General features: G+C 35.5%; 3 protein-coding genes across 3 annotated transcripts; all 3 read left to right on the top strand.

Annotated features, from left to right (window-relative positions):
- The first annotated feature begins 24,613 nt into the window (after positions 1-24,613).
- On the top strand, positions 24,614-29,677 carry LOC128558871 (uncharacterized). The gene has a single exon (XM_053549104.1). It carries the CDS (start codon positions 24,614-24,616, stop codon positions 29,675-29,677), a length of 5,064 nt encoding a protein of 1,687 aa, XP_053405079.1.
- A 2,598-nt stretch (positions 29,678-32,275) lies between these two features.
- Positions 32,276-68,119, top strand: LOC123566613 (advillin-like). Its single transcript, XM_053549103.1, has 28 exons — positions 32,276-32,855; positions 42,720-42,915; positions 45,647-45,797; positions 46,403-46,477; positions 46,915-46,971; positions 47,628-47,705; positions 48,264-48,316; positions 48,739-48,838; positions 49,397-49,507; positions 49,972-50,038; positions 50,767-50,899; positions 51,187-51,367; positions 51,987-52,143; positions 52,385-52,482; positions 52,969-53,100; positions 53,502-53,588; positions 54,355-54,420; positions 54,634-54,726; positions 55,306-55,389; positions 56,688-56,749; positions 57,370-57,469; positions 58,278-58,361; positions 62,755-62,799; positions 65,343-65,408; positions 65,572-65,697; positions 66,396-66,467; positions 66,745-66,840; positions 67,174-68,119. Exons 1-28 carry the CDS (start codon positions 32,684-32,686, stop codon positions 67,330-67,332), a joined length of 2,901 nt encoding a protein of 966 aa, XP_053405078.1. The 5' UTR covers positions 32,276-32,683; the 3' UTR covers positions 67,333-68,119.
- Positions 68,120-76,595: 8,476 nt separating this feature from the next.
- LOC123566617 (kelch domain-containing protein 1-like) lies at positions 76,596-129,808 on the top strand. The gene is made up of 9 exons (XM_045360887.2): positions 76,596-76,666; positions 80,749-80,959; positions 81,268-81,420; positions 82,956-83,101; positions 103,407-103,503; positions 117,820-117,972; positions 121,507-121,662; positions 123,910-124,083; positions 127,158-129,808. The coding sequence occupies exons 2-9, from the start codon at positions 80,749-80,751 to the stop codon at positions 127,211-127,213; spliced, it is 1,146 nt and encodes a 381-aa protein (XP_045216822.2). The 5' UTR covers positions 76,596-76,666; the 3' UTR covers positions 127,214-129,808.
- The last annotated feature ends 983 nt before the right edge of the window (positions 129,809-130,791 follow it).

Raw genomic sequence — 130,791 nt, 5'->3', positions numbered from 1 at the left:
ATCCGCGCCACAGCGGAATAACGTACCATCAGAGCTTACGCGGAATCCGAAATGTGTGAGAAAAAGTCATGTAGTGCAAAGACTTACGCAATTATTTCAGTACTATTCATGTTACGGAGTAATGTAGGCGGTGATGGCTGAACAATACACAGACAGACAAGGATTATTGTTCTGTGGCCGTATTTGTCATGAACTGACATTTTCCATAAATCCATCAACTGAAGAGAAAGGGAGAGTTATACAAATACCGATATATTTTTCAACAGTTCTGGACATGACCCTAAAATTGTCTATAATGCATACCACTTATTGAAAAGAAAGGGAGAGCCATACAAGAAATATCTTTAAAAATGATGGTCGGCGAATTGTAATAAGGAAAGAAGTTTATGAATTTTTCATCTAACATTCATCTTTCATCTAACATTTTTCAAATTGCAAAACTAAACACCGCACTTTAACAATTTAAATGGTTCTCTTTTAATTTTTCGCAAAGGTTTCGTAGGGTTGCAATTTTGTTTCGTTTATCCTTAGACGAATAATTACAGCAGAAGTTTGATGAAGATTCATGAAGCGGTTCATGAGAAGAGGTCATTAAACGTGTTCATATTTTTAGCTAAATTGGTCCCCATCCCCATTTGTAACAAAATAGCAGGAGACCTTACGATATTGTTACACACTGAGTTTGATAAAAATCCGTTACATTTTAGTGGTTAATGCGAAGAAAGGCATATCTACTTTTAGCTATAGTGGTCCCTAATAGGGCCCAAGTTCCTATATAAATAAATTTGGAAAAGGACCTTATAATGATGCTCCAGACCAAGTATGACAAAGATCCACCAAGCTGTTCATGAGACGCTGTATAAAGGCATTTCTAGTTTTAGCTCTAGCAGCCCCTAAAAGTACCTTCATTTCAGTGTAATGAGATTCAGTCAAATTATAGCATATATATAATGAAACAGATTCCAACTGAGTTCAATATTTGCATACAATACTAAAGAAAAATATTCATATATAATAAATCAGTTAAATAATTTATAACAAATATATCAAAGCAAACAAGTACTCATTTTAATATGCAATCTGAATAACTCACAAAAGCAAGAAACCATTTCATATACAGACGACAATTGTAACAAGGAAAATCTTTTAAAAAGCACTTCTCTACATAAAAGACTCTTATCACACCCTTATTCATGTGATACGCAGACCGTATTCAGCTCTTTCTTTAATTTGATATATGTTGGTATTTGAACAGGTTTTTATCATATTTATTAAACTTACTTATCATTTTGAGATATATCAATATTCTTGCTAAATATACTGAGCTAAAGTTAGCTTTAAAACTGTGAACAGCGTCGTTTAGGATAAACGCTTTGTCTACATTTCACTCAGCGTAGCACAATCAACAGAGTGAAAGAAATTGACACTCTCGTCCAATCAGGCAGAGTATTGCATAAATCTTCAATTTTGATAAATTATCTATAATGCATTATCAAGTAGTTTGATTTGCAAACTGAAGTCACGTGGCATAGGTAACGAAAACGAATTTAGACGGCGTCGCCGAAAAAAAGGAGTCCAGATGTTTCAGTATTTCTAACCTAAACGCTGTCTAAATCATATCTGTTAAAAGTTACAGACACGAAAAACTTCTTGTGAACTATTATTTTCTGTCATTAACGGAATGACATACCGTCTACTTAAGTTAAATGGAGAGCCCCAGACATGCGTTCATTTAAACAGCGAGGTATTTAGTTAGTTTCTCTCAAATGAATGAATAAAATGAGAAAGTCTCATTGTATCTTGGCTTAATATCATATTCATGCCCAAAACTGGAGAATGTTTCTTTAGCAATTTACAAAGTTGTCAGTCATATTGTAACGATGCCGATAATGTTGTCATTTAACTGTATGTGTCAATATTATAAGGTAAATATAACATGTTTTCCGGCATTTTTTGTTTTGACATATACATGAAATGAACTTCCTAGATTCCGTGCTTACAGAACAATATTAATAGTTATTTGTTTAATAGGAATTGTACAGTATAATAAGTCCCACGTAAGATATGTTTATGTATACATTCTCATTCTTTTTTACGATTCAAAAATGTCACAGATAAGATTTTTTATGACTGAACCTGGAATCGTAAAATCCATTTGGCTATTAAACAAGCGATTTCAGTCCCAATTACATGCAGGCCACACCAAAAAAGTCACGTACACTCTTTGTTTAAATGGATACAGAAAACGACCATAATACCATTGACTGTGACTAAAAGGCTAAACACCACTAAATCCGACTGTTCTTTATTTCATATAAAATCCACTTATTTTACAACGTTTTTTTTTTGGACATTTTCTAGCATATCAGATTTTAAGAAAATTATATTCCCATAAAGAACTATACAGCTAATTTAGAAAAACAAAAAGAGGGGGTATATTGTCGTACCGCTCGAACGATTTTTAGACTTTTGACCCAAACAGAACGTCAAAAGAGTCTGCAGCAACTGACGGACCGTTTTCCATTATCAAAAATTAATGAGTTTGCTACTTGCAGAACGCCATTTTACATCTCGAATCTTCAGCTGACAAACGACAAGACGATGTGAAATGATTACGTGAATCTACTCAACAGAACCTTGTTACACACTTCACATCCTTCATGTAACTGATTTGGAGTCCTTCAGGCGAAGAGATGAAATTAAATGAACAAATGAAGTAATATAAACGAGACAGAATAAGAAATACAGGCTATACAAGTGTTAAACTGAAAAACGATATACGTTAGAAATAATTGCATTTCAGAGATTGAAGTTAGAGATCTATTGGATTGTATAAGTATAAAAAAAGCTCAAAAGTTCAAAAGAGGAAAGTAAATTGGTTTAGTATATATGCATTATGTAATAAGAAATCGCTATGTTTTCTAAATTGCAAATTGCACGTTGGATCGACAGGTTCAGTTTTGGAGTACATGCAGAGATGCCCTATTTGGAAATATGTCAAATATATCTTACTGTGCTGGCTTTGTGGTAAAATGAAATTAAACTATATCTGGATGATTAATATTTAACCTGCCTTCCCTGGTTTGCGTTATAGTGTTTCGGTGTTGTTTCTATTTTCTGGTCCTTTGGGATCATGGAGTCAATTCAACATATGTGTGAGTGGTGTTGCACATTTCATTACCTCTCATGATCAAACCGAGTCTGCTATTATTCTGCTTGGTTATGTTCTATGCTTCTAAAGAATCTTTTTACAGATTTTATTTCAAAGAATTCCAACAACAATATTATTGTCCACCTTTAATTTATATCTTTGATTGTCTGCAATAGTTTTCGTCACAGCAACAGCTCACATTGTCAAGAACTATTTTATAACAACTTTTTCGTGTATTTAGTAAATATTTGTGTTTTTATGCAACTTTTCTTCTTATTGCTAACATTCTAATTTAAACTTGTTTTAAGTGTTTTCTTTTTCAGTTCTGTAACTCAAATTCCTTGGAATTAAACTTGTAAAAAATGTCATTTTAATGCTTACACTTACAAAACATCTTTGTTTCCAATATAACATTTAGAGGCGACTAATACAGCAAGAATATTTGCTTTAGCTGTGTCTGTGATCCCAGCAGTGTTGATTCCATACATCATATTTTTATGTCGATGTAAATGAGATGTGAAATCAAATTTTCAGTCCCGTTTGCCGCCTGTGTTGGTGCGCAGTAAAAACCTAAATGCAAAAAATAAACAATTTTCTGTTCTAGTCAGTTTCACGCCTTATTTGGCAAGAACATCCCCGTGCCTATGAAGCACAGTGCAAGTTAGGCATTTCAACATACGAAGCTTTCATGACGTAAGATGTGTGTGTGTGCGTGTGTGTGTGTCACTATAGTTGCCTCATAACTTACCAGTTTAAAAGGGCTGATTTGATAACATCGACTGAGAACAAAGAACACAGAAATATACTTGGAGATGAATTTCATTACTTGTTGTACTGCAGTCGTTTTAATACTATATTGATGAATGTTATTATACAGATCCAAACGATGACAAATTTTCAAACCTTTTGAATTATGACAATAAGAAAATCCTTTTTAAAACTTGCAGTGTTTTGCAAGAAAATTATGCCATGTTTTAGATAATTTCTTGGTCTCATCCTCAGTTAAAAAAAGATGTTGTACAGGTTCATATAAGCAACTGGCATGTAATCTTGGTAGTATTTACTGCATTTGTGTACCAAAATGATAATAGGTTACTATTTTAACCATGGATTATATATGACATGAAATTAATTACGTGTGTCATGTACTTTGTGCAAACTGAATTGTTGTCATTCTGTTTTGTATCCATGTTTTGTTGTATACATTGCATTTGTAGTCAGATGTCCATACGAGCCTTGACTTATGAATAAAATCTTGAAATTTTGTCATTGCTAATCATTGCTAATATTGATCATAGCTTCGACGATTTTGGAAAAAATCTTTTATTTTGAGATACTGATATAGAAATGGTTAAGTTGCACTATATGTTGTTATCATTCGTCTCTGAAGATTTTGACTATTCCAACAAAAGCTAAATGAATTATGGAGTTCTACATAAAGCGGTGCTATGAGACTGAAACCGCTTTCTCTTGAAATAGCCTTAACCAAACCGAATAAGCTGTAGTTTTGTTTTGCTTGGTTCCGTTCTCTGCTTCCAATGAATCTTCTTACAAATTCTGACTAAAGACGTCTGCAACTGGACCGAAAAACAATATGTTTTCAAATTACAATCTACTAACACTCAGTTGTCTCTGACTTAAATTTTACATCGTAAAACAAAAAATCATTGTTACCATGAGAGTCAGGTCAGAGTGGTTAGTCTGTAATGAAACTGAACGATACATTTCTCAGTTTTCTGTGGTAGTCTTGTACTAACACATGTAAGTGGGTCTAAACTGACATTTACCACTAAATTTAACAGTTACTCTGACATCATTTTTTCTACATTCCTTTCACTTTTTTTTATTTTTTACATCGTAGATTTCAAGACTTCGCAATTCGTAATTTCACATTGTCTTCTTTTTTTTTTTGAAGACGGGACTTAAAACTCTGCTGTACCATCATGAAAATAATCTCTTTCATACTGGATGTAGTCTCATAAAATGTGTTTTAAACATACGGTCCTGTTGAGATATTATCTATACGAAATGTTAAGACAACAACATATATGATTATATAGATGCCTGTATAGGCATGACAAACTATATTTATAGTCTGCATCTAACATGATTCTGGTTTGTACAGAGCAACGAGATTGTGCAATAATTAATAACTATTTCCCGAGCCTAGTCCAAAGCCAAACAAACATATCTTTTCTGTCAACCAAATTAGGTTAGTGCTAATGCAAGTTTGGCACTTGTCTGCAAACATTTCACTTGTTAGCTGCAGTCTGATTTTTAAGTTTAACGAAGCATACGAATTTTCGATCGTGCTTCCTCGTCAAACGTATAAAAATCCGTGTTTTTTTTCTGATCAAACGTATACAAAAACTAAATGATAAAACCCTAATTGCAGGAAAAACGAAATCACCATTTGTATTCAAATTGTGATGGAGAATGTAGTATACTTGAACAAATTATTCAGTTTATTATGAAGAAATGGCGATTACTTTATTATCAGGATGACAAATGCATCCGGTCTTGCACCGTGGTGAAATACAGCTCAATTTCCCGATAATTGGTAGCAGACGCGGGGCAAATGTATCGCTAAATCAAGTCTAATTTGGCCGGTTCAATAAACAGACGTCAATCTTACAAGGTCTTAGGAGACGTGAACATATTAAGATTCTTTATTTCACAGAGCCTAACTAACTTCTCCTGATAATGAAGCTCAAAGAAGTACTTATAATTTGACGAATTCTTTTCCAGCTGACAAATAGTTCATTTCATATATAGCAACGTCCTAATTTGGATAGAGAAATGTGCGAAATATTATATCTATATAAGTGTATACACAAAATATATATAAAATATTTTTCTTCTCATATAAAGACATACTCCAAATGTTGTACTGATATGTATAGCGGACGAGTTAAAATACCAAGCAAGTTTGTCAGCTTTCAAGTGCTACGTCTATGGGTAACCATTTATTGTTACTTAAAATACTAAAGATAACAGAAAACCAGCAATTATTAACAATAACAAAGTTTATTATGAACAGTAACAATTCAAATACCTTAGAAATGTTAACTAGCCGTCAAATCTAATCTAATATGCAAGAATAGTCCGAATCCTGTCCTCGTCAAATTTAAGTCCAATCAGTATGAATTCCAGATTTCAAAACAATATGAACCCTTTCTTCAAAAATATTTTTTAAATCTACCATGTTAATCAATCCTTCAAATGTTAAATGTCCAAACTGGTAACATTTAGTTATTAAGAAATACAGGAAAGTGTTTCGGTAAGATATTACTTTATATTCTGCCCTGTCCTCAGACAGTTTCCTATTGAAAGCATCACGGAAGGTTCCAACACTTTTATGTGTCATCAAGAATAAAAAGAAGATTCCGGGAAAATTCAGAATAACCCGACTTTGAAATAGTGTAACACCCTGTTTATGGAACCCTCTAGAAAACCATAGTCTATAAATAACTTATTGACATACATGATGTCTCAAAACTAGGTCAAGCATGAAGGGTAATGTCATGTACCTGAAGAAAAAGAAAGCTTAATGTAATTAAACATTTTTTTTCGATTTTAGTATATAATATAAATGAAACACATGTAATAATACAATATTATCTTTAAAGATATCCAATAGTCATCTTTCGGTGAAATATGTTATCTTTAGGTATTTACTAAATATAGAAAATTACCATTCAATGTATTTTACTTTGCTAAATATATTAAGCTAATTAAGAATGCAGAGCTACGCTCATAATTAAATGTCATACAGTAACAGATGATTCTTAAGAACACCAAGCCTTTAGTGGTAGTACATAGTATAATGTGTTTAACTAAACGTCGTTTATCTTAAGGTAAAATTCCAATGCACAGTACTGTGAAAAAAACGTACACATTAACGTTACGTAAACTACATTAAGAAATTGTTACATTTCGAAATATGAAACTTAGAACTAGTGTAATTTTAAAGTTTTTGAATAATTATTTCTTTTGTTTCCCGCAGTAATAGCACCGTTGCCTTGTTTGAACAGAGCATTTTATGTATAGTGGACCAGTTTTATTTAAAAAAAAATGTTAAAACGTATTATCATACTGTTACATTAAAGCTGTTTTTCTCAAATTTTATGTAATGTATGGCAAATTATTCCTCATATCATTTTACTACATTTTAAAGACTTTTTGTGTGTTTAATGGTATCGTAAATACTGCATATAAAAGTCGAAACTCAAACAGAAAAATCCATATTCAAATTTTGCAGTCGCATCATTAAAATACATTTTTTTACAAATCTAGCACACGAGAGTATATTTCATATTTCAAACAAATATTTTGTACATAATTCATTTTTGGCGAATATGTTTTGCACGAAAGTTTTTAAAAAGAAGCATTTAAAACATATCTCAGTGATAACGCAGATGTATAAAAGTACGAACATGCCTCCTTTTTATTTGATCCACCTTGCCTACTTAATGTCTCTTGTATGTTTAAACTTTTCTTTTCATAGAGTTCCTTTACCAGGTTGTTTTATGCAATGCTTCACTGAAAGAGTTCTGCTATCTGTTTATGATAATATTCAATGTAACACATGTAACGTAGGTTACAGTCAAAGGTTTAGGATGTATAACTCGTGTTAGAAGCTATCAATTGCATCACAACCTATATTAGGAAAATATTAGGAAAACTATCGTGAGTTGTCTTATACTTTTATATTAATATGAACTCTAAGTGATACTGTTTCTGTTCGCGTATGGTAAATTTTAGAAGTTTTCGTTTTCAGCCCTCCTATATTAGTTAGCCGCGTCTTGCATTAATATCATTATGCAATTTCCTTAAACAGAATACTTAATACCCTTGGCAATTTGCTCATAACGCTTAGTCTTAATGAATGCAATTCATCTTCTATTAACTCGTTACAGAACTTACATATGATTTTCATCTTCATACAGAAAATTCGATTACTGTTTCTTGGTTTCATTATTTGCTTCAATAGTTTACTTTGTCAAAATGTTATTTAATCAAGATTCTAAGCGGATGTTTTGTGGAACGTTTGCACACGTCTCTCGTGCCTCAGGGACAGAAATACAATTAATAACTGTTTCTGTAAACAAAAATTTCTGGTATTTTCGAGATATTGCTGTAATCGCTAACCCTGTATATAATCTGGGTTGTTTGTTCATTTGTAAGACTATTCGGATTGTAAATAACAGGGCGCAGATTAATCAAAGTTCTTCGTATGAAATTTAGATTTTGACTCTAAATACAATTCTCCGCCTACTGAAATGCCATGTTACTATTATATTTCTTGGTTTTTAGTTTCGCTTAGGTCGGTAATAGAAGGTTCGTGGAGTGTTACATATTGCATTGCCTCTCTTGAACAGACTCAATTTGAGTCTGTCATTTGAATGGCGTGTCATGCGTCAATAGAATCCTCTTGGATTTCTTTCAAGTTGTGGTTACTGCTTTTCGACATCTATACCGCTAAAATGTTTTGGTCCTTTTTGTAAATGAGAACTGTTCTCAGGCGAAGTTTCTTGAAACAATGTACTCATTTGATGAAAAGTGAAAATTTAAAGGGTATTAGAAGCGTAATAGAGTACCTCCTTTTTGAAGAGTATTCAATTCCTACTATAAACCTACTTTTACTGCAATTCTCAGGGGGCGTAGGTTCAAGCCCTACTGGGACCAAATTTTTTTTCCTTATTTTCCTTTTTTCTAGTAAGTTTTTACCCTTTCAAGACTTATAATTGATTTATTGTACAAAAATGGAAAAGAAAATAATTTGATAAGCGATTTCTTGCTGTTCAAAGTGAATTTACCACTTAAACAGAAGGGGTAGAGTTACACATCTTTAAAAATGTTGAGTTACATGCGGTAAAAGTTCTCTATTTTGCTTTCACTCTTTAGATTACATATCGTGGAAGAAATGATGACTCTTTTCAAGTAACTATTTAGTATTGATGGCCAGTCTCAACTGGAATTTAATCTTGAAGTTGTAGTAAAATTTGGTAACAAACCGAAAAGTGTTTTGTGAACATGATGCCTGATTACCGTTGCTGTGGTGTAGTTGCAATAAAACTGTTTAGGGTCTTGAACCGTGCCATGGACTTTAAAATAACTGACCCTACCTTGCATTATCAACACTTAAAAACGGATTGCCTAACAAATATATGTTTTCCAAAAATACATATTGTAAAATTTTATTGTCATCGGAGAAACAGGAAATACGATTAATATTTCACCTCGTCATAAAAAGGTCTAAAAGGAAATATCTAAACAGATATATTCCTTTTTGGCATTTTTACTCGCCCAGACGTATTTCTCCAAATGTAATCATCTTTACGGTGAAATGAAATATTAGAACAGGTTGAAAGATTTATCAAAATATTATTATCAAACAGTACCTTTATACACAAGAAAATACTTTTAAAACAGTGCTGAATTAGGAGTTAATATCCGTAAAGTGTACATTTTCTAAACTTAAAATAAATCAGCAAAACACACTTGTTGAGCCGTATATGTCACCAATCGAATATATAACACGTGTGTGATATATTCGACAGTAAAATTAACATTTGTCTAATGTGACATTCGTCTAATCATTTTTGGTAGTTTACACCGAAACGTATATGCCACCTACGTTGTGATAGAGAAGTACATGAAACTACAAATACATGGCGAAGAATGAAATGCTAACGGATGTCTCCCAAAAAATATACTGATAAAATTTATGATCAATGTTATTCCGAGAAAATGTATACACGGGGATAACCGATGTTTGAGTTTCGTGTATACGAGTGCATAATACTGTCTCATAGGAAAGAATCAGGCAGTCAATAAATATATAAACAAGAAATATCTTTAAAAATGATAGTCGGCGAATTGTAATAAGGAAAGAAGTTTATGAATTTTTTTATCTAACATTCATCTTTCATCTAACATTTTTCAAATTGCAAAACTAAACACCGCACTTTAACAATTTAAATGGTTCTCTTAATTTTTCGCAAAGGTTTCGTAGGGTTGCGATTTTGTTTCGTTTATCCTTAGACGAATAATTACAGCAGTAGTTTGATGAAGATTCATGAAGCGGTTCATGAGAAGAGGTCATTAAATGTGTTTATATTTTTAGCTAAACTGGTCCCTATCCCCATTTGTAACAAAATAGCAGGAGACCTTACGATATTGTTACACATCGAGTTTGATAAAAATCCATTACATTTTAGTGGTTAATGCGAAGAAAGGCATATCTACTTTTAGCTATAGTGGTCCCTAATAGGGCCCAAGTTCCTATATAAATAAATTTGGAAGAGGACCTTATAATGATGCTCCAGACCAAGTATGACAAAGATCCACCAAGCTGTTCATGAGACGCTGTATAAAGGCATTTCTAGTTTTAGCTCTAGCAGCCCCTAAAAGGGGTCAAATGTCCCAGCTGAACAAAGTTGGCTGCGAGCCTAATAAAGATGCTACAAATCAAGTTTGATTAGAATACATGAGAAAAAATCAATTAAAGGATTTTTTTATTTATTATTTTTATTTATTTCTAAAATAGGCCAACTGATCCCGCTTTAACAAATGCATATTCGCTATTCGTGAATCTTTGGACAATGACGTCACACCCATAAAAAAGTGAAGGTCAAGCAAAACATACAATTGTAATTATTTCAATAGTTCTGTTTCATAAGCAAAGTTTGACCGTAGTCATATCACATAGATAACTGTATGCAAGGTACCTTCATTTCTGGGTAATGAGATTCAGTCATTATATAGCATACATATCATGAAACAGATTTCAGCTGAGTTCAATATTTGCATACCATACTAAAGAAAAATATTCATATATAATAAATCAGTTAAATAATTTATAACAAATATTTCAAAGCAAACAAGTACTCATTTTAATATGCAATCTGAATAAGTCATAAAAGCAAGAAACCTTTTCATCTACAGACGACTCTTATCACACCCTTATTCATGTGATACGCAGACCGTATTCAGCTCTTTCTTTAATTTGATATATGTTGGTATTTGAACAGGTTTTTATCATATTTATTAAACTTACTTATCATTTTGAGATATATCAATATTCTCGCTAAATGTACTGAGCCAAAGTTAGCTTTAAAACTGTCGTTTAGAATAAACGCTTTGTCTACATTTCACTCAGCGTAGCACAATCAACATAGTGAAAGAAATTGACACTCTCGTCCAATCAGGCAGAGTGTTGCATAAATCTTCCATTTTGATAAAATATCTATAATGCGTTATCAAGAAGTTTGATTTGCAAACTGAAGTCACGTGGCATAGGTAACGAAAACGAATTTAGACAGCGTCGCCGAAAAAGCCTAAAATTTAGTAGCGTATTTTATTATTATGACGTCACTGTAAGGTACTCGCATGAAAAAGCCATTTCAAATCTGTGGGACATTCATTTGAACAAGACGGGATATCTGTGGAAAACTTAATGGTTTAATAATATGGAAATGATAAATGAACCATATTTTAAAGTTTTATTACATTCAACTACGAGGGTCATTCAAACAGTTGGTGCGTTATGAGTCCCGATTGTTCAATTTGCATAAGTTTGCTGACCAAACTCGTTCAACACGAATGTTACGATTCTTCTCGACTCCTACACCACGGCAATCGCATGGCGTTCGAACTAATCTGGACAGCGGGTGGTGATTTCGTAAAGCAATTGAGTATCGTTTTTCGATCTTTTTTTCGATAAAGGCAATTTCCAAACGAACAAGAGTCGATTGCTACATGATCTTTTCACGATTTCTTCCTCACGAACCCATGCCAACCGACCGCTACTTGATTTTTTACATCCAAAAAACGGATAAAAAGTCCGAGCATTACCGTTCAAAGTAGACCTATAACGATCATCCCGACCTCTTGCCGATCAATGTAAGCTCGACCGCCACCCGACGGCCGCACAAACGCAGTCGATAATTTTCCGAACACCTCGGTCGGTAATTGATCAAACATTTATACAAATTAAAGACATAAGACTGATTATCGCGACCACTCTGTCGAGCGGGTAGTCCAGTTCCTGAACAATGGTTTGTTAACGATAGGGTCGATTTGGTCGGCCGTGTGAATTTAGCATTAGCAGAATCTATGTGGCATAACTGAGATTAGAAAAAAAGAATTGATTACCAAACTGATGAAAATGTGATGTATTCGTTGAAAATTTCGTTTATCTTTGCCCATTTCTGCGTGTGAGATTTTCGTTTTGGTGTGCCTATAAAAACCGAAGTCCAACGTATACATTATACACTCAGTTCCAAAAGAAAGTGTACACTTAGTTTTCTGTTATTTTTTCTCGGTTATTTTCATGAAAACTTATAATGTTTGGTACCAAAATTTAAATCAGTTCGTAAACAAATTGGTGTGCATTTTAGATTTTGAGTTATACCTGAGAGTTAGTGTATGAAAAAATGAAACAAAAACGTCGGGGAATTTTTTGGAAATATTTAAACTTAAAAAGTGCACACTTTCTTTTGGAACTGAGTATATATTATGTTTCAAATACATTTCATGCGCGTGCTATTTTCGATCGAATATATATAACACGTGTGATATATTCGGTCGTGTTACATATTCGCTCGGTGACATATATGGCTCAACACACACTTACGTAAATACGGCTGAAAATTATAGTTAAATTTATATACATGAAAACCTGTCTATAGTCCAACATTAAATTTTGACAGGCAATTGGCCAGTCTTTAAATCAACACAGATTTGTCGGTATAAAGTATAAAATGAAAAAAAAAATCTAAATTTATTTCTGATACCATGTAATAGAACACCTACGGAATATATGACTCCGTATGTACATTATTCAACGTTCCATAGTGTGCACTATTGACCGGTCTTTAGTTCAACATAAGTAATAAAACTTGAGTTAAAAAATTTGAAATGTTTTTGACGTAATGTAATAAAACACACATTGAATCGCTTGTCGGTCAATAATTAAAAGTTAGCCTTTAAGCAAACCTTTTAGTAAATGTTTGATATATATACCTCCTCCAGAAATGATAAACGCGGGACTTTAAACCTTCTAAAAAAACACACTTGTCATAAATTATGTCTTTAATAAGTATCAAAGAAAACAAGTATGTTAAATAAGATACCTGATATAATGTGTATCCACCAAAACGTCAACAAAGTAACATCGAACATTTTTACGTTGTCTTTTGTATCACTTTATTTCTTTCGCCGAGTACAGTTAATATTCAACAGATATCGAACGCAAATTTTAATAATGCATTCTCTTTTTTACATCATAATTTTATCTAGAAAAAACGTACGATCACCTTTTTTATATTAATGGCGAATACAGTTTAAAATATTTAGTTAAAAGAGAAAAAACAATGCGAAATAAGAATCCACGCTTAACTATAACAAGTCTTTGAGACAACATGTCGCTAACTAATCCCGCCGCTAGATGTCATTCCCATATTGATCTTTATTCAATAATGTAGGTTCCAAACTAGAATAGGCGTCTGCGCCACTCTGAACAAATACATTCTAGCTGTGTTTCATTGTATCCGATTTTTTCCTCAATTACCTACATCAAGACTCGTCAGATTCCAGTAATCCGACCAACTCCTGTCTCACAAAAAGTTTTTATCAGCCCAAACAATAAAAAAAGTTCTGATTAACAAATATAAAGCTCTGTGCCGACGTCATTCCTTGGATTCTAGGTTACTAACCAAGAAATGTCTTACAATATTTGTACCAGCGCAAAATATTTCATTGAAGAATTAAACGCTATTTTTGTGCGTTTTTTCGGGTATTAACCACGTTGAGACTTCTTGCAAAGCCATGAATCGCGCTAGCGATTCTTGAATAATTTGCAAGAAGTAACAATATGGTTTATACCCGTATGAATGCACAATCCTGATATTTACATTTTACAGTAGATTGCTACAAAAGTAAGTGGTATCAGGAAATCAAAACAAAAAAGCCAGGATATTGATAATTGATAATAATAATATAGCCAACAAGACCGCCCACGTTCAATTGTTATTTGCCATCCGGTAAAAATACAGTTCCTGACTTTTCCATTCAACTTTGATTGTTCACATATAGATTTAGTAATGACTTCTTGTTCTTTTTTTTAAATTTTGGTATGCTGATTGATGTCAGACTGGAATCGTTCTTGATATTACTACACCTATGTTGTTCATATGACAATATACGATTTTTTCTGTCCATAAATAGTAAATAGTGAAAGTAATAATATACAGAGTTGTGAGTGATAAATACAAAGGTCTGCGGCGTCCTCGCTCCTTGAGTCCGTGTAGGCTAACCAAGATATGAACCGACAGTATTTGATTAACGTATGCAATACATGTATCTTGTTAATACAAAATGAGATTACATATATGATACAATACATGTGATATCCAAAAGCTCTTTTAAGTATCAAAAGAGAATAAACAAATACTTTGATCCTATCCGCTGGGATGTTAAAATAATATAACAATGATATCACGATATAAACGTTGTCTGTCATATTATATACTGAATTTCATATACAAAGAAAACCTTCATTTACAAATTCATGAAATAAAAGTTATATAAATAGTTATATATAGTACGTATGCCTTGTAATATTTGTATCATATCAGAAATCCTCAGATTCCAGTTAACTACTGAAGTTCTAATAAAAGTATATCCAAGCAAACATTCCCATAAATAGTTTCTGATCATTTAATACAAAGTTCTGTAGTGACGTCTTTTCTAAAGACAAAGTTAGTTAGTTAACCAAGTTCTGTTGAAAACAAAACTGCATCAGCGCAACGATATCGTTTGGAAGTTTGATTAATTAATAAATGAAAATATTCTGCGATGACGTCATTCATTTATCATTGTATACGCAACGCAAAATCTGTCTTACAAATAATCACATCAGTGCAGACTATAGCACAAAGAACTCTGACTAATGAATGCAAAGCTCTACGGCGACGTCTTTTGGTGAAATAGCCAAAGGTCATTTTATATTAATTTGCATAGGAGCTAAAGATAATATGTAAGAGCAAAGGTCAGCGACGACGTCACTCCTAGGTTTTCAGTAAATAACCAAGGTCTGTCTTATAAAAAAAATGTCGTAACACCTTATGTCATAGGATATTATAATAAACACATGCCATTTCTATGACAGCGTAGCTAATAGTTGCTGAAACCCTTGTGATAGATAGGTAGAACTTTGTTCCTGCCGTTTTTTTATCAAACCATATAATAATAACGCTTGATAAAAATTGACTCGACGGAAATGGGAAATAGTATACTGCTGGTAAATTGTTACTGATCTAGCATTACTGGAATTATAGCACGACTCAGTGGTCAGAAATAATAGAAGGCAATAAATCATCATTCAGCAGTAAAACAAAAAATGAATTGTTCCATGTTTGACAAACGACTTACTGATGTCGAAGTTATACAAAATGTGGCAAGCTATTGTAGTAGAACTCCATAGATTTTACAATAAGCATGACTTGAACAGTGTTTAAGATTATATCTGTTTTGAACAATGTTTAAAATTATGTCTGTAGAAGAGACAGTTCAATGAAAAATGATGAAATTATGTTGAGAAATGCTTAGTTGTGTGGAAAAGTCGCCACTCCGGTTCCAGTAGATTACTCAAATTTTGCCGTACATATCAAAGTAAATGATATTACAAGAAATTCTGAAATGCAAAATTCTGCAGAAATGTCGTCTCTTGGATTCCAGTAAGCTACTCAAGGTTTGTCTTACACAATGTCTATCAAAGCATAATTCAGACTGATAAATGAAATATTCAGGAGAATCGTCCTCCCTCGGAGTCCAGTAAACTGTGCAAATTTTGTCTTACATAATTATTCAAAGTAAACGATATTAAAAGAAATTCTGATTAATTAAAGGATGCAATCGACAACATCGTAATAGTTTTATTAGGTGTCACTGAAAACAAAAACACTTTGTCATAGACAGTTCAGTCTATTTTATCCAAGAATAATAACGCTTGGTAAAAACTGAATTACTCGTCTAGAATTACCAGGGTAATAGAAGAGAATCGGTGGTCAGAAATAATAGTTAGAGATAAAACATCATTCATAATTTCTATCAGAGCAATTATTTTATCAGCAGGACATGAATATAAGAAGCGACATACTCGCCTACACTCTGAGAGACATGTTGTTTTAACCATGACGAGAATTGGCCTAGATTTAAACGATATATTAGTAAGAGCAGCCTGTCGCTTCTGACTATTGACAATAAATAACAAATACTGATTGAAGGGGATAAGGCCGTGACTTTTATTATTATAATATTATTACAGAAATTAATGAAATATCATGGCATATTGTATGAGATGGAAGTATCATAAAAATTGAAAAAGCATGAAATGATAGATTTCTAGCCAAAATGCATAGAAACAAAATAGGCAACGCTATGATGCTGAAGCTCTATTTATGATAAGCACACATATACTAGACAATGGAGGGGAAAGAATGCGAATTGTGCTAGCAAATGCAGCTACCGAAAATCCGAGGCCAAGATGTTCAACGAATTCTCAACATCATGATAATGTATTAAAACAATAAAAATATGAATCCATCGCAAGTGCAAAAGAATACATTATTATAACACTATTATACATTGTACGCAACAGACACGGGTGCAAATGTGAGGAGCGGGCAACTTGTGCCGCGCAAAAGTTAACCCTCCAAGCAATCAACTGCACTAAGCGGAACATAAAGAACATAAACGTGGGGGGGGGGGGCAGGGGGGGGGGTGGGTATGTCTGTTTCAACATACCCAAGCGTTAGAGGTTTGTAGCAAAGTGATCCACAAATATATAAATATACAATATGTACTGACTTACAAGTACACATTTATAAACAACTTTCGACGGATCTAAGATCAATTGGCCGAAGAGTTGTAATCCCTGTTTAATATAAGTTACAGTCAATTCGAGGAATTTGGTTGAACGGCCGACCATGTAGGTCAAGGCCCCCTCTAACGGTTAAGAAGCGCACGCCCTTAACACCAATAATAAGAGAAGGCCAGTCGAACGCCAAACTTAAGATGCTGATCTAGTGGCCAACCTAGGAAGTGAGCTTGGATTTTTGCGATACAGCCGTTGTACCAAAAGCCATTCAAAAGCAAGCCAATTTTGTGGATCATAATTTTTAGCTCGACTATTCAAAGAATAGTAGAGCTATTGGACTCGCCCATGCGTCGGCGTCGGCGTCCGCGTCCGCGTCCCGTTTTGGTTAAGGTTTAGTATGTAAGTTGATATCTCAGTAACCTCTTGTGGGAATGGATTGAAACTTCACACACTTATTCACTGTGATAAACTGACCTGCATTGCAAAGGTTCCATAACTCTATTTTGCTTTTTTACAAAATTATGCCCCTTTTTCGACTTAGAAATTCTTGGTTAAGGTTTTGTATGTAAGCTGGTATCTCAGTAACCACTTGTGAGAATGGATTGAAACTTCACACACTTATTCACTGTGATAAACTGACCTATATTGCACAGGTTTCATAACTCTATTTTGCTTTTTTACAAAATTATGCCCCTTTTCGACTTGGAAATTGTTGGTTAAGGTTTTGTATGTAAGCTGGTATCTCAGTAACCACTTGTGGGAATGAATTGAAACTTCACACACTTATTCACTGTGATAAACTGACCTACATTGCACAGGTTCCATAACTCTAGTTTGCTTTTTTACAAAATTATGCCCCTTTTTCGACTTAGAAATTCTTGGTTAAGGTTTTGTATGTAAGCTGGTATCTCAGTACCCACTAATGGGAATGAATTGAAACTTCACACACTTGTTCACTGTCATGATCTGACATGCACTGTGTAGGTCCCATAACTCTACTTTGCATTTTTTTTTTCAAAATTATGCCCCTTTTTCGACTTAGCAGTTTTTGGTTAAGTTTTTGTATGTAAGCTGGTATTTCAGTATCCACTTATGGGAAAGGATTGAAACTTCACGCACTTGTTCACTTTATGAGCTGATAAGCACTGTGAAGGTTCCATAACCCTTTTTCCCATTTCTACAAAATTATGCCCCTTTTTCGACTTTTATATTAATTCTATTGACAAGGCTGTTGAATAGTCGAGCGTTGCTGTCCTCCGCCAGCTCTTGTTATTTATAAGCTCACATGTAACGGGCGGACATCAGTTACCATATAAATTTGAATAAAATTGCCAAAAAGATATTACTACTCCTGCACCTGTTTGTCGGACCATATTTTTGCTATGTTTATGCAGCAATGTATCGGCCATGAAAAGTCACGACTAACAATTAAAACTTAAGTCTTTAAAAATGATTTTTTATGGCTCTTAAGATGATACTTTGCAGCAAAATAAACAAGACCGCTGCTGCCGGCGTGTTTACTTGATGCTACAAAATTATCAAACTTTACAAAATATAATATTTTCTTAACTGAATAAAATTGAACAGTTTCTTTTGTTACACAACCTTAAAAAAATCACAGAGTCTGTTTCATTTAAATGACGGGGCTTTTTAAACGGGAAGTCGGGAAACTGCGAGCCGGCTGCCTAACCCCTAACACCTATTTATATATCTTTTTATATATTTTTTTTCACCCTCATCTTTTAGTTTTTTTGTTTGTTTTTTTTTTTTTTTGGAGGGGGAGGGGGGAGGAAGTGATATCCAATGCTGCAAACAGAAAGGTGTCTCCACCCCCCGACTTCCTTGACCAATTACATTCGTTCTTCTGGTATTAAATGAGAAAAATGAACATTATACAGGTCGTAACATTTAGACAAATCAAATATTCAAATAAATACTAAATTAAAATGAAAATAAAATATACAATGAGCTGCGTTCAATAAACGCTTGATGTCCCCGGTGACATCCCTGCCGACACAAAGCAACCCAAGCCCAAAACGAGGTCAAGCTCAAGGACAAGGTCAAATCGAGGCCAGGCGACGTCCGAAGACGAGGAACGGCCACAGGCCACATCTGCATTAGTATCAAGTCATTCTAGTTAGAGGTATTGATGCCAGACGAAACGGTCCCACCTGGTTAACCTCATACGGACGGACGGACGGACGAACGAACGGACGGACGAACAGGACAATCACTATATGTCTCCCGCATCAGTAGATGTTGGGGACATACAAACGATGAATTACGTAAATGAAACACTTTCATATCCATAAGCAAATTCTAAAACAATCCTTAATGAAGCCTTCATATACTTGGTGGCGAACTATTTACTTCTTGGAAGAATGATTGTCTCTATCCATAAAAGGCACTATACACTGGCGTGGCAGTATGTGGCATGACCTGGTGTATTGGCGCTGAAAATACATAAAACAGCAGCAGAATTTTTCTTCAAAATTGTTAGGGTGAGGAGGGTGGGTATTTTTGTACACGAACTATCGACTTGTCTGCGTAATTATTTGTGAAGGAATAAACCGGTCTGAAATATAAATTGATAAAATTGACCACACCCGTGACCTGCTCGTGCGTGAAATTGATATCGAGGCATGTTATATTGTATGGACAGGATTAGAGTAATAGAAGCAGAAATTATAGCTCTTGTGTATCTACTGAAAAAATAACATAGATTTATTTCTCAAGAGAACATAAATTCCTTTATTTTATCAGCAGGACATGAATATAAGAAGCGACATACTCGCCTACACTCTGAGAGACATGTTGTTTTAACCATGACGAGAACTGGCCTAGATTTAAACGATATATTAGTAAGAGCAGCCTGTCGCTTCTGACTATTGACAATAAATAACAAATACTGATTGAATGGGATAAGGCCGTGACTTTTATTATTATAATATTATTACAGAAATTAATGAAATATCATGGCATATTGTATGAGATGGAAGTATCATAAAAATTGAAAAAGCATGAAATGATAGATTTCTAGCCAAAATGCATAGAAACAAAATAGGCAACGCTATGATGCTGAAGCTCTATTTATGATAAGCACACATATACTAGACAATGGAGGGGAAAGAATGCGAATTGTGCTAGCAAATGCAGCTACCGAAAATCCGAGGCCAAGATGTTCAACTAATTCTCAACATCATGACAATGGATTTTGCTCTGATTACCTAAAGTATGCTGACAGACGTGTATACAATACGCCATACCGAAATGCACAAAGTGTGTTGAGGGCCACCAAATATTTTATGAAATAAAATTTGCCCATTAAGAGGTACATTGAATAATGTATTTAATTACTGAACAGCCACGTGCAAACATTCATTTCTTTAATAATATCAGATCTTCTGGATTATTTACTTTCAAAGATGGCATTATAAGCTATAATCAACTCTATTTGATAATATTTCTCTTGATTTTACCTAATCAACACTATATAGCAGTTACTTTTTCCTCGCAAATTTGTTGGATCTATATCAGGCGGTAATCTTTATCAGACACGTACTTTTTAATTCAGCCATTATTCAAGTATGTAATTACGTATATTTGAATAGATCAATACTTTTACTTAATAATTGTTTTTGCTTACCCTACTAGCAAAGTTTCCATTTGTTTTCACCAGTCCAAGGTGAAAGAACTCTACCGAGGTCATGCCACCCTGCCACTCCCAGCGTATATTTAGATTTAGCAAAGTCTCTAATTCAATCCGCCAAATGGTTCGACAGTGCTCTCATGCTTCCCTTCTATTCTTAGTGTACTGTTTGAATCGACAGTTCTTCTTTCTTGGCTCCGATATGATAACATATATCGACAGCACAACGCCAATGACAAGAGGATGTAGAAGCTGCATGCACAAGGAACTAAATAAAAGTAAATATAATATCAAAATTATTTTTTTCTATTTTAATGGGTTTAATATCGCCAATTCAAATCTTTAAATAACAGAAATACCATACAGTTTTTTCTTTTTTTTTTTTTTTTTTTTTTTTTTTTTTTTAAATTATTGATGAATGATTCAATATAATAATAATGACACAAAGCGTACAACCCTAGATTTGGCACTGTGAACGAAAATAATTAGTTAGATGGCGGCAGTAAGATATCATACTGACGCAATATTCAAGAATCATTGTCATTGCAATTTCTTACGATTAAGTCATTGGCAGTATAATACGAAATATTTTCACACGTAATACATACATGCACAAAAAGCATCTAGCACCGAATAAGCAAAGTCGCATTTCAAAAGCAAAATGTGTATGACATATGCCGTTCAAATCACTTCGGTCAATTTAACCTACATAGACAACCTGTTTTACAAAAGCCGCAGGAAAACAGTTTAATAACAAGCATTAACATAGATATTACGGACACAAACCTATGTGTAGTCTGTATCACATACGGTAGAACAAAACGGACTAATAGCAACGTTTCCATAACATCGAAATTTATCCTCTGCTTCTACAACAACCACATCAAAACAGTTTTTGATAACAAGCATTTAAATAGATAATTTGGTCACTAACCGATTTAGATGGCAGAGCAAAACAGACCAAAGACGACGGTTTAATAACATTATAGCTTTTACCTGACTACTTACCTTCAGGTATTGCTACCAAGAACACATTTTAACAATTTTACCAAATAACAGCATAAATTTCTTTTGTCCACCTGTATGTTTTCTTTACCCATCACCCAAAAGAAATTTCCTTTCAATACCTGCTTAGAAATAAAACAAAGCAAAAGATTGTACTGATGTATATACTTAATGCATGATTAATTTTTTAAACTATTTCCAGTTTCGGAAGGTCAATATAGTACTGCTGTAATTATCGCCTAATGTACAGTAAAATGCATAGACTAATAACCATCATCATAAACACCACCACCATCATCATCATCATCACCATCATCATATTTTACTTTATGTTTAAAGGTATGATTAATAGCACAACGTCGCCATCAACATACTCATCATGAGGATACCATCAAAATTATATAAATAGAACAAAAAACAAATAACCACGATATTATATTTCTTAAACTAGAGATGCTTTTGAGAAAAGCGCATGTCTCCCACAGCTGTCTCATCAGATAGTTTAGTGCTTTGATAATAACTGACTGCCTTATCAGACTTTCAGTGCTTTGATTATAAAAAAAACAAGTTTCAAGGGCCAAAATTCCAAAGTGCATGGGCCGATTTGGCAGGTTATCGAACTTTGCCGAGGTCTTATGGTCGAACACATTTTGTTTAAGTTTGGTGAAGATTGTTACGCTTTCAAAGTATTCAACTGCTATTGGCAACAACCAAAGAAAGATGCGTTCATTCATTCCCAAATTTGCAATCATATATATATTCGGCGAACGCCGTCTAAATTCGTTTTCGTTACCTATGCCACGTGACTTCAGTTTGCAAATCAAACTACTTGATAACGCATTATAGATAATTTATCAAAATGGAAGATTTATGCAACACTCTGCCCGACTGGACGAGAGTATCAATTTCTTCCACTCTGTTGATTGCGCTACGCTGAGTGAAATGTAGATAAAGCGTTTATCCTAAACGACGCTGTTCACAGTTTTAAAGCTAACTTTGGCTCAGTATATTTAGCAAGAATATTGATATATCTCAAAATGATAAGTAAGTTTAATAAATATGATAAAAACCTGTTCAAATACCAACATATATCAAATTAAAGAAAGAGCTGAATACGGTCTGCGTATCACATGAATAAGGGTGTGATAAGAGTGTTTTATGATGAGAAGTGCTTTTTAAAAGATTTTCCTTGTTACAATTGTCGTCTGTATATAAAAAGGTTTGTGACTTATTCAGATTGCATATTAAAATGAGTACTTGTTTGCTTTGATATATTTGTTATAAATTATTTAACTGATTTATTATATATGAATATTTTTCTTTAGTATGGTATGCAAATATTGAACTCAGTTGAAATCTGTTTTATTATATATATGCTATATAATGACTGAATCTCATTACACTGAAATGAAGGTACGCTGCATACAGTTTATCTGTGTGATATAACTACGGTCAAACTTTGCTTATAAAACAGAAATATTGAAATAATTACAATTGTATGTTTTGCTTGACCTTCACTTTTTTATTGGTGTGACGTCATTGTCCAAAGATTCATGAATATGCATTTGTTAAAGCGGGATCAGTTGGCCTATTTTAGAAATAAATAAAAATAATAAATGAAAAAATCCTTTAATTGATTTTTTCTCATGTATTCTAATCAAACTTGATTTGTAGCATCTTTATTAGGCCCGCAGCAACTTTGTTCAGCTGGGACATTTGACCCCTTTTAGGGGCTGCTAGAGCTAAACTAGAAATGCCTTTATACAGCGTCTCATGAACAGCTTGGTGGATCTTTGTCATACTTGCTCTGGAGCATCATTATAAGGTCCTCTTCCAAATTTATTTATATAGGAACTTTGGCCCTATTAGGGACCACTATAGCTAAAAGTAGATATGTCTTTCTTCGCATTAACCACTAAAATGTAATGGATTGTTATCACACTCGATGTGTAACAATATCGTAAGGTCTCCTACTATTTTGTTACAAATGGGGATAGGGACCAATTTAGCTAAAAATATAAACACGTTTAATGACCTCTTCTCATGAACCGCTTCATGAATCTTCATCAAACTACTGCTGTAATTATTCGTCTAAGGATAAACGAAACAAAATTGCAACCCTACGAAACCTTTGCGAAAAATTAAATGAGAACCATTTAAATTGTTAAAGTGCGGTGTTTAGTTTTGCAATTTGAAAAATGTTAGATGAAAGATGAATGTTAGATGAAAAATTCATAAACTTCTTTCCTTATTACAATTCGCCGACCATCATTTTTAAAGATATTTCTTGTTTATATATATATCGTAAATAACCCATGTTTGTTGGACATTAATAAATAACACATGGAAATATTTAGAATTACATTGTATTCAAGAGCTTTAGTGGCCAATTATTGTAACTTTTCATTCATCTTTAATTTAATGAAATACGTTATAAATAAAAAATACAATTTGTTCAAAAACTTATCTGCATTTTTCTTGCATCCTCCTCTTTGTGGCAACTTTACTGGAAAACGCCAGTTCTTCAAACATGTGATGAAGGTATTTTTGTACACGAACTATCGACTTGTCTGCGTAATTATTTGTGAAGGAATAAACCGGTTTGAAATATAAATTGATAAAATTGACCACACCCGTGACCTGCTCGTGCGTGAAATTGATATCGAGGCATGTTATATTGTGTGGACTGGATTAGAGTAATAGAAGCAGAAATTATAGCTCTTGTGTACCTACTGAAAAATAACATAGATTTATTTCTCAAGAGAACATAAATTCCTAAAATATTATTAGTGATTTTCATTAACAAATGCAAAGCTTTGCGGAAACGTTGTCTCTCGGATATACCGCTATGTCTCTTCGGGTTGTCGTGTGTCGTATCGTAATGACGTGATGTCACTTCGCATTGTCATGCTCTGTCTTTTTCATGACTGCTGAAGTGACGGAAATCGAAGAGGAAATCGTGAGCGCTCAGGAATTTTGTTTGGACACTGAAGTAAAATTACAGAATTTAAAGGAATTCAGCAATAATTTGAAATGCAGAATAGACGGTGAAGAGACGCAACAGGACGAAAACACGAATAATGCAGCGAACGCGCTAGGAGAGGACAGTCGATCACGCATGACAGCTGTTTCTACGGAATCTACGGAAGCGCAGAGTGGACAAAGACAATCAGGTACTTCTTTTGCAAATTCTTTACAATACCAGAGACTTCCAAAACTAACACTTCCGGTATTTAGTGGTAATGTTATTGAGTGGCAGAGTTTTTGGGACGCTTATGAATCTACAGTTCATCTAAATCCTAACCTCAGTGAAGTGCAAAAATTTAATTACCTCAAGAATCAGCTAGAGGGCAGTGCAGCTCAAACTATACATGGATTTGCTCTGACAAACGCGAATTACATCCAAGCAATCAATCTACTGAAAGAAAGGTACGGACAAAAACACAAGATTGTTCATACATACATGCAGACGTTATTGAATATCCCAGCTCCAAGTTATACATTGCACGGCTTGAGAAATTATATAGACAAATTAGAATCTTACATTCGCGGTTTGGAGTCGTTAGGCGAGTGTCAAAGTAACTATGGGACTTTGTTAGTGCCAGTGATAATTGACAAGTTACCATCAGAAATTAGAAAGAATTTAGCGAGAGAACATGGAAGTGACAATTGGCAGCTAGACGAATTACGAAAGGCGTTATATCGCGAACTGAATATCATGGAAGCCGGAAAACCTTCTGAGATCGCAGACGACTATCCAGCAACAGCCTCATTTTTCACGAGCGCGCGACAAAGGTCGAAAAATGGAAGAAGACAGAAATCAACAATTTTTCCGCGCAACCAAAAGCAGTGCATTTATTGTAGTGAAAATCACCATGCCAACGACTGTGTAAAAGTCACAGATGTAAACAGTCGCAGAGACATTATTAAGAAAAAACGTGTATGTTTTAACTGTTTGAAATTCCACCAGGTTTCTGAATGCCGTTCGAACTTTAGATGTTTGAAATGTAAAGGCAAACACCACACTAGTATTTGTAAAAATGGACCAGAAGCAAGAATAGACACCGGAAACGGATGTCAGCCAATGCCAAGTTTCGCAGCAAGTAGTACCGGAAGTCAGCAAACAGTCGCTTTATTCAACTCCACATTTAGCCCAAGACCGGAAGTTTTGTTAAAAACCGCAGTCGCCGAAGTTTACGCAGAAAATCAGTACGCTCAAGCAAATATTTTATTTGATGAAGGGGCTCAGTGTTCATTTATATCGGAGAAACTCGCAGATCAGCTAAACATCAAACCTTGTGACAACACTGTCGTCAATCTGGCAGCGTTTGGAGATTCATCTCAGAAAGTACGACATCTGAAGACGGCAACAATATATTTACTTACCGACGACGGCGACAAGATACCTCTAAATGTTTTGATCGTTCCGGTAATTGCCGTTCCGCTACGTAACATTCCGCAGTCCGTAACGTCGTTACCGTATCTCAGACACCTGAAGTTAGCGCATCCCGTTATAGACGATGACAAGTTCGAGATTTCATTACTAATAGGAGCTGACCATTTTTGGAAAATAGTGGGAAATAAGATAATTCGAGGAAATGGTCCTACAGCCGTGAGTTCGAGGGTTGGATATTTACTCTCGGGTCCAGTTCCAGTTAGTAATGTTATGACTCAGTCCTGCTTCGCACTGAACGTGATGACTACAGACATAGAAAAATTTTGGAAACTAGAATCTATTGGAATCAGCCCCGAAGACGACAGAGATGTATGTAAACTAGAAACATATCAACAAAACAGTATTAAGTTCATTGATGGAAAATATGAAGCAAAACTGCCCTGGAAAGAAGACCACGCCCCACTCCCTACAAACTTAGAAATGACAAAGAAAAGGACAGAATCCCTTGTAAGACGGCTCCGCCGAGAACCGAACATCTTTCAGAAATATTCAGAGATCATACAAGATCAAGAGAGGCGAGATTTTATTGAGAAAGTGGACGAGAATGAACAACAACCCGATCGAATGCACTATATTCCACACCATGCAGTGAAGAAGGATTCAGCCACAACGCCTATACGTATAGTATATGACTGTAGTTGCCAAGAAACATCACAGAAACCCAGTTTAAACGACTGTTTAGACTCTACCCCACCCACACTGAATGACCTTTCACATATCATGATTCGATTCCGACTTGACAAGTATGCAGTGTCCACGGATATAGAAAAGGCTTTTCTCAATGTAAGACTGGATAAAGAAGATAGAGATATGACCAGATTCCTGTGGCTGAGTGACCCAGGTAACCCAGACAGTCCATTCACGACATACAGGTTCAAATCCGTACTCTTCGGTGCCACGTGTTCACCATTCATCTTAAATGCCACATTACTCAAGCATCTAGAAAACAACGCTTCTAGTTGGGTCAGCAGATTTCTTAAACGGGACTTGTATGTGGACAATATAATATCAAGTTTTTCAACAGAAGAAGAAGTTTTGAAGTTTTTCCGAGAAACAAGAGATTTGATGCTTAACGGAGGATTTAACCTGATGTCCTGGGCATCAAATAGTCAACAGCTAAGATCAGCTGCTTCAGCAGAAGGTGTTCTTGACACCGGCGAGATTACAAAGGTTCTAGGCATGCTTTGGCTCACCGTCACAGACGAGATATCTTACCCGAATAAGGAACTTCCTGTAATACCGGATATGACAAAACGTGCTATTCTACAATACACATCGAGAATATACGATCCACTTGGTTTACTAAATCCAGTCTTAGTACGTGCAAAGATTCTTCTTCAAGATCTGTGGAAAGAGAAATATCCATGGGATACAATTCTACCACAGCCAATTCAGAAGAAATGGTTTCAACTTGCACGCGATATAAACAATGTAACGGAAGTTAAATTTTCACGCCTTATCTTCAAATCATCTGAAGCAGACGACAACACTCTACATGTATTTGTTGACTCGAGTATTCAAGCCTATGGTACAGCAGCTTACCTGTGCAGAGGAAATGAATCCAGACTTATCATGGCGAAGTCACGTGTCGCGCCCTTAAAGAAACTTACCTTACCGAAGTTAGAGCTGATGGCTGCTGTAATAGGAGCCCGTTTAGCCAAACACCTACTAGAAGCCATAGATGTACAAAACGTCACATTTTGGTCGGACAGTCAAATTGTATTGCACTGGCTAAACACTTCAAGACCTACATCAAGATTTGTTCAGAACCGAGTAAATGAGATTAGAGAGCTAGCACACAACCGGAAATGGAATTATTGTCCTACACGAGAGAACCCGGCAGATCTGTTAACACGAGGCGTAACGGCAACACAATTCAAAGAAAACAGATTATGGTTTAGCGGTCCAAACTGGTTACCCAACACAAGTCAATGGCCTCAATGGAAGCTTTCCGAAACTATCACCATGGCAACCATTAACGATGAAACAGCTCAGCAGACGACAGATTTATCAACCATTTCAGAAGAAGGTTTACACGAGATCATAGATATCGCCAGATATAGCAGCTACAGGAAGTTGGTTCGAGTCACGACGTACATACTGAGATTTATCCACAACTGCCGTGTTAGTAAGGACAGCAGACGACACGATCCATTATCCGTCATAGAGCTACAAACTGCAGCATCCAGATGGCTACAGAACGTTCAGCAATCTACATTTCCAAGCGAAATAGCCAACATAAAGTCCAGTGAGAAGTCTCTAAAAAGACTACCCATTGTGAGACAATTGAAGTTATTTATTGACAAAGAAGGATATATACGATGTGGTGGAAGAATACAGAACGCACCGTTAAACGAAGCCACTAAATACCCATACCTGCTACCTACCAAACACCCATTAACACGGTTAATTATCCTAGACGTCCACCAACACCAACTGCATTCTGGGGTAAATACTACTATAACATACTTGCGCCAGAAGTATTGGATACCTTCGATTCGCAGATGTGTCAAGACAGAACTACGCAGATGCATTACCTGCAACAAAGTGAATGGAAAATCGTACAAAGCCCCAGATCCCCCACCCCTACCGAAATATCGTCTTGAAGACAGTCCTCCATTTACAGTAACTGGAGTAGATTTTACAGGTGCATTACACGTTAAAGATCGTCATGGAAACCAGGAGAAAGCTCATATATGTCTTTTCACTTGCGCCTCTACACGAGCTTTACACCTAGAAGTTGTTCAGAATTTAACAGAAAAATCATTTCTACAGGCGTTTAGAAGATTTTGCAGTAGAAAGTCATTACCACGTATAATGGTTTCTGATAACGCAGCAACGTTCCAGTCTACATCAAGATATATACGTCAGCTGTTTGAATCCCAGAGCGTACGAGAAACTCTAAGTCAGGAAGGTACACAGTGGTATTTCATCCCGACGAGAGCTCCCTGGTACGGCGGATGGTGGGAGCGCTTAATAGGAATTACCAAAAATACTCTAAAGAAAGTTCTAGGTCGCAGATTTATTACGTTAGAGGAACTCCAGACGACAACCACCGAGGTAGAAGCGATACTCAATGATCGGCCAATTACCTATGTATCATCCGATGTCTCGGACCCAGTACCTTTGACTCCATCGCACCTGTTATATGGTCGGCAAGTGACGTACCTCCCATCACAAAATGTTCCAGTTGAAACGTTATCAGATTCAACGGCTGGCAGCCGTTCCAGTCTTACCAAAAGAGCCAGGGTACAGAAACAACTAATTGATCATTTCCGGGAACGTTGGCGACATGAATACCTGACGGCCTTACGTGAATACCACCGAGTGACGGGAAACAACCAACAGAAGATCTCACCTGGTGACGTTGTTCAAATCCATGAAGATACACCACGTGCGCGGTGGAGATTAGGTGTTATTCAGGAACTCGTTTACGGGAAAGATGGACTTGTACGTGCCGCGAAAGTTAAATCAAACAATGGAACTTTAGTGAGACCGATTGTTAAACTTTATCCTTTAGAAACAAAGTGACTGTTAATAAATGTTTCATGAAGATCGCGCTATGTGATAATGTTCCGTGAAAAAGACTGACCGACAAACTTTGCTGTCAGAAACTGAAGATTGTAATTCAGCTGTGAAAATTGCATATTTGTTTTTATATGCATAGTTAACGATTTATTGCCAATTTTAAATAGTTCTGCATCGGCTAATAAGTTATTCAGTGCATTCAAGTGTATTCCTAAACTGACTCTTAGTTAACTTCAAATTTCATATGTTAATACTGAACACTTGAGTAATTAATCATTTCGCGGCCCCCAGTATGTTGGGATTAACGCTTTTATATGTATGACGTTATTTACCGCCATTGTATGTAAGACGGCGTTGACGTCACTTACTATGTATATGTTTTTGGTTTGACGTTTTCAGAGAATAGAATGGTAAAGTACACAACGCGTCTATTGTTATACGATCCTATTTTCCACAACTGCGACACACAATATTGCGATACGACTCTCGACAACGCGAAGCGACACTCGACAACGCGAAGCGACGCTCGATAAAGCGAAGTGACATAGGCGTAATGTCGAATCGCATGGTCATCCGTCTACCAGTGAAAGGGAAGATTTAACAACTATTATTCTCTTAATGTCGTTTCGCATTGTCGTGTGTCGTGTCTACGTCTATATCACAGTATACCACAAAGCAATATGACACTCGACAACGCGAAGCGACGCTCGATAATGCGAAGTAATATTGGCGTAATACCGAATCGCATGGTCATCCGTCTACAGGTGAAAGGGAAAGTTTAAGAACTTCACCGTCTACCGGTGACGAGAAACACTCCGTAAAACATTACCTGCAGACGAAGCCATGCTTTTAGGGATTCGCGTTGTCGAGTGTCGTTTCGCATTGTCGTGCGTCGTTCTCTAGACGTAGACAAGACACGCGGCAATGCGAGATGGCATTAAAATAGTGTCACTTCGCGTTATCGAGAGCGCTTCACGTTGTCCTGCGTCGTATAGCATTGAAGTGAGTCGTGTCGTATTGTCGTGTGTCGTGGTCATGAAAAAGACATAGCACGACACACAACAATGCGAAGTGATATCACGACAATGCGAAGTGACATCGTGACAGTGCGATACAACGCACGGCAACGCGAAGTGACATTGCGATATATCGTGCTATTGACATGTGACAATACAATATGACATCGCGACATTATCCACTCACATTGTCGTCCGTCGTTTGGCATTGTCGAGTTTCGTTTGCCATTGTCGCGATGTCACTTTGCATTGTGGTTATGCCACTTTGCATTGTCATGTGTCGCCCTGTAAGCGAGACGGGCGACATTACAACTAGGATGAACAGGATTCCGTAGATTGCAGTATGCACAAAGTTTTGTCTTACACGATTCGTGTCAATGCAAACAGTATTATAGGATATTCTGATTAACTAATGCAATATTCTGCGGATACATCGTCTCTCGGATTTCATTAAGCCACTCAAATTTTATCTTACATAATTTCATCAAAGTAAACGATATTAAAAGAAATTCTGATTAAAGAATGACGACAACATCACAATAATTGTATTAGGTTTCAGTGAAAAAAACAACACTTTTTCATAGACAGTTCAGTCTGTTTTAACAAAGCACAATAACACAGTTACTCGTCTAGAATTACCAGGATAATAGAAACGAATCAGTAGTGAGTGATAAATCATTATTCAGCAGTTAAAACACAATGAATTGTTCCATATTTGACAAACGACTACAATATCAAAAGGTTATAAAATATTGTTTATTAGCAATACATATATTATATTTGTAATAAATACCAGTGTCAGGCACGACCCGATATCAATGTAGGTAGGCATTCATAAAAAGAAGCAATAATCTATAAAAAAAAATAATAAGATCAAATTCATACAGATGTTTATATTATATTACTTTACATAAGCATTACAACTACAGATATAAAAGTCAGATGTCACAGTAGGAGACTTCAATCATAAACGTACAACGGTTGTGAGTTTAGCAAAATAACTACTTCTGGCTAACATATTTCTATTAACTATACCAATTTTACATAAGACTTGTATTTTATTCTGGTATACTTCTGCGTACACTTACGTGCAATTTTGTGACCATGCAAAATGTGCGCATACCCATAAGTAAATCTTACATCACGTGATCAGAAAATCAGTTTCTAGACTGATCTTAAAAAACGATTGTATTCGGTTTATAAATATTTGTTTCAATTATTTTTATTAAGCTTTTTATAATGTGCTACATATTTTTATGGCTTTTGGGACATTTTGACCTCGCGAGGTTAGCTTATTGTTTTTAAATATGATACACTGCATCTCACCTTAGCTTACTTAAAACAAAATTAATCTTGAATTAAATGAAAAATTTGATTAAAACTGTAGTAAATAACGTACACTTGCGTACATATATTCAAACAGTATATATATTGACACATAATGGGCCTATTAATTGAAAGCGCTACCCATATCGCTGTTCATTAAGAAAGGCATATCGTTTTTCAAGCTCGTATGTCAAACCAGTTGTAGAAACCAGCTGATACATTTTCGGTTTATTATGCCTTTTCCTTTACAGGCGATTAAGATAAGAATAAAGAAATTGATTAATTTTGTTTGTTAGTGATTAAGTGCATTGAATTTGACTTTCAAAAGCGTCAAAGTATGTTTAAAAAGATAACACGTATTTGCAAGTATGGTGAACTTACTTAACCACTATTTGAATAAGTATAAATGTGGAGTTAACATAAAAAATTTAAGTGTTTCACATGCAGAACTTTAATATCTTTTGAAGGAAATCGTGCATGTCTTCTTTTTCTGGCTTTGTTGTTTTCTTTAAACGCCGATTGATGAAAAAATAGAATTATTGTGTGCGTATAAGCAATCAGTTGATGGAAAATTAACATTAGTTCTCCGCTTGGATGGCAATATTTTCACATAACTTTTTTCTCAGCTACAAATTTTCTTAGTACTTGTAAGGAACAGTCAAGGAAAATGAATTTCTTGCACATATTAGCAAATATAGATGCTTACCATGCCAGTCTACTAGAAACTGAGAATAATAAAGAAAAAGCAAAAACTGCAAGCGGAGTTAGATTTGCTGATAATGAGCACCCCAAAGGTCAACAGACGGAAGGTCAACAAAGAGAAGGTCAACAGAGAGAAGGTAAGTATACTGACTGCAAATTGTCAGAAATCTTTTCATGTACATATAACTTATCTCATTTTTTATTCCTGTTTGCGTATGACTGACATTTTTATATTGATTCATCCAGTTCATTTAATGTGCCTTGCTGTGTCGCATGAAAAGTTGTGCGGTGGACTCACCAGGAGCGTAAATCTCAAATATCTGTAAAGGAAATCTTATTATAGGAGATATCTTGCAGCAAATTTTCATAAATACCTGCAGTTGAAAACAGGGCGAGTTGAAAATAAAGCATTTAAGTCCATATCTAATTTTCAGACCTAAAACGCTGATGAATAATAGATAGCGATATTCTTCAAAGGTCTTTTTTAAGTGTGAAATTTACGATCATTTTCCTTTAACAGTGTACTCTGTTGTCAAGAATAAAGTAACAGCTACAGAGAGTTTATTCAAATTATTCCAGTATCCCTAGATACGCCTGGTTAAAGCTAATTAACTCTTCAGTTATTGAAGAAATTTACGGTCGTTTTCCTTTAAAGGTATGAACACACTAAGTAGTTGACCTTCTTTATTCCATATAAAACCGACATATTTCAAATGGCTACAGCACACATCAGGGCCAATTTTAAGTGTCTGTAACTTACACTTTCTTGAAGAATATTGTCAGTGCTGAATAAAAATCAATAGAACAGAGGAGGTCATGTTTGATGCAAGAAAAATATTTATGGTCAAACACACAAACTGCGAAATCAGCTAAAACATGATACCCCAAATTGGGATTCCATGACAACTACCATCATGCTATCATTTCATTGTAAAAATTCTTCCAAAATGTCAAGCATAATCTGTCATGTGATTTCAGCAAACAATTGCAAAGAAAATAAGGAAAATAGTTCCACGGGTAAAAAAAAAAAATCTCATTGAGAACTATTTGAATTCGCCATAATGCGATACTTCTTTTTTTTTTCGCGCCGTCTTCTTGTTTAGTGTCCGTATACCTTTCACGGATAAAGTTGTACTTCACAATCATATTAACTCTTCGGTTGTTGAAGTTATCTCGCTTTGAAAAGAAACTCTGTTTATACAAATATTTTTGTTTGCATTGTGCATAAGTGAAGCCGATATATAAGGCAAGCCTTGGAAGTTTTTAATACAAAATTAAAAGGAATCAAAATAGATCATGTGCTTGGAAGGAATGAAATCTGACTGAACACGAATGAAAATTTGGGTGTATAAGATTTTTATGAAGCACGTATTTCGCGTGATTCACTCAGAAGCTGAAACAGCAATTGACAACTTGAGTAGTTTATGTCAAAATAATAATCTCAAAAATGCATTCTTGTATATACATATTTTTAACAACGGCGATACTAATGCGAATTTAGAAAATCGCACGTGCACACTGCGCATGTATATATAAAGATGTAAATATATCTATAGCTTTCATTTAGCAACCGGTCGATTGGTCGTAGAAATAATTCATATGATTTAAATATGATTATAAAAATGTTCGAAAACAAAAAATATTCTGCTGTTTCTTTAATGAATCGATCCATTTTCTTAAGTCAAATTTCTCGATTTTTCTGCACGTGCATTTCATGTGAATTACATTCTAAAGACACTACTAAAATAAAATAAAGGTTGGGCGGTATTTTTTAAATGTTTGTAATATGCATTTTTCTGTTACACCCGTTGCTTTATAGATATCAGTTTCTAATTATAGCAAACAAAAAGCGGATATAAACTTCAAAAGCCGACATTTAATTTTAAAGTGTACCCTTCACAAGTGTTTGCACATGATTAAAAACTTTTATATTTGTAAAGTGGATTTTTAGAATACAGCTATACATTCAAGTTTATTAGTCTATGCCTACAGTTTGTTTAAATATGCAAGTAAATTTGTTCAAGGCCTAGGTTACGTGCCAAACGAATTAATTGTTTAGATAGAGACGATTACGAACACGAATTTTTTGTCAGCATGTTTGACTTCAGATTTAATTTACGGCAGTTAAATAAACAAATATTTCCATCTAAGATTGATATGAAAATAATCGGTTATACATTAGAACGCAAAAAAAAATCAGACTTGATTTTGACGGTATTATTGCTAGTGTTGTCGTGGCCCAAGAAATTAGAATCTCTTTTTTCAAAATTTCCAACTTGCTCGAATCAAATAACGAAAAGAATCAAGTTACAACATTTTCAGCCGAGGTTAAAGGTGATATGTCCTACTGATATAGAGATAGACTTATTGGTCTTCTCTTTTTATCTCTTACGTTTAAGTGAATCTTTCAGTCCAAACCTCGTTCAATATTTCAGTTGGTTTAAACCAAACACAGTTATTGATTTCAGCCGTGGTTATACCAGTTTTAAGTACGCACGGATAACACTCTATCAATTGTGCTTATTTTAAGATATTTTTATACCGAAATTACACTTTAAGTACAAATACCGTCTCTTAAAAGCATTTTCTGTCCCGTGAAAATATAATTTCGTATAATGTTTTCCTTTTCTTCATTCAATGCCACATTACACTATAACGAGGACTTATCTCTGTTTTTATTGTAAAAATAATCTAGCTTAACTTGTATTGATGTACTGAAAAATATATGGACGTATAGTGTAAAAATGTGACATGCACGCGAGGGGATTCTTAAAGATTTCGATACAATTTTGACTTGTCTGAAAATGAAGGAATTTAGATCCCGGCGGCCACAGTCGGCAATGCGGCAAAGAGATCGCGTTGATAGACCACTTAGCGATTACAGTAAGTACTTAATGTATTTATTTTAGGTAGAACATAAACTGATAAAGATAATCAGGTATTTATGGTCTTAAAACATCCTTAATGGCCAGAAAGCGGATTTATATGATGTTATCATTATCAATGAACACTTTATAAAAAACATAAACATATACTCAATATAACCACTGCCCTTTTTAAACCCGTTTTTTAAAGGCCCGATGCTTGCTAAAAATAGCATAAATGGGTATAAGAAAGCGCTGAATTCGTGTTGATTTTGTTACCAGGATATACTTGTTTACATGTACTTGAGTGATACTGTGTGTAGGAAGGAAAATGAATATTTGTTTGTTTTGGGTTTGACGCCGTTTTTCGCCCAATATAAATCTGTTCTCCGCAAGTAACTGCCAACTTCCCCACATGAATTATCAGAGATGGAGGACGAATGATTTCAGACACAAGGTCTTTTATCAAATTGTCACGGAGAACATACGCCCCACCCGGGGATCGAACTCGCGACCCCGCGATCCGTAGACCAACTACTGAGCTAAGCGGGCGGGTAAAAAAAGAATAGTTTGTTCTTGTAGTGTACATATAGAAAATGAATAGTTTGTTCTTGTAATGTACATGTAGAAAATGAATAGTTTGTTTTTGTAATGTACATGTATGTAAATGCGTTTCTGAATAGTAGGTGCGGTAACTAGTAACCTACTTTACTACTTTTCACCTAAACTAATAGGTCTCATCTACAGCGACATGATTTATTTTTAGTACGCTTACACCGAGAGAGAATTTTTCTCCCAAAACATATAAAACTTAGTAAAGCCAAGGTTTTTTTTTTTAACTTATATTAAAGATCAAAAGAAAACACTCACTTTATCGCTAGCAACGTTTCTTTTCCCAACAAGGAATGTCGCTTTCGATTTCTTCTGCATCTTTAATGAGTAAAACGGACAAAGGCTAAATAAAATACAAATATCAAGCTAAACAGATGAAAATTATGTACAAAAGAAATATTTCAGTCAATCTTGTCATTTCATGCCAGGAATTTTATGATGAACTATTTGTTTTTGCTAACTTGTGCCTTTAGAATCCGTCGATTCAAGTATTCTCTAAAACACTTTCAGTATACTTTATATGTTATTTGTAGACAGCATTTTTATTTACATACACTGCCGACAAACACAGAGCTGAATGAGCACAAAGCACAACTTGTATCAATATATTTGATCGCGGAACACAATATATCAATTTGTTTGAACACGGAGCTCAATGTATCACTTTGCTTGAACACAGAGCTCAGTGTAGCACTTTGCTTGAACACAGACTCAGTGTAGCACTTTGCTTGAACACAGAGCTCAGTGTAGCACTTTGTTTGAACACAGAGCTCAGTGTAGCACTTTGCTTGAACACAGACTCAGTGTAGCATTTTGCTTGAACATAGAGCTCATTGTAGCACTTTGCTTGAACACAGAGCTCAATGTAGCACTTTGCTTAAACACAGAGCTCAGTGTAGCATTTTGTTTGAACATAGAGCTCATTGTAGCACTTTACTCGAACACAGAGCTCAGTGTAGAACTTTGCTTAACACAGAGCTCAGTGTAGCATTTTGTTTGAACATAGAGCTCATTGTAGCACTTGCTAGAACACAGAGCTCAGTGTAGCACTTTGCTTAAACACAGAGCTTAGTGTAGCACTTTACTCGAACACAGAGCTCAGTGTAGAACTTTGCTTAACACAGAGCTCAGTGTAGCACTTTGCTTGAACACAGAGCTCAGTGTAGCACTTTGCTTAAACACAGAGCTTAGTGTAGCACTTTACTCGAACACAGAGCTCAGTGTAGAACTTTGCTTAACACAGAGCTCAGTGTAGCACTTTGCTTGAACACAGAGCTCAGTGTAGCACTTTGCTTGAACACAGAGCTCAGTGTAGCTCTTTGCTTGAACACAGAGCTCAGTGTAGCACTTTGCTTGAACACAGAGCTCAGTGTAGCACTTATTTAACAACAAATGAAAGAACTTTCTAACTTTCGAAGGCTTGGACATAAGTCTATAAGCGCGTTCGTTAAACAGATTGCAATTAGTTAATACTATTTTCTCAAACTATTCGTGTTAATTAAGCCAATATACAGCCTTTATCTGTTAATACATATAAGTAAACACCAACAAAACATCTACGTTATCATCTTATAAGACTGTTTATATTGCGAATTAAGGATAAAAGTTGTGTTTATTTTGAAAAATTACTTCAACCATGAAGAAATAAATCTTCATATTTTACCCGACCTTCACAGATTGCTTGCTGCCTTTATATCGATAAGCATTTTGATTTTGAAGGCATTCTGTTCTTCCCAAGAAGCGGACGTTATACGATTATTCTTTCATTTTTAGAAGATGTTCTTGCATACCAGACGGGGATTTCCGCTATTTTTACCAGTGCTGGAAAAATGACTCTCGTGCTTTAAATGACGTATTATGAAATACATATATGTAGAAGATTTATTAGTTATTTACATTTTATTTCGAAAAACGGAATAAAAATCCAATACCTTGACAGTTCCTCTTTGTTCCTGATGGTATATTTCTCGATTCAAAACACGTTATTTTATATAAAAAAAAATCATAACGTTACGCTGGAACTGATAAAACAAAACAGGAACTAAACATTGTTATTTGTCTTTGAAACGTCATGACGTCTTTCCTGTTTACGGACGTTGATTTCCCGAGCTTTTTTTTAAATACTCTGCTATAAGAAATAGTTCTAAAAAGAAAGCCGTTCAACTGATTTTATTTTTGTTATTATATCTTGATATCGGTATGCAAGAAAAAGATTCTGTCACTTGTAATAGGTGCAGGTGGGAATATCCGGCTCTCGGGTAACTGTTTAGGCGGTAACTCGGCTAGAGCCTCGTTACTGCCTAAACAGTTACCCTCGAGGCCGGAAATTCCCATCTGCACCTATAACCAGTGAATGAATCTTATATACTTACTAATCTGCTCGATATTTCGAAGAGACAAAACGGCCTTTCCCTTGTTTGGATAGAGAAAAAGAAATGAAACCAAAAATACCAATACACAAAAATGAACATAATTAAGACTTGTTTACAACGAAGAGAATGCAAATAAGCTTTAAATGATAATATATAAAAAGTGTTAAACTTGTAGGAAAACAATGTGATGGGAAAAAAGACGAAGGAAGTTTTTTAAATTAAAGGAAACTCATCAGTTTTGTAAGAAAACAGTAGTATATGCCAATGAATTTGGTCTATATATACAAAGATTATCGTAATTTTATAGAGTTCCTATAAATTATATGTTTCTGGGCATGATGTTTAAGAAAGATTCGAAGGGAAATAACGAAAAGCCTAAAAAGGATAATGCTATTTCAATAAAATTTTCGGGCTTTTCACACTTTTCAAGAAACTTTGGCAATTTATTCAAAAACAAATTGCTAACATTTCGTGAAAAAAAAAGTCAAGAGTCCTAGAAGATTTCAGTACCACATGCATGTATTACCTGCTGCTTGTTATCTATCTGTTTCCATGTGCGTTACCGTTCATCATGTCTTCTCATGATAGCCTGCTTGTTCTTGTTCTCCATCTGTCCCGTGTTCTTTGCCATTTATCATTTTGCCCCTTTAATTTTGAGCGGCTTTTTGTAAATGTTAATAATGATTCTAACTGACCTCTAGATCTATGGATGGATCCGTCCAGCTCAGCATCCTTTCGAAGAAGATCCACTACCATGGTTGTGAAAAAATCCTACCGTCATACACAGGAATTAAGGAATAAGAAGTCAGTTAGAAATAGACTTTTTTGCAAAAAAAGTAGTGAACAGTCATTGTCTAATATTAAACTAAAGTTATTTAACAGACGCGAAATTGTGGGATGACGGTCTGCGGCCAATAGGTAAATCATTTTCATCTATATATTTGATCATGTTAATCAGAGGTCAATTTTAAACTCATTGTTTTCTTGGAAGATTGCTGGATAACGTTTTCTTAACTTCTATGTGATAAAGGCTGTAGTTGGTCAAATATTTTAAAACAAGAAAAAAAACGTCTCAATGTTTTTTTTTATTATGTATACTTTTATGTATTGATGGTTATGTTCTTTGAATATGTTTTTCCTGTTGAACATTTATCCATGTTCCTTCCTGTTTGAATATTTTGATTGATTCTAAGCCATCGTACAAATAAGCTGCGCCATGAGAAAACCGTCAACATAATGCATTTGCGACGAGCATGGATCCAGACCAGCCTGCGCATCCGCGCAGTCTGGTCATGGTCCATGCTGTTCGCTTTCAAGGCCTATTGCAATTAGAGAAACCGTTAGCGAACAGCATGAATCCTGACTAGACTGCGCGGATGCGCACGTTGGTCTGGATCCATGCTGGTCGCAAATGCACTATGTTGGTTTTCTCATGATGCGGCTCACCATGTTTCTTCTTAATGGTGTAATTGTTTACAAAAAGATAAAAACAGCATGAATTCAAAAATGAAAAAGAAAGGTTATTCATAATTGAAACATGGCGACAGTCTTACATGAAAGTATAATTTAAAGGACAATTTTTACAATCGAGTACAGTCATTAATCTTGTTACGTTTATTTGTTTTAAGAGTTAAAACAAAGTCTTTTGTTTAACTTGATCTTATGTGTACAGTTTGTAAACATTTGTTCACCAAGCATTTAGACTCTATAGATAATTAAATCAAACGCCAAGTAACTTTCCCCATCCATGAATAATTTGAAAAGGGCACAATTTGTCTTCAGTGATCGGGATAAATTACGATACATAGAGGTACTGTCTATATAAATTTGCTTTTCTTGTTCCCTATTTAAAAACAAATTATTGATTAGGCACAAACAAATGGTTCGTCTAATGATGCATTTAATTAACTGATCTAAAGATATCATTTTTATAACGTATCGCTTTATCAATATCAGTCTGCAATTGTAAAGAAAAAAAATGGGTATTTTAATTGGTAATATCCGATATACAATATTGTGTCAATCATGGTAAATAGTATACTATATTATCAAAGGTATTTAATGTTTAATTTAGAAACTCTATTCTTTATTTGTTAGAGTATCATGACATGCTAACTTAATAAACAGAAATAGAACATTTTCATAAATAATTCAGACATTGAATGGGCGCATTCAGAGCGTTACAAATAATTACAAAATTCAAATTACGTTTTGAAATTTTGTGCAAAGACCATTTCAAGAAATCGTAAAGCCCTTAAAATCTTTATTCACGGTTGAAATTGACTGGATATATAGGCATATAATGTCATTAAGGTATAGAATTGAAGTTTAGTAGAATCAGTGTGGATCAAGTTAGTGAATATGCTCACAAAAGGTTTGTATACTTTATTTATAGTTGATATTTGTGATACATATAATAAATATATAAGTACAAATAAATATATTCTTCAGTTGTACGCAAAATTTTAATGTACATTTTTCTCACACATTAAGTTTTTCATGTAAGAAAAATTCTCATGGCAGTTTTATGCGTTTTCAGTTTTGTCGAAAAGAATATCAATTGAAATACATAAAACATGGTGGTACAAAATGAATCTAACTTAAGATTTTCTTGCAAATGTATCTTAAAACTGCGTGACATGTTTCTTTACAATTAAGTTACTGATGAAAATGGAACTTGATGACTTTCAAAATGTGTATGTTCCTTAAGCGCATGGAAACCAACGGGTCAGAGGGAAAGGGGTCTATATTTTCGTATTGATAAAGGAGAACTTAGAACAGTTTTACTCACACTCCTCGAAATGTAGCTTTAATATTACTTGATTAACATGTTATAGCTAAAACATTTAGAAAGGATTATGGACTCTCATTCGTATTATGTTATTTTTATGAATGCTGGTAAAATTTTAATAAATGCAAAGATAATATGGCTTTGAAGAATATCGTTTTGTAGACCTAAATTTGGCACGTAATTGTATTATACATGGTTGATGAAATAAATCGTGGTATGAAACTCAAACGTAGTTGTTACTGCCTCCGATGAGTTGGAGCCTGTATGAGTTCTTATATCTGGATAAAAAAAACTACGAGTTTCCCGTGCATTTGATCACAAAAAACCGGAAGCTACCGAAATCGCACACGAAGAAAACGCAACTTGTCGATCTGCATTATGGGTCAACTATTTTAATATTGACCATCTACCTTTTCAGCCTGGCAGGTCGCCAGGGTATATATACGACTCTCAAATTTCTTATCAGAGTACGCACATGAACAAATCCCTTTACTTCAGGCGGTTTTCCACCTGTCATTGTCGGCGTAATGTGTTGGTGGATTTATTCTTTCTATGTAATATCTGTTTTAACTGAATTCGTTCTTAGGTGTTTAATTCCATGTAAACATAAATAGGATTTACTAATTAAACATTATTAATCTCTACGCATGATACAATATATAAACATGTCAATAAAACCATGACAAAATATTATGTTTGAAGAGGCTTTGGTGTTTAAATTATGATATACAACGATCACTTATTATACATTATCTTACGTAGGAAGTATTCGAGCTTGATGTTTGTTACAAACGTATCGCTGATAGAGCGGACTGAAATCACTAACCCTCTATTAAAAGCATCCCTGCTCTGGCATCCCAACCATGAGGGGACGAGTGATACGAAGCCAGCGGTCCTAAGAACTTAGACATAGATGCCTTTGGGGGCCTCCTTGGCCGAGTGGTCAAGGTCACTGACTTCAAATCACTTGCTCCTCACCAATGTTGGTTCGAGCCTCACTCGAGGCGTTGCTTTCTTTATGTGAGGAAGCCATCCAGCTGGCTGGCGGAAATTTGTAGCTCTACCCGAGTGCCTGCCTGTGATGATATAATGCACGGATGGGTACCTGGGATCTTCCTCAACCTTCAAAGCTGAAAACTCGCCATATGACCTATAATCGCGTCGGTGCGACGTTAAACTAAACAAAAACATAGATGTCCATCACTGGTAACAGAAATACCTTTTGCGTACAGATGAAACGTGTATAAGAATCTTCAGTTCGGTGATTTACTGTTTCCACGGTAAATTTTATATATGTAGAATAGCAACAGTTTCATAACTATTTTAGTGCAGTGACTATTTTTATATTTTCTGTATTTACAGGTTTCCGACCGACGAGTGTACAGAGCGTGCACGAGTCTGTGAGTAAAGTAACCGATATACGGCCCAAATCCGGCAAGAGCCTCACCTTCCAACTGGGCACGGGCAGAATTACACCCGCTTTGTCTGTTTCCACCGCCGAATTTAAAATCAAAAAGCGAGATGTTAGAACACCGGTGTCAGCCAGACGGGTGACAATGTAAGTTACATCTGAAGTGAATAGTGTCTGACTTATTCAAACACAGAAACTAGTATATTCACTAATTCCGTTGATAAAAATCTATGTATCATGTAAAATGAAAATGTTCTTGTAACAGATAAGAAGCGCAGTTTGTAAGAAATAATTACTGAACTCGTAAAATCTCCCGTTTAAGGCATAATGTGTAGAAGTAAAGTGATATATAACTAATACTTAACTAAAATTTGAAATAACAAAGAAAAAAAATCGCATAACTACGTACCATTGCAAAAGTAAAATCCTCAAATAACACAAAATTTGTTAAGGCCCTTTGCCTCTAATACGTAGATCTGGTAAGCAGACATTTACCATCAAAACTGCTTGCGATGTATCCCTCAATGCACCAAAACCCCTATACTTTACACTTTACAGCTTAGGTGTATAAGATGGAATGAACACATGGAAATTTCTGAGTGCAGTAAAATTACCGCTTTATGTTCTTTATTATAGGAAATTGTCTATATTTCTTACATAAAATGTTTTGTCGGAGATTTCATCTTCACTAACCTAATGCATCGCATAATTGGGGCACCGCCTTATAACAATCATCCGAAAAATCACCAGTTGGAGGGTTTAACTCGGTTGATGGTACACCTCGAACCTCACTCTAGGCCCCGAAAATGTTCTAAAGTAACCGGACATTGTGAATATCAGCATGTACTCAATGACCTTGCAGAAGAGAAAAACTATAAAGGGCAAAGACATTACATAAAACACTTTCAAACAATCACAGCATTTTTGGCACAGCGTTAAAAAGTGTTGCGGGTTTAAGCGTTCACAGTTGACAACTAGATACAAAAATGTACGGAGTCTTAAGAGCGTTTAATTATGTTGTTTATATTGTTTCCTCTTTTAATTCATCTTTAAGCAGTCTAGATGATAACAAACCTGGTAAAACTATTATATAACAACTTTCAAGTACGCTGTCTATATCACTTACCGGAGTAGTGGGATCTGGATTTTCTAAATACTTATGTGTAAAACTCACTCTGCATACAATGCAACGGGTCCTTAATATGCACACCCATTCATGTCCAGAAAGAAAGCTTAAACGCTATTGAATGCAAGTGTTTTATCTTATCGCATGCTAATTCTTGTACATTTACTCTTTTTGAATAAAAAATGTAATTAAAGTCAGACGCTTAAATTTCTAGTGTAGAATAACACTTTGATCATACTCATCATAGATCTTGATATAGGTTACACATCGCACAACTGATGATTTAGCTGACTTAGTAAGGGATTATGTAATGGATGATTAAATGGGTGATTAAGCTGGTTTAGCAAGGAATTACACAATTGGGAATTTAGCTGATTTAGAACTTGAAAACGCAAACCGATGCTGATTAAGCAAGGAATTTAAATGGTGACTAAGATGGTTGAGCTGGGAATTACACCATTGATGATTTAGCTAATTTAGAACGGGTAAACGCAACTGATGGTTTGGCTGTTTTGGCAAGGAATTACTTAATTTGTGACTAAGGTGATTTAGCAGGGAATTACGTAATCTATTTAGCAGAATTAGTACGGGAATTTCGCAATGGGTCATTAGCTGATTCTACAAGGAATCGTTATCTTAAAAAAGTACCTTCTAAACAACATATGTTTCTTTTCTGTTTGTCATTTAAATCACATTATTGCTTGAAGTAGGCTTATTGAGAGGTTTTACAAGTTTAAAAAATCAGCTTGGGATCTGTAATAACTGGAGTTAGTGTCATTAAAATAATTATGAAAAAAAAAGAAAGTACCAATAAACAGTTTGTGGCAAACACCCGGTCATCCCTTATTTCAGCGAGACATTATACTTATTTTCATACATTTTCAGATATAAACATTGCGCCCATTATCATCTGAAAAGAAAATCGAAGTTTATAAATTCTTATCAAAGTGTGCGAGCCTATTAGATATTGTCTGACCGAGCCATCGATTGATTTTATTTCTTTATTAACTGATGCCCGACAGAATCTTGTGTTTCAACTTGTCATTGTCGTGGAGGTGCTATGTTACGCAGGCAATAATTGGAAGCCTTACATGCAAACACTGTGATATAACATGTCAGTCATTCTTCTAGACATTAGTGATAAAGAAAGAAGAGAATCTATTTTCGGAAGTTTAGGGACACAAGGAATACGTAACAAATATCTGGGAAATTTCTTCTGAATTACTGTTTCTTTATTCTATGGCTTTCTGTGAGGTTTGTAGATGCATTTGATACGTCATCATGGTGTAATGTTTCAAAGCTTATGTTTCATGTTCTGTTATAAATCATGCTTGTTGAGTTTTTCTTGTCTATTGAGTATGGAAGCTCTTGCGGGACACTTGGAGGCCAAAATGTTTCACCTACTATTGAAGTAACCTGATATTCTTTTTGTCAAAACAAGATTAATGGTGTTTGAAATTAAATGACAGAATATAAATTGAAATGGACAGTTCAATAGTTGTTTTTATCTTCGTACTTCCAAAAATCCAAGAAAGCTGACACGACTGTGTGATCTATTAATCTCAATCTTTTCATATTTAATGATGGCATTGGTGTTACTAGACCAGTTGAAAATCCAGGAAACACCTGTCAGAGAATTTATTTTGTATATTAATAACAGAAAACAAAATAAAGAACCTTAAAGAACACAATAATCGAATGAAGGTTGTTATGTAATTTTCAAAAATGTATATTATTCTGATAATTATTTAGTTCCAGAGACGGGGCAACAAGTAGGGCTACGGCTGTTACTTCAACGAGAGAGGGAGCCAGAAGTCCGACCCCCAATGCTATTGGCGATATGGAAGCTGCATTTCATTATTTAGATGCGGATAAATTTGGTCTCTATATATGGAGAATACAGGTACACATAATATTTGAAGAGATGAATAATGAGCCATATTCTTCACACTAAAACACCGCATGGCGAACATACAGATTTTGTTGCGACCATGTGAAGTGTTGTTTAAGAGACAGTCATAATAATTTCCACATAAATAAAGGAACCATCATCCAACAAATTTAACTTTTTCAAAATTGTTGTTGAAGTATGGAAAGTAAAGCTGACGCATGTAATTTTAAGCCATTAAAGCTACTCGCCCACAGTTATGGTGAGTCTTAAAGCTTATTTCTATGAAATCAAGCATAGTATATGTCCGACAGTGGAAAAATGATAAACTGTTTGATATTTGTAAAAAGGCACTTTAAGAAATTATCTTTAAAAAAACGTTGCAACAGTTTACTCATTTTAGTTATTCATAAGGATTATTTGCAAATATCATATGCCAAGAAGATTGTTCAACTGGCCATTTTTAACACCCACATTTTATCCAGTTTTGAGAGAACGGAAATAAATACGACTAAAAAGATGTAAACGAGTAGCTTTAACGTGGAATAGACTTTAATGGAATAAAAACGAATCAAATGACTTTAAACAGCGGTATGCAGTTTACAGAATCTTTTTTTCAGGGGTCCACCTTGCACGCGGTTGAGGAAGCGGAATTCGGCTTTTTCCATGAGGGAAATACATACATTGTTCTAAACGTAAGTAACGTATTCGTGAACAACTTGTTACGTTTCTCAAATCTTCGTTTTAAACATTTCTTGTTGGATAAGGGAACGTTTAATTGTCTCTTTGTTCTGTCTTTGCTAAATTTGCACAGAGGGTAATGAACCTTTGCATGAATATTCATTCTGTAAGCTAAAGACAGCTCTGCAAAAGTTCTTTTGCATTTATAGGTTATACACAAAGTTATGACAACTTGAATATCTGACATTCTTAAGTCTAAATATGAGCTTCAGACTTAAAACATTGATGAATACTGGTCATGAGCTATATTTTAAGGGCTTTTCTTCTTTTAATGATATAAAACAGTGTCTCATATGCTCATAATTCACTTAACATATATATTAAAGTTAAAACAGAGACACGTTACATAAGAATTGGAATTACGCACATGGTATGTATACATCTATTTCAGATAAGCAGAGATGGTGAAAAATCGCTGCTTTGTTGGAATGGCGGAAGTTGCATTGAGGTAAATGTGAAAAGAATGCGCAGTTGACAATTTCTTATTCTGTTTAACATAGTGGACATGCAGCGACACTCGGCAATTTCGGGGCGATTTTTCATTCGCGTTAACCAATTCGGCGTAACTTGTATTCAGTAGCTCAAGACACACATGGTTTTTCTGTAAAAACCGGATACTGTCAAAATTTCATATGAAGAATATATAAATATAAGTTGCCGATTGCCATTTCAGTTCCTCTACCTTAACTAAATGTTGAATAAGTGCCCGCTCGTGATGAAATAATGCACGGAGGGGCACCTGGGGTCTTCCTCCACCATTAAAGCTGGAAAGTCGCCATATGACCTATCATGTGTCGGTGCGACGTTAAATCCAACAAAAAAAAAAAAATGTTGAATAAACGTTCTTTACAAAGCTTCATAGCCAGACGGACAGATACTAGTAACTTTTAATTATAATGACAAGTTCATTTAGCTCTGTATTTAGAGCCAACCTAATGCATCTCCGATTGAATGTATGATAGGATCAGCCTATATCACAGTTTTACAGTCAGTTGAAGTCTTTATCATGGTTTTACAGTCTGAACAATGATGATGAAATGTATTGTTCCGTGCTCATGAAAGTTTTATTAATTCAAATAATTTATATTTCTTTTTGTTCTTTAGAAACATGCTAGACTAACAGAGGACAAAGCACATGAACTTGACAAAATAATAGGGACTGCGCATGTATTTTCAATAGAGGTATTCGAATCTTATTGTCAGTTTTAATCATTAACTATCTGTTTTTCTAAAAACGTATGCTTGGATATAGATAGCACGATTTTCTGTAAATAAGTAGAACTTGGCTTTGAAGTAGAGTCAACTCGGCTAATGAGTTAAAAGTGACAGTTTAGCAGGTAAATGTACACATGAAAGTCTTAAGTATGATAAATATAATGTGATAATTTTAAATATTCTAAAAAGTTAAGTTCTAACAGATTTTTTTTTGTACATATCAGTATCTAATTCGATTATTAATTTTGTGTTTATGTCATTGTGACATGGGTTATGTATATATATTCCAAATCTATATATCACGGTTATATCATTGTACACATATTCCAAATTATCATCCTGCATCTATATATCATTACATAATGTAGACATTTCTCAAGTTATCATCCAGGGTCTATATCTACGCTTTAAGATAAGTCACTAACTTAAAAGATTAACTAAAAAATGTAATGAAATGATTTTCTTCTAGAGCAAATCGTCTGGCCCTTTTTACCTACTATGTTTAACATACACCAAATTTTCCAGGGACAGAGTCACGAATCAACAGTTTTTCTCCGATTGTTTCCAGATGGTATTGTGTAAGTAGAAAATTTTTCCAACAACATATAATTGAATGAATACGAAGAAAAAGACTTATAAAGAAGTTCTTATCTTAACAGCATTGATTTTTTTTTCAATACTGGATGAATAAAGATTCTTTAAAGGTCTTTCGACCTTTTCAGTTCCTTGTAGAATGGTGTGTTATTATCAAGCACTTAAAAACCTTGTTATGACAAAGTTCAATCGAATATAATAGGTTTGTCCTTAAAAGTAATAACAGTTGTTATTGTTTTGCTTCTGTTATGAAAGGAAATCATTGACATTCGGAAAAAATGACGTATTTGTGGCAACCGGTACAACATTTCTAATGTAATTTAAGTATTTCAATAGAATTAAAGCATTTTTAATTGAATTAAGGCATTTTAGTGAAATTAAAGCACGCTCACTTTTCCACTTTTAGATATATTGAAGGTAAACACAAGACTAGCGTATCAAAGGCGTCGTCATATGACAAAAAGATGTATATCGTCTCTGGGAGGAAATATGCAAGGGCAGAATGTGTGAGTAATCACAATTACAAAATGTTGTTGTAATTACAATAAGTAATTATTGTTTAAGTATGTAATTGTAATTTATAATTTATAAACAACAACATAGAAGGCATATCAGTGTAAAGTTTCGAGGCATTCATTTTAAAAGAATGTGCTGGTAGTAACAATTACACTACGTATCTGTAATGTAATTACAATATGTAATTGTAGTGTATATGTATAAAAGTTAGCACAGAAAATTTAGCTCTTTAAGTTTCGAAAAATTCATTTGAACAAAAATAAGCATTTAATCGCTTTGCCATTGCCGCCGGTATGCTCGATGCATGGGGTCGATTTTTTCATGTGGACAAATCAGTCGTCTAGTCTACTAAATGTCTATCCGGGCCTGAATCAGTATTCGGGGAAATCACTTGGGCTATTAAATTGATATAAAAAGATGATGTAACATATAAACTAAACATTATATAAAAACTGACGGTAAAATTGCAAAGGCAACTGTTTAGCCTGCCTTGCATATATGTAAGAAAAAGACAGAAAATACTCAAATACCAATGCCAATTCTTTCAGGTTCATCCAAGAAAGGATCATTTGACACCTGCATCTGTAGTTATTCTTGATAACTTTCCAAGAATTTATGTCTGGATTGGCCGAAACACTGGATACACCCTACGCAACAAGGTAAGATGCTTCACGTTCTTCTCGTGTGTTTTATGTCGCAAAGAGTCAGTGCTTTCCTTGGCAATAATAGCTACAATGTACATCATTTTGACACGCGATATCCAGATATAGTGGACATATTCATAGTGACAGTTAACCATTTGAATATATTCCTGTATTTGAATTGAAACGATGACGTATATATACCTCAGAATGTTTCTTATTATTTATCGGCTAGTAAAGAGGGCATTTTACTTCTTGATTTATAAAATATTTTGTCACACTGCAGCTTAAGTTTTCCTTTTATTCATTTAATATAAATGGATTCGGAGTTTTACTGGACTGTTTTCTGTATATTTAACATATACTTAGTAAAAAAGTGACTCCATGGTTTGGAAGTAAAACTCAACAAATAGGCCAGTTCCATTAAACAACAGCTTCAGTACAAAATCTGTCTGAAAATGATACTTTTTTTTAATTTTTAGGGCATACGCATTGCAAGAAAAATACAGCAAAGTCAAAGACAGTGCAGAAGTCACCTTGTGATAATAGGTAATTAAATTCTAAAACCATACTGTTTCAGATAAAGATTATGACTCTTAAGGTAGTGGAGTCGCAATGACAATTTTAATAAGTAAATTACATATTTTCCGTTTGCAATTTCGACATTTTCCTGTTTTGTGGAAAGACGTATACGCATTGAGCTTTTTGTACATTCGAAAGATGCGTAATAGCAAGGAAATTGCCGATTGGCATTCAGGGCCTACTGCCTTTACAGTAGGATGATTAGCGGCGCATACGTAACTGAATATTTGGTGTAAATGATCCTTTCAATTTTAAAAAACGCGCTCATATTGATTCTTACATATACATTTTTCCGATTAATGATTTAGAACCATCGTTAGGTCATATATCATTTTCAGATCCTCTCTTATGTTCATATGTATGTGTTTTCATTTTGTCATCTTCTTATCCATCTTTCAAGTTTAGATCAAAAATATCATTTTCCAATTTCGCTTGCTATTCTAAGATTCGTATGTCATTAATTCAGACCAATTCGTCATTTTCTAATCTATATGCCTGTTTTATTTCAAATGTGTTTTTAGGATATATGTCGTATTTCTGCACGCTGTTAAGTAATTTTCAGAAATTTAATTCATATTTGTGATTCCAAATGTTATATTCTTTCTAGATCATATATTATGTTAAGACCCATTTGGTGAAGGAAATTATTTCATTCATATAACCACATATTATCTATATCTATATCTAATTTTCAGATGAAACTGACGATAACTTAAGTAATGCGTTCAAAAAGAAGTTTGACGACCCTGTAATTCCTAATCCCGTCAAAGGTGAAACAGATGAGCACAACATCACAAAAGATGAGGAAACACGCATCGTCCTTTATAGGTACATTTGAAAATATCATAGAATATCAAAAATAGACTGATTTTCCAACGTCAGTGTTAACTAAGTGATACAACTACCTCCTCGAGTTTATTGTACGGTAATCCAATTTAGTCATGAAAACATTTTTATCATAAGTGAATCTTGCAAGTGTTGTGACTGATTGTTTTGGTTCAAGGTATCAAAAATGGTTGGAAATGTGTATATATGAAATGCACAATTTAAGTAAATGAATATATGGTTAACTTTTAAACTTTATATGTAAACAGGGGTTATATGTCATGTTTCAGAATCTCGGGGGATCGAGTTCTTTACGACATGCCAGAAGCCTCCAAGCGACCTCTACATCAATGTTACCTAACTAAGCGAGATAGTTACCTCCTCGACAGGGGACCAGATAAAACCATGTATATATGGGTTGGATCACAAGCTATGGAGGACAATGTTCATAATGCTTTAAAAAGAGCTAAGGTATATTGATTATAAGTTAAAATGTTGGCATTATTATCACAGGCATACAGAAGCAAAGTGAATACATCTTAGAGTTTTTAGATAGTTCCCATGACACAGCATATTTTCATATTCTACATTTTCCCGACGGCATTCGAGTTAGTTTTCTATCTCGTTCCCACGACATAACGTTTCACGTTTGTTTTCTATTTCGTTCTTCGGTATAGCGTTTAGGCTTTGTTTTACAGCCTGTTCGTACGAGGTAGCGGCTCGGGTTTGTTTTCTCCCTACGACATAGCGACTCGGGTTTGTTTTATATCTTGTAATGACTATATAGCATTTCGGGTTTATGTTCTGTCTCGTTCCCGGGACAAAACAACTTTAATGTCCCTTCCGTATTTCCGTTTAAGTATAAGTCAGCCACAAACCATTAAATACATATACTATCTCAATTTTGATCATCAGATCAGTATGAGAGTGTGTTTGTGTGTAAATCTTGAAACTTATTATTATCAGTAACAAAATTGATAAAGTGAAATAAAATAAAAACTTATCAATAAACAGCTCTTTCATATGTAAATTCCGAAACACAGGTCCACATAGATTTCATGTTTTAATGTATATTTTATCTCTTATAAAGTTATTTTCAACGCATAACAACTATTCGATGGGCAGCTCAATATGTAGAATACGAGAGGATCACGAGCCGCCAGACTTCAAACAGTGCTTCTGTGACTGGAGAGAAAGAATTTCAAAGGAAATGTCATTAACGAAACGCTATAGTGCAGGAAATATAGGTATGTTATGATAATAATAATAATAATAATAATAATAATAATAATAATACTTCTTACACCCATGCATGACTTTATAGTTTTTCTCAATATCTCAGTAAACACTACTAAATAATTATGGAAACGGGCATCAAAATCTCCGAATAAAATCATTTGAATACTTATATTTTTATTTCCAACTGAAAAAAAAAATAGAAAGATTGTACACCACTTTTGTTCTATTTGTAATTATGTTCCGCTGTAGGACGTGCATTATTTTCCCGCACTGACAGAAGAACTATAGCAACTGCAAAAGAGTGTTGGTCAGAGGACACCCTTGGTGACTTGAGAAAAACTACTCAGGTAATGCAATACCACAACGTAGTCGGTGTTACGAATTTATACTTCCCGCCCAAGTATGCCCTTTAAATAAACTTTTGTCTGTTACATAAACATTATCGTTGCAGAAAACAACGAATAAATTTATGTTTTAGAAATTATGTGATAATCACCTCTGTAGGTGAATAACAGCAGCAATATTTGGAGATACAGTACAGTGCGTATGGCGATAAAGACAACATGCATGACGATGAAGATACATTGTATATGATAATCACAGTCTGCAGGTGAATTATAAGCTTTATAATCAGGAGTACGATTTGAAAAAATATCTGCGATATTCAAGTATGCCATACAAGTAAAGCGGACATATTATACTGATTTTTGTACATTTACTGACTTATATGAGCGGTATTAAAAAAAAAGAAAACAGTAAAATTAGCATAACCTTAAGATGCTTTACGTTGTTTTAGGACAGTATACCTGACCTCTTATTTTCTACTCGCACAGGTTTGGGTGCTGAACAACGATAAATTAGAGACCTGGGACCACACCGGACTGTTTACAAACAACAAGTGTTTCCTGCTTCTCCACACAACCATAGAAATGTCACATTACCAATATATTATATACTTCTGGATTGTAAGTTTGAATGCGTTTCATACAAAATAATGTCTAAGAAATGCGTAATGTTTACAGAATCACACTCTTAAATAGTTACCCCTCCAAATAAAAACATAACGTCACGGCTGTTATACTAGTATTCGTTTTGTACAAGATGGTTCACTAAAGTGGCACTTTGACTATTATATTCGTATCGCTAAATGATCCTTACAGCACCAATTAGTAATATTTAAGGTAGAAGACTGTAATGGCACTCGGCGATTGCCCTACAATTACGATTCTCGTTAAACAATTCGGCATTATTCGAAGGTAAAACGCACACATGCTTTTTCCAACCAGCCGAAATCACGTAACTTGCCGGTTGCAATAACGGGCCCCCGTTCATTACAAGTTATTTTATTATTTTTCTGTATCTATAGGGCAACAAATCTTCAATAGAAGATCAAAAGAGAATTGTAGAGTTAGTAGAAGAGAAAGACAAGGAACTAGATAACAGAGCTGTTCAGGTAAGTGTCTAACCCTGTTGCATTTAAGTTTTAACTTTTCTCTTTTATTTTATGTAATGTATTGTAAGACCATAAAAATGAATCACATTTAACTGCTAAACCGGATAGTTTATAAATAGGGGATTTATTTTTTAAGATAGACGTCTGGAGTCTTAATGATGGAATTTCAAACTCCTGTGGTAATACCATTGACTTTGTTGTTGTTGTTTTCCGGGGTATTATAATAATGAGACAACATATTATACGCTAAAATATATGTGCGCAGTTCCACCCAAATTAGATTTTTAAGTATACAGATATTAGTAAATTGTAGCATTTCTCAATTCTCTATTTCATGGAGATAATTTATTTCAGATAACATTTCAGATAGCATTTTATGTTCATCACAAATAAACATAGAATGAAAATGAATGATGTACTATACTAAAATTTGGAACAAATTGTCTATGCAGACAATAGATGCTGTCTCGGTTTAGTTCTTGCTAGAAGAAACTAACAGGGCAACGAGTGCTGTATAGGTGTGCGTAACAAATTAAGAGCTTGGAACACCCCCGAATAAGAGAACTTTAACATCGTGACGTAAAATGAAAATGATAAGTTCTGTCAACAACTTCGTGAAATATTTGACACGAGAATGGAGTAGCTAGCTTTCAAACTTTCATTTCCTATCTAAACATTTATGCTGATTAATAAGGAAGAATTATTATATCATCGATCATTAGCAACTGATTAGCGCATGCATGAGTTTGTTTCTATTTTCATTTAGATTCGTGTCCTTGACCACCGAGAGCCTCAGCATCTCTTGACAGCTCTGCAGGACTGGATGATTGTTGTAAGTAAAGAACAGCGTGTTTTTCAGTTGATCTCAGTTCCATCTATATGTTCTAACAAAAGTTGCAAGCAATAGACGCAGTCTCTTCCAACACCGCAACATAAATTTTCATCTACTTTTAACGGAAAGTTTTTGAGAAAAAAAAATCTTAATTTTGTTGATAAAAAAAAATAACAGTCATAAAGATATGTATTATTTTTTCATATAACACAGTATGATGGTGAGGAAAACAGCAATGCTGCGGAGGGAAGTACAAAAATGTTTTGTGTCAGGGATTTCGGTGAACGCGGCACCAGGATACAACAGGTATGTCTGGCTTTATCCAGTAGCCGAAATGTAATTTGCAACAAACACTACTTCTCATATTTATCTTTAATGCAGCATTTAAGTTTAAAAGATAGCATTTGGTCGTAGCTATGAACTTTACGTAACGTTTTTTCTGTATCTTTTAATCACAATCGCTTTCTTATTTTCATTTCGTCACAGTAAACTTTATTTTAAGATAGTAAACTCTTAATGATGTTCGTCAATTTCCGTGCAATAACATAATCTCCGAAATAACGAAGTTTTTTATACCCGCCGATACGAAAAGTGATTAATACAAAAGTTCGTGTGTTCGCCTTCAATGTTTCGTTACTTTGTGTATTCGCCTCGAACGTCAAAAGGCGAACACATGACAAATAAGCATTATTTCAACCTTTCGTTTTTTCGTGACTTCGACATTTCGCCTTGCCGACACGAACACACGAAATGGCAGAAATCAGCCACCATAGAAATCGGGAATACAGGGAACACGTAATCAGACGGAAAATGACCTTGAAATGACTTTCTCGTATAAATTTCACTTCCATTTTGTACTTTCTGCTTTATTTCTTTTCTGAACAGGTTGTTCCGGATTGGGAAAACTTAAACAGTGCTGCATCGTTTGTAATTTTGGTGGATAATGGTGCATATCTTTGGTACGGCAAGGTAACAGCATACTATATGTTAATGATTATTTATTCTCTAAATCAACATTTGTTATTACTTAAAACTTTTTCTGTCATAGTATCAATAGACATACTCTCATTTACAATTAGCGTTTGATTTTTTGCACTGGTGAAATGAAATATGAGCCATTTTTGTTTTGGTTTAGCGCCGCTTTAAACATTATTTCAGTTACGGCAGAGAAAATTAACTATGCACGTAATATACATTTTAGTTTCCCCATATTCTGTATATTTCATATGATTAAAAAGCTTTTGCTGATGTGTATTCGAAGCAACCCGTCTGCTAAATCTTTCCACTACAGTTTCTATTTGCTGTTGTTTGTGCTGGCTGTGTGTTTCTGTGCTCAGTGCTACCACGGAATCTTCTTTTGTCTTTTATTTTGTTTTAATGAAATGACAACCATATTGTTTTCTTTGCGATCTTAAATGGAAGGACGTGTTTGAAACATTATGTCAACGTATCTACTAATAACTCAGAACTGAATATTATCAAAATATCATTTCACTTCTGTTATGGACAGTTTTTTTCTTCTAATTTATTTGCTATTCATTAAAAATATGAAATAGGTAGATGAATGCCAATACATTTTCAGATTTATTCTTGTCTTCTCTCGGAATGGGAACAGATTTCTTCAAATACAATTTAATTTAAGAAATTTGTTTCACTTTATTATAATATCTAATCTGACAATAAAGGTTCAAGATGGAAAAGACGTATTTGCAAGTAATCAAAATGTATATGTTATTGGATTTTTGAAGCAGCCCGGCTTGCTGTATCTTTCTTGCATGCCAGACAGGACATTCACGTGCTTTTCCGGTGCTAGAAAAACTCATCTTACACCCAGGGGTGTAAGATGTCTCACGTGCTATAATTTATGAATGAATGCGTACGTTCATACGCTACTACAACAAAACAGCGCCGTAAAGACCTTCGTTTTTCTTTATATCTTCTACAAATTGAAGAATAAGGCTTGCAAGAAAAAGAATCAATCACTGGCAGCGGGTAAAGATGGGAATATCCGGCACTCGGGTAACTGTTTAAGGCGGTTACTCGGCAGGAGCCTCGTTGCCGCCTGAACAGTTACCCTCGTGCCGGATATTCCCATCTTTACCCGCAACCAATGAAAGATTCTTATATTCCACTACAGTTTCTATTTGTGGCGTGCCTACTTTTCGATGTATGGCTCTAGTTATGATTACTGTGCCATGTACTTCTGGAAAATCTTACTACTTAATGTTTAAGAAAAGAAAGTTTTATTGAGACTGGTTACTTTTCAGGCATCTGGTAGTACTGAAAGGGAAGCCACGAAAGAATTACTGAGTATATTGTGTTCCTCTAGGTAAAATATTCCTATTTGATATACACAATGTATAAACATAATCAAAAAGCTGGTACATAACAACTGTATTCTATGTTTCCATCATAGTAACTATGCATGATTTGCATAAAAATGAAAAATGCAAGACTTGGTATTTAGTTACAAATTGACAGTGGCATATACTATGCCAACATTAGTAATATAAGCATCATTTAATTGAACCATTGCAGCACTATGCACAGTACTTGATGTATTTAGTTAAGTTTAGGTCATATATTGTTTCTTCATTGTAAGATAGTTATAAAAAATATACTGCACTGAGACTGACTGAATATGTTTGCAAAGCATATTAATTCAGGAAAAGCTTAGATTTTAAAAAGTCTGTGTGTTTGAGATACTCGAAATAATATATAGCTGTTTGAATTGATTTTGTACGCCAGAAAGACCATGTCAAGAAAAGACTTTGACATTTTTGAAGTTTTTCAACATTAAATAAGTCATTCTTGTGATTTCTAAAAGTCTTGCCACTAAATATCTACACATACTGCACTTCTAACTGTTTAGCTTTCCCATCATATGATCTTACTGCTTAAACCCAGTTATGCAATTTACCCTGATATACCTTATTGCATTTTTTGCAGAATGTTTTCATACGAGATTGTTATAGAAGGGAAAGAGCCTGCTGTGTTTACAACTTTATTTGGTGCTAGAAAGGTGTATGCCGATGAGTACAAAGAGAAGGTAGCTACATCCATTCCTACAACAGTCTTACGTCTTTTTATCAACTGATTTCATTCACGAAATTAATAGAAGAAGGTGTGTAAGGTAGCGGACATGTATTGACACTCGACAATTCGTGTGTTTAATTAAGTATCCTCGTTTTGCGACTCGGTACTTTTCGGCAACACGCGCATAACTTTCCGTAAATAACGGAAAATGCGGATACCGCATATGGGGAATACGTTATTTTCCGACTGTCATAGCTGGTCCACTATCTTATGAGAAAATTTGGTCTTATTCGGAATTTTGAAATTTTGAACAAGAAAATGATTCTGTTATGATGTTGCCTTGTGTTTCAAATATGGAGAGTCTTGACAGATAAAGTAATGGAATTATATACAGAAAAAATGAAAATGAACCCAATTACCTAAAGTTGGCCGCTGTTATCGGAGATAATTCTGTAATTTTATTGAAACAATGCTAAGGTTGTTTAGTACCGAAATGCATCGTCTCTGAGAGACAACCTTATTATTAAATGCTTTTTCATTTTAGGCATTCTGATAAAAACTGCAGACACGGATATTTTATGCCTTCCTGTTTGTCAAACTTAAACTTGCAATCTAAAAGCAGAGTGCTTTTAGTAACGGTATATTGATGATATGCTACAAACTCAAGACGCACAATTTTCGAACCTTTTAACATATTTTTTGTATTACAAAATAAAAGCCTACGGTTTCAACAAGAATAGAATGGTCAAACGTCTCCCCACAGAAACCGACCATCGTTATTTGTTCTTAAGTTCACTTACTATTATAGTATTTTTCGGCAGGTTTTAGGCAGGCGTCCACCCTGTATGCTATTTTACAGTGCTGAAACAAAACAAGCTGATCTCATAGAGGACTTTCAACAAGAGGTATTGAAAAATACATACTCAAATAATAAACTCCGATAAGTAACAATGAAATCTGAAACGTCAATATTTTCCACATTATAATTATAAGTACGTTCTTTTGAAAAATATTTCAGTTATTTAACTGTTATTTCGACCGATTTTCGAATATTCAAATATTCGAACATTCGTTCCCATCCCTAGTTATTTTTAATATTATCATTTCGGCAACATTTCCATTATAAATGACGAGTAATTTAGTTTTTGTAATCATGATTTAATGATTTTGAGATTTTAAAAAGATATTTGCCTGAGTTTTTTTTTTGCGTTATAATTTGTGCTATCAGTAGGTGCATTGAGTCTAGTAAATAGATCGACATGGATAACAGGGAGATGGAAGTGTCATAACAGAATGGTCTAATGACATCCATATATTTTGATTTGAAGTGCATAATACAAGTTCACTGAATACTCGTCTCTTAATTATTTATAACATCATCATTTACATAAAATCAATCAATCATTTATAACAAAGCAGTCAGTCATTTGTAACAAATCGATTCGAAGAAAAGTTATAATGATTTATTTGATGTTTTTCGGTGGTTTATCGAAATATAACGGTGAATTATATCCTGATAAACTCACTGGCCACTCAGTGAAAATTATCAAATCTGATACCCGGATTAACGTCAAAAAGTTTACCGAGCGTACTGAAAGCCGGAAACAATATGACGATGACGTCGTTAAAATGACGTCATCTTTGCGATGCTTCCTGATAAAATTTCCCGCAAATTTCGACATTTTATTGAAATAAACACAACAAAAGTAGAGTTTTAGACATAAAATAAACAGAAAAATTGTTGGTATCGATGTAATATCACGGTAATTTCACTCGTGAACACCAAAAGTTGTTATTTTCACTCGTGGCTGCGCCACTCGTGAAAATATCACTTTTGGTGCCCACTCGGTGAAATTATAACGTGATATTACACCGAAACCAACAATTATCCTCTATATATTCGTTCTGTTATTGGATTTCATGCCATATGTTTACTATATGTTAAATGGTGCACGCTACACAATCCAGGCCCGTAGCCAGAGCTACAAAAATAGGGAGGCACTTTGTAGGGGGGTCCGGGGGCATGCTCCCCCGAAATTTTTTTTTTTCGAGGGTGCCATTTCGTGCGTTTTCCTACATTTCAAACATGTTTTTGTTACTTCTAAGATACCGATTTCGGAAAAAAATAAATGACGTAAAAAGATTCGCGCACATTTAAGTTACATGCGCTACAGCAGAATATAAGAATTTCGAAATAGCCAGCGTATTTGTGATTATTGTCATCCGTAAACGCTAATGTAAATGCATGTGGTCATGCCTGCTTGGTTCTTATATCTTCTGTTGAATAAATGTATACACTCAGTTCCAAAAGAAAGTGTGCACTTAGTTTTCTGTTATAATGTTTGGTACCAGAATTTAAATCAGTTCGTAAACAAATTGGTGTGCATTTTAGATTTTGAGTTATACCTGAGAGTTAGTGTATGAAAAAATGAAACAAAAACGTCGGGGAATTTTTTAAAAAGTGCACACTTTCCTTTGGAACTGAGTATATATATTCATTTATAAACGTTTTAGCATGGCTGACGTGAAATAAAAATTTGAAAGAAGCAATATGGTTTATTCATATACAAATAAAATACAGATATGTACTACAAATATACTTAATACATAATATTTTGTCAATCTTCTTAAAGTATGTTATATAAGATCTACATTAAAAAGGTTAATACTTGGATAAATAGCGCGTGTGATAGGTATTATGCTGCGTGTTTACACTTAACCACGATTTAAAGAAAAGCTCGGAGCTCTACGATTTATTGCACGAATTTTGTATTACTACGCTTCCCGACGCTTTCTTACGTTGTCACGCTTCCCGACGCATTCTTACGTTGTCAGTACGTTTTGTTACTACCTGCAGCGTCTTATTACGAAATCAGCACGATTCTGGTCGAGATCTGCCACGATTTTCATCACGTTCCCTTAAGTTCTCTTACGATTACCACGAATGCTATCACGTTTTGTCACGTTCTGTTTAGATCCTTTACGTTATCAAGTTTTGATAAGCTCTCCTACGATATATGGCCACGATTTGATCAAGATTGTCACGTTCTGAGCACGATTAAAGTATAAATAGGAGACATGGGCCATTCTCTCATTCTCTCCAGAGATTCCAAAGAGGAAAGAGCTATAATGCATCAAAGAGCTGAACAAGATGCTGAATTTGCAACTTTCGTGTATGCCTATAATAGTTACTCGTCGGCAGCAGCAACATTGGACGTAACAGGGCAGGACAGAAGAGAGAGGAAGGAGAAGAAGAAATAGAAGGTCTAAGACCTGCTGGGTGAGACAATGGTTAAGTGGAGACCGAAGGCACCAGCTGGGACAATTTCAACACAAAAACTCAGGCGTGAAGATGTTGACTCCAACGTCAACTATGTAGGGATGCCTCCAGATCTAGTACTTAGGATCGTGATTCCAAGTTCACCAAGAGCCCCATACGATGGAGCATCAAGGTCTGATGCGCTACATTAAGGTCTGTTAAGCTGCGTTACGCTCTGAAACGATTTCCACGTTCTATCACGCTCTCTCAAGATTTAAGATAAATCGGGATAATCGTGGCAAAATTTTTTGACTGTCAGAAATTTTGTCACGATCCTTACGATCAACACGATTCCATCAAGTTCTTTCACGATCACCACGATTCGATCCCACGAGCCCCGACGCTCACCACGCTTCTCTTAAATCATGGACATCGTGGCTAAGTGTAAACGCAGCATAAAGGTTCAAATGTTGTCATAAAGTTATTATACTAATTAAGTAATCAAAATCTAAAAAGTCACAAATTTATATGAAAAGTAGATCTATACACAGTAAGATTGCATACCGGTACATACGAAAATTTGAAATAAGTGTGTCTGGTCTGATGTAAGTTCTTAATTAACTATTGATTTAGTATTATACTAAGTTACCATAATATATTCTTGAGAGAAACTTTAAAATGAAGTTTTGAAATTCCGTACGTATAAGAAATGATATGTTCAAAGTCGTACGAAGAACAAAGCCGCATGATTCCAAGAATCCATTCTGCTGTAATGTCAAAATGAATCAGTTTAGAAACAAGAGCTGTCCGTAAGACAGCCTATGCTCGACTATTCAAATTATTATCCGAGAAGCAGAAAAATATTACCCTAAATGTTAAAATATCTAAAGAGTTTCAATCCAGTATCTGCATTAGTTTTGGAGATAGTAACCTTGCATGCAAAACTTTAACCAGAAGATTTGAGTTCAAAAGGGGGCATAATGAGAACAAAATCCATGTCAGAGTTATGGGACTTAATGCAGTCAACTATTTTTATAACCCTTAAGGCATATGTGAAGTTTCAGTTTAATTCTGCAAATTGTGACTAGCACGCAAATTTTCTAAGTTCAAAAGGGGACATACTTTGCCTAAAATACGTCAGTGTTATGGGAATTGACCCAGTGAGATTTGTAATTGATCTAGAAAAATAAAAAAGTAAGTTTCATATCTATATGCCTTAAGTTGAAAAGGGGACATAATTTGGCTAAACTGCAGGCCAGAGTTATGGGACTTGATGCTATCAACTAGTTTTATAACCCCTAAGACACAAGTGAAGTTTCAATTCAATATCTGCATTAGTTTTGGAGATATAGTAACTTGCATGTCAAACTATATGTCAGAGTTATTGGACTTTTTATTAAAGGAAAACTTAATTAATCAAACGCTTATGAAATTATTCTATGCCCAGTTGAATTCCATAATTTTAGAAGGTCAAGACTGTCAACTTTAACATCTGAGCCATGCACAATCATAAGCCCAATGCCATTTACACGGTATTCTCCAATGGAAGTTCTGGACTATGTTTTGAGTCTACGCAATGCGCTAAAACTTCTTTCGCAAGAGCATGAACCGACTGGCAGTGAGAGAATGAGCTCGAATATAGTATTAATATTCGGTGGCATGGTCAACCATTGTTGTTGTGATGTTAATCGTAACGCTTCGGTCCTCTCCGAGTTAAGTTAAACTAATGGGCGAATATCTTATACGAAAACTATGCTATGTAGTGCAATAATTATTCGTGATATTAAAAACAAATGGGAGAAAATAGTCGAAACAAAATAAAATTAAATTAGATAATAGAGCCTCAGCTCGGATACGCTTTATAAGATGATGCCTCTTTTTTTTTTTCATTATCTTTGCAGAAAAACAGGGAGGCACCGGCCTCCCTGTGCCTCAGTGTAGCTACGGGCCTGCAATCATGTATCTTCCTCTGTCCGCTTTAGAGTGACATGTTTCACAAAGTACATATATAGTATCATACACATATCTTCACATTTCAGGATCTCTCAGAAGAAGGTGTTTATATTCTGGATACGTATGACCAGGTTAGTAAATTGTTCGTAACTTTGTAACCGGTAAAGACTAAAGAGGTAAAATAATTGAAAGTATTAAAAACAAAATAAGAAATAATCTCGGACGAGTTAATACTTAGTTGTCTTTAAAGACGAACGATTGAGGGTTTTTTAGCTCACCTGTCACATAGTGACAAGGTGAGCTTTTGTGATCACGCAGCGTCCGTCGTCCGTCGTCCGTGCGTGCGTTCGTCCGTCCATCCGTCCGTCCGTAAACTTTTGCTTGTGACCACTCTAGAGGTCACATTTTTTGTGGGATCTTTATGAATGTTGGTCAGAATGTTCATCTTGATGATATCTAGGTCAAGTTCGAAACTGGGTCACGTGCCTTCAAAAACTAGGTCAGTAGGTCTAAAAATAGAAAAACCTTGTGACCTCTCTAGAGGCCATATATTTCACAAGATCTTCATGAAAATTGGTCAGAATGTTCACCTTGATAATATCTAGGTCAGTTTTGAAACTGGGTCACGTGCCGTCAAAAACTAGGTCAGTAGGTCTAAAAATAGAAAAACCTTGTGACCTCTCTAGAGGCCATATATTACACAAGATCTTCATGAAAATTGGTCAGAACATTCACCTTAATGATATCTAGGTCAAGTTCGAAACTGGGTCACGTGCCGTCAAAAACTAGGTCAGTAGGTCAAATAATAGAAAAACCTTGTGACCTCTCTAAAGGCCATATTTTTCATGGGATCTGTATGAAAGTTGGTCTGAATGTTCATCTTGATGATATCTAGGTCAAGTTCGAAAGTGGGTCACGTGCCCTCAAAAACTAGGTCAATAGGTCAAATAATAGAAAAACCTTGTGACCTCTCTAAAGGCCATATTTTTCAAGGGATCTGTATGAAAGTTGGTCTGAATGTTCATCTTGACGATATCTAGGTCAAGTTTGAAACAGGGTCATGTGCGGTCAAAAACTAGGTCAGTAGGTCTAAAAATAGAAAAACCTTATGACTTCTCTAGAGGCCATACTTGTGAATTGATCTTCATAAAAATTGGTCAGAATGTTCATCTTGATGATATCTAGGTCAAGTTCGAAAGTGGTTCACGTGCCATCAAAAAGTAGGTCAGTAGGTCAAATAATGAAAAAACATTGTGACCTCTCTAGAGGCCATACTTTTCATGGGATCTGTATGAAAGTTGGTCTGAATGTTTATCTTGATGATATATAGGTCAAGTTTGAACTGGGTCAACTGCGATCAAAAACTAGGTCAGTAGGTCTTGAAATAGAAAAACCTTGTGACCTCTCTAGAGGCCATACCCTTGAATGGATCTTCATGAAAATTGGTCAGAATGTTAATTTTGATGATATCTAGGTCAAGTTTGAAACTGGGTCACGTGCCTTAAAAAACTAGGTCAGTAGGTCAAATAATAGAAAAACCTTGTGACCTCTCTAGAGGCCATACTTTTCATGGGATCTGTATGAAAGTTGGTCTGAATGTTCATCTTGTTGATATCTAGGTCAAATTATAAACTGGGTCATCTGCTATCAAAAACTAGGTCAGTAGATCTAAAATTATTAAAGTTTTTTGACCTCTCTAGAGGCCATATTTTTCAATGGATCTTCATGAAAATTGATCTGAATGTTCATCTTGATGATATCTAGGTCAGTTTCAAAACTGGGTCACGTGCGGTCAAAATGTAGGCCAGTAGGTATAAAAATAGAAAAACCTTGTGACCTCTCTAGAGGCCATATTTTTCATGAGATCTTCTTGAAAATTAGTGAGAATGTTCACCTTGATGATATCTAGGTAAAGTTCAAAACAGGGTCACGTACCTTCGAAAACTAGGTCAATAGGTCAAATAATAGAAAAACCTTGTGACCTCTCTAGAGACCATATTTTTCAATGGATCTTCATGAAAATTGGTCAGAATTTTTATCTTGATAATATCTAGGTCAGGTTCAAAACTGGGTCACATGAGCTCAAAAACTAGGTCACTATGTCAAATATTAGAAAAAACGTCATACTCAAAACTGGGTCATGTGGGAAGAGGTGAGCGATTCAGGACCATCATGGTCCTCTTGTTTCCGTATTTTATTCAGTTTACCTCAATGTTTTTATGCTTACTTGTGGTTAATTTTAATGTCCGTTTTCTTGAAAGCTTAAGAAGTAGACTACGTTTAATAGCGTAGGAATCAAACTCTCTTGCCATTCAAATGGCTTTTATGGAAAGCCATTTGTACTGTGAGCAAAATTTACGTCCGAGGAATACCAAATGGAGCAATATTTACGGCACAGGAATATTGAATTGAGCAAAATTTACGTCCCAGGAATACCGAATTGAATAATATTTACAGAATTGGGCAATATTAACGTCCTAAAAATACCGAATCATATTGACGTCCCAGAAATAACGAGAATATGTATTCAAACAGGAATTGTTGAGTCTCAGTATTGATCCTATTTACTCAGAAAATATAATAACCAAATATTTAATAAAGAAGGACACACTAAAAGTGTTCTTATGTGAACCACCTTTTTAAGGTGATACATTTGTATTTTTTTCCTTGCTAGATATTTGTATGGTGTGGTGAAAGGGTTGACGCTGGCACAAGAACAACTTTGTTTGACATAGCAAAGGTACGTTTTGGTATATTTAGTTTTTCATTCGATTTCTGTCACAACTTTTTTTTTCTAATTACTTTTTCAAATGAACATGTGTTCCAGGAACTCAGTCTGGAGAAAGTTTTGCATTAGTCTTGGTTTAAATGTTACGTACAAGTATGTAATATATATATTCCAGGAATACATACGCAACGACCCAGCCGGCAGAGATTTCACGCTGGTCTCAGTGTGGGTCGTTTCCCAGAGAAGTGAGCCTTTTGCTTTCACTAAACATTTCACTACATGGAATGCCCTCGGATACGCAGTAAGTAAATTGTAGTAAATACAGTCCATTAATCAGTTCTGGATCACTTATGCCTATACTTATTATAAAGATTCAAAAATATATCTTTAATACACATTTTTGAACAGAGAAAGGAAATTCCTTTTGCGTTTTAAATCACCACATTTGGTTTGAAAACGCATAGTTAATAATTATACTGTAGGAGCAACAGTGGTATCACCACTTTAGTCAGTTACGGATCATTTTGGTCTATCCCAGATAACAGACACACTTGGGGCTTTGATAAGCTTATATTAGTATTGGTCAGCATTTTTCTACATATTACCATCACACAAAAATATCTGACGAACATGAACAAGTATCTGTTGGCATTTTGAAAATACCCTAATACAGTAAAACCTGCTTAAGCGGTCACCTCTAACAGACAACCTGTCTTAAGCAGCCTGTGTTTCATTTCCCAAAATGGTCATTTATTCTATAAATTACCTACATTAAGCAGTCACCTGCTGTAATCAGCCACTTTTCCCTCACTGCCTTGGCTGGCCTCTTAAGACAGTTTTTACTGTATACTGTCATGTTTAAATATGCTCAAGATTCCAAACTTCTCCTCACTGTTTACATACAGTGTAAAAGTTAAAAGTCCCCTGTGTTGCCAATGAAATGAATGTTACACTGTGTACACATGTAAGTTTTTGAACTGCTGTATTTCTATTACACAGGGACGGCATGCATACGAAGTTCTTCGTAAACGAGTACGCCAGGAAAATGCTAAAATAGATATAAATCAAAATGTAAGTAGACTGGTTCTCATTTCCTTTCCCAGCTGATTAGATTATAAAAAAAAATCTTTTAATTGTGATTTACTGACACAAGTAATTTTAAGTTTGCTGACATACTGTTTATTAGTTACTGGCAACTATAGATCCAGAGTTACAAGTATATGTTTCCTAACAAAGTTTTGACTGAAATATCTTTTATTTATTTGAGGACCTGACTGTTGTCGAGTACCCCGGCATAGATACCGGAAATCGTTTTTTTTTTATCCTGCTGGAGTGTTAATATTTTCAGATTATTGACACAAGCTTTCTTGAGCAACCAAAATATTCCTACAAAGTGCTATTAAAACATGACTTGCCGCATGATGTCGACGACACGAGCAAGCAGGTATGTGCTGCAATAACACCCATTAGATTTGTCAAGACACCTCTTGTAATCTAACAACGTATAACAAATACACTTACGGTTATTGGTATTCATTAAAGGATGTTTGATACATGTGCTTATGTAATAACGTATATTGACCAACCTGCTTAGCCGTTAACTGTTCTAAGCAAGCACCTGTCTAAGGCAGCCAGCCAACAAACTCCCCAAATAGTATTTTATATCAGATTTCAACTTGTCTTAAGTATAAGCAGAGAGATCTTGTTGCTCCCTTGGCTGGCTGCTCAACACAGGTTTGACTGTACATTAACTGCTTATAATCCCGTTATTTTTCAGAATCATTTGTCAGAGAAACAGTTTCGGGAGCATTTGAAGATCAGCAGACTCGAATTTTACAGACTGCCGCTGTGGAAACAGAAACAGATTTTGAAATCAGCAAGACTTTTATATACCCCGACACTCACAACAAAACCTTTAGCACATTCAGACTTTTGACATTTCTGGAAGATCATTTAATTCTGTAAGCTAATCGTGACTACAAACGGGAAAGACGGATATATATGAAATAGCAGCTAATCAAAATTTATTTCATTTGGATCCAGTTGTGTCTCTCTAAAGGCATGAGACTTAGTTTTGTCTGAGTCGACCTTCCGGCTCATTATGTTTCCGGAAACCTTCTGTTACAATTTTAACGGTAGTTTGAGCAAACTTGGTGCAAATAAGGCCTAGTTAGTATCAGATCTAGATTAGCACAATTTTAACCACAGTGGTCAAATGTGGCATATATTTATCATCAGGTCTAGTGTAACACATTGTCAAACGGCTCCAGTTGAGGGTTTTTATATTGATGTAAGAGGCCAAGAATTTATAATGTTTTCATTGCTCGACAACACTTCCCCCATTTTTCACCAGGCTTTGATCAAACTTGGTAGGAGTTATCAGCGGCAGATCAAGTTGTGTAGATTATTGGGGTGTTCTGGTTGACTGGTTTTCTTCAGTGCTTCCCTTCACGGATAATTACATCTTGAAAACTTGGTTAGGATGATGAAAAAGTGCTGATTAAGAGCTGTGTGTTTTTTTTTTATTTCCAGCCAGTACTTTAAGCGGACCACAGGAGCCTGCATGTATTTCTTTGTATAAGACAACAAAAGTTTATATACGACATTAAGTGTGTTTTACATGCAGTATATAGTGTGTACCATCCTCTTTTGGTAATATACTGCTCCTGTGCTATCTTTTTTCGTCAGAGACATTTGGTACAAATAAATAATACGTGACGTCACTTCATTTTTTATAAAAAGAATATTTGGGACGTATTTTGTTGAAAAAAAACGAGGTGTTTGCTTAACTTACATCAATACGCACGATCAAATCAGTGAAAATACTCGTATTTATACGTATCGAACTAATGATATCGTGAGGACAGTTCCGAAAATAGTATGATGCCATGTCGTATTGGATATCAAATTATTTGAAGTAAAGATGAAAATGTTACTATTATCATGATTATACGATTTACTAGTATACTTGCATGGATCTTCCCATTCATTATCACATGTAAGGACCTGTGAAAGCTCAGACTATATACTGTTAGTTTCAAAAAATACATTCATTGATTTCTAAGATATTGGTAAAATAGCATACGGAGGGTTGGCTGTTTTGTTCAGTACATTGTGTTGTATTGTACTGCATTTAAATATATATCGTTTATAAATTGATACTGATTTATTATACTTCAATTTTGATTTATAAGATACTCATTCAATGTCAATTAAGAGAAGATATTTTCATAAATTATGATATTTGATAGGCATTGATAATTATTTATTATAAAAGTACACCAGGGCTCGTTTCTATGAACGTTAAAACCCTGAAAATAATGAAATATAATGAATACCAGTGAACATTACCGAGATGTCTGTCAAGGTGAAGTTGGAGCCGATACAAAAAAAATCTACATTACAAATTACATTACATTACATTACATTACATTACGTTACAAATCGACATTTTATAGAAAGAGCATGGTAAATACTGAAATAAACGAATAAATCTTGCATGTTACTAATTAATTGGCTTGTTGAATCAGTTGTTAAGCATCATTTGATAGAAGTAAAATGGCAGGTTAATTGTAACTTAATGCATAATCTCGCGTTATAATTAGCCCGGATTTCTTTGACGCCATTGCTTTTACTACGCATTTACCTAATAAGGCAGCTTCTTTATTAAATTATTGTATGATTTTCATCTTGAACCGGTTTTTAAGTGTAATATACATATATTTAATGCAGTTATGTTTTACAGGTCAGCAGTCAAACAGTTCTTAAAATACTACATGGTACCTTATAAAATTGTAAATATGTTTCTATTTATTACTGGCAGAGTAAATACTTAGTAAAATATTATTATGTGTTGCTTTTAATAATCAGACCTTTGTAAGAGTATGGTCTCTGCAAGACAAAAGTCAAAGACAGATATTTTGATATCATTACTTCCCGGCAGGGGCTGCAGTTTTACCATGAGAGGTTTTGACTGATATCGTCATATCTGTAATTTGTCATTACATAGACACTATTAATTAATTATATCATACATTCAACTAGTTTGTGTTGTAAAGACATGGATCTAATAGTATTTTCTAGCTCCAACCAACCGAGCTTTTAAAAGAACGTATGCTGCATCCCTCGTCAGTCTTTATATTCATAATTCGGATACATCATAAATAGTCGGTATTTTTAACAAGGTCTGCCTAGGGGGTTTCTGCCTTAACAGGCTAATCCTCGGTCAAGTTCAATACCTCATTCAAACGCACGCACACATGAAAGCACTCATACGCACATCATACGTGTGACGACTTTGATTTTATGTCCGTTTCCTTTACTGATTAAAGAGCAACACAGTGAAACTGACTCCTGGTTGTGTTTGCGCTACTCTGTACTTGCAAGAAATCTACCCTTGTCTTTAAACCATTATCATGCTAAACACGATTGATCCTGCCTTTGCGACTAGTGTAGATCATGATCAGCCTGCACATCCGTGCAGTCTGATCATGATCTGCAATGTTCGCCATTCAGTCAGTATTTTTTGGTAAGCATCCCTTTTAACAGTTAATGATACTGTCCAAATTGAAAGATGGACGAGTTCATTATAGAAATTTAGCAGGGTAATGGTTAATTTTGTTGTATTATAATAATAATGTTAAGTTTTATTCTACTAACGGGTCGCGAAAAGCCCGTGCTTCTGAAATAAAAAGCGCTGAAGAACGCTATGGCAGTTGGTGGTCATCAATTTAAATGGAGACTGTGAAAATCCCGGAAAATAACTTCAAAAGGAATGTTTCAGAACATTTGACGTCAGCTGTGCACGATTTGATATTTCATTTTATGGAGAGTTTTATTAATATATTCTCGTCAAATCTGTTTCGAATGAATAAATTTCGCTGTTTTTACATTAACACTACAGTGTTCAATGCTATACTTTTTCAGACGTGAAAGCCCTTCGATTGACTTTTCAGCAAATCCAACATTCAGTCCGTAAAAGATAAAGGTAAAGTTTCTTTTTTCAATGTGGTATAGTCGACGAATGACTCCGTTTGGAATGGATGGAACAACTTCTTTTCAACCGAATCCGCGGCAGCTGTCTGATTTACCTCTCCGGCATCTAGTCTAGGTCGATACTGCTGGAAACAGTAACAATTTAAACCAGAGACTATTTTTCGTGAAAAACGTAATTCTCCCATCACTTGACACGCAGACATTGTAAAATGCCACAACTTAAAGGCCAAAACTCCAGGGAAAATCACTGAACCATAACATTCCAACAATTTGGCTTGGTAGTGATAGCTCCTGTGAAGTTTGGCTCAGCTCCAAATAATGGTATAAGAGAAGTAGCAAAAATAAAACAATTTGACAAGCCAAGGGCCATGACTCTGCTGAAAAACATTTAACTAAAACATGATGATAATATGTACAATTATGCTTCACACTAATCACTTCTGTGGTCTGGTGAAATTCAGCCTAACTGTATACAGCAAGTATAGCAAACATCATAGGGCATGACTGCTGAAAATAACTGAACCGGATCGTGCCGATGACATGTACAACTAGGCTTAGCAAGGTTTGGTGGAAATTTGCCCGATTGAGTAAGAGAAGTTGCCAAAATATCAGCAAATTTGAAAAACAAAAGACCATAACTTTCCTAAAAAATTACTAACATGAACATGCCGATAACATGCATAATAAGACTAGGCACTGACCACTCCTGTAAGGATTGGTGGAAATCTGCCCTATTAAAGAACAGACTTAGACATAATACAATTTGAAGAATCAAGGGCCATAAGTTTGCTGAAAACCCGAACCGGATCATTCCCACGATTTCCTGCATGTGAAGCGTCCAAAACACGGCTTTGCATTGATCACGTTTGTGAAGTTTGGTGTATTTCATCTTAGTGATATTGGAGCAGCTGCCCGGATAAGGTAAACTATGATAAATCAAGGGCCATAACTCCACTGCAAATTACTGAACAAGAACATGCCGATGAATTGTAGAACTAAGCTTGGCACTGATCACTCCGTAATGTTTGGTGGAAATCCGCCCAAGGATGTAAGAGGATTGATAAAACATGATAAATTTTGCTGTTTGTTGAATCAAGTGTCATAACTCCGCAAAAAAATCACTGAACAATATAATGCCGGCAATATGCACATTGAGTCTAGGCACTAATCGCTCCTGTAAGGTTTGGTGGCAATCCACTCAATAATATAAGAGAAGTGGCCAAATATCATTAAACATGTGAAATTAAGAGCCATGGGCCATAACTCCGCTAAAAATCACCCAGTCCAGAAAATACCGACATATACGTAACGAGGCTTGGTGAGAATCACTCGTGAGGTTTGGTGTAAATCCGTCTAGTGGTGACGGAGGAGTTGCATGTGACAGACGGGCAGACTGACAGACAGACGGACAGCACTTAATCAATATGTCTTCCTCGCTACATGCATGTGCGATACATAATGAATTACCCAGCAGCACTGAACACTAGTCGAGTCACAGCCACGACCGGAAATCGAATCCCGATCGCCAGCGTTGAAGTTAATTAAACCTGCTGGCTACTGCGCCGCTGACTCCCTTACTTGAAGTAAAGCGACTATTAGGATACATCTAAGCCAGCCTTAATTCTGTCTTAGTTCTTGTAAGCGCGGAACTCCGACAGGACACTAGAATACAGCAAAGCAAATCTTTATTCTGTCTGTAGGTGAAGCGTCCCGGTAATGCACTAGAATACACCTAAGAAAACCTTTATTCTCTGTAAGTGATGCGTTTCGGCAAAGCACTAGAATACAGCTAAGGCAACTTCCTGTTTGTATGGTAAGCGTTCAGCTTCCCTCCCTGCGATACACTTAGATACAGCAAGCTGGCCTCTAGCACGTGTAGCTTCCCCGTAAGGCACTAGAATACAACAGAACCAACCGCTTTTCTATACGTGTAGAGTTCATGCGAGGCTATAGAATAAATCAGAGCCAATCTCCTGTCTTGATGTTAAGTGTCCTTGCAAAACACTAGAATACAACAACGCCAATCTCTTGTCTGAAGGTGAAGTGTCCTTGCAAGGCACTAGAATGCAACAAAGTCAATCTCTTGTCTGCATGTGAAGCGTCCTTGCCAGGCATTAGAATACAACAAAGTCAATCTGTCGTCTGCATGTGAAGCGTCCTTGCAAGGCACTAGAATACAACAACGCCGATCTCTTGTCTGAATGTTAAGCGTCCTTGCCAGGCACTAGAATACAACAAAGTCAATCTGTCGTCTGCATGTGAAGCGTCCTTGCAAGGCACTAGAATACAACAAAGCCAATCTCTTGTCTGCATGTGAAGCGTCCTTGCCAGGCACTAGAATACAACAAAGCCAATCTCTTGTCTGCATGTGAAGCGTCCTTGCCAGGCACTAGAATGCAACAAAGCCAATCTCTTGTCTACATGTGAAGCGTCCTTGCCAGGCATTAGAATACAACAAAGTCAATCTGTCGTCTGCATGTGAAGCGTTCTTGCAAGGCACTAGAATACAACAAAGTCAATCTCTTGTCTGCATGTGAAGCGTCCTTGCAAAACACTAGAATACAACAAAGCCAATCTCTTGTCTGCATGTAAAGCGTCCTTGCAAGGCACTAGAATACAACAAAGCCAATCTCTTGTCTGCATATGAAGCGTCCTTGCAAGGCACTAGAATACAACAAAGCCAATCTCTTGTCTGCATGTGAAGCGTCCTTGCAAGGCATTAGTATAAATCAAAGTCGATCTCTTGTCTGCATGTGAAGCGCCCTTGCAAGGCACTAGAATACAACAAAGCCGATCTCTTGTCTGAATGTGAAGCGCCCTTGCAAGGCACTAGAATACAACAAAGCCGATCTCTTGTCTGCATGTGAAGCGCCCTTGCCAGGCATTAGTATACAACAAAGCCAATCTCTTGTCTGCATGTGAAGCGTCCTTGCCAGGCACTAGTAAACAAGAAAGTCAATCTCTTGTCTGCATGTGAAGCGTCCTTGCCAGGCACTAGTATACAACAAAGTCAATCTCTTGTCTGCATGTGAAGCGTCCTTGCAAGGCATTAGTATACAACAAAGCCGATCTCTTGTCTGAATGTGAAGCGCCCTTGCAAGGCACTAGAATACAACAGAGCCAATCTCTTGTCTGAATGTGAAGCGTCCTTGCCAGGCATTAGTATACAACAGAGTCAATCTCTTGCCTGCATGTGAAGCGTCCTTGCAATGCACTAGAATACAACAAAGCCAATCTCTTGTCTGAATGTGAAGCGTCCTTGCCAGGCACTAGAATACAACAAAGTAAATCTCTTGTCTGAATGTGAAGCGTCCTTGCAATGCACTAGAATACAACAAAGTCAATCTCTTGTCTGAATGTGAAGCGTCCTTGCCAGGCATTAGTATACAACAAAGTCAATCTCTTGTCTGAATGTGAAGCGTCCTTGCAATGCACTAGAATACAACAAAGCCAATCTCTTGTCTACATGTGAAGCGTCCTTGCAAGGCATTAGAATACAACAAAGCCGATCTCTTGTCTGAATGTGAAGCGTCCTTACAATACACTAGTATACAACAAAGTCAATCTCTTGTCTACATGTGAAGCGTCCTTGCAATGCACTAGAATACAACAAAGCCAATCTCTTGTCTGAATGTGAAGCGTCCTTGCCAGGCACTAGAATACAACAAAGCCAATCTCTTGTCTGAATGTGAAGCGTCCTTGCAAGGCACTAGAATACAACAAAGCCAATCTCTTGTCTGAATGTGAAGCGTCCTTGCAAGGCACTAGAATACAACAAAGCCGATCTCTTGTCTGAATGTGAAGCGTCCTTACAATGCACTAGTATAAAACAAAGCCAATCTCTTGTCTACATGTGAAGCGTCCTTGCAATGCACTAGAATAAAGAGTCAACCTACTGTCGTATGTGTAATGTCAATCAAAAAGTGACAGGCATCTCAGTGAATATGGAAAATGTCTTAGATGCCAGTTATTGTGAGGTAAGCGCGTGTTTTTTTTTGTTTTGTTTTATTTTAGTTACATGTAGTTTCAGAGATTCCCAAAGTTGTTGGTTAGCCTCATCGTCAAGTTCATTGAAAGAATGCCATCATGCCAAATATGTCCTAATATCCATCCAAAGTATTTGATTAGTTTTCATCTTTTTTTCTGCATCTCTAAAATCCTTCAGGTTTTCTCTGATACCTGGATTCTAAAGTATTGATATATGTTTAAATCTAGGAGGCTAACTTATTAGCTTCACTATTTGGAGAATAGGGGTGCTATTCTACTTGTCCCGACGTTGGCGTGAGCTTTCTTGGTTTTATATTTTCAACAACCTTTGTTTTTTTTTGTTACTATTGCATATATCTTACTGTAACTACACAGTAAGATTGTTGAGCATGCAAGCAAAGTATGTGCAAGGGCTAGGCCCATTATACCTAAGTTCAAGGTCACAAAGGTGTTATACTTATGTTTTCTTTTAGGTTAAAGTTTTTCGGCAACCTTTGTTTTTCTGTCATATATTTGTTACTATTGCGTATATCTTACTGTAAGTTTACATAAACATTGTCCAGTATACAAACAAAGTATGTAAAGGGGCTGGGCCCATTATACCTAAGGTAAAGGTCACCAAGATATTTTACTTAGGTTAGTTGTAAAGTTAAAGTTTTTCGGCAACCTTTGTTTTTCTGTCATGTCTTTGTTACTATTACTTCTATCTTATTGTAACTTCACATAAACATTGTCCAGCAAACAAACAAGGTGTGTGCAGGGGCTGGGTCCATTATACCTAAGGTCAAGGTCACCAAGTTGTTATACTTGGAATTATTTTCATGTTATTTTTTTTTTTCGAAAGCTTCCATAAAATTATTTTACTGTTAAATCGCCGAATACTAGAGTGCGCTGTCTTACGGACAGCTCTTGTTAAAATGATCTTTTGCTTTTAACAAAATTCACCACCAATTGATATTCATTCTTTTTTCAACACTAACTCATTGTTGTTCTTTTGCACTGGAAACTAGGTTTTTTTATGCTGTTACTGTTTACCCGTTTACGGATGATCTACAGTCTTAATTCTTAAATGATAGTGCTAAACATACTTAATGACTGACAATTAAACTATAACTTTTTATGTGAATATATTCTAGGGCTAAGATTTGTAAAAATGCATAGAAACGGTCTTAACTTTTTATTTTTGTTCTTTCGGATTTTTTAGAAATAGATTGTTCTGCTCTCGACCTCATTTACCAAATTTCTTTTACTTTTCCCTGACTTTTGCTCAATGGCAAATTAAAACTGCTCAGATAATTGAAACAAATATAGCAGATATACCTAAACAAAATGATAACTCTTGTTAAACAATGTTAGTACTTACTTCTTAAGTGTGGCGCAGATTCTGGTTGCACTTATAGTAATGAAAATTTGATTTCGGGTATTTTCTATAAAAGATATCTTGTCAAGTCATTGAAACTATATGATTACTCTATTAACGTTCCAGTTGATTCATGTACTCCTCAGAAATAGTTGATATAATATGTTGCTTTCTCACTGTGTTGTATTATCATATTGACTATAAACAAATATAAGATGTTTTATAGTTAATAAAATTTATATTTGTATCTGTACCAGTATAACTAAATTTGCAGCAAATGTTGATTGTGCTGAGAAAAAGATATAATCCTTTCTCGATGAAATGTTCACACCTTATAACTGGTGATTTATGGGTTTATGAAACCTGGTATTAGTACATAGCCTTAATATACAGCTCAATTAATGCACAGCTTTGTGCATGTACATTATAAATGTGTTGATTAAATCAATTTCTAAAGGTGTTAATAAAATTGATTTGTGAAATATATGATTGAAAATATCTTATATAAAATATTAAAAAAAAAGAATAAAAATTAAAATATAGAGCTAGATCTATATAAATTTTTATATAAAAACAAAATAGGGTTGTTTTATAGGGGGTGATTCTGAACAAATGGGGGGACGTTTTGATCCAAATGGGGGTGTTTTGACTAGGGAACGTTTTGACTTGATACCCTGTTATCAGGGCCAGTCAGCTGATTCACCTGGATGGAACAAACTGACCGTTTCTTGACGTCACTCACATTCACTTATTTTTAGGAAGCTCCTCCTACAATTTTGGTGTAGGGCCTACTACACCAGACTGGTCGTATATTTAGTGTGCTTATACCTGTACCATAATTAGTGGCATAATACCAATTTCAGTGAACTTTACTTTTACTTTAGCACCGCTTATAAAACCGCGGGAAACACAGAAAACGGAAAAAAAGGTGAAAACAGAAGATATCTAGATCTATCTATTAATTGAGTATCTAGTGGGTTATTTCATAATTACAAGATTTTTCCTAATATACTAAAGTAAACCCTGGGAGAGAAAATACCAAGGTCCCTATTGGATCTCGAACCCCGGACCTCGTGATTTTCATTGTTTATTTCGTTAATATCTATTGTTCTTGTTTTACACCGATCGGGGTATATTACCCAGAACGAGGTAATTTACCCCGATTGGGAGATGTGCCCAGCCTGTTCAAGTCAAATCACGTGTGGGTATTTGTTTTTTTTATGCCCCCGAAGGGAGGCATATAGTTTTTGAACCGTCTGTCGGTCTGTCAGTCTGTCTGCAATTTTCGTGTCCGGTCCATATCTTTGTCATCGATGGATGGATTTTCAAATAACTTGGCATGAATGTGTACCACAGTAAGACGACGTGTCGCGCGCAAGACCCAGGCCCGTAGCTCAAAGGTCAAGGTCACACTTGGACATTAAAGGATAGTGCATTGATGGGCGTGTCCGGTCCATATCTTTGTCATCGATGGATGGATTTTCAAATAACTTGGCATGAATGTGTACCACAGTAAGACGACGTGTCGCGCGCAAGACCCAGGTCCGTAGCTCAAAGGTCAAGGTCACACTTAGACGTTAAAGGATAGTGCATTGATGGGCGTGTCCGGTCCATATCTTTGTCATCGATGGATGGATTTTCAACTAACTTGGCATGGATGTGTACCACAGTAAGACGACGTGTCGCGCGCAAGACCCAGATCCGTAGCTCAAAGGTCAAGGTCACACTTAGACGTTAAAGGATAGTGCATTGATGGGCGTGTCCGGTCCATATCTTTGTCATCGATGGATGGATTTTCAAATAACTTGGCATGAATGTGTACCACAGTAAGACGACGTGTCGCACGCAAGACCCAGGTCCGTAGCTCAAAGGTCAAGGTCACACTTAGGCATTAAAGGTCATTTTTCATGATAGTGCATTGATGGGCGTGTCCGGTCCATATCATTGTCATTCATGTATGGATTTTAAAATAACTACGCATGAATGTGTGAAACAGTAAGACGACGTGTCGCACGCAAGACCCAACTCCGTAGGTCAAAGGTCCTAAACTCTAACATCGGCCATAACTATTCATTCAAAGTGCCATCGGGGGCATGTGTCATCCTATGGAGACAGCTCTTGTTTTGTAATGAAACTGTCAATTCTTTGAAATACATGTATCTCAAGCTTTTGCAAAGAATTGAAACCTTTGCTAATTCCTAGATAAATATCTTACGCATCGATAAATACTAGCATGACTCTATGGTAAAGAATACGCTTTTAGGAAAATGTGTTTTTCAGAGACATATATGCCGATTACACTGTCCCACTATTCGATATATTACTGGCCCACTAATCGCAATTTTTAAAATCCGGACTGAACGCTTAGTCGAAAAACTGTACGCCTATTCAAAACTTCTTTTCATTCTTGTAGTTCAATGTTTTGATTTTGTTTTATGATAACCAAAAGTTAAAATATAATAGTTATAACTTCTTTCGTTTTCGTAACAGTCATGGACCAGTTTAAATGCTATTACTGCAGTTTCGATTCCACTTTTCGTTAGTGTTTATTAGTAAGCATTTATCAAATTAAATTGGTCTAGCGCGGCGCCGTGTGCCTAACTCAATTTGGTAAATGCGTACTAATAAACTCTAACCTGCATAGTGTTTGAAATTGATTTTTGCAATAATGACTAGATTCGTTACACATAAATCACTAGTGCATCATTCATGTACTCGTTACGTGGCACAACTCAGTGTTTGATCCATTTTCGGCATCTCAGAGACTTGTTCGGACTTTACGATGGGAACTTTATCATCTTTCACAAAGAAACAGTTGCCGTCAGTGCGGTAACTGGTAATTTCTGTTTATTTTAATATCCGGCTCTAAAGCATCACTGGTATCATTCAGAATCAAGCAGATCGAAGCTAACATCCGGTTCTTTTTCGTTTTCATTCATAATTATTTAGTATTCGCTACAGAACAAACTGACACTCCATGCCCATCGCAAGAGTCTGTCAAACACTTCAGATATCATTAAAGTAAATTCTGGGAGAGAAAATACCAAGGTCCTTGTTGGTGCTCAAACCCGGACCTTGTGATCCATAGGCAGACACTAACCATGTCGCTAAAGGGTTTACCCAACAGCAAGGGTGTTTGTAATAGCCTATAAACCTACTATCACTACTAAACTCTTGGGCTCCACTTCCGCCCGAGCCAAATGTCATGCTTTAAGGTTCAAGTAAAGTCTTTTGAAACCACCCCTCGGGTGAATTTTTGTTTTAGTTTTTTACGCCGCATAGGCCTTGGTCTATCATAAAGAATACACCAAATTGTTAATACTAAATAGAAGAAACTAGTAAGATAGGTTATTCCCTTTTAGACAACACGTTTTGTCTTATATCACATGTGCTCTGACTATTCCTGTTCTATTTTGTAGAAGATATCAAACTTCTTTTTCAAAAGTATTTTGTCATTACTTTTTCTTATCATTGTGCATCTAACATGTTTGTCCAGGTACTCCGGGGGTTGAAAGTGTTACAAACCATGTACATTTCAAAAAAATGCAAACATTGCAAAATGAAAATGAAAGTAGAGCTGTCAAATTGACAAAAAACTGCAGTATTTCAACAAATATAAAAGTAACCTATTTTTCATTTCCCGGAGTACCTAGATAAGTATGTAAGACACACAACAAAAACAAATTTAGAGAAAAGATGTGTTTGAAAAAGAAGTTTGATATTTTGTACAAAATATAATGTGAACAGTTGAAGTACATGTTTTGTTAGACAAAATACATATTACCAAACAAGGTGACCTCTATATAAAGTATTTTCTACTTCTTCTGAACAACTCCGTATATATATACATGTTATGAATATTAATGGTCTGTCGGGTATAATTTCCAAAATGAAAATTTACCCAAGGGGTGGTCTCAAACACTTCACATGAACCAGAGGGCGTTCTCTTTTGCGGCTTACGTTGTTATGCCACGGGCAACCGGCTATGCCTTCGTTTGCTACCTGGCACTGCCCAGGTCTCCTGCCTACGCCGATGTGCGCTGGTCTGGTATGATGGGAATTTAGGTTGTTTTTAGGACATATCTATATATAACTTCCAAATAGTAACTTTGTATATTTTAGCATGTCAGGTGGACATTTACAAATGTAGCATTGCTACACATAAAATAATTTCTTTTTCAAACTTATGCTAATTAAGTGTGACTCTCTCGTTCTTCGATATATACAGTATAGATCTATAAGATAAACATTAGCTTTACATGGCACCACAGCATCCTGCACAGTACATTTACACAACATACAGGTGCCAAGACTTGTGTGCAGCTGACTTGCAAAAAATTATGCGCAGTTCATTTGGTCCCTTGCGCTTTTTAGCTCGACTATTCAAAGAATAGTAGAGCTATTGGGCTCACCCATGCGTCGGCGTGCACGTCTGTGTCTGCGTCCGCGCCCCAATTTGGTTAGGTTTTGTATGTAAGCTGGTATCTCAGTAACCACTTGTTGGAATGGATTGAGACTTTACACACTTATTCACTGTGATAAACTGACCTACATTGCACAGGTTCCATAACTCTATTTTGCTTTTTTACAAAATTATGCCCTTTTTTCGACTTAGAAATTCTTGGATAAGGTTTTGTATGTAAGCTGGTATCTCAGTAACCACTTGTGGGAATGGATTGAAACTTCACACACTTACTCACTGTGAATAGTCGAGCGTTGCTGTCCTCCGACAGCTCTTGTTTAATGTTAACATTATTGTATAATGGAAAGCGATACACACACCCTTTAAAGTGTATCTGTAATGAAATCGCTTACACTTGAACCCTTTTACACAGGTGAGCGCTTTAGGGTCAAAGACCCTCTTGTTAAAGGTAAATTTTTGGCATTTTTTTGCCAAAATTTAAAAATCTAAATTATGTGCATTATGAAAAGAAAATGTTACGATATGTCCCTAGATTTAGAAATTGTATAGAAGTTTATTACAAATATGTTGTCATTATTTTGTTGTAGATGGGTAATCAAGGGAGTAGCAGTCAGGTGCTTGGAGAAAAACTCCACAACAATATTTCTGTGTCTTGGAAGAAAGTAACCCCCTGCGGGTTTCCACTGCGTGAGGGACAGTGTGCATGTTGCCATGGTAACAGTCTGTATGTATTTGGTGGAGTTATCCAGGATGGTGATAATCACATGGAAAGCAATGATTTGTTAAAGTTCAATGTAGGTATGTAAAATACTTGTTTTATTGCAGGTAGCTTATGCAGTGCTGCTTTTCACAAACTTTTTTATCAGAAAAGTTATCATTTAGTTTGCCTTTATTTCAGTTCTTTTTCTACATTTTAGCTTATAGCTGATAGTTAAAACTGAAATTTCAATATATACAGTGTATGTGTTAAAAAACTTCAGAAAGCTATTTGTAATTTAAGTTGATAAACTTTTTTCATGAAAAATGTGGAGGAAATCTAGGTGTAAAGAGAATTTATGTTATCAACATCTCTGTATGGAATATTTATGAATGAATTACCTTTTCAGTTGATCATACATGGACTTTAATTGATGCTAAGGGAAAACTTCCAGATCCTAGATCTGCAGCTAGTTTAGTGTCGGTTGGTAACAAGCTTTACCTCTTTGGTGGCCTGAATCAGGACAGTGGATGGCAGGACAGCCTTTATGTTTTTGATACTGGTAAATAAACTAAAAGTGTACTTTCTGTACATCTATATGTAGGCTTGTCAGGTTTTAAATGGAACTGTAGCTAGGTTATGTTGCTATGATAGACTGTGGACTGGCAGCAGGAGTGACTACTAGATACAGTAAAGCTTTAGATTAGCTGTTTCATTGAAGTTTACAGGGCCCTCGATCGGCCGTTTTTACCGCCGAATATCGGCTGCTTCCCCCGCCAAAATAGTATCCTTTTTTCCCCCTCCAGAGAAAAAAATTCCCCCTTACTGGGCTTTCGGTTGACCCGAGGTCGCGGGTTTTTGATCCGCGAAAATTGAGAAAAACTCGTATTTGACCCGAACAAAATATGCTCCGTGCGTCGGGTTGACTCGCGGAAATTTTGTTTGATGCGTCTCGAGTTCGAAAGTTCTGCCCCTTGTCAATCAAAATCCCAGTCAGTTTCAGTATTGTTCACCGTCATACGCGGAAGTATGGCAGTAGGCAGAGCGTCATATGTTAATTAGCTGCTAACACGTGGTCATCTCGCGGTTTATATTCAGTACAATAATCCCTGTCATTATCAAAGGTGTTTACTGATCAATGTGTAAAACTTAATTGATAAACAATGCAGCTTTAGATTATCGTCTTTGCACAAATTGGATAATTAAAATCATTATTTTGTTTGCTTGATGCAATTACGTGAGCCGGTCAACCGTTACGGTCTATAGAAAATTTATTATCATTTCCAAGGCTTTGTTTGGTCCAAAATAAATTAAATGCTTTAATAAGCAAGTATTGAATGGGTATGGTAAAAAAAAAAGAAATTTAAAACAGGTATTTCATCAAGAATTTTAAATGTTTACTTTCGTTTTCCATATTTGTCACCTGTTTTCGCGACCGTGATTTTTCGGACATTTTCATCATTTCTTACAAGATTTTTCTAGTACAATCTAAATAAAAAGCCATTTAAAACTCTGCATTAAAGAAGAATATGATCACTGTTGCAAAAGCAGCCCTTCTTTTGAAGCATTTTTTTGATAATAAAATGCAAAGGCACCAAACCCCACCCACTTTTAGACAGCTAAATTATAAATTGATTAAAAAAATCTGTAATGATAAATGTACTTGTTTGAGATAAAGTTTGTGGAAGTTTCATTAATAACAGTATAGCTTGACACCTTAAAAGCTGATCTTGACATGATATAGTTGCAGTTACCAGTAGTATGTTGAGAAAAAGAAACAACTTTAGTGTAATGAGAGTTATACATGTTATAGTTCTTACATAGTATGTTATTCTTTGAAAGCAATGAAAATTCCCCCTTTTGGCAAAACGACGCGAAAATTCCCCTGCCTGAGGGCTGCGGACCCCTCCCCCAAAGTGGAGTGAGGGCCCTGGTTTAACTAAACTGTAAAAAAAAGTAATTCTCGCAAACTCTTGAGTTGATGGTATCTCCAGACATGATATGATTTGTGTTCTGGTGTCAGACTTTATGAATATATTCACTTGATAGCACACTAGTTGAAGGGAAATGATGTCAAGTTTGTGTAAATTTTTTCAGACAACAATACATGGTCAGAGTTAGAGGGTGAAGGTAACAAACCAAGCGCGAGAGACAAGTTACAGGGATCTGTAGTGGACTCATGTATATACTATTTTGGAGGGTTTGGACCACAGTTTACAGGAGATGAGGAAGACTGGGAAGATGTAAGATTGTAGAGATTGTAGGCGTAACAAAAAATAGTCATTTGTTAACAGTTTGATTGGGCTTAACGCCATTGATCAACAGTGATGCATTCACGTTTCTGCTGTTATTTATTTAAACTAACATAGCATTCCTGGATTGCATCAGTACTGAACTATTCTCTGTGAGTAACTGACAACTTCTCCATACAGTGTTTTTTTTTTACTAAGAAAGTGACATCGATTGCCGGCGTCTTCATCTTGGAAAAAGCCCGCCCGGTTAGCTCAGTAGGTAGAGCGTTGGTCTACGGATCTTGGGGTCGTGAGTTCGATCCTCGGGCTGGGCGTATGTTCTCCGTGACTATTTGATAAACGACATTGTGTCTGAAATCATTAGTCCTCCACCTCTGATTCATGTGGGGAAGTTGGCAGTTACTTGCGGAGAACAGGTTTGTACTGGTACAGAATCCAGGAATACTGGTTAGGTTAACTGCCCGCCGTTATATGACTGAAATACTGTTGAAAAACGGCGTTAAACCCAAAACAAACAAATCATCTTGGAAAATTTTTCCCAATCTGTCTCCAATTGTTATGTTTCAGGGATCGAATTTAGCGATTGCTAACTCGCGAAATATGAGTAAGAATAAAAAAAATGTCAGTAGGAAATCATGGCACTCGAATATTTTCACGATCGTGTTTGAAAATTGACAAATTCGCTCAAACTGTCCTTTGCTCTTTAAAAGCTCTTTTGGGATAGCTATTTTACCAATAATCACGCGACCGCTTGTAGACGCTTGTCGCTGTTATACAAATGTAAATTATTGGATATCTAAGTAAGCGTCTAGACGATGTTTGTTTTTGTTTTGACTGAGAAAATGGAGACGAAAATAAGTTTCTTTGGGCGAAAAAGTACCAGGGAGACCTAAAATGCTAGCGACACCACGGTAGTGTTTCCTGCAGACTCAAAAAGGGGCATGGTGCTTTCCTTGAAAAAGGGCACTTTTAACATGCTGTTTGGCATTGAAAGGGCATTCGTCCAAGTACGCTTGCTGGTGTCATTTTACATACTATTTTCACATTGCACTTGAGAGTCTTTCATATCTCATGGTAGATATTTTGTATTATTCTTTAGATAATGCCTACCATGTTGTGAAAGAGCTTTCCTTTCTTTTGTTCAAAGATGACACTGATGATTCATACTTTCAAACATTCTTATTCTGTTACCCTCATGAAGTGTCAGCTGATAATTAATAAGCAAAAGTTTTATTGAACAACTATAAATGAGCAACTTTATTTTGTCAATCATCACATATCATTTTGTACTTATATCGCTGATTAAACCCATTGTTCTTCTTTGTCAGTAAGATTTAAGACGACAAATCGACATGCCATTGGAAAGTTTTATTTTTCAGGTGTTTTGGGCATGCGAAAATGAAAGTAGATTGCGACGTAAACAGTACATGCTGTGAAATTTGCTAGATTAGATCATCTGCCACTATTTTTTATCACTCCCTCGTTGCTCAGAAGTTTCTGCGATAAATCAAAATAACTGACTATGAATCTGTTTTTCCATCTAATCATACAGAATTCAGTAATATAAACATAAATGTGGATACCTACGGTTCATTGCGAGTAATAACTTTGACGCTTGCGGCCGTGCACTTTCAACTTAAATTTCGGCTCTATAAAAACATTTTGACAAATTATTTACGAAAACTAAACTAGGGCCTTGCATTTTTAGTGACCGCTCAATTTCCAGCGGCCGTCGTGTGTCGTCCGTCCGTCAACATTTCCTAAAAAAATCTTCTTGAAAACCACTGGGCAGAATTACACCAAACTTCACAGGAATGATCCTTGGGTGGCCCCCTTTCAAAATTGTTCAAAGAATTGAATTCCATGCAGAACTCTGGGTTGCCATGGCAAACGAAAGGAAAAACTTTAAAAATCTTCTTGTCCAAAACCACAGGGCCTATAGCTTTGATATTTTGTATGTAGCATCATCTAGTGGTCCTCTACCAAGATTGTTCCAATTATCCCCCTAGATAATATGGCCCCGCCCCGGGGGTCCCAAGTTTTACATAGACTTGTACAGGAAAAAAAGTTTAAAAATCTTCTTGTCTGAAACCACAATACTTAGACCTTTGATATTTGGTTTGTAGCATTGTCTTATGGTCCTCAACCAAAACTGTTCAAATTGTACCCCTTGGGTGAAAAGAGGCCCTGCCCTTGGGGTCCCAAGTTTTATATAGACTTACATAGGAAAAAGCTTTAAAAATCTTCTTGTCTGAAACCATATGACCTAGGCTTTTGATATTTGGTATGGTGCATTGTCTAGTAGTCCTCTACCAAAATTGTTCAAATTATGCCCCTGGGGTTAAAAGAGGCCCTACCCTGGGGTCACTTAGTTATTATGTGAGTTATATAGGAAAAATACTTAAAAAATCATCTGATCCTATTTCCAAGACTCTTTAATTATAATTACCTGATGACCCCAAGTAATATGATGTCACTTGACTGTGACCTTGACCTACTGACCTACTTTTTTGTTTTTTAAGATACAGCCTTGAAATTTTGATGACATACACAGTTTTGCACACAAATCGTAAAACTGAATTTCATTGACCATGAATTTGACCTACTGACTTTCTTAATATTTTATCATCATTTTGACATTTGAAACATGTAGCTCATATTACTCAGGTGAGCGATCCAGGGTCATCATGACCCTCTTGTTATATAAAACTAGAGCTATCACTGAAGGTGGTGAATGTACCCCCGGCACGCACTGACACAGTACATTGCAATTTGACGCACACAATTTAAAGTAACAGAAAAAACAAAATCAATAATGCTGATGAATAAAGTTTGTAATAGAGTGGTTTTCCTTGGTGAAATTTGTATATTCGCGGTAACAAACAATCGCGATGTTTAGATTTCGCGCTATCAATGTTGACCGCGATTATAGCGAAAATTAAACCTCCGCGAATATAACCAGCTTTGCAGTACTGTAAAATCATTTAATTTCGTGGGCATGAAATTTCGTGGTTTTAGTCAAAACGGCAATTTCGTGGGGATATGAATTCGTGGATTTCAACTTTTGAACATAAAATGAATGGGAATTTTACATGTTCGTTGGCTTTAAATTTCGTGGATTGACTCAACCACGAAATCCACGAAAATTAGTCCCCCACGAATATTAATGATTTCACAGTATGCTTATTGTAATGTTAAAGTTTGTGTACCACCCCAAATATTTTCAAAGTCCAGGAGATATTGCTTTCATATTTGCATACTTGTTTACCATCATGACCCCAGTCTGTAAACAGGAGCAGACAACTCTATCAAGCATTTTGACTGAATTATGTCCCCTTTTCGACTTAGAATATGCTTATTGTAATGTTAAAGTTTTACTCATAGCTTTATTATACTATCAAGCACTGAAAATAGTCGAGCGCACTGTCAACTGACAGCTCTTGTTTCAGTTCTATTTTTAAAACTACAAAACAGATAGAATTTAAAGCACAGTTTAAAGAACATTTTAGTAAAATGAGTGTTTTACAAGTTCTTTTTAACCATTTCTAAATGAAGTACAAACTGCGCTATGAAAATTTTTTTATCCGAAATTTACAAGTCCGAAACTCGTAAAATTTATCAGGTGCATGATTGAACGCAGTGGAACTTTTCACGCATGTTTCAATTCTCTTGCTTTAATAATGCTCAATTTTTGCATCAAAGTGTTCAGATTTATATATTTAACTGATTTATTTATTAATTATTTGGAAAACATTACCATACTTGGCGATCTTTTTACAAAATTCTTTACGGCAGATTAGACGTCCGCGGAATCGGTTCCCGGGCAATTCTTTTATAGAAATTCACTGTATTTGAAATAAATTTTGATGTTATTTATAATAAAATCAAGAAATAACATACTTTTGAGTAAAGGAAAATTTGTAAATGGATCGGATAATAACTTTGGACGATCATCGGTAACAATCTTTCTTTAATAATTTTTAATACAAACTTGGAACACTGAGAAATGCTAAACCAATCGTCACTATAAATAACTACTTATCATGTCGCAGGAAACTATGTTAAAAGCTATGCTGTAAATACAGAGATAGTGCAGTTTTCCATCATAATTTAAACGGACCATATATGAAACGCTTTCATTCATAAAGTTCAAAAGGGAACCAGCCTTGTAAAGTGTATATATTTAAAATCACCGTGTCTTACCTACTGAAACAAAGGTCGGAATCATGTCGCGTTCACCTACTGTAGATGAAGAAATAGAAATAAATGATAGTGAAAAGAAAAGAAAAAGAGCCGAAGCAAGTAGTGTAAGTAGTACATTAGACACTAGTACAGGTACAGGCACAGGCACAGGAAGAATTATGGAAAAACAAAAAAAGAAAAAGAAAGGAAAACACGACAGCGATGAAGACATTGACTCTATAGTGCGAGAAATAGAATCACACTCACTAAACAGAATAAATAATCAATTAAAAGATATCAGTCAAAAGCTTACAAATGTTATTACCAAAGATGATGGCAATCTTCGAAATATCATCAAAGAAACATTTACACAAATGAAAGAAGAGCTCTTATGCTCTGTATATAAGAGGATTGATATTCTAGAAGGAAAGCTTTTCGACAAAGAAACTGAAAATGAAAACCTGAAAAGAGAAGTAACGAAACTAGAAAAGGAGATAGAAAATCAAAGAGGTGAAAATGATAAGTTAAAAGAAGAAATACAAGTCAGAGGAAAACAGACTGAGGCGAGAATGAACGATTTAGAGCAGTACAGCCGAATGAGCAATATAAGAATAGATGGCATTGATGAATCACCAAACGAAGCACATTTTCAGACGGAGAGAAAAGTAGTGAATACGCTTAATAGATATATGCCAACATTAAAGCTTGAAATAGATGATATAGAAATTGGTCACCGTTTAGGGAAACCGAAAGGCAACGGAGCGCCTAGACAAATTATCGTCCAGTTTTGTTCAAGGGGTACAAAAACAGAAATACTTAGTAAGAAAAAGTTACTGAAAGGGTCGGGTATATATATAAATGAAGACTTGACACGAACAAATCAACACGTGCTTTCGTGTCTTCGGAAAAAGCTCCCAGATGAAGTTGAAACAGCATGGTCGAGAGATGGAAATCTCTATTATAAAAATAAAACAGGATCGATCCATCGTGTTCACTTTGATGACTATCAGACATGGATCGATCTTCCATGGCCGGCACCACCTGTACCAGCAAACAAAGGGAAAACACCCACCAGGTCTGGTGGTGCATGGTTAGACCCAGTGAATAAGAGCGGACAGACAGGATCATAAGATCAATGCGAACAATAGACTGAAATGTTGTAAAACCGGTTTTAGTAGTGAAGAGATAAATTCTTGTTGATAAACTAAGATATTGAACAATTTATTGGACGGTACTAGGTCAAAATAGATGTACATGTATTTTTGTTCTTACTTTCGATTTTTTTATTGTCAAATATACAACTGACTATGTAACTTAGTGGAAAATACCTGTTTCTATACCTTTTTGGTCATTTTATCGGGTTTGCTGTTGTTTGTTGCTGGTTTTTTTTGTCAGACAGATGGTCTGAGTTGTTCAGAAGGAATGCATGGTTAAAAGCATACGTAATAAATATCTGTAGCATTAAAAGCATTTTCATATCCTTTCATATCACTATATAACATACATTGCTTCAATTATAAAAACTCTTTTCAAAAACTGAGAAAGGAACATTGCACTTTTGTTTTTTTTTATCCGGTCTCCAACTTTGTGCTTTCGTTCTTTCGGCAATGTTGGGTTTGTTTACGGAAAAAACACAAAAACAACACTCGCTCTCCTTTTGATATCCTTGATCTAGCTTTTGTTTTTAGACAAGGTACACAAAAGATCGGAGTAATTACAAAAATAAAAGAAATCATAGAACGTGATGTTAAGAAAATATATAGATTTTTTTAAACAATTAAATGATGAAACATAATTATTTAAGATAGTTTTTCGGTTTTTTAAGAAAACTAATTACATTACCTAAAACTATATTATTGCCTATTCTGTAATTTGTTTTGAAACTATTAGTGTATTAAATACAGGTACATAGCTATTATAGATTGCTATGACAATAACTAAAATAGTAATATCATGCTTTATTATGTGATATTAAAAATATTTTTGTTGGATATTAATTTTTTCACGATTACTTTAATGTAGTGCATGGAGATGTGTCGCGCACGTACAGAGGTAGAAGTACTCTTATTTTGTATATATACGAAATTGTTGTATAAATAACATGTAGATGTCTTAAAATGTGCACAGAAATAGTCTTGGCAAGTAAGGCAAGAGATACATTTTTTGTCGAACGTTGGAGTTTTTTTCTGTGAATTCGACTGTGAATCACAAAATATAAACGAAACTAGCTAATGTATATGCTTATGGATGCTATAGATTATATAGCCAAGTCCCTACGCATTGAAATTAAATGCGCTACTGGCGTAGAAGGCGCATATGTTTTTCGCTCGTTTGTGAATTACAAGAATTTTATACATAAATGCACATATAACGTTTTTGAACTACTATGTATCAGTCACAAAATATAAACGGAACTAGTGAATGTATATGGTTATGGAAACTATAAATTATACAGCTAAACCCCTACGCATTGAAACTTAAATGCGTTACTGACGTAAAAGCGCATCTGGTTTTCGCTCTTTTGTGAATTACTAGAATTTTATACATCAATGCACATATAACTTTCTTAACTACTATGTATCAGTCCATAAATGTGCATACCGTTGTACTTACGAGGCTAAGAAATCTACGGCACTGAAAATAAGGCACTCTCGCATATATTTCTTATTCACTAAAAACTGTAACAGAGTTTATATTGAGTGTTATGGTAGAAAGGTGTTTAGTGTAAATGTAGTTGAAATATTACAATATGTTAAACATGCTAGAACTATTATAATATTTTTACCATGCCTATATATCTTATAACTATTGATTCTCCCACTATTTGTTCACAAAAAAAGTCGTTAATTTTAAGATATATCTTGTATAGATATATAGTATAGAAGAAATATCAGAATATTTTAGATAGAGATAAGAAAGTTAGCAACATCTCTATTAAACCCATGTATTCTAAAACTATAGATATCTCCATCTTTTTGTTTATGAAAATGTCGTTATTTTAAGTCAAACTGTACACATATATATAGAATAGAAGAAATATCAGAATGTGTCAAATAGAGATAGGAAATACAGCACTATCGTTAATTTTCGTCAAATCATATACAGATACATGATATAAATAAAGTACCATTATATATGTTAGATAGAGATGAAAACACAAAAATATCCTTATTATGTCCATGTATTCTAAAACTATAGGTATCTCCACTTTTTTTGTCTATGATAAAGTCGTTATTTTTTCAGACAAATCATATACATAAAATACAGAAGAAACATCTGAATATGCCAAATTGAAATATAGAACATAACAATTTCTTTAATGAGGTTCATCAGGATAGTTTATGTGGGAGTTTCTCGTGACATGTCCGGTGGTTAGTGTGCCTGGTTGGCGGTTTCGGCGGTATCACCGGCCTTCCTCGGAGCTGTGACGACTTCCGGTTACAGTCCGTGACCGGAGGTCGTCACTGTTCGGGGGTTGGGGGTCGGTGGTGTCGACCGGGGCCGTCGGCCGGGTGTGTGTGGTTTTCCGGATGTGTCGTGATAAACGTTTACATAAATAACAATTTCTTTATTGTTTTATAGAGATAAAAATCATAAAACTATCTTTGTTATATCCATGTATTCTAAAATCATAGATATTCCCACTTTTTATTCATGATGAAGTCACTATTTTCAGTCAAATCTTATACAGATACATAGTACAGATGTTAAGCAGATAGAAAACACAACACTATCTATGTTTTACCCATGCAATTGTAAATTGTAGACATTTCTTCATTTTTGCTCATCATAAAAAGGGTGTTTTTTTTCAAAATTGTACCGTATACAGATGTACCTACATAAGTAACGAAGATGTATGTATATATATCCTTTTGCGACATGATGAGTCAGTTACAAATCTATCATGATATTCTATTTAGATATCATTTTTGTAAGATCATCTACCGTACCTTTTGATGTAAGAAATGTTCACGCCACATTGACATGACTATGCAAATTTGTAGTTTCAATGTAAGAGGGATAGGTAACATTTTAAAACGGAAACAAATGTTTGAATGGCTAAAGCTAAAAAACTATGATATATGCCTTTTACAAGAGACACACTTAAATTCACTCAAATTTCAGAACTGGACATCAGATTGGGGTGGAAAAGCCTATTTTAGCGGCGAAAACAATAACAGCGCAGGTGTATGTTTTCTAATCAACAAAAAATTTGTTTGTAATGATATAAAATACACAGAGGTAGTCTGTGGAAGGTTAATTGCAATCGAATTTAAACTTGAGAGTAAAACGTATATTATCCTCAATATCTATGGACCAAATACAGACGAGGTATCACTATTTGAAAAATTAGATGGTTTTCTTGCAGACAATGATGATAAAGACTTAATAATAGGCGGTGATGTCAATACTATTCTAGATCCAAACTTAGACAAAAAGAATGGGCGTAAAGATACTCATAAAAAGTGTAGACAAAAAATTAAAGAACTAATAGAAAAATTTAATATCTTAGATGTTTGGAGGATAAAACATCCAAAAAAAATGAAATTCACATGGCATTCAAATAATAAACCTGCAATATTTTGTAGACTCGACTATTTTCTACTATCGCAAAATCTTATTAACAACACTAATTCATGTAAAATAGAAAACGGATATAAATCAGATCATTCAAGAATAACTCTTTCCTTAAATACTCAAACACAACTGAAAGGAAATGGCTACTTTAAATTAAATAATAATCTTTTATTAAAGGAGGAATATCAAAGAACCATACGAAATATAATAAAGGAAACAGCCGAGATAAATGCGGGTACGAATCCAAATACTATGTGGGAAATTATTAAAGGCAACATAAGAAATGAAACTATCAAGTTTGCAAGTAAACAAAAAAAAGAAGATGATAAAAAAGAAAAAGAATTAATATCCATATTACAAGATTTGAATGAACAATTGATATCAGAATCACGTATTGATATTTATGATAAAAAGATAAACGGAATTATACTGAGAGCAAAAGCTCATAATGTGGAATATAGTGAAAAAAATAGTAAACTGTTTTCAAATTTGGAGAAAAAACATGCTGAGAAAAAAATAATGAATCAGATAAATGTAAACGGGTCTTTGATAACAGATCAAAATAAAATAATTCAAGAACAAAAGAAGTTCTATCAAAACCTTTATACAGATGTGGAACAAAAAACATCTAACTTTGATTTTATGGATCCAACAATGCCAGTTCTAAGTGATGAAGCAAATAGAAATTTAAATACAGAAATAACAGAATATGAATTCGCAACAGCATTAAAAGATATGAAAAACAATAAAAGTCCCGGTTCAGACGGGTTGACAACTGAATTTTACAAAATCTTTTGGAAAGATATCAAGAAGTTTTATATAAAATCTATCAAATATTCTTTTGAACATCAAAAATTAACAGAGCTTCAAAAGCAGAGCATAATTACACTTCTACCTAAAACTAATAAAGATACGCTATATATAGAAAATTGGAGACCTATCAGCCTACTGAATATCGATTATAAAATAGTAGCTAAAGTCATAGCCAACAGAATAAAAAAAGTATTACCTTTGATAATAAATAAAAGTCAGTCAGGTTTTATGAAAGGAAGGTATATTGGAGAAAACATACGTCTTATCTTTGAAGTCTTAGAACAAATGGAAATTACAGACCAAGATGCAATTTTGTTTTTCTCTGATTTTGAAAAAGCCTTCGACAGTCTTAATTATAACTTTTTGTTTCAAACATTAAATTTTTTTAACTTTGGAAGCAATATATTGCAATGGATAAAATTCCTTTACAAAGACCCAAAAAGTTGTGTAATCAACAATGGACATATGTCGGACTTTTTTAGAATTAAAAGAGGCGTTCGCCAAGGGTGCCCACTCTCTCCCTACCTATTTATTGTCTGTATTGAATTACTATCTAACTGTATTTGGAAAAACAAAAATATAAAAGGCATTTCAGTTAACACAACTGAAATCAAGAACGTTTTATTTGCAGACGATGCAACGTTTGTCACAGACGGCTCAAAGAGGTCCTTTGAAACCCTAATAGCAGTATTAGATGATTTTGGCAAAATTTCAGGACTTAAACTAAACGAAAGCAAATGCCATGTGCTAAAAGCAGGCTCTTTATGCAACTCTGATGTTAAATACTGTCAAAATCGAAATTTTCACTGGACATCAGATAGCGCAAAATCATTAGGAATAACTTTCTACACAAACACTAACCTATCATATCAAAAAAATCTTGAACCACAAATTGAATCATTTAAAAATTGTCTTAAGCAATGGCAACACAGAAAATTAACCCTGCTTGGTAAAGTTACAGTTATTAAATCTTTTGCTCTCCCAAAATTGATATACTATATTTCTGTTTTACCATCCCCAAATATAAAGACAATAACATCTTTAGAAAAATGTATGTTTGACTTTATATGGGATGGAAAGCCGGACAAAATAAAAAGAGATACATTGAAGAAAGACTACTTAAATGGTGGTATAAAAATGATTGACCTTCATAAATTTATATACTCTACAAAAGCTAGTTGGGTAAAGAAATTTATAAATAATGAACATGACTCTTTTATAAAATCTATATATCAATCTAAGTTGGAAAAACTTGGTGGAAACTTAATATTTGAGTGTCAAATAAATGAAAAGGATATACAAGAAAATTTTAAACACTGTCCGTTTCTAAGAGATATCATTTTATCATGGAATAAAGTCAAACTAATTCCCGAATGCATAAACCCAAACAAGGAAATAATATGGAATAACTGCAAAGTAAAAACGAACAACAAAACCCTTTTTTATAAATCTTGGTTTGAAAGGGGAATTATATACCTAGAACATTTATATGATTTTAGAATTAATCAGATGTATTCATTTGACAATATCAAAGAGATATATAATATTCCAAGTGGAGATTATCTTAAGTATATGACTTTAGTTAGATGCATACCAAAGGAAATAAAAAGTAAAATTAAAACAGACAATATTAGAAATGATACACCAAACAAAGACATTTTAAAAAAAAATTTTTGAATGTAGAGAAAACAAATAAATACTTGTATGAACATCAAATGAAAAATGATAAAATGTCTCCGAACACGGCAGAAAATAAATGGAAAAACATCATACCAAATGCAGATTTAAAATGGAAACAAATATATAAAAATATACTAACATCAAGTATAGATAGTAAATATAGAAATTTTCAATTTAAATATCTGCACAGAATAATCGCGACAAATAAAAGTATGCTAAAACAAAAAAAGGTCGTATCGAATATATGTGACTTCTGTTCAATGAATGTTGAATCAATCGAACACTTATTTTGGGAATGTCCATGCGCACAAAAATTTTGGGGGGAGCTTAAAAGTTACTTTCATGAACGAAACTTCCATTTAGATCTTAACTGCTCTACTATTTCTTTCTTAATCACAGAAAAAGACAAACAAAAGGACGCAAAAAATTTTATTCTTCTAGTAGCAAAATATTATATTTATGATTGTAAAGTAAGAAAATGTACACCAAATTTAAATTTCTTTCTAAAATATCTTTGGAGTAGACTTGAAATCGAAAGCTGTATAGCATTGCAGCACGACAAAATAGAAAAACATTATCAGAAATGGAAAGATATCCTATCCTATGCAGTCTTTTTAAATTAAATATTATAAAAAACAACAACAAAACTTCAAGAGTTGCGGTAGATGTATCTTCTTTTCTTTTTTTTTTTTTGTAATTCTTTTTTCATTATCATTATACCTGCTGATATCTGCATATGCATATTTTTTGTGAATACAGTCGTGTGTGAGTGTGTGGGTGTGTGCATATGCATATATGTATGGATGTGTGTATGTTTTTTATATTGCTGTTGTTTTTGTTCAGGTATACATGTGTGTGTGTGTGTGTGTGTGTGTGTGTGGAAAATGAAAATATTTCTTTGTGAACATAGAGAAATAAAAATATTTAATAAAAAAAAAAAAAAAAAAAAGAAATAACATACGATTGATGCGAAAGGTCATGTTTCAGGAGGTTTAAGTCTGCACTCAATAAAATTATCGGCTTTTTACACGCCGATTGAAAATTTTCAAAATGGCAGCGTCTTACAATATTGATAAACTACAGTGGGATAATTAAGCTATGATTGGTTGAAGTTTGACAGGCGAGTTGGCTGAGTTAACCATGGATTTATCAATAGTTTACATCTGTTGTATTATGCTGTGTGTGTATCAAGTTTTACAACTTCTAAGTAAACAAGTTACTTGCCGAGAACAGGTTTGTACTGGTACAAAATCCAGGAACACTGGTTAGGTTAACTGCCCGCCGTTACATAACTGAAATACTGTTGAAAAATGGCGTAAAACCCAAAACAAACAAACAAAACAAACAAAATCTAAGTAAACAGAAAAAAACTTGGCAATTTGGATTTCGCCTGGAGGCAATAATTAGGCAAAATGGCTGACTTTACAGCGAGGATGTAGGATGATCCTTGGTGTAATTGGAGAAAAATGACTCAGCCCTATCTTTGCTTTGTTGTTGCTAGAAACTTTCGCCAATTGATCCAAATTCGCAACAGATTTTGTAAATCGGCGCATTTGGTGACCAACAGCGCGACCCCTGTTGTCTTGAAATATGGTTGTGTTGCTAAAGAATAATACTGTAGATAAAAGTAAATTCATGATTACAGGTAATAATTTAGTTTAAACTTGCCCGACCATAACTTGTTGTCTGATAGATTTTTAACTCGAGTACATGAAGTATGGAGAGCTGTCCTACTTGACTTTGTGTAGGCGCCCTTATGTGTCTGCACCTTGGTTAAAGTTTTGATGCACTTTCTCTTTATTTCTGTAATTACTTGATGGATTTGTTTCAAACTTAAAATAGTTATTCCTCATCATCACCCACATCATATGGCACAAGGGAATTATCCGCCTTTTTTACTTAGAATTTCAGGTTAAAGTTTTGATGCACTTCCACTTTATCTCAGTTATTACTAAATGGATTTGATTCAAACTGGAAGTAGTTGTTCCACATCATCACCCACATCATATGACACAAGGTCCATAACTCAGTCACTAATTTTTCATGAATTACACCCCCTTTTACTTAGAATTAAAAGGTTAATTTTGATGCATTTTCACTCGGAGAATTTGATTCAAACTCAAAATAGTTGTTCAACATCACATCGTATGACACAAGGATCATAACTCTTGCACCACTATTTATGAATTATCACCCCTTTTTACTTAGAATTTCAGGTTAAAGTTTTGGTGCTCAGTTAATAAATGGATTTGATTTTAACTTCAATTAGTTGTTCTGCATCATCACCCACATCATTTGATACAAGGGCCATCGCTCTTGCACCAATATTTCATGAATTATGTCTCCCCCATAGTGGGGGCAGACATATTGTTTTTGCCTTTGCCGTCCTTCTGTCCGAGCAAACGAGAGAACATAAATAAAATTTGTTGGATGCTGAGGACAATAGGTAATGGTAAATTCTATTCATTCCGTACTGCTTATTGGGTACTTTCTGCTTTCATTAAGCTTGTCAGGCTTTCACAGGTCTAACTGCTTTCCGGATTTCGACAAAACTTCACAGGAGTGATCAGTATAAAGCCTAGTTGTGCATATCGCCGACACATTCACGCTTTGCTGCACGAAATTGCCGCTAGAGCATGTTCCACTTCGCTGCACAAAATGGCTTGCAGAGCTTAAGATAGAAAAATCTTTTCTGGACTTCAAATGTCAAACTGCTGGCCAGATTTCGATGAAACATTACAGGAGTGATCACTACCATTAGCTTTGTGGTGCATATCACGGCACGTTCCACTAAAATGGCCGCCAGAACTAAAAATAGAAAAATCCTGTACATAATTCACATGTCAAACTATAGGGGGGAGACATATGTTTTTGTGACAAATTCACCTTCTAGTTACTCGCCCTTTTCGCTTAGAATTTCAGTTTAATGTTGATGCTTTTGCACCATGTCCCTTTTATTAACCAGGTTTTCAACGAAAACCTGTGTTATTAGATTGGGGTAGATGTTGGGCGGGCGGGCGGGCGGGCGGCGGCGGTGGTGGCGGCGGCGGCGGCGTCAAACTGGTGTTTCCGGTCAATAACTTTTGTTTCGGTAAAGATATTTGAATAAAACTTGGTATGTATATAGCTTATATCAAGACAAAGGCTGGGATTGATTTTGGGGTTTCTGGGGTCAAGGTCAAGGTCACTGTTACTTAAAATAGAAAAAGGGTTTCAGGTCAATAACTTTTGTTTCGGTAAAGATATTTGAATAAAACTTGGTATGTATGTAGCTTATATCAAGACAAAGGCTGGGATTGATTTTGGGGTTTCTGGGGTCAAGGTCAAGGTCACTGTTACTTAAAATAGAAAAAGGGTTTCCGGTCAATAACTTAACTTAGGAATGAGCTATCATGATGAAACTTGGTGTCTAGAAAACTTATATAAAGTTGTAGCTTGGGATTGATTTTGGGGTTTCTGGGATCAAGGTCAAGATCATTGTTACTAAAAATAGGGTTAGGTTAGGGTTAGCATATCTTCTACATGCATGGAGGGATTTTGATGAAAGTTGGCACAATTGTTCACCATCATGAGACGGAGTGTCATGCGCAAGAACCAGGTCCCTAGGTCTAAGGTCAAGGTCACACTTAGAGGTCAAAGGATACAAGAATGAAAACTTTGTCCGGAGCATATCTTCTTCATGCATAGAGGGATTTTGATGTAACTTGGCACAATTATACACCATCATGAGACGAAGTGTCTTGCGCAGTTCCCTTCTTTAGAATTACTTCCCTTTGTTGTTACTATAAATAGCTTATATTGTAACTTTTTCATTACTAGACGTAGGGAAAAATCGAGACCACTTTTCTGTAGTACAACATGCATGTTACATCCAATTTTGAGGTGGATTTTGACCAATCTCTACCTGGTAAGGATTTCTGTGTGGACTTACAATTTTTTTTTTTGTATTTTTTTTTTTTTTTTAAGATTAACTTCCCTTAGTTGTTACTATAAATAACTTATATTGTAACTTTTTTATAATTGACCGTAGGGAAAAACCAAGACCACTTTTCTGTGGTACAACATAGTTGTTACTTTCTAATTTTAGGTGTATTTTAAGGTATCTCTACCTGGTAAGGAGTTTTTTTTGTGGACTTAGAAAAACAAAAGAATTACAATGATTACTCAACAACCACAAAATTAAAATTACGTCTGCAAATACAGGTGCTAGAGTAAAGAAATTTGCTGTGACGGGCGTATATTGTGACATTCTGGCACTCTTGTTTATTCTTATGAAAAGTGTTGAAAACCTGGTTTCGTGGTATTGCCGCGTTTCTTGTACTTATAATGTTTTGATACATTTATCTGTACGCTTTTATTACTTATAATATTTTTGACACAGACTCGAGCTATTGTCCAATATCTTCATCCCATTGGAGTCATTAAACACTTCATTGACAGCTCGAGCTTCCTGAGATGTGTCCAGTTTCACTTTACAGCATCAAAAGTCGAGCCTGCTGTCTTCTGTGACAGCTCTTGTGCCTGTTTTACTTGCCAGTCTTTTCAATTTTGAAAACTTAGTTTCTTATAAGATTAGTTATGTCTTTGCCGGGTGGATGTATATGATGACATAGTACACATTTATATTGGCATGATCTGATCATTATTAAGTTGATTGTGTCTCTGTTAATTCATGGTCAAATCTGTGAATCGTTGGCCCTGACTCGTAGGCAGGATCGAATCACTACATGCCTGACGATCTACAGCTCAATTCATTGTTAAATCTGAATACTTTGAAAATTCCACTGTGATGCAGTGGACTAAAGCTTTGATTTAGTGTACCTTATATAATATGGGATAAACAGGTCACAGTTCAAATCCCGGTCTGGGCCTTACTCTATCATAGGATCAGGGTCAAACTAATGGTTGTGATACATCAATGTTTTTATATCTGAATGTCTGAATTGTGTGAATTGATGCAGTCAGAAATGTATGATAGAACATGACCTTTTTTCGCTCAACTGCATTGGCGTCACTGTAGCCATTGGTTAAAGGTTTTTTTATGCCCCCACCACTTTGGGGGGGGGGGGCATATAGATTTGCTCTTGTCCGTCCGTCCGAAAATGTTGTGTCGCGCGTAGCTCTGAAAGTATTTGACGTAGAGTCACAAAACTTTACAGGAATGTTGGTCAGCATGTGTAGTTGTGCACCTGGGGTTTCGCGTCCGGATTCATTCAGTCATGTAGAAGTTATGGCCCCTGACTTTGTAAAAATTGGTCATTTTAATGTTGTGTCACGCCTAGCTCCAAAAGTATATGACCTAGAGTCACAAAACTTTACAGGCATGTTGGTCAGCATGTGTAGTTGTGCACCTGGGGTTTCGCGTCCGGATTCATCCAGTCATGTAGGAGTTATGGCCCCTGACTTAGTAAAAAATGGTCATTTTAATGTTGTGTCGCGCATAGCTCCAAAAGTATTTGACCTACAGTCACCAAAGTTTACAGGAATGTTGGTCAGCATGTGCAGTTGTGCACCTGGGGTTTTGCGTCCGGATTCATCCAGTCATGTAGGAGTTATGGCCCCTGACTTAGTAAAAAATTGGTCATTTTAATGTTGTGTCGTGCGTAGCTCCAAAAGTATTTGACCTAGAGTCACCAAAGTTTACAGGAATGTTGGTCAGCATGTGCAGTTGTGCACCTGTGGTTTTGCATCCGGATTCATTCAGTATTGTAGGAGTTCTGGCCCCTGACCTGGGAAAAAATTGTCATTTTTGGCCCCTGACCTGGTAAAAAATTGTCATTTTAATGTCATGTAGTGGGGGCATCTGTGTCCCATGGACACATTTCTAGTTCTGTTACTATCAAAGCTGTTGGATAGTTACTTACTGTGGAAGTCTATACCAGGAGAAACGATCCCCATAACTCTGATTTGAATTTTCACAGAGTTATGCACCTTTTTCACTTCAAATATTTTGGTTAAAGGTTTTGATAAAGACAAATAAAATTGAAATACCTCTGTTACTATCAAACCTTTTGACTTGAAACTTAAAATAATTATTATGCCCCCCTTTGAAAAAGGAGGGGTATATTGTTTTGCAGATGTCGGTAGGTCGGTCGGTCGGTCGGTAGGTCGGTCTGTCGGTCGGTCGGTCGGAATGTAGACCTATCCGTTTCCGGATGATAACTCAAGAACGCTTGGGCCTAGGATCAAGAAAGTTGATAGGGAGGTTGATCATCGCCAGTAGATGACCCCTATTGATTTTGAGGTCTGTATGTCAAAGGTCAAGGTCACAGTGACCCTGAATAGTAAAATGGTTTCCGGATGATAACTCAAGAACACTTGGGCCTAGGATCATGAAAGTTGGTAGGGAGGTTGGTAATGACCAGCAGATGACCCCTATTGATTTTGAGATCAGTATGTTAAAGGTCAAGGTCACAGTGACCCTGAATAGTAAAACGGTTTCCGGATGATAACTCAAGAACACTTGGGCCTAGGATCATGAAAGTTGATTGGGAGGTTGGTAATGACCAGCAGATGACCCCTATTGATTTTCAGGTCAGTATGTTAAAGGTCAAGGTCACAGTGACCCTGAACAGTAAAACGGTTTCCGGATGATAACTCAAGAACACTTGGGCCTAGGATCATGAAAGTTGATAGGGAGGTTGGTAATGACCAGCAGATGAACCCTATTGATTTTGAGGTCAGTATGTTAAAGGTCAAGGTCACAGTGACCATGAACAGTAAAACAGTTTCCGGATGATAACTCAAGAAGGCTTAGGCCTAGGGTCACGAAAGTTGATAGGGAGGTTGGTCATGACCAGCAGGTGACCCCTATTGATTTTGAGGTCAGTATGTCAAAGGTCAAGGTCACAGTGGTCAGGAACAGTAAAATGGTTTCCAGGCAATAACGCTTGGGCCTAATATCAGGAAAATTGATAGTTAGGTTGGCCATGACCAGCAGATGACCCTTATTGATTTTGAGGTCATTAGGTCAAAGGTCAAGGTCACATTGGCCAGGAACAGTTAAATGGTTTCTGATCTTCTTGTCCAAAACCATAGGGCCTAGGGCTTTGATATTTGGTATGTAGCAAAATCTAGTGGTCCTCTACCAAGATTGTTCAGATTATTTCCCTGGAGTCAAATATGGCCCCACCCCTAGGGTCACATGGTTTATATAGACTTATATAGGAAAAAACTTTGAAAAACCTCCTGTCCAAAACCACAGGGCCTAGGGCTTTGATATTTTGTATATGACATCATCTAGTGATCCTCTACTAAGATTATTCAAATTATTCCCCTAGGGTCAAATATGGCTCCGCCCTGGGGGTCACATGGTTTACATATACTTATATAGGGAAAAACTTTGAAAATCTTCTTGTCCAAACCGCAAAGTCTATGGCTTTGGTATTTTGTAATGTAGCATCATTTAGTGGTTCTCTACCAAGTTTGTTCAAGTTATCCCTCTCGGGTCAAATATGGCCCTGCCTCAGAGGTCAAATGGTTCATATAGACTTATACAGGGAAAAACTTAGAATCTTCATGTCCATAACTTACAACATTCAAATTTGGACCACATGTATAGTTTTGAGTGGCAAGATGAACCTTGACATGAGTTGACCTTGATCTTGACCTAGTGACCTACTTTCACATTTTTGTACCTACAGCCTTCAAATTTGGACCCATGCATAGGTTTGTATACTGAAAAAAACTTTGACCTTGTTATTGACCTAGTGACCTACTTTCACATTTTTGAAGGTACAGGTTTCAGATTTGGACCACATGCATAGTTTTTTGTTCCAAAATAAAATTTGACCTTGATTTTGACCTAGTGACCTAGTTTCACATTTCTCAAACTACAGCCTTCAAATTTGAACCACAAGCGTACTTTTGTGTACTGAAATGAACTTTGATCTTGAGATTGACCTAGTGACCTACTTTCACATTTCTGAAGGTACAGGCTTCAAATTTGGACCACTTGCATAGTTTTGTGTTCCGAAATAAAATTTGACCTTGATTTTGACCTAGTGACCTACTTTCACATTTCTCAAGCTACAGCCTTCAAATTTGAACCACATGCATAGTTTTGTGTACCGAAATGAACTTTGATCTTAAGATTGACCTAGTGACCTACTTTCACATTTTTGAAGGTACAGGCTTCAAATTTGGACTGCATGCATATTTTTGTGTTCTGAATTGTAATTTTACATTGATTTTTATCTATTACCTACTTTCACATTTCTCAAGCTACAGCCTCCAAATTTGAAGCATATGCATAGTTCTGTTTACCGAAATGAACTTTACCTTGAAATTGATCTAGTGACCTGCTTTCACATTTCTCAAGCCACCGCTTTCAAATTTGGACCACATACACATTGTTTTGTACATAAATGAAATTTGACCTTGATTTTGACCTTGAGCTAGTCTTGAAATTTGGAACATTCAAAAATGGCTCAGTGGCTGGCGCCAAGATTAATCTGTAATCTCTTGTTAGGTTAATAGGTTAAAGGTCAATGTCAGATTAAACCAGAATGGTAGTACTTTTGTTTACAGTGAGCATATAATTTCTGTTCCTTGTGCAATTACTAAATGCATCAAGGGGGGCATTTCATGTTCGACGAGCTCTTGTTTAGTATCAAAGTCTACACCAGGAGAAACAATCCCCACATCTCTGTTTAGAATTTTGACAGTTAAACCAATTTTAACTTAGAATTTTTTTTGGTTAAAGTGTTATAAAGTTTTTACTGATTAAGAGTCAAGCACTGAGAAAAGTCAAGCACGTTATCTTACGGACAGCTCTTGTAAAACAGAGCCTATTGATGTGATGCAGAATAATGAAGATTTGGTTTTCATGGAATTTCAAAGTTTCTTGTTTTCAAGGAATCTAGGAATCAGCTTAAGTTGAAGGTATATTTTATTCCTGTATTACAAGAGGTTTTAAAAAGCAGTTAAAATGCTTATCCAGGTAGGACAATAGAGGTGGATATGACACTTTGTTTTAACATTTTTGCTTTTATGTGCATTGTATTGAGAAATCTTGCCTCAGACTTGAGATTGTATGTTGCAGATGGACGACGAAGATGATGATGACGTTATAGAGGAAGCCAGAACTCAACAGGCAGCTCAGTTTGGCTGGTTCAATGATCTATACTGTTTTGATACAGGTATTTTTAGCTCAACTGTACAAAGTATTTCGAGAGTTATCTTACTAGCCACGGAGGGGCCTCCGTGATGAAACAATGCATACAGTTACGGTTTACTCGATACATTACCCAAGTCTTCACTAGTGTTCGTGACCTTTTAGACCCTGTTTCTGTTGCGTTCTGCTGAATCAAAGATTTCCTCTTCTTTCCGTCCATTTTCTTTAAACGGATGACGAGTGATGCAGCGATTATTTACCAAGATGCACAAGTAATTTGGCGATTATTTTTCAAGTTAAACAGCTATTCATTTCGTTTATGCATTAAACTGGAAAAGGAAGCTGATGCAAACTATGATGCAAAATGTATCCTCTATTGAATTTCCTTTTAGATTTCAGAACACTAAATGTTTTACCCTCAAGTTCACAACCAAACTTGGTAAATTGATTTTAATTGAATTATCAAATATAAAATTTGGATAATCACTATTATCTAACTGCTGCTGAATGTAAATACAGCCAGATATTCAACAGCTTGCAATCTGTAAATGAAAGCTCTCTGACTAGGAAACATGAATATATAAAAATAAAGTTTTTTAACCCAAAACTCATTAGCAGACTATTAGCTTGTCTACCCCAGAGATAGTTCAGAATAAACTACAGTGTATAATATTCTGTTTATTTTGATAGAATCTCATGGGTGAAAGTTATCCGTATTATGACGGAATTCCGTATTTTGGACCTTCCCAAAGGTTATTTTTCCAAATCATGTAAATCCGATGAGATTTTTTTTTTAGGGGTGGAGTGGGGGGTGGGTGAGTGTGTGTAACGTCCAGAGCGGTCGTCTATGATGACATTCATATTTTCCAGGATGCTAAAAATAGCGCTGATTGCAACAATTTGATTGTCCTTTTCCTTTAGGAATACCATATATAACATTATTCGATAGCCGAAAATAACTGAACCCTGGCAATTATTCATCCAAAAATATTCTGTAGATCAGTTATTTCCGCGGATAAGACTGAAAATAATATTGGAAATTTCCGTGTGTAACCGTTTGTAACCGATGGTTAACGAATCAAATCTGCATGCGTGATACTTTATGACCTCCGTTTACGACAACCAAAAACCTGTTCATTACTGCAAATCGGAGGAAGAAATTTCGGATTTCAACAATAATTGAAGAAATAAACCGATCTGACCATTATGAAGTTTCTACCAACAGGTTAAAACATCAAGGAGCTTGAGCAACAAGCAAAGAACAAAATTTAACGGCGATGTCAGTTGTCTTATTATTAGTTAGATTCTGAGGGGTTGAAATGGTCTGATAGACATTTGCTGTGTTGCATATTGCACTTTCTATGAAAACGATTAATTACAAATCCAATGGAAAGAAAGGCCTCAAACTTCACTGCCAGGACGCCAAATACCAGAAAAACACTCGAGTTGCGAAAACGGGGAATGAGGTGAGATGATTTTACATTATCTGTTTATAAATGCTTAATCTATGTGGAAGAGGTTCTCAAGCATCCATGACAAGTATGCCTCAAATTCAAATAAAAAACAGGTATTCAACATACCCCAAAAGACTGAAACACAAACTTTATACTTATTATTGTACAGTGCATTTGCGATGCTACGAATCGCAATTTAACAAAATACCGGTATACTATGAAAAGGTGTTGTGGTCCCGACTGCTTTCCTTCTTATTTCTATGTAACAAAGTCGCGGTTTTATGAAAATGCTATTTTACAAAAATGCACTCCAACGAATGTATTGTTATGCCCTTAAAGCCTTTTTTTCAACTTCTGTTAGTTGCGATTTTACGAAAGTATCGTCCCAAGTTTTCACACCTTCCATAACGGCGTGAAAATGCTTTTGAGTGGAAAGTGTCACTGTCATTTAGCTGGTCGTAAACAGTGATTAATGTGTGAAAACTTAGTAATTAAATTCGAAACACATATGCTGTACACTATGACAAAAGTAAGTAATTTTTTCTCCTATAACTATCCGATCGGATGGCATACAAGTCACACTTGCTTCGATATCTATACGTCTCAAACAATCACTGCATAAAGAAAATAAAAATAAGTCCTGATCGTCTGTATATTGTTGCTCTGTTATACCAAACAGTTCAGTAAAGGATAGCTGAGGGTATTGGAATATGCAATTGCAATTTTTTTTCTCGTGCAATAATGTACCCTGTATATGTTTTATGTACAGTGAATGAAAAGTGAAGAAAAAAAGAACAACCCGTTCTACATTCTACATACGATCTGAGTTCAGATTCGAATAAGATTTGTATAGTAGTAAACCGAGATGTACATATAAAATTAGTATACATGTACTCCGATACGAAAATCACATGTTCAGATATCACGGGTTACAACGTGTAGATATTAAGGTGCTATATAGCGAAATTTCCTATGCTACCCTCGAACCAAAATGCAATATTATGAAAAAAATGGCCGGTCCCTTGGCTTTTCGTAGGATCGCAATTGTACTGTATTCTTAATTCAGGCAATTTTGGCATGGATGTGACCCCACCCTCTTCCTTTCTTCTGTCTTCTCCTTGCTTTACTGGCTATATACACTGTTGCTTGCGCAGCCCTCCAGCTTAGCTCAGTAGGTAAGAGCGTTGATTTACGGATCGCGAGTTCGATCCTCGGGCGGGACGTATGTTCTCCGTGACTGATAAACGACATTGTGTCTGAAATCATTAGTCCTCCACGTCTGATTCATGTGGGGAAGTTGGCAGTTACTTGCGGAGAACAGGTGTGTACTAGTACAGAATCCAGGAACACTGGTTAGGTTAACTGCCCGCCGTTACATGACTGAAATACTGTTGAAAAATGGCGTTAAACCCAAAGCAAACAAACTAACACTGTTGCTTGCTGGGACTGGTCTATTAATACTGAGTAAATATTAGTTTAACTTGTCCTTAACTTAAGAGCCCAGCAGCAAAGTGTAGTTTAAACCAACGAAACCAGTGTATTAGGGGAAACCATGCCCGATTTTTAGAAAAAATGTCATAAATTTGGGATTGATAGTCTTTTGTGGCTCTACTATATAGTGTTGTATGTCATTAAATAATGGGTCCATTTGTTTACTTTCAGGTTCTGCCGGGTTCTTCAAATGTTACTAAGAACACTGAATCTGTGCAAGACAGGGTGGCTAAACAACACGCCATAACCATAGCCTTCCTAAGTGGACACTGCCATTTGCATTAGCCCCATGCTGAACTTCACAGAACTGTTAGATGAGGATAAACTTGCTCTTGACAAGACCACAATTATATAAACACACATAGCATTGCCAAAAGTTAGAAGGATGACCTAAAGAAAAAACTTAAAGGACAGATCTTATCACTGAACAAACAATAAACAATGATAAGATTTTGAATGTAATTGCATTGTATATTGTGAAATAATGTGGAATTAATAAAATTACGAATTAATTTTTGAAGAATAAGGTCTTGAATTTATGTTTGCAGAAGTCTCCAAAACCGAAATACATAGGACTCTACTTACCAGAAAAAGCGTTGTACAGTACTCAGTAATTGCATTATTTCAGGAGCTTCTGGGGGCCTCTGGCCCCCTAGACCCCTGCCCAGGGCCTTGCCCTGGACCCACTGGGGGTCCTATCGGCCCCTAGGCCCCCAGATATTTTTTTCAGTATTTTCAGTTTTTCCAACTTTCACCCATGGAATCTGCTATACATATGTACAGACATTTAATCATATGAGGATATTATACATGTGAACAGTTCATGAATATACTGGGAGATTTCCTTACAGTATACAATAACAGTAATATCAGAATTGTGAATTCAATTATTGGCATAAAATATCACGATTTGGGTAAAAATGGCTATTTTAGCATGAGACATGAAATTCTTTGATTTCAGTGTTTAAAGATACATACCTCTAGATTTATGCCAATTTTTTTTGGAAATTTAGAAATTTAGAAAAGAACTTACTTTAGGTTGTTATTCCACCTGAATGCAACATATTTTTATTTTTTAATATTTACAAACTTTTTATCTACAAAAACACTCCTAATAAAAAGAAATATTTGTAGAAAAATCTCAGTAGTGTCAAGTCAAATTATTTACATTTGACAACATTTAGAATGAATCTATCTGTGCTTTGTGTTATATACATTAAAATATCTATTTGAACAGTACTCGAAAGTTAATACACCATTATAGTTTATTTTGAAAAGATTCTGATGTTTATCTGGAGGCATGGCCCATATAAGATAGAATAAATAGGAGTATTCTTTTTTGTCAAGGGTTGACTCAAAATAAAAAGTCAGCAAAATTTAGTCCCGCATGAATATGAATGATTTTACTGTATACACTGGTTAAACTGTTGATGAATTTTGTTCTAGTTATGACAGCTTGACAACCTGAAGAAAGTTGTCATATTTGTCTTGCCAAGTAGTACAGCTGAAGTACAGTTTACTTGTTTCAGCACACCAACAGACAGCAAAGGGACCATTGAGGTCCTTCAACACAACCTTTTCTGTTGAACAGTCACCTGCTATCTCTTCTATATCATTTCTCTTCCAGTCACACACAAAAACAGAGCCATCATCTGACAGTGTTATTCCAAGAGGCCAAGTCAAACCACCATAACTACCGATCACCTCACCCTGCCAGTTTAACCTTGTAATTCTTTTCATTTTCCAGTCAGATACATAGATAGAATCAGTGTTAGTGGTTATATTTACTGGATTGCTGAATATATTTCCTCCTCTGACTGTTGTCAGTGTAGTACCTTTGGTATCAAGAATTTGGAGTTTTGCAGGATCAAGAATTGACACAACAAGTTTTCCCTGACAGCAGCTTATACCATAACATTTTCCATCAACCTCCAGAGTTTGTTTCTTCTTGAGTTTGTTTGAGGAGACTGATATAAACTGAATATTTTGTTTGTCAAGAAGTGTGACAGCAAGCTCTGTATTGGTAACTGAGGTGACATCCCGAGGCTCAGTATCTAGTTGTAAATGATTAGTAACAGATGAACTGCAGGTATCCACCATTTTTACAGCTTTGTTATTACAGTCAGTGATGATAAGTAGATCAGGAGTAAGGAGAATCATTCCTGTTATATGGCATATGTCTTTATCTTTTGATGTTTTTACACAGATTTTACCCTGATGTGAAGTTTGTCTGGATTTTACATCAACAGCTGGAGGAGGACTTGGCTGTTTTAATGATTTCTCTGTGAATGTACCCAGTGACCTCTCGTCAAGTAGAGTTGATATTGCTTTATTTGGCATAAAGTTGTACTCCTTGACATCATACGCTGCTGACTGGTGGACACGTTTCTCGTAATCTTTGATCATTTGCTCAGCAAGTTTCAGTTCCATGAAAAGTGTGTCTGCTTGTTTAGATGTGATGAGATGTTTAATGGAGTCAGATGATGTCTTCAGAGACTTGATTACATCATCACAAGTTGTTTCTACTGTCTTCAGGTTCTTGTAATTTTCTTGTTGGATAGTCTTTGCTGCATCTTCAGCTTGTCTTTCCAGTTTATCTAGTCTTTGGTTTATTTCTTTCCGAAACTTTTTTATATCAGCCAGTACATCTGTCAGAGAACTGTTGGACTTTGCTGTAATTTTCTTCATATCTTTTGATTTGTTGCAACATTGCTCAATAATGGTATCCATAGCTTTCAAGATATCTTGATGTTCTTTGCTATTAATGACCTGGCCAGAAATATCTGGTATGTAGTCGACTTTGCAAGATGTACCTGTGTGTTCAAGTGTAACACATACACTGCAGAGTAGTGCTTCATGGTTCTGACAGTAGAACTCGATCATTTTTTTCATGTGTTTAGGGCAAGGTTTGGTAAGGTTGTCAGGCAGACTTGGATGAACAGAGACTGAAGACATGGTTTGTGGCATTCTGTTTTTATCTAGAAGAGTATGATGCCTTGAAAGAGTATGTCTCTTGTGAAGTGTAAAGCAAGTCTCACACAGGTGTTCCTTGCAGTCGACACAGTAACCATGGGCAGGAAGTCGAGGACCATCATGATCACAAGGCTGACAGTACAATACCATGTCTTCATCAGAGCCAATAGTTGACAAAGAAAAATGTTTCAGCATCTTTTTACCAGGAACAGCCATTTCTAGACTGAAATATAAAATAAACAATGCTGACAGTTAACTTTAAGGTCTTCATCAGAGCACACAGTTGACGATTTAAAATTTTGGGGCATCTTTTTACCAAGAACAGCAATGTCTAAACTGACATGTAAAATAAACATGTTCCGTGTAAATTTTCATTCTGTACTTCATTTTCATTACTATTTATCATACTTGACTGGATGTAGGACACACATAGGTTAACCTTGCTTCCAGCCAGAAGCAATAGTTTAAAAAGATCTTTGATAGATTACAGGAATCTAGAGTTCTACATTAAATTTTGTAATCATTGTCCATAAGTCTTGAACTAATAAAGTTGTTTAAATAACATGCATTGATAAATTTAAAGTAATAATTGTATGTAATGAAAAACTACGTACAAAATAATCCTAAATATTCTGACTTTGCATTGTTATGTAGAATGGATGCTTTAAAAATTATTTCATTTGACTCGCGCAAACAAATCTAAGATTGGTATATAAGAGTCATTTGATGTTAGGTGGGTCACATTTTAGGTCAGTAGGTTAATTTGACCATTGTAAAATATTGATGAGCCCTTTTTAGCTCACCTGTCACTTTGTGACAAGGTGAGCTTTTGTGATCGCGCAGTGTCCGTCGTCCGTCCGTCCGTCCGTCTGTAAACTTTTGCTTGTGACCACTCTAGAGGTCACATTTTTCATGGGATCTTTATGAAAATTGGTCAGAATGTTCATCTTGATGATATCTAGGTCAAGTTTGAAACTGGGTCACGTGCCTTCAAAAACTAGGTCAGTAGATCTAAAAATAGAAAAACCTTGTGACCTCTCTAGAGGCCATATATTTCAAAAGATCTTCATGAAAATTGGTCAGAATGTTCATCTTGATGATTTCTAGGTCAAGTTCGAAACTGGGTCACGTGCCATCAAAAACTAGGTCAGTAGGTCTAAAAATAGAAAAACCTTGTGACCTCTCTAGAGGCCATATATTTCACAAGATCTTCATGAAAATTGGTCAGAACATTCACCTTGATGATATCTAGGTCAAGTTCGAAACTGGGTCATGTGCCATCAAAAACTAGGTCAGTAGGTCAAATAATAGAAAAACCTTTTGACCTCTCTAAAGGCCATATTTTTCATGGGATCTGTATGAAAGTTGATCTGAATGCTCATCTTGATGATATCTAGGTCAAGTTCAAAACTCGGTCACGTGCAGTCAAAAACTAGGTCAGTAGGTCTAAAAATAGAAAAACCTTGTGACCTCTCTAGAGGCCATATTTTTCATGGGATCTGTATGAAAGTTGGTCTGAATGTTCATCTTGATGATATCTAGGTCAAGTTCGAAAGTGGGTCACGTGCCATCAAAAACTAGGTCAGTAGGTCAAATAATAGAAAAACCTTGTGACCTCTCTAGAGGCCATATTTTTCATGGGATCTGTATGAAAGTTGGTCTGAATGTTCATCTTGATGATATCTAGGTCAAATTCGAAAGTGGGTCACGTGCCTTCAAAAACTAGGTCAGTAGGTCAAATAATAGAAAAAACCTTGTGACCTCTCTAAAGGCCATATTTTTCAGGGGATCTGTATGAAAACTGGTCTGAATGTTCATCTTGATGATATCTAGGTCAGGTTCGAAAGTGGGTCACGTGCCGTCAAAAACTAGGTCAGTAGGTCTAAAATTATTAAAATCTTTTGACCTCTCTAGAGGCCATATTTTTCAATGGATCTTCATGAAAATTGATCTGAATGTTCACCTTGATGATATCTAGGTAAAGTTCAAAACAGAGTCACGTACCTTCGAAAACTAGGTCAATAGGTCAAATAATAGAAAAACCTTGTGACCTCTCTAGAGACCATATTTTTCAATGGATCTTCATGAAAATTGGTCAGAATTTTTATCTTGATAATATCTAGGTCAGGTTCAAAACTGGGTCACATGAGCTCAAAAACTAGGTCACTATGTCAAATAATAGAAAAAACGACGTCATACTCAAAACTGGGTCATGTGGGAAGAGGTGAGCGATTCAGTACCATCATGGTCCTCTTGTTAAAAGACTCTAGTGATAGTTCATACATACGATCACCATGAAGTAAAGATTGTGTGACTCTTAACTTGACTTTACAATGTATATGGAGAGCTACCCTGGCCAACATTTTATTGTCACCTGCACCTAATATCAGATTTGTAATGTCTACCATAATTGTTCAAATTATTGCCCTAGGTTCAAAAGTGTGTGTGACATGTCTATGATATAGGCTAACATATAGAGATAGTACCTAAGTTTTTCAAATCATAGGTTTGAAGTTAAAAAGCTTTGAAATGAAGACAAATGTCCATATATTTCTCAAAAACATAATTATAGACAATATTTTAACCAGAAGTGTGGAGTTATGAGCATTTAATATTTTCATGTTAACGAAAATTTTGTGATCAAGGAAATGTAACTCTTCTTGAACATGGAGAGCATAAACATCAAAGGGACATAATATAGTTAATATTTTCTAATTGGGTGCATTTGATTTAACATTTCAACTTTGATCTGGATTGCTAAATAATGATCCATGATACTGTGTGCTAAAAATGTAGAACATCTGGATTAACAGCAAAACTATGCTTTAGCAGAATCTAAATAGTTAAGCTCTAACTGGGACTCGAACCCAGGACCTCTCACACCTAAGGCAGACACTCTACCACTTCCCTATAACAGCAGTAGCTAATTGCTATGCAGTTTAATTGCTGGATTACATTGCGTGAACTGGAACAATAATCGGTGAACTCCGGATTATCGGCGTATTCGTTTTGTTACCTAACAGCAATATTTGTGTAAAGAAAAAATATAATCTAATGCTGCCAACGTCATAATCGGTCAAATCTGCCCAAATTTCTCTGACGTGTTGTTCAGAGTATGAACTTACTAACTGGTAGTACCAGTGAAATATTACTTACACTGAATCTTTTATATTTGCCCTTTTTGCAGCTGTCAAACGGCAAAGACGGTGAGTTTTGTCCAAATATGAGTAATTATTTTACCAGTTTTGAGAGGATTTCAATTGATGGGAAATTACAGTTACAAACTAAATACCTTTCTGCAACACATGGAGTCATTAGCATTCACTGTCAATCAGTATTATGACTAAGATTGACTGTCATTCATTCATTTCAAAGTTTCATAGACAGAGTCCGTTGTTTACATTTTTATCGTAACCGGTGCACTTGTAAAAATCACTTTAGTTTGAAAAATCAAAGTATGCAAAGAGCTATGGTACGGTCTCTATAACATAGAAGAAACCTAACTAGTTATACAAACACACTTGGAACCTTATACACAGGTGAGTGCTTTAGGGTCAATGACCCTCTTGTTACTGAAATTATTTCATTAAAGCTTAAAATAGATATGCCACATCCTTTTCCACATCATAGGACACAAGGTCCATAATTCTGGCACCAATTTTTCAAGAACTATGCCCTCCTTTTATTAAGAATTGTTGGTTAATGGTTAATTTGTACTTAGGAGTTGGATATATTGTTTTGCACATGTCAGTCACGTTGGTCTGTCTGTCTTCAGAGTGTAATGTTTGCATACACGTTATAAACAGTTTCTGCTCAATAACTTGAGAACCACTTGACCTAGAACATTCAAACTTTTGTAGCATGGTTTAGTTTATCAAGTACCCATATTGTATTACGGTTCAATAGGTCAAAAGTCAAGGTCACAGGGGTATGAACCTTAAAAAAGGTTTTGCTCAATAAATTGGTTACAGGTAATTACTGCACCAAGAACCTTCAAACTTTATAGTATGATAGTGAAGTAGATGATCCTATTGTTTTGGGGTCAGTAAGTCAAAGATATGGTCACCACAACTTGAACCTAAGGTGGTTCTCAAGTTATTGAACAGATAAGGTTTTTAAGGTAACCTTAAAAACCTTACCTGTTCAATAACTTGAGAACCACATAACACAGAACCTTTAAACTTCATTATAAGCATGATTGGGCTTATGAAGTAAATGACTCCTACTGTTTTGGGTGTCAGTAGGTCAACATTCAAGGTCACAGGGACCTGAAAATTTAAAATGGTTTCTGCTCAATTACTTGAGAACAACTTGATTCAGTACCTTCTTGACAGGATGATGGGGCTTATGAAGTATATGACCCCTATTGCTTTAGGGGTTAGTAGGTGAAAGGCCAATGTCATAGTGACATTGGGGGTTTAACACTGCCCTCATCATATAACCCTTTATTAATCACACCAGTGATGCCTCTAGATTCCACAGAATTGCTGTTTATCACTATCCTATAGTCAGCTGACAGCCCTTGTTATGTAATGTTTGTACAGGCCCTGCAGAGTTATGTACCCTTCGATATAGACAAAATCTGTATACTGGCATTAATGTGGTTGTCCAAACTTCTTCCACAATTTTAAATGGATTCAAATGAAAATTTATGCACATGATTACCGTGAAATGTATGTGTGTGATTTGTATCAGCTTAACTGAGCATAAAGTGTTCCTGGTGAGCTATTGTGATTGCCCTGTTAACAAGTGTAGTGTTATTAAATATTCTAGAGGTCATAATTTTTGGCCAAAGTCTTTTAAACTGTCAATGTTTGCTTTTATGAAATCACCGACAGGTTCGATACTGGATCATATGGTGTCAAATTCTAGGCAAAATAATAGAAAATCTAGAGTCCACTTTTTCTTACAGAACCTCATGAAACTTTGTAGGGCTATTTATCTTTTATGAAGACTAGTGCTAGTTCAAAACTTGACTTCGAGTATGAAACTAGGTCACTTGATTAAATCCGGGATAACTTGGTTTACACTCAATATGTCACATTTCCTACCTGATTTACATAAAACAAAGTCAGAATATTTGTATTAATGAAGTTTTGGTCAAACTGGATACTGGGTTATTTTGTGTAAGAACTAGATCATGTTTAGTACAATACATTATAGTTTTCTTTTTTTCTTACCCAGTCAGCAAATAATATCATGAAACTTTTGCTTGAGCTAAAGCCTTGATTATGAATTAAACTATAGATAAAGATTAACATTACATACCACTAGAGAAATTCCTCTTTTTGTTTAAAGTTTACAATCCTCTGTAGTAATTTTTATTTGATGTTGATTGTTTGCTGTTTCAAATGGTGAGAATCATAACAATTTACTTCCTTGTCATGTGACACTGATAAAAGAAGTTTAAGAAGTTATTTTACAGTATAATCATGATAATATCTTTTTTGTACCCCCCGACAACAAAGTTGTAAGGGGGGGTATACTGGTTTCAGGTTGTCTGTCTGTCTGTCCGTCTGTCTGTCCGTCTGTCCGTAGACGCAATCTTGTGCGCACCATCTCTCCTTATCCCCTTGACAGAATTTCATGAAACTTCACACAAGTGATCAGTACCAACAGTAGTTGTGCATGGGGCATGTTAGGTTCTTTTAGAAAAAATTTTTGCAGAGTTATGGGACTTTGTTTTTTTGTTACTATACTATATACATAGACACAATCTTGTGCGCACCATCTCTCCTCATCCCCTTGACACAATTTAATGAAACTTCACACAAGTGATCAGTACCAACAGTAGTTGTGCATGGGGCATGTTAGGTTCTTTTAGAAAAAAAATTTGCAGAGTTATGGGACTTTGTTTTTTTGTTACTATACTATATACATAGACACAATCTTGTGCGCACCATCTCTCCTCATCCCCTTGACACAATTTAATGAAACTTCACACAAGTGATCAGTAACAACAGTAGTTGTGCATGGGGCATGTTAGGTTCTTTCAGAAAAAAAATTTGCAGAGTTATGGGACTTTGTTTTTTTGTTACTATACTATATACATAGACACAATCTTGTGCGCACCATCTCTCCTCATCCCCTTGACACAATTTAATGAAACTTCACACAAGTGATCAGTAACAACAGTAGTTGTGCATGGGGCATGTTAGGTTCTTTCAGCGACAAAAATTGCAGAGTTATGGGACTTTGTTTCTTGTTAACATACTATGTACATACAGTCTGCATATACAATCTTGTGCGTGCCTAATCTACCAAACCCTTACACACAATTTAATGAAACTTCACACAAGTGATCAGTACCAACCCAAGTTGTGCATGGTGCATGTTACATTCTTTTAGATAAATATTCTGTATAGTTATGGGACTTTGTTTTTTGTTACTATACTGTATACATACAGTCTATATACATACAGTCCACATAATTATGCAGACTTGTGTGCGTCAAATTGCAATGTTCTGTGTCAGTGCATGCGGGGGGTACATTCATCACCTTTAGTGATAGCTCTAGTTAAGTTTCGAAATCAATATGTATCCATATAGGAGTTTATTAATCTTTTATAGTACGAAAAAAAAAAGATATTAAATACAGTTCTCTTTGAATATTAAGTGCTTAAACAGCTTTCATATTTTACTGTCCTTAATGTACTTTTTTATTGTTACTCAAGTAAGGCCATTATGAATTAATTGTTAGGTTATCGTCCAAATATTTGTTTAAAAAGGGAGGATGCTGGGGGATTAAATTTTTTATATCTTAAAATTGTATCCAGTATGAAAACACACACAAAAAAGAATGAAATGACAAATTAAAACCAAAAAAAGATATATGTATGCTGGAGAGTTTATGCCAATTAGAGATTTTCATAAAAGAACAGAACACTTATTGAAATACAATAGAATTATTGTATCAAAATTAAATTTTTTATACTTTTTGAACAATAAAAAGGGCCAAGGTGGCATGAAAAATCAGAGGAGGGACTGATAAATGAGTAATTAATTTATCATGGCCTAAATAAATATTTCGCAAAAAATTTAAAAGAAGGGAAAACGAGTTAAGATGTTCATATTTATATCTTTAATTGAAAAGAAGTCTATAGTTCAGATTAAATATTACCACTGATACTTGACGAAAATACTACTAAAATGACTTGAATTTTTATTAAAAAATTGAAAACAAGTGTCTGTCATTGTAAATTGTGGAGGAGTTTAAGTGCACTTTTGTACCTCTACCTCATATTTTGGGCAGTTTTCAGTTACTTGTTTAGTCCTAGGAGATCTCTCCCTTCCCTCCCTTCAGTGTTCAAGTAAGATTTCATTTACATGTTAAACAAGTTTGTCCTAGGACACAGCCACTCCCTCTAGCCACCCTGGAAGTTCAGACAGATGGGTGCAAGGGTATATTATTACACCCCACCAAACGTATTTTGTGGCAGTGTGTGTTGGGGTGGGGGACGCTATATAGGAGTCAGTTTTGTCGTGTCACGTCACATCCCGAAATCTATATCTCAGTTATTACTAAATGGATTTGATTCAAACTTGAAATAAATGTTTCACCTTATCACCCACATCATGTGACACAAGGTGCATAACTCTGACACCAATTTTTCATGAATTATGCCCCCCTTACTTAGAATTTAAGGTTTAATTTTGATGCATTTTCACTATATCTCAGTTATTACGAAATGCATTTGTTTCAAACTTGAAGTAATTGTTCCACATCATCACTCACATCATATCACACAAGGTGCATAACTCTTGCACCAATATTTCTGGAATCATGCCCCCTTTTTGCTTAGAATTATACTTATATAGTGTTTTGATACACTTTATCTGTATCTCTCTTATTATTTGTCAGTGAGCTGTTGTGTAATATTCATCCACCATTGGAGTTATTAAACACTCCAGGGACAGTTCTTGACAGATGTAAATGTTTTCGGTAAACAGGTGTAACATCATAAAATACAGGTAAAGTTCGACTCTGGCTACAAACCACCAATTATATATGTAGTTATGGCCCCTTTCCAACTTAAAATTTGTCAAACTCATGGTTGCCGGACAATAACTTACAAAAGGCTTGACAGATTTAGATAAATTTTGGTACACATGTGTAACATCATAAAATACAGGTCAAGTTCGATTTAAATTGCACCTTCTTGTGGCCATGTCTTTCTTATGGTTGCCATTCTTCTGTGACAAGACCGTATTTAGGGGGTATTCGTCACTCCTGTGACAGTTCTAGTTGTGTCAGTGCACTCACAGGCACCACTTGCATAATAATGTTAAACAGCCATTTTAATGAACTGGGTTGTGGGCGTTGGAGGACAGTTTATTAAGGGGAATATGATACCTTAAAAAAATTATTTGCCAAGATAGCATTTTGTTGATGTTGATCCTTTACATGTTCTGTTTGTTTTCAGCTACAAGTAAATGGTCACAACCAATGCAAATGAATCTTGGTGTGCCAACAGCACGTGCAGCACATGGTATGTGCACAGTGGGGCATGACCTTGTTATATTTGGAGGTAGAGATACAGAGAAACGGACCAATGATCTTCATATTTTCAATGTTGGTATGTTACTAGTATGCTAATTGGTATCTTCCTTCTAATATCATTGGCTTAAAATTTCACAGTTTACTAAGAAATTTCATTGGTTTGAAAATTTAACAGGTGAGTTATTGTGTTCGCTATATGTCCGACGTCTGTCAACATTTAGCGTGTATATGCGATACAGGCTGTATTTTTCAGTTGATCTTCATGAAATTAGGTCAGAATAATTGCCTTGATAAAATCTAGGTCAAGGTCTAATATGGGTAATCTGGGGTCAAAAACTAGGTTGCGAGGTCAAATCAAAGAAAAACCTTGTGTATGCAATAAGGACTGCATTTTACACTGGATCTTCATAAAATTTAATCAGAATGTTTGTCTGGATGAAATCTAGGTCAAATTCGAATATGGGTCATCTGGGGTCAAAAACTAGGTCACTAGATCAAATCAAAGAAAAACTGAATGCAATAGGGACTACATTTTAGGCAGGATGTTCATGAAATTTGATCAAAATGTTTGCTTTAATGAAGTCTAGCTCAAGTTGAAATATGGGTCTTGTTGGGTCAAAAACTAGGTCACCTGGTCACCTGCCTATGCAAAAGGGGTCGCATTTTAAGCAGGATATTCATTAAATTTGAAATTTGATATTCATTTAATTTGATCAAGTTGTTCTCTGGTGACCAACCTAGGACCCAGTGGTCCTCTTGTTTAATTTTGAGTACATTCCATTCAAAATAATTTCATTCGTCAGGATCAATTTTACATAACATTTATTATGTACACATCAAACATTGGTTTTCTGTTAAATTGATCCTGACTAATGAAATCATTTGCTTCTTAGTAACATCCTTAACTTTTTGCCGGATATATTTCTTTGCCATTCCTCATTACAAACCCATTTGGTGGGGGATACCAATTCATCGAATTTGGTTGTTTGTTTAAATTTAATATTGGGATTTTACTTATTTGTTTGGATTTGATTGCGTAGAATGACACAAAATTTCACAGAAAAAAACAAGTCTTGTTAATAATAATTTCAGAGTATGAATTTGGTACAAAGTAAGCCATCACATATGGGTATTTGTAAAGAAGTTTTGAACTTGACTATAAAAAGAGATTACATACAGCGAATGCAACATAGCTGTTGCACTGACAATTGCCAGCAATGTTTCCTCAGGCCCCATGTTCACAAAACATTTTTAGCTCATCTGATTTTTTGAAAAAAAAAAAAAAAGATTAGTTATTGTCATCACTTGATCGGTGTCGGTGTCGGCATCTCATTCTGCGTCGGCGTTGCCTGATTAAGTTTTATGTTTATGTCAGCTTTTCTCCTAAAGTATCAAAGCTATTGCTTTGAAACTTGGAACACTTGTTCACCATCATAAGCTGACCCTGTACAGCAAGAAATGTAACTCCATCCTGCTTTTTGCAATAATTATTGCCCCTTTTGGACTTAGAAAATCAGTTTTCTTGGTTGAGTATTATGTTTGTTAGCTTTTCTCATAAACTATCAAAGCTATTGCTTTAAAACTTGCAACAGTTTTCACCATCATAAGCGGACGCTGTACATCAAGAAACATAACTCTATCCTGCTTTTTGCAAGAATGATGGCCCTTTTTATACGCCCGTTTGAAAAACGGGACGTATTATGGGAACGCCCCTTGCGGGCGGGAGGGGGGCGTCCACAGACCTTATCCGGAACATATCTTCTACATGCATGAAGGGATTTTGATGAAACTTAGCACAGTTGTTCACCATCGTGAGACGGAGTGTCGTGCGCAAGAACCAGGTCCCTAGGTCTAAGGTCAAGGTCACACTTAGAGGTCAAAGGTCAAATTCAAGAATGACTGTCCGGAGCATATCTTCTTCATGTATAGAGGGATTTTGATGAAAGTTGGCACAATTGTTCATCATCATGAGAAGGAGTGTCATGCGCAAGAACCAGGTCCCTAGGTCTAAGGTCAAGGTCACACTTAGGGGTCAAAGGATACAGGAATGAAAACTTTGTCCGGAGCATTTCTTCTTCATGCATAGAGGGATTTTGATATAACTTGGCACAAATGTTCACCACCATGAGGAGGAGTGTCATGTGCAAGAACCAGGTCTCTAGGTCTAAGGTCAAGGTCACACTTAGAGGTCAAAGGATACAAGAATGAAAACCTTGTCCGGAGCATTTCTTCTTCATGCATAGAGGGATTTTGATGTAACTTGGCACAAATGTTCACCACCAGGAGACGTAGTGTCATGCGCAAGAACCAGGTCCCTAGGTCTAAGGTCAAGGTCACACTTAGAGGCCAAAGGTCAGATACAAGAATGACTTTGTCCGAAGCATTTCTTCTTCATGCATAGAGGGATTTTGATGTAACTTGACACAATTATACACCATCATGAGACGAAGTGTCATGCGCAGTTCCCTTCTTTAGAATTACTTCCCTTTGTTGTTACTATAAATAGCTTATATTGTAACTTTTTCATTACTAGTCGTAGGGAAAAATCGAGACCACTTTTCTGTAGTACAACATGCATGCTACATCCAATTCTGAGGTGTATTTTGACCAGTCTCTACCTGGTAAAGATTTTTGTGAGGACTTACAATTTTTTTTTTTATTTTTTTATTTTTTTTTTATTTTTTTTTATTTTTAAGATTAACTTCCCTTAGTTGTTACTATAAATAACTTATATTGTATTTTTTTTATAATTGACCGTAGGGAAAAACCAAGACCACTTTTTTGTGGTACAACATAGATGTTACTTTCCAATTTTAGGTGTATTTTAAGGTATCTCTACCTGGTAAGTAGTTTTTTTGTGGGCTTAGAAAAACAAAACACTTAGTTATTACTAAACAACCACAAAATTAAAATTCCATTTGCAAATACAGGTGCTAGAGTAAAGAAATTTGCTGTGACGGGCGTATATTGTGACATTCTTGCACTCTTGTTAGACTTAGAAAATCATGGGTAGGACAATATTTCTGTTATACAAAAAAATCAGATGAGCATCAGCACCCACAAGGCGGTGCTCTTGTTTGGTCTCAGAGTTTGAGTTTGAAATTTTAATGTCAATTTTACTACAAAATGTAAAACTTAAATTTCAACTGAGACTGACCATCAATACTGAATAGCTAGTTGAAAGTAGTTATAAACTTAAAATTTATTTTTAAGCAAGCTATTTAGATATAAATGACAAATAAAGTTTTCTTATCAAACTCAGCTGAGACTGAAAAAATGTTTTGTGAACATGGGTCAGATCCTGATGTTAGGTTATTGTATTGTGCACTTTCAATTTGTAAGCAAGCTTTTAATAAAGGAAAATTCTTGGCTGAGGGAAGAGTGCCAACTTTCTGATTGTTCTGACATTAACTGAAGTTCGAAGTGGAGATATTTTAGTGAAACTCTTTAAATGCTCATTAATAATACAAGAGGATTTGGGATAGATTTTAGTGCAGTCGTCAATTGCAGATATTGTCATTTATCAATGCCATTGATATTTTGTCAAGAAAATTCCTTTTTTTTCCCTAATAAGTAGCCAGATACATGAAAAAAAGAACTTTTTTTACAGATACAAGAAAATGGGATCTAGAGATGGAGGTGAAAGGTCAGTGGCCGGCTGCAAGGTCATTTCACACAACAACAGGTGTTGGTAAAAGAGTGGTTGTTATGGGAGGCAGAGGACAGGATAATAACCATCTTGCTGACTTTCATATATTTGATACTGGTTAGTAAAGATATTGTAGATAGAAAAGGCATGATATTTTTTTTTATTGTGTGTGTTGATATGTAAAGGAATATTTTTATTAGTGATTTCAGAGACTTATATGTAAATATAATATGGTCTAGTGGTACAGTCCCATACTTCAAATTACTTGCTCCTTACAGATGTGGGTTCAATCTTAATCAGGGTGTTGAATTTCTCATGTGAGGAAGCCATCCAATTTACTTACGGAATGTCAATGATTCTTTCTGGGTGCCTGCCGTGATAAAATGATGCATGGAAGGCCATTTGGGGTCTTCTTACACCATCAAAGTTGGGAAGCAACCATATGACATAACAGTGACAGTGCAATGTTAAACCAAAAAAAACAAAGAATTCAAAAGCTGTCTACTTAAAATGTCGGGCCCTCTTATGGTGAGCTCAACTTAGTCGCCACTTTTGATGGTTTGATGTATATGCATGCGCCCGTCCGTACGTCCAATTTTGTCCTGACCATAACTTTGACATCCATGGACCAATCTTGTTTATATTTGCATGAATGTTTACCTCAATAAGAAGGTGTGTCATGTGCAAACACCATGTTCCTATCTAAAAGGTCAAGGTCACAGTTGGAGGTCAAAGTTCAAATGGAAGTTTGTCCGGAGCATTTCTTCTTCATGCATGGTGGGATTTTGATGTAACTTGGCATGAATGTTTAACGTTATGAGACGGAGTGTCATGCGCAAGAACCAGGTCCCAAGGTCTAAGGTCAAGGTCACACTTGACAGCTGGAGGGCTTGACATTCTGCCAGTGTGCATACTTGTTTAATATGATGGTAAAGTCTAATAGTGATATCACTTTTGGGAAAAGGAAAATACTTTTATGCTTATTGTTGGTTTTTTGGTTTTGTACAAATGAATATGGTTGAAACTTCATTTTATATACTTGTATGAAAGACTGGATGTATTATGGGAATGCCCCGAGTGGGGGGGGGGGTCGGGGGTTGGCATCCACAAACTCTGTCCAGAGCATATCTTCTTCATGCATCGAGGGATTTTGATGTAACTTTGTACAAATGTTCATCATCATGAGATGAAGTGTTGTGCGAAGAGCGAAGAATAAGATCTCTAGGTCTAAGGTCAGGGTCACACTTAGAGGTGAAAGGTCGATACATTGTCTGGAGCATTTCTTCTTACATAGATTAATTATGATGTAACTTGACACAAATTTTCACCACCATGAGATGGAGTGTTATGTGCAAAAACCAAATTCCTAGGTCTAAGTTCGAGGTCTCAGGCAGAGGCCAGAGGTCAGATACAAGGATTAATTACTTTGTCCGGAGCATTTTCTTCATCATTCATGAAGGGATTTTGATGTAATTTGGCAAAAATGTTCACCACCATGAGACTGAGTGCCATGTGCAAGAACAAGGTCTCGTGTTCTAGAATTACTTCCCTTTGTTGTTACTATAACTAGTTTATATTTTATCTGTTTTGTTACTGGCTGTAGGGAAATATCTAGACCATTTTTCTTTGGTACAACATGCATGTTACATGTGTCCAATGTTTAGGTGTATTTCTGTACCTGGTGAGGATTTTTGTTGAGAGTAAGAAATTTTTTTTTTTACAAAGATTTAACTTCCCTTTGTTATGATGGGCATATATTATGACATTCTTGCACTCTTGTTATAAATCAAGTCAATACTGAGCTCCTTATTTCATGACTATTGGAAAACATTAAAACTTCTTTGCAAGGAAATGTGCTTGTTTTTCACAGTAGAAAGGCTAGGGCCTATAAAAGGGCTGTTTTTGACATTGATATCTGGATTCCCTAATCATCTAAGAATGAAGTTGACTATTTTAATATATTGTAAATAATTTGAAAAAATTGATCAGTGCTATAGCATTAAATATAACCGTGTGAAGTTCAATAGGTATGATTTCATACAGTGAAAACTGGTCTTAGTTGTTTGTGTCTAGTTCCTGCTTTATCCAGATGTCTTCAGAGTTGATTCTATCTTTGTTTGACAGGTTAGTAAAAGTAGGTGGCATTGATAAAAGATAATCAATTTAAAAGACTCCTTCTTCTCTATTTTACTTAATTTAAACAGCACATACTAGATCAACACTGATGCTTTGGTCATATTGTACAAGATGTATTCAGCAAGTTCATCAATACCAGTGTCTGTGCACTTGATGTTTTAACAATTAAATGAGGTAAAATTTATGCAGTTTGAAAGTGTACAAGGCAAATTGTTCATATTGTTGCAGAAACTAAGGAATGGCTACAACCCAATGTGTCTGGGGATATACCAGAAGCAAGGGGGCAGCACTCTGTTGCAGTTGTTGGAGACCAGCTGGTACTGTATGGTGGATCCTCAAAATTTAGTCCAGAAATAATGATGTGCCAAAAGTTCCATGGAGATACTTATGTTTTACAAATAGGTAAATGTTGAACTGCTTACATTCAGTTTGTACAGCATATTTATTATCTTGAAGTACCCATTGCTCAGAGAGCTCAATGGGGAGTTATTGTAATTGCCCTTCTTCCATTATAAATGCTCTGCAGATTTGAAAATATCTTGAACAGTTTTCTGAAGTCTGTCTCATCTCATTCTGGACCTCAGCTTTGACCTTACATGTAATAATGGAAAGGGATCAAAGATAATTATGTCTCCCCCAGGAGACATATTGTTTTTGCCCTGTCCGTCCGTCTGTCTGTCCGTCCGTACGTCACACTTCATTTCCGAGCAATAACTGGAGAACCATTTGACCTAGAACCTTCAAACTTCATAGGGTTGTAGGGCTGCTGGAGTAGACGAACCCTATTGTTTTTGGGGTCACTCCATCAAAGGTCAAGGTCACAGGGGCCTGAACATTGAAAACCATTTCCGATCAATAACTAGAGAACCACTTGACCCAGACTGTTCAAACTTCATAGGATGATTGGTCATGAAGAGTAGATGACCCCTATTGATTTTGGGGTCACTCTGTCAAAGGTCAAGGTCACAGGGGCCTGAACATTGAAAACCATTTCCGATCAATAACTAGAGAACCACTTGACCCAGACTGTTGAAACTTCATAGGATGATTGGTCATGAAGAGTAGATGACCCCTATTGATTTTGGAGTCACTCCGTCAAAGGTCAAGGTCACAGGGGCCTGAACATTGAAAACCATTTCCAATCAATAACTAGAGAACCACCTGACCCAGAATGTTGAAACTTGATAGGATGATTGGTCATAAAGAGTAGATGACCCTTATTGATTATGGGATCACTCCGTCAAAGGTCAAGGTCACAGGGGCCTGAACATTGAAAACCATTTCTGATCAATAACTAGAGAACCACTTGACCCAGAATATTGAAACTTCATAGGTTGATTGTACATGCAAAGTAGATGACCCCTATCGATTTTGGGGTCACTCCATTAAAGGTCAAGGTCACAGGGGCCTGAACATTGAAAACCATTTCCGGTCAGTATCTTGAGAACCACTTGACCCAGAATGTTGAAACTTAATAGGATGATTGATCATAAAGAGTAGATGACCCCTAACGATTTTGGGGTCACTCTGTGAAAGGTCAAGGTCACAGGGGCCCGCACATTGAAAACCATTTCCGGTCAGTAACTTGAGAACCACTTGACCCAGAATGATGAAACGTCGTAGGATGATTGGTCATGCAGAGTAGATGAACCCTAACGATTTTAGGGTCACTCTGTTAAAGGTCAAGGCCACAGGGGCCTGAACATGGAAAACCATTTCCAATCAATAACTTGAGAACCTCTCGACCCAGAATGTTGAAACTTCATAGGATGATTGTTCATGCAGAGTAAATAACCCTTATTGTTTTTGGGGTCACTCCGTTAAAGGTCAAGGTCACAGGGGCCCGAACATTGATAACCAGTTCCGATCAATAACTTGAGAACCACTTGACCCAGAATGTTGAAACTTCATAGGATGATTGAACATGCAGAGTAGATGACCCCTATTGATTTTGGGGTCAGTCTATTAAAGGTCAAGGTCACAGTGGCCTGTTCATGTAAAATCATTTTTTGGAAATAACTTGAGAACCACTTGACCTACAATGTTGAAACTTAATAGGATGATTGAACATGCAGAGTACATGACCCCTATTTATTTTGAGGTCACTTGATCAAAGGTCAGGGTCACAGGAGCCTGAACAGTGACTTGAGAACCACTAGGCCACGAGTGTTGAAATTTAGCGGGATGACTGGACATGCCAAGTAGATGATCCCTATTGCAGCCAACCATCAGTGTCTCTTTGACTTTCGCTCCTGATCCCTATTGACTTCTTGCCTATAGGACTTTGCATTGGGGGAGACATGCGCTTTTTTACAAAAGCATTTTCTAGTTCAGCATGTTTTTATTAAATATAAAAAAAGTCACCATCGAAAATATCAAGGATATTTTCAGCAGTCTTCTGGTTTCTTGAAAGAAACTTTTGAGTGAAGCATGCACGGATATTATTAAATGCACCAACCAGCATTTGCTTACAATAATTTATTTGGGCTAACAGTCTGTATTTCGGCTAAAAACCATTAGTCTTAATCCTTTATGACTTTGACAGTAAACATTGGTAACTCATTTACTGGAAAATAAATGAAAACGAATGAAATGATGTGCGTGTACCTCTGCTGAGACTGCTGTCTGCACCTTAATGGTTGAAACATTGGTACACATTGACTTGCACTGCACTGACATCTAGAAAAATTTCTGGTATGATTAAGTGAAAAAAAAAAAAACAACACGGCACTTTTTAGCAAAAAGCTGAAAAGGTATACATTAAGTAAACAGATGTTGCAACTTTGAGCGAATCTCCAAATTACGATTATAAGAATGCAGCCGTCTTAGTGTGGACACTATGTCATTTTACAACACGAGTCAGTGGGGAAAATCTCAAAATTTTGAATTTTAACTTAATTATAGATATTTTCCAAAGATAAAAAACATGCCTATTTTTGATAATTTTACAAGCAAATTATACATGTACATAAATTACTGGAGATGCAAAATTAGGGGAGGTAGACTTACGAAATAGTATGTTTTAAACACAAAGTTGTGATAAAAGACATGGTAACAAAGAAGAAAAACTGTTGTTGCCTCTTCATTAGTCAAATTTTTGACACATTTCTTGAAGAATGATCCTCATGAACTCTACACAAAATATATATGGCAACATTATACTTAGCAAGTTTTAAAGCTGGCAAGAATACCACCATATCGATGTGAATTTTTATTTAGTGTATTCAGTTTTAGAATAAATATCATTTAACTTTGAAGAGAACTGCAACATTATTTATACTTGTATTTTATTTGATGGATTCTCTGCTACAGTTCAGTGTTGTGAAAATATTCAAAATTGATACAGTATATATTAAATTTTCATTATTTAATGCTATATAAATCTGATATAATAATAATAATTTTTTCCCAAAATTTTATTTAAACTTCAAAATGTTACAAAATGCTTGAATAATTTATTCTTTTGTCCATTTCAGCTGATGTACTGAAAGGCAAGGCAGAACCAGTAGATACTAATGGTACAGGCTCCTGATACCAACATTTACTGTAATACTCTCATGCCAAGACCATTCATAAAGATATAAAGAGATTTTTACCAGTGAGATTTTTAAGTAGTTGTTAGGGTGATCATAATTTCTTCATACATACACTGGATAATAATCTATGATGACTAAATACATGTATTAACAATGAAGTGTTGATGTAATTTTAGTGGGACAAATAATGCATTTACATCTGCATTTGAAGTACAAAGTAATGGAAGAAAGGAAATATTTGACACACGTACATGATCCAAGTAAAAAAGCTGTAGACAAGGTCTTCAAAAGTGATACGAAAATAATTGTACGAACTAAATGGCATCATATTGTTCTCTTCTATTAATAATTCAAGGATATACTGGTGCTGTGAAATCTTTAATGATCTTAGGGTTTAATTTTGTGAATTTGGAGATTGTATGAATCCATGAAAAACATTTAAAAACATCTGTTTTCAGTTATTTTATTGAATATATACATCTTCATTTCGACATGAAATAAGTTTGAGCTGAAACCATTAGATTGCTCACTTGCTTAGCTCAATAGGGAGAGGGCAAATATACGGATTGCGGGATCATGAGTAAGGGTTTGATCCCTAGCAGTGTGTATGTTCTCCATGACGATTTGATAAAAGACATTGTGTCTGATATCATTCGTTCTCCACCTCTAATTCATGTGGTAAAGTTGGCAGTTACTTGCGGAAAATAGGTTTGTACTGGTACAGATATGGTTAACTGCCTGCCGTGATGTAACTGAAATACTGTTGAAATGGCGTTAAACCCAAAACGAACAAACACATACCGGTATTAAATTTTATGCTGATGAAAAAGAGATCTTGCACCCTGTATTTGACTGTCTTTACCATGGAACAATAAATTTAGATATAAAACTAATTATTAAAGTAATTGCTTGTTTCAAAATTATAATAAATGGAATTTGTTTTTTTTCTATTTACTTTTATAATATAAGTATAGTCAATAATTATTGTATAATAAATGCTGTGTATAGCACATACCATTTACTTCTTCTTATACTATAAAGTTTCAGTGCATAATGTGTATTGACCACTACACCCTTACCCATATGAAAGAAAGCCAGCCAGTACACTAAGTCTAAGATTAAACATTAGTTATGTACAGTATCTTACTGGTATAGAATTTGGACAGTATCTTACTGGTGTGGAAATTGGGGAAATTATGATACAAAGGGTACAATGCAGATCAAATTAAACATTACTAAACATTAATTGTATAAATATATACTTTTTTTGCAAAAATAAAGGGGTATAAGTATATACTTATACTGTACATCTGGTAATCAACTTTAATTATGTCTCCCACCACACAGTGGTGTGGGAGACATTTTGATTTACTCCAGTCTGTGTGTGTGTCTGTCTTAAAGCTTGTCCGCACTCTTTAAGTCGAACATTTCTCATCCGATTTTCACCAAACTTGAACAAAATGTGTTTGACCATAAGACCTCGGCCAAGTTCGATAACTAGCCAAATCGGTCCAGGCGTCTTGGAGTTATGGGCCTTGAATTACCAAAAATCGGTCTTTTTACTCTTGTCCGCACTCTAATTCGAATATTTCTCATCCAATCTTCACCAAACTTAAACAAAATGTGTTTGAACATGAGACCTCGGCCAAGTTCAATAACTAGCCAAATCGGTCCAGGCATTTTGGAGTTACGGCCCTTGAATTATCGAAAAATTGGCCTTTTTACTCATGTCCGCACTTTTAATCAAACATTTCTCATCCGATCTTCACCGAACTTGAACAAAATGTGGTTGACCATGAGACCTCGGCCAAGTTCGATAACTAGCCAAATCGGTCCAGGCATTTTAGAGTTACGGCCCTTGAATTATCGAAAAATTGGCCTTTTTACTCATGTCCGCACTTTTAATCAAACATTTCTCATCAGATCTTCACCAAACTTGAACAAAATGTGTTTGACCATGAGACCTCGGCCAAGTTCGATAACTAGCCAAATCGGTCCAGGCATTTTAGAGTTACGGCCCTTGAATTACCGAAAAAATCCGTCTGTTTACTCTTGTCCGCTCTCTAAGTCGAACATTTCTCATCCGATCTTCACCAAACTTGAACAAAATGTGTTTGGCCATAAGACCTTACCCAAGTTCGATAACTAGCCAATTCCGCCCAGGCACTTTTGATTTATGGCCCTTGAATTACTGATTGGATCCTATCATCCAGACCATCTAATTGGATCCACACGTCTAAAACATCTAGAGAAACTAACATTTTTTCATAGGGGACATGCGCTTTTCTCAAAAGCATCTCTAGTTATTGTTTGTTTTCAAATTTACACTTGGTTTTTTAAGCAGTAAAATGTTATAGTGACACTCGTAATTAGCGTGACCGGACAAACTGGCGATCTACTCCGAAGGTGTTATATACCATGTTTACGGACAATGGCGAAGATAAAAAAAAACTGCATCTAAGTTTACAAAAATAGATGACTTTTATACTAATATTCAAACAGGTAAAATTATTCTATTCAAAACTTTCTGCAGGATAATAGTTAGGAATGCAGTTATTGTCATATGTACACAATAAATATATATTTCTCTGTGTTATGTTGCATTGTAATTACAGTATTTTCAATACTATAAATATCACTTTTTAGCTCACCTGTCACAAAGTGACAAGGTGAGCTTTTGTGATCGCGCGGTGTCCGTCGTCCGTCCGTGTGTGCGTGCGTGCGTCCGTAAACTTTTGCTTGTGACCACTCTAGAGGTCACATTTTTCATGGGATCTTTGTGAAAGTTGGTCAGAATGTTCATCTTGATGATATCTAGGTCAAGTTCGAAACTGGGTCACGTGCCATCAAAAACTAGGTCAGTAGGTCTAAAAATAGAAAAACCTTGTGACCTCTCTAGAGGCCATATATTTCACAAGATCTTCATGAAAATTGGTCAGAATGTTCACCTTGATGATATCTAGGTCAAGTTCGAAACAGGGTCACGTGCCTTCAAAAACTAGGTCAGTAAGTCTAAAAATAGAAAAACCTTGTGACCTCTCTAGAGGCCATATATTTCACAAGATCTTCATGAAAATTGGTCAGAACGTTCACCTTGATGATATCTAGGTCAAGTTCGAAACTGGATCACATGCCGTCAAAAACTAGGTCAGTAGGTCAAATAATAGAAAAACCTTGTGACCTCTCTAAAGGCCATATTTGTCATGGGATCTGTATGAAAGTTGGTCTGAATGTTCGTCTTGATGATATCTAGTCCAAGTTTGAAACTGGGTCACGTGCGGTCAAAAACTAGGTCAGTAGGTCTAAAAATAGAAAAACCTTGTGACCTCTCTAGAGGCCATATATTTCATGAGATCTTCATGAAAATTGGTCAGAATGTTCACCTTGATGTTCTCTAGGTCAAGTTTGAAAGTGGGTCATGTGCAATCAAAAACTAGGTCAGTAGGTCAAATAATAGAAAAACCTTGTGACCTCTCTAGAGGCCATATTTTTTATGGGATTTGTATGAAAGTTGGTCTGAATGTTCATCTTGATGATATCTAGGTCAAGTTCGAAAGTGGATCACGTGCCTTCA

The sequence above is a fragment of the Mercenaria mercenaria genome, chromosome 8, assembly GCF_021730395.1.
Source record: "Mercenaria mercenaria strain notata chromosome 8, MADL_Memer_1, whole genome shotgun sequence".
Classification (NCBI taxonomy): domain Eukaryota; kingdom Metazoa; phylum Mollusca; class Bivalvia; order Venerida; family Veneridae; genus Mercenaria; species Mercenaria mercenaria.
The sequence above is the reverse complement of the archived record's forward strand: the minus strand, read 5'-3'. Positions and strand labels throughout refer to the sequence as shown.

Coding starts and splice junctions, on each gene's coding strand:
- LOC128558871 (XM_053549104.1), top strand. CDS start 24,614: ATGACTGCTGAAGTGACGGAAATCGAAGAGGAAATCGTGAGCGCTCAG.
- LOC123566613 (XM_053549103.1), top strand. CDS start 32,684: ATGAATTTCTTGCACATATTAGCAAATATAGATGCTTACCATGCCAGT. Junction 50,039..50,766: donor AAGTCACCTTGTGATAATAG/GTAATTAAATTC, acceptor TCTAATTTTCAG/ATGAAACTGACGATAACTTA. Junction 62,800..65,342: donor TTCTGGATACGTATGACCAG/GTTAGTAAATTG, acceptor TTTCCTTGCTAG/ATATTTGTATGGTGTGGTGA.
- LOC123566617 (XM_045360887.2), top strand. CDS start 80,749: ATGGGTAATCAAGGGAGTAGCAGTCAGGTGCTTGGAGAAAAACTCCAC. Junction 80,960..81,267: donor TTTGTTAAAGTTCAATGTAG/GTATGTAAAATA, acceptor TTACCTTTTCAG/TTGATCATACATGGACTTTA. Junction 81,421..82,955: donor CCTTTATGTTTTTGATACTG/GTAAATAAACTA, acceptor AAATTTTTTCAG/ACAACAATACATGGTCAGAG.